At 39.8% G+C, this 140,761-nt stretch overlaps 13 protein-coding genes across 16 annotated transcripts in view; 7 read left to right on the top strand and 6 right to left on the bottom strand.

The window, feature by feature from the left end:
* Positions 1–12,223: 12,223 nt before the first annotated feature.
* On the bottom strand, positions 12,224–14,080 carry helt (helt bHLH transcription factor). Its single transcript, XM_084373697.1, has 4 exons — positions 13,994–14,080; positions 13,307–13,411; positions 13,043–13,139; positions 12,224–12,777 (listed from the first exon to the last, which is right to left on the bottom strand). The coding sequence occupies exons 1-4, from the start codon at positions 14,018–14,020 to the stop codon at positions 12,302–12,304; spliced, it is 705 nt and encodes a 234-aa protein (XP_084229823.1). The 5' UTR covers positions 14,021–14,080; the 3' UTR covers positions 12,224–12,301.
* Positions 14,081–21,444: 7,364 nt separating this feature from the next.
* On the top strand, positions 21,445–44,708 carry acsl1a (acyl-CoA synthetase long chain family member 1a). 3 transcript variants are annotated; one of them, XM_084345263.1, is made up of 21 exons: positions 21,445–21,541; positions 32,390–32,602; positions 34,435–34,549; positions 34,654–34,718; positions 34,796–34,897; positions 35,961–36,060; positions 36,179–36,354; positions 36,657–36,689; positions 36,918–36,969; positions 37,060–37,133; positions 38,893–38,970; positions 39,849–39,983; positions 40,152–40,286; positions 40,698–40,793; positions 40,885–40,957; positions 41,085–41,173; positions 42,103–42,219; positions 42,336–42,479; positions 42,585–42,686; positions 42,768–42,839; positions 43,458–44,708. In XM_084345263.1, the coding sequence occupies exons 2-21, from the start codon at positions 32,408–32,410 to the stop codon at positions 43,596–43,598; spliced, it is 2,094 nt and encodes a 697-aa protein (XP_084201389.1). In that variant the 5' UTR covers positions 21,445–21,541; positions 32,390–32,407; the 3' UTR covers positions 43,599–44,708. The 3 variants fall into 3 exon arrangements, with proteins under 3 accessions (XP_084201389.1, XP_084201391.1, XP_084201390.1); XM_084345265.1 differs by lacking the exon at positions 38,893–38,970 and adding an exon at positions 38,747–38,824; XM_084345264.1 differs by lacking the exon at positions 21,445–21,541 and adding an exon at positions 29,606–29,727.
* A 194-nt stretch (positions 44,709–44,902) lies between these two features.
* primpol (primase and polymerase (DNA-directed)) lies at positions 44,903–51,244 on the bottom strand. The gene is made up of 14 exons (XM_084345291.1): positions 51,071–51,244; positions 49,722–49,970; positions 49,537–49,631; positions 49,074–49,212; positions 48,177–48,324; positions 47,990–48,092; positions 47,753–47,904; positions 47,396–47,558; positions 47,205–47,302; positions 46,979–47,065; positions 45,723–45,831; positions 45,567–45,643; positions 45,429–45,475; positions 44,903–45,289 (listed from the first exon to the last, which is right to left on the bottom strand). Exons 2-14 carry the CDS (start codon positions 49,893–49,895, stop codon positions 45,047–45,049), a joined length of 1,635 nt encoding a protein of 544 aa, XP_084201417.1. The 5' UTR covers positions 49,896–49,970; positions 51,071–51,244; the 3' UTR covers positions 44,903–45,046.
* Positions 51,245–53,952: 2,708 nt separating this feature from the next.
* Positions 53,953–56,843, top strand: LOC311267446 (T-cell ecto-ADP-ribosyltransferase 1-like). 2 transcript variants are annotated; one of them, XM_084370524.1, is made up of 4 exons: positions 53,953–54,057; positions 54,289–54,387; positions 54,494–55,200; positions 55,754–56,843. In XM_084370524.1, exons 2-4 carry the CDS (start codon positions 54,328–54,330, stop codon positions 55,827–55,829), a joined length of 843 nt encoding a protein of 280 aa, XP_084226650.1. In that variant the 5' UTR covers positions 53,953–54,057; positions 54,289–54,327; the 3' UTR covers positions 55,830–56,843. The 2 variants fall into 2 exon arrangements, with proteins under 2 accessions (XP_084226650.1, XP_084226651.1); XM_084370525.1 differs by having other exon boundaries at positions 53,971–54,057; positions 54,293–54,387.
* A 1,597-nt stretch (positions 56,844–58,440) lies between these two features.
* On the top strand, positions 58,441–60,849 carry LOC311267136 (T-cell ecto-ADP-ribosyltransferase 2-like). Its single transcript, XM_084370004.1, has 4 exons — positions 58,441–58,522; positions 58,754–58,852; positions 58,958–59,673; positions 60,302–60,849. The coding sequence occupies exons 2-4, from the start codon at positions 58,793–58,795 to the stop codon at positions 60,375–60,377; spliced, it is 852 nt and encodes a 283-aa protein (XP_084226130.1). The 5' UTR covers positions 58,441–58,522; positions 58,754–58,792; the 3' UTR covers positions 60,378–60,849.
* Positions 60,850–61,399: 550 nt separating this feature from the next.
* On the bottom strand, positions 61,400–69,432 carry LOC311251019 (neuromedin-K receptor-like; the record flags this gene model as incomplete). Its single annotated transcript, XM_084343276.1, has 5 exons — positions 61,400–62,824; positions 62,914–63,110; positions 65,702–65,852; positions 66,050–66,238; positions 69,065–69,432. 5 exons carry the CDS (start codon positions 69,430–69,432, stop codon positions 62,602–62,604), a joined length of 1,128 nt encoding a protein of 375 aa, XP_084199402.1. The 3' UTR covers positions 61,400–62,601.
* Positions 69,433–77,034: 7,602 nt separating this feature from the next.
* On the top strand, positions 77,035–83,414 carry acy3.2 (aspartoacylase (aminocyclase) 3, tandem duplicate 2). The gene is made up of 7 exons (XM_084379599.1): positions 77,035–77,219; positions 80,472–80,698; positions 80,804–80,996; positions 81,530–81,614; positions 81,708–81,815; positions 82,293–82,405; positions 82,853–83,414. Exons 2-7 carry the CDS (start codon positions 80,472–80,474, stop codon positions 83,045–83,047), a joined length of 921 nt encoding a protein of 306 aa, XP_084235725.1. The 5' UTR covers positions 77,035–77,219; the 3' UTR covers positions 83,048–83,414.
* A 535-nt stretch (positions 83,415–83,949) lies between these two features.
* Positions 83,950–88,110, bottom strand: LOC311251925 (claudin domain-containing protein 1-like). The gene is made up of 5 exons (XM_084344599.1): positions 87,990–88,110; positions 87,071–87,634; positions 86,540–86,647; positions 85,975–86,112; positions 83,950–85,513 (listed from the first exon to the last, which is right to left on the bottom strand). Exons 2-5 carry the CDS (start codon positions 87,360–87,362, stop codon positions 85,305–85,307), a joined length of 747 nt encoding a protein of 248 aa, XP_084200725.1. The 5' UTR covers positions 87,363–87,634; positions 87,990–88,110; the 3' UTR covers positions 83,950–85,304.
* A 1,779-nt stretch (positions 88,111–89,889) lies between these two features.
* LOC311251853 (beta-galactosidase-like) lies at positions 89,890–96,431 on the bottom strand. The gene is made up of 16 exons (XM_084344498.1): positions 96,353–96,431; positions 95,652–95,821; positions 95,203–95,353; positions 94,917–94,977; positions 94,731–94,825; positions 94,458–94,638; positions 94,204–94,262; positions 93,986–94,107; positions 93,559–93,599; positions 92,457–92,569; positions 92,069–92,143; positions 91,831–91,920; positions 91,625–91,738; positions 91,213–91,344; positions 90,744–90,977; positions 89,890–90,261 (listed from the first exon to the last, which is right to left on the bottom strand). Exons 1-16 carry the CDS (start codon positions 96,398–96,400, stop codon positions 90,007–90,009), a joined length of 1,941 nt encoding a protein of 646 aa, XP_084200624.1. The 5' UTR covers positions 96,401–96,431; the 3' UTR covers positions 89,890–90,006.
* A 960-nt stretch (positions 96,432–97,391) lies between these two features.
* Positions 97,392–105,388, bottom strand: LOC311251842 (beta-galactosidase-like). Its single transcript, XM_084344487.1, has 16 exons — positions 105,151–105,388; positions 104,235–104,404; positions 102,940–103,090; positions 102,714–102,774; positions 101,905–101,999; positions 101,614–101,794; positions 101,441–101,499; positions 101,233–101,354; positions 100,767–100,807; positions 100,117–100,229; positions 99,760–99,834; positions 99,522–99,611; positions 99,317–99,430; positions 98,826–98,957; positions 98,383–98,616; positions 97,392–98,155 (listed from the first exon to the last, which is right to left on the bottom strand). The coding sequence occupies exons 1-16, from the start codon at positions 105,196–105,198 to the stop codon at positions 97,901–97,903; spliced, it is 1,941 nt and encodes a 646-aa protein (XP_084200613.1). The 5' UTR covers positions 105,199–105,388; the 3' UTR covers positions 97,392–97,900.
* A 1,685-nt stretch (positions 105,389–107,073) lies between these two features.
* Positions 107,074–115,762, top strand: LOC311273811 (arachidonate 12-lipoxygenase, 12R-type-like; the record flags this gene model as incomplete). Its single annotated transcript, XM_084381055.1, has 14 exons — positions 107,074–107,226; positions 107,521–107,725; positions 107,906–107,987; positions 108,117–108,239; positions 108,349–108,449; positions 108,780–108,946; positions 109,104–109,247; positions 109,719–109,922; positions 110,070–110,156; positions 112,754–112,923; positions 113,610–113,731; positions 113,865–113,965; positions 114,703–114,873; positions 115,026–115,762. 14 exons carry the CDS (start codon positions 107,074–107,076, stop codon positions 115,203–115,205), a joined length of 2,010 nt encoding a protein of 669 aa, XP_084237181.1. The 3' UTR covers positions 115,206–115,762.
* Positions 115,763–130,211: 14,449 nt separating this feature from the next.
* Positions 130,212–137,538, top strand: LOC311273804 (polyunsaturated fatty acid lipoxygenase ALOX15B-like; the record flags this gene model as incomplete). Its single annotated transcript, XM_084381035.1, has 14 exons — positions 130,212–130,355; positions 131,386–131,584; positions 131,757–131,832; positions 131,967–132,089; positions 132,202–132,302; positions 132,695–132,861; positions 133,025–133,168; positions 133,406–133,609; positions 133,736–133,822; positions 133,925–134,094; positions 135,905–136,026; positions 136,163–136,263; positions 136,976–137,146; positions 137,359–137,538. 14 exons carry the CDS (start codon positions 130,212–130,214, stop codon positions 137,536–137,538), a joined length of 1,989 nt encoding a protein of 662 aa, XP_084237161.1.
* A 2,699-nt stretch (positions 137,539–140,237) lies between these two features.
* LOC311273798 (arachidonate 12-lipoxygenase, 12R-type-like) overlaps positions 140,238–140,761 on the top strand; it is a gene marked incomplete at both ends in the record, with an annotated part of 6,280 nt that continues 5,756 nt past the window's right edge. Inside the window, 2 exons of the mRNA XM_084381021.1 lie at positions 140,238–140,390; positions 140,666–140,761. The exon at positions 140,666–140,761 is cut by the window's right edge and continues 109 nt beyond it. Of these exons, the coding sequence (XP_084237147.1) occupies positions 140,238–140,390; positions 140,666–140,761 (249 nt within the window). The remainder of the gene's footprint in view (positions 140,391–140,665) is intronic.

Here is a 140,761-nt window from a genome sequence, read left to right as displayed (position 1 = left end):
AGGCATAATATCTGCATGATTAATCTGAGTGGGCGGCGCTCACATGTTGCGGCGGTGGCGGAGGGGTGGTTCTGATAAAAAGACGCTATTGCTTACATTTTGGAAAACGCATGCTTTTCTTTACATGTGGATTCAAAAGTCCTCATGTGGAACGAAGCTGACTTCTGAAAGGTTTCATGACTTAAAAATCATGTTTATAAATAATGCTAATGAAATGATAAAAAGTCAGGACTTATAGAGCTAAGTATGTTTTTTGGGGGGTTTAGTTAAAGAGGGCTCAGGGTCTCCGGGAGTACGAGAGGCTACAAACACTCTAATCTGTTGGTTTTACACAAAAATGCATGTTATTGGTTCAGTTACCCAGCACATCATTTCTTTAAACTTCTAAGTGCATCATACATACTTTATGCGTAAACAACATTATGCACAGTTGTTACACTCAAGCTCCCCTGAGTGTGTTCACCTCAGTAACATCAGAGTGGATTAGTGGCTGCGCTGAACAGAGAAATTGGTTAATTGTATTTAAAAGAGGCAAGTTTTTAGGGTTAAACACCCCTGCTGTGACCCAGCCTGTCCAACGGAGAACATTTACCCAGGCAAACAGTGGCCTCTCCCCCACCCCCACCTCCACCTCCACCTCCACCCTCCACCCCAGCACACACCCACTACGCTGCCTTGTCGCACCCCAGGAATGAAAAGAGGAGCACTGACTCAACTCTCATCCTCTCCACCACCGTCCCAGATTAAATCATGAAATCATTCAGTTGTTGTGTGGTCTTCCCCAGCTATGAGGAGAAAGGATGGGACCGGGGATAGAGACAGAGAGGAGAGGAGGGATCCAGCTCGAGTCAGTGTGTGGGAACCACATAGGGAGAAATCCCCGGCTGATCCCGGCCAAGACACTTTGTTTTTCTCCCCTCCGCTCCCACCCTTTCCCTCCCTCTCTTTCTCTACATCCATTTTTGGGTTTTCATTTTTATTCATAGGGTGATCGGGGTGGAGGGAAGGGTGTCAAGAAAGCAGGGGGCAGTTTGTGTGTGTGTGTGTGTAGGAGGAAGGGATTGTTCGTCGACTGATGCCAGTGGATGTAGGTGCAGGCCTCAGACCAGGCCTGCCAACAATAGCCACAGTGTTGTTTGGGTAGTTGCGTCCAGGACTCTTGGACATTCTTCCCATGTCAGTATAATCACTACTGGGAGGTAGCTCCATTACGGATTACCATATCATTAATAGTATCCATGACTTTTGTTCAAAGGCTACTTGTGTAATGTTGCCTTGTGGATGACGGCTAATCCGCTGAGCTGCAGCTGTAGGAAAGAAGAGGGGTAGATCCCACCATCACTCTCTCTCTCTCTCTCTCTCTCTCTCCCTCTCTCTCTACCTCACACACACACACACACACATATAGACACACTCACTCCTCCACAAACACATATAGAGGCATCTCTCTGTCCAGGCCCACGGGGATCAGGCCCCTGAAAGACAGATACAAACAACAGTCAAATACAAAGTTCCCCCCATAGAGAAAAAGAAACATCCATTCTACACTTCCCAACTGATCCCCTCCTTAAAGCCAAAGACCAACCCTCCCCCCCCCCGCCTCCCCCTCTTTCTCTCCCCTGTCCCCTGAGTTGGCTCTCGTCCTCCCATTAAAGCCCCCCGCTCTTTAGCGCAGCCCTCCTCTCAGATGGTGGGCCAGATTAGGAGGGGAACAATAACAGTTTTCAATGTAAAATGTGCATCTTGTTAGTCCTTTTTCTCTCCTCTCCCATCTCATGATGGGGAGAGAAAAGGAGAAGCGTAAGCGGCCATTCAGAAAGTTATCTGCGGGTGTCTTCTCCCCACAAACGATGTGCTGTTTTTAATCCTCCTATATTCGCAGTCGACCGCTGGATTTTAGCAGAGAATACACAACCGATTCCTATAGACCGGGCATTTTAGCTCAGCGTTCGGGTGACAGAAAGTTTTAAATGGTTTTATCTTTATGCTTTTCCTTTCCTTTTTGAATTTGTTCTTACAACCCCAAAAAAGTTGTGAAACTTTTAAGCCTCATTCCCACCTCGTCAAATACTGACACTTTCAGATGGTGGCCGACCCGACCTGCTGGGAATGAGACTCATATTCAATTAAAAACACTACAAAGACAAAATATTTCATTTTTAAACTCTAAACTTTAATGATTTTTGAAAATATACTCTCATAAATCTGATGCCCGCAACATGCGAAAAGGTTAAAGGGTTATTAATTTGTCATTTTACAACACCGGGGTTACAAAACGAAACTGAGTACAAGTCCCTTTATGCTAGAGAACCAAAGCATCCCAACTTTCTTGCAGCCATGGATTTATTTTAAGGTTATTTCAGAGCAAAGATTCCTTTCAAATGTACAAAAATGTTGTAAATGTGTCTGGTAATTCCTCTATTTATATACTCATAACTTTGCTGTGTTGTCTTTATTAAACAAATGCACATAAACATGTACTGACTCAACAATATGTAGTGACACTAAAGTCTTTAAAGGCTTCGTCTAAATTAAAGTCTGTGGATCTGAGCAGCAGTTTGTTTAATCGTTGTCTGAATGGAGCCCAGCTCCGCCTCGGGAAGCCCTGAGAGTCACCCCCGATGTTGGCACGTTGGCAGGGAGCGCTGCCAACTCTGGGTGCAGCAGATACCTCTGAATGATGCACTCTCAAGCCCCTGTTTGTTTTCCTAATGGGAATTAATGTTGGTATAAAACAACACTCCTTTGTGTGTGTGTTGGCTCCGTGCTGACGGTGGGAGTGGAACACATTTTCTACAGTAAACGTGTTTGAACTAGAGCTTTCAGCTGCGTCTCACCGTTTAAAATGAAATTATTTCATTGAGATTATTTTGAATTCCTGAATTAACTTTCCACCCTAATATGACATTAGTTTAAAAAAAACATACATGTATCTGAAATATTAGGAACAATACGCATAAACAACACAATCACTGTTTGTAAAAACAACAGTCAATATAAATGTGCAACTGAAACTTAATGTCGAATCACTGCTATGCAACTTTTGTCATGGTTATAGGATGTTTAGATGTTACAAGGTTAAGATGTTTTTGTCTGTGCACAGTAAAATTAAAACTACTGTTTCTACATACATGTAGATAAACAGCACAAACAATACAAATACATATAAAAAACTCACAAAAAACTTGAATAAATAATGTTATTTTTATTATTATCAAAATTGCGGATCATGAGTGCTCCCTGGTGGCCTAGAGGTTTGAGATCTATCTTATCAGCAAGTTGGAGTCCATTTGTTTCATATCTACCTTTTTCTGACCATTCCCCGTTATCTCTCTACTGCTGTCTGCAAAATAAACTGAACACATACTTAAAAAAAAACAATTCAGACTGAAATGGCACCCCCTAGAGCGCATACCTCCACCAAGGTCCAACAGTCCCCTAAGCCTAATCCAATATCCTATTTGTTACCATATGTAACTGCTTAAAAAGAAACTACCCTCAATGAAAACCAGTTTATATCTGCCAGATCCAGATTTTTATTAGGATCTGCATCAAATTGTGCCGACTCAAAGATACCAGTGACCTTAACAAGCCCTACACCTGATTTTTATCATCAAGATCCAGGCGATGTTCCCAGAGAAATTAACCAAAATAAAGAGAAAAGGCCAACATTAAAGAAAGTGAGAAAACATTTCTGTATCCGTCCGTTTATCCAGATCCACCCTAAAAGTTAAAAGGGTCTATTCTGGGCCAAGAACCATTGTCCACCCAAGTTACGTGTAAATCCTTTCAGGAGTTTTTGTCTAATCTTGTTGACAAACCAACAAACAGACAAACAGACATGGCTGAAAACATAACCTCCTTGGTGTAGGTAATTTTGGAGAATTGAGCACACTTGAAGTCTCACAGGCAGATATTGCTGTTGGTTTGTCTGATTACTGCGTGCATACGCCATAAAACACTCACACTTATGAGGATTTACTAAAATATACATATACATACAATATATCTATATATTCAAAATGTTCACTGATTGATCAGAAGCCATGGAGGTTATATAAATATAAAGGTTGTTTTGTGGCTGTCAGTCTCATTAGACAAATGACTCGTGTTGTTTCAAACTGATTTACTGCCTCATGTGGTTGTTGTTCCTCACTCTGCGTTGTGCTGCATCGTGTTCTCGGTGTCGGACATGGGTGCCCTGCTGTGAAGGTCACGCTGAGGTCAGTGAGGGTATGACCACCACGATGACCACTGCCAAATACGACCAGTCGGACTGTTAAACACTTTAAAACCAAAGGAAAGTCTTCAAATGTATGATACTTTTTCTTGTTTTGTCATTAGCTACCATTCTCTCTGAGTTTCTCTGCTCTCGTCTTTGAATGAAGTCTTTCATTGGTTCTTCTTTATCTCCATTTATCCTAAAGCTGCTCCCCCCTCCAACAAAACACAGCTCTTTCAGTTAAATTAAAAGCGCTCAGTCACACTATCGACATTCACACGACAAAATATATTTGCAGGATCTCATTCAGTTTGACCACATGCAGTCACTTGAGGTGAAGTCTTCGACCCTCGCTGGCTGCCAATCTTTATTTCTGCTTTATTTCTTTCTCTGGATTGGTTACTCAGATCGTGACCTCAGAGGGTGACCTGTCGAGCCCCGGGGTCCCCCCTCGCTGGCCCTACGCTGGCCCCGGACGCAGCTCAACACAGAGGAGCGGCCGTCATCTACCCGGACAAAAGGGCGACCATGGCATGCTCGCCCCTCATGAGTCCAGCCAAGCGCACAGGGAGCACATTAGGACCTCTGGGTTTTATTTACCCTTTCTTTTTTGGCCCCCGCAAAGAGTCGACTGGGGCGTCAAGTTTGTCAGGTGCCTCAGCTGTGACCGTCTGACCACATCACACACACACACAGCCTTTCACATTCCCAAAGAGCTTCATGTTGCATTCTCCCGATTCACGTTGTCGGTTTTCATATTCTCCTTGCGCCACTGAAGCGTTATGTTCGAGAACGATATCTGGCAGGAATAAACCGGCCTCAGTACAACCTAAAGGCTTTCTCAAAGAAACCTTCACACGTGAATGCAGCTTCAGAAGCACGAGAGTGATTGAAGCTGAAAGGACGGCTCTCCTCATTGAATCCTAAGATGGGAATTCCAGTGCTGCTGGAGATCTTGAGCTCCTCGTGCAGGAAAGAGGAGAAAGAGGCGAGTTAAGTGTGCGTGATGCCGGGAAATAAAAAGTGAAGTGACGACAGAAACGAGAGCAGTTTACAGGATAATTGAATTATTTCCAGCTCAGATTCTAGTCAAGGCCTGCAGAATTTCACTCAAATTTTGTTTGACCAGGAACACAGAAAATGTTTGTTGTATAATCTAAAGGGTTAGTTCTGCAGAGTGGACTGTAGCGTTTGTGAAGTAAATCAAATTGAAGTGTTTAGAAATATGTCATTATTGTGTCAAGAGCTCTGTCTCCCTCTAAAGGCCTGGGAAAAAAGTTGCATAGTGCACCTTTAAAGTACTGTAGGGCAAATGTATGAACTTACTTTCAAGCATTTTGTATTTCAGGTTCTGTCCTGATACAATAAATACATCCAATAAAATAATAAACTTATTTGGTAGAAAGGAGTTGTAATTAAAATGTCAAAGTTGCTCTTCAAGATGGAGACGTCTAGTTCTCAAAGAGCAGCAACATTTTGAAAACAACAGGAAATGTGTTGGCAGGTTTGTTTCTAATGATAATTCATAAACATTAAGAAAAAGAAAAAGAATAAAGAATTTACTGCTTTGTAGTGAAAAATGTCAATTCAATGTTTTACCCATTGATGGGTAAACATATTTAATGTTTTTTAAATTCATACTATATTTGTGATAATTATTGCGTCCACCAGGAGTAAATGTTGTATTTCGGTTATTGCCTCCAACAAGGAGGTTATGTTTTCATCACCTGTGTCCGTTTGTTTGTTTGTGTATTTGTTGGTTTGTCAGCAGGATTACACAAAAACCACTGAACAGATTTCCATGAAACTTAGGTGGAGGATGGGTCTCAGCCCAGAATAGACCCCATTAAATTTTGGTGCTGATCTGGACAAAAGGACGCATCCAGGAATTTTTTCTGACTCTCTTTAAAATTGTGAGATAGGGTGTTTTATGACTTTTTAGTTAATTTCTCAGGGAACAATGCATGGATTTTGATGAAAAGAATCAGGCATATTTAGGTGGTGAGTGAGTACAAAATGGGACTGTTGGGCCTTGGCGGAGGTATACGCTCTACTGAGTGCCATTATAGTCTCATTTCTGTTTGTTTTTCATATCAGGTTGCTGCTCTGACAACTGCACCAAAACAAATTCTTGTTAATTAAAAAGGTGCTCGATGAAAAATGTCTGAGTCTGACTTTTTTTTTTTATTTCTGTGGTGATTTATATGTCACATGACTGATATGAGAAAACCAGAGACTATGTCAGAGCTCGCCCTGATGAGAGCCTGTAACGGCTGCTGAGAGAAACATGGTGTTGTAAAGAAAAGTTGTGTGATTAAAGCGTCAGAACAAAATCAAAATGTTGCACAAAAAATGTAAAAACATTGGATTTCTGCTGACAATTTTTCCAAACAGAGTAAACGAGTGCAAAATATCTTTATAAAGGGTTCTGTAATTTAACATATTCTTCCAAATCTGAATAATTTATTGATGTTGTCAAACTTAATGCCATTAGCCTCGAACAAAAAGGCCTAAAATCATAAATTATGCCACTCTATTGGAGACGTCTTGTGAAATTACTCACACAGTGTTATTATTTGCCTCCTTTTAACAAATACCCCCTTTACAAACACACACAGGAATGTATGGCGCTCTTTGTCTAACTACCATGCAAAATCACCTGATTTATCTTGAGCACTTTCCGATGTCACACTGTCTGTGCTCGTGACAAAAGTGCCCCTTGTTGTGGCACGCCAGATAACCAAACCCACCCTCGTGAAAACTCGCAGCGCCGATCTGAAACACGCTCTCCCAACCTTTTGTCCCCCCAAAAACAAAGAGGTGCACTTTCTCTTGGCAAATGATGCCTTAATTGTGCAAGTTAACAAGCTTGCTCTTTTTTTCCCATGAATAACAAAGAGTTTGGTCCCAGTTTGTTTCTTTTTGTTTGTTGTTTTTCTTTTTCTTTTTTTTTTTGTTTCTTTAACTCTTTTAGCTCTTTTCTTTAGTGTGTTGTTGCACGCTTATTGGACTGTTCCCATGCTGCCTCCATATTTCTCCAATTGTCACGATAAAAAACTTAACAAAACAACAGAAGAGAAGACAATTAGCAAGAAAGGCGAGGGTGTGACTGAAACGATGGTCCACAGTGGGACGCTCTGTACAGTATTCATTATGTTTCCATTTATATCGGAGATGTCTTTGACCCCTCGCTGCTCTGGCTCCTCTAAAACACTGCCTCTTTTATCGCTCTATTCATTTTTTGGCTCAAATATCTCAGTTTCTAAATGGAGGTGGTGCTGAATGGGACATCTCCATGGATTTGCATAATCTGATGGCATTGCTGGTGAGCACATAGAGGGTTGTGCCAAGTGCAGAAAGGTGAAGCCCTCATCCCTTGGCAGGGGGCAGAGGGGACTATTCAAAAATCCTCGTAACAGCAACTCTCATAGATGATATCCTTGAGGAAAAAAAGAAAGTTATGAAAGAAAATTATGATTGTTTTCTGCTTATCTCCAAAAATCTGATCAGATACTGCCACTTCACACTCTGCTCAGTGATGTGCTCTCACCAGACAACCAAAAGGCATTGATATGTGCTGTTTTTTCTGCTCCTAACAGACTCCATTCATGTCTGCTCTCTCCTTACAGTGCCCGTCATTCTTCAGACATCGTTGGTGCCAAGGCAGTAGGATGGCTGCCTCTCTCTGATGGGAAACTGTTGCTCATGTGCTGCTGGGTTGGCTGCCAAGTTTTGGCATTATTGGTAAGAGGAAGGAGGGGGGAGAAGGAGAGGGAGGGGGAGGGGAGGGGAGAAGGAGGAGGAGATGGTGGGGGTGAGGGCTGTACAGAAAGGGGGCCCTTTCAACCCTGTGAGATAGTGGTATCTGTTGTGGGAATGATCTTCATCCCTCTTTTCCCCCCTTTTCTTAACACTCCCTCCATCTCTCAGTGTTTCTCTCCCTCTCTTCTTCTCCCCCCTCCCTCCCTCCCTCCCTCCCTCCCTCCCTCGCTCTCTCTGTCTCTGTCTTTTCATGCTGGAGATCAGACGACCCATCCTGAGGTGAGCCGGCGGAGATCCGATGCCACTGGAGGACTTTGATTACCAACCAGCGCTGCTGACTGTTGGATTTCTCACAGCTTGTGGACTTTCTTTGGCTTCGCTCCCAAAGCTCGACTGTACCCCTCCTTCACACACACACACACACACACACACACACACACGCTCACATGCCCACACACATACACACACACACACACACACACACACACTCACTCACACACACACACACACAGGCAACACAAACACACTACACCATGGTGTAAAGGAGATTTGCTGTTGTCCTCTCAGAAGCTTAGCTAACCGTCTAAGCCTGACTTCGATGCTCGTATGGGTACAAAGATCAAAACAGGAGCCTACAGACACTTATGGGACCCTCTGGGTGACAGCAGAGTATCCCATATTCAGGAACAGTTCAACATCTTGGGAAACAGACTAGAAGAAGAATTACTTTCTTGCTGAGATGCAGATGAGAGGATTGATGCCAGTCTTGTGTCTTTAGTCAGCAGGTGGTCAGCTTAGCTTAGCATAAAGACTGGAAATGGGGAAAAACAGCTAGTTGGGTTGTTTCCAAAGGTTTCAGGAGCCACCAATTAACATCTTTAATGTGTAAAAAATATGTTATAATTTTTTATGTATTTAATCCAAATAAATGTTGTAAAGATGATTGTATGACTTATTTACAGGGGATTTGTCTCTAACTGTAGGGACTCCAGTTACAGGCAGAAATGACTCAGTAAGAAGTAGATTTTTTTAGTGATCTTATGACCCCTTAGATTAATTTTTGGGCCTGACTCGTAAATTGAGAACCACTCGGCTACAGTGTACGTATATATTCACACGTGTGCTGCAGTATGTGCCCATGTACGTGCTGTGTTCACACAACAACAGTGAGAGAAAGTTAAAAATACAAAAATATTATCAGCAAAATCAACTTCAGTATCAAAACATTCCACCTCTGTTCCTTGTTACCTCTGACACTTCATAAGCAAATTCAGTCCTGAAAAATGAACCCAGAACATTTTTCTACACAAAATAACAAAATGTTTGCTCAAAAAGCTTGAAAGCAAGATTTTATGGAAGCTAAACTAATTTTTCATTAAATGTTATTTAATTTCTTCTCCTCTTCTTAAAAAGCACCTTAAAAAAAACATCTACTAATATAAATTGAATAAACGATACTCAATACTCAATACACCAACATAAATAATAGCTATAAAGCGTATTGAGGCAAAGGTATTCACAAGAAGAGGATAATAAGAGGTTCAGAAGTTGCTGTTAAGAATAAAATACAACGTTTCTATTGAGGGAACAAAGTTAGCCGCCTGGTGTGAAGTATTTAGTGAGTGCAGATAACTGCAGAGTAAAATACAGATATTTGACATAATGCAGGACAATATTGTAAAAATCATATCACAGTAAATCAACACAGAACTTTTTACTGTTTGTTGTAAGAAATAACAAACACAAAAGTAGATTGTTTTAGAAATTGATGCACAAGACTTCTCAAAATAGTGCAACTTATTCAACAAAGATGTGTTTTGTTTTTGGTTTATTGACTAAATTCCCGCCGCTGCTCCTCTTTCCACAGTGTGACAAATCTTCCCTCATGAACTGGCCCGACTTCATGCTCATCAGAGTATAAATTCGGAGTGTGAGTTCTCCTTTGACGCTCCGGTGATGAATAATATTTCTAAAGAGCCGATTGTTGATGTTCAGCGTGTGATATTAATGTGAAAGACAAACATTCTCAAACCGAAGCTGCGGCTCAGTTTACATGACAATCCTTTTTTTTTTTGTCCGTGCTCAATTTATTATTATTCATGTGAGGTGCTGCGGCTAAATCTTTCTCATCTGGCTGAACATGAGTCTTTTTCTTTCCTGGCTGGAGTCAGGATTTAAACCAATATTGGATCCAAGTATTCCTTCAAAAGCCCGCTCTCTTTTATCGTATTGTCACTTTCTTCCATCTGCGTGGACACTGTCTTTCATTTCTTTCATTTGCTCTCTTGTTGCTTGTCTTTTTTGGTGAGGGGCTGGTTAATGTGGGTTTATCCAACCATCCAGGCGGTTAATGTGGACTTATCCATGCATCTGTCATCTACCCATCCACCCAGAAACCATTCTTCCACCCGTCATATCTGTCGACACACCTACAACTCACCTTTCTTGTTGTCTTGTAGCAGCACGTCCAGGTGTATTCACTAACACGACACAAGAGTAGAGATATTTGCAATGATTTTAACTTTGATTCTTAAAGAAACTGGGAGGGGAAAAAAACTGTTTTCTTGAACTCCCCTTAGAGAGAAACTTTGATTTCATGGTGTTGATTATTTTTCTTCGCAATCACTCAAGGAGAAAGCACAAGGACGCAGAGATTGTTCCCCATTCAGATGCACCACAATGGGGCTGCTTAGTTAAGAAAACAACAAGGAGTTTCCCCCCTCCCTGCTCTCTTTTTTAACTTCTCTCTTTTATACAACTTACTTAGAGAAACACAGAAACTAGGAGCCTGGAAGCAGTTTAATGCATTTATTGAGACTGTGCGGTTCACGTATAGCTGGACACAAGCTTGGCAGAAACAATTCTCTTTTTGATCCTTGTTCTGTGGGAGGTAAAAGGCCCTTTCCATCAGTAACTATGCCCAATATGGCTTCCTTAAGAAGTTTAAAAGGCTTAAGAGCTCACAGATCTGACAGATTTAACGTAACACTGCTCTGAAAGACGAAGTTTTACATGTAAATAAGCACCAACTTTTACTTCTCTGTCCGTCTCTCCTCCTGGTTAATAGTCAAACTAATTCCCTAAACATGTGGAAATAGAATAACTTGGCCAAAGTTCAGAAGCAGAACAACTTTTATCCTATTTTCTGTAGAAAATGCAACTTTTCACACACAAGAAATGAATGTTTACTAAAACTAAAATCTTGTTTTCCCTCATTACATCCAAAAATGGTTTTGTATTGAGTGACAGATTTGAATTTTAAGGAAGGGGGAGTACTGACAGTGTCAATGGATTTGTTAACTGCAGGTTTGTTTAAGTCAGGAGCGGGTGGCCCAGTGGGAATCAGGCTCATGTCTGCCCCCTGGAACCCACTGAGACGCCCCTTAAACCCACAGATCAGCCCGTAAACAGCCCCTGAGGATGAAACTGAAGAAAAGTAGTGAAAAACAGTGAAGCTTTTGCAGCTTTTGATCAAGTTCGGGCCCCAAACAGTCATAATTTACTGCTTTTATATCATCAATATATGTTATCTTTTAGTTTAGCTGTTCGTTTTCTCTATTTCTAGTCAGAAATATTTAACATTAGACCCACAGATCAGCTCATAAACGGGCCTGTGGACGAGACTGAAGAAACATAGTGGTAAACACCACGAACAATGAGCCCAGTCTGACTTGTTCACTTTACTCCAAACAGTCAATTTACTACTTTTGTTTCATTTATGCTATAAAACTCTATGTAAGCTCTTGTTTGGCTGCGCGTTTTCTCCATTTCTATTCATAAATATTGGACATTAGACCCACAGACCAGCTCATAAACAGGCCTGTGGATGAGATGGAAGAAAAAGTAGTGTGAACACCACAAATAGAGAAGCTTTTGAGTCTGACTTGTGCACATTATTCCAAACAGTCATAATTTTCTGGGCTACTTTTGGTCCATTTTATGTCATAAAAATAAAAAAATATATATTGACTTTACTTGTTTGGATGTTGGTTCATTTTCAGTAATTCTACTCAGTAAAATGATTAGTAATTTCCTAAAGATTTTAAATTTTGAAACGTCTTCTCACAAAGTTGCACTTGGAGATGTTTTTCTAAGCACTGTTCTCCTCACAGGAGGGTAACATGGCTGTAACTGCTCCTTATCTGTGGATTTACGCACTTAAAGCGTCACCTAACCATCTAAAAATGAGCGTAAACGATGACAGAACAAGCTGAATTTTAGTCAGAAATATTTATTTACACCATGTACAGGATCTATTTTCCATCATTCACAAATATATAAATAAAAACAACAATAACAACAACACAGCAGAAGTATTCACATGGCGTGCTGCGCACTGTGCAAACTAAACGTGTTTGCGTGCGTGTGACCGATGAAGTTGAAGTAGTGGTGATCGAGTCCCTGCACCGGTGACAAGTATCCACCGTGCTGCTGCGTGTGCGCGGACAGAGGCACCGCCGGGTACGAGATGCCCGGGCTGCGCGCCGAGCTGTGCCAGGAGAAGTGTCCCGGAGGACTCTGCTGGTACACGGAGTCAGACGGGCTGTGGCTTTGGTGCTCCGGGGAGGAGTGCAGCTGGCTGAGGTAGTCGGACGGTTCCGGCATCGAGCCGATGGAGCCGAACACGGGCTCTGTGACCACACGGGACTTGGACTGTAAGAAGGCGAGGATCCGTGCGTACTTGATGTCTTTGGTTTCAGCCCTGTCCTCTGTGGTTAGGTAGTGCACCAGGTTCTTCATGCACTCGTGGTAGCCGTAGTGGAAGTAGTTTGCGAACTCAGCCAGCAATTCACCTGGAAGGAGTCACAGAGAGCAGCGGTTAAAACCCCGAAGAGATGAGACGATAAATGAGTCTGGCGCAGCGTGTTGCGGTCTGATTTCGCTGCGTAAAGATGGACTCGTACACATATAAGTGAGGTCAAACTATAAATTACATAAATACACGAATAATTCATATTTATATCTAATCAGCGTTGTGGAAATGTTCACAAAATGTATTAACAGAAATGTGCCGTCGGGATGCGTAAAGTTTCGCAGCTCGGTGAAAAGTTGACTCACCCTTTTCTCTCCCGCGGGGGAAATCCGCTGAGTGGAGCGCTCTCAAGTACTGAACTGTCATCTCCAAGATTTCAGCCTTCTCCAGTTTTCCAGAGTTCTGCCAAAATATCAAGAAAGCCAACATTAAAAACTGTTTGGCTGCGGATACATCACCGTGTTCTTTGATGAAGTTTGGTTCAGGGACATTTTGTTTCTATATTTTCAATACTGTATAATAAGTGAGATATCTGTAACACAAAATATACACTTTCATTTTTACAATACCTGTTTTGCGAGTGCCATCGGAACTGTTTTTCCTAATTCGTTAAGGCAGCGGTTAATACGGTCCCGTCTTCGTTTCTCAATGACTTTGTGAGAGATGGGAGTTCTCTGTGGAAACAAGAAAAGAGAAAACATGAGCACACAATAATATTTACACCTCTTTTAAAGCTAATTATCAGACATACTAAAATACAAAACAGTCAGGCAGGTTTGAATGAGAAGAAATAAAATGTTTGCCGCCTTTAACTGGATGATTTATAATCTCGGAGAGTTTTGCGCGCCGCGCGCTGAGCAGCTCCAGAGCGCGCGGCGGGCATCTGCGCTCCGGCCAGTTTTCATAACTCTGAAGCCTGATTGGAAATGTTGTATAACTCTTAAAGTAAATTTAGTAAATTTTAAGTGTTTTTAGCCAAATTTATCACATTATAGTTCACAAATATCCCGTAAGTGTCAGACAGGCTACTTTTAAATCAGTGCGCGCCGAAGTGATCCTGAAACGCGCGCCACAGAGGCAGTAGACAATAAATCTCCCCTCCTCTAGCATGAGAATTACTCCAAGTTGTAGTTAAACAATATTCGATGTAAATACTGAAATACAAAAGTCCATAAAGTGACTCAAAAGTGTTAAAAGTGCCGCGTTGCCAGAACAGTTCAGTCCTCATAAAGTCAGAGCGCACAAGGAGCGCGTACCTTCCTGTCTTTCATCTTAGATGCCATCGACGAATTTCTGTCAATCTTGTTAAAAAATCAATTCAGCTGGAGGTTGCAGAGATGTGTTGCTCGAGCAGGAGATGAAGCAGACTGAGGTTCGAGTGGAAAACGGGTCCTTATAAAGGGATCATCCAAGGGACTCCGGCATTCACGGTGTAAATTATTCCATGGGATTAGAGCCATGCATTGGGTAAATGTGTGCATTTAGGATCAGTTAAAGAAATAGTAAAAATCTAAAGCCATGGGCTGGCAGGGGGGCAAACCTGCTTTGTTAATCCACGTGGCTGTTCAAAAGACACGTGATTACTTTCGGAATATTATTTGCATAGTAACAACCCAGGCGGGAAATAAGAAGTGAGCGTTGGGATCGCCTGATCCGGCGGGGCGCACTGTGCGCACTGAAAACAAAGCCGGCGAAAAAAGAAACCCTCTTTCTTCCAACTCGCGTTTCTCACACGATCGCCTGTTTACAAATCCCAGCAAGCGATCTTAACTCTCATCCAAGCCCGGTCCGAGTTTTAAGGCCTGTCCAGTGTCATTAGAGTAATTAAGTAAGCCTTTAATAGGCTGTTCCGCCAAGTTCAGGGGAGATCTTTTGGAGACGGAGTCCCCCCGTTTGTTCTCGGCGTTTCTCACACGACTTGGTGACACGTCCATCTTTTATGAGAGATGGCAAGCTTTTTGTTTACATTCTTTATTTTGTTGGACTCCTCGGCAGGTGTGTGATTAGCCCTGGCACACGAGCGTCGTCTGCGTCAAGGCCAGCGTCTCCAGCAGCCTCTGGCACACGAGGGTTACCCACCACTGGAGACTCTTTGGAGAGGCTCAATTTGTATCCTATTATCCTATAAGAAAATGTCTATTCAGTCGAATGAATAGTTTCATTGGCCTAAATTTTAATAATGCTGTGAAAGAAAGGGAGAAATAAAGAAGAATGCAGCTGGTGTGAACGCGCATTATTCCCCGTCACCTGCAAGATGGGTAGCCTGGAGACCCCTATTCATTTGCCTAATTTCGGTCAACTTAACAAACTTTGGGAGAAATTATACTGCCATTGTTATGAAGGGTGAAGCTTTCTGATCGAATTAACAGCATGTTTTGATCCGGTAAATGTCATTAGAAAGAAAGAAACAATCGCGTTTAAAGGGGCCTGGGTAATGCGCCAAGTGGAGACGCCAAAGCGCAAACTGCACAAAGGGTGCTAGTAAATGCCACAGGGGACTTTTGTACCCTCACATTGCTCAAGTTTTTCCCCCCAAACAAAGGGCATTATTTTATACTTGAATACATTTCATACAACAATTGGCTGTTTTCTTCAAACATATTTTCACAGCAAGGTTAACAACAGGTTTATTGTGTGCGCTCCACACAGACTCACACTGCTCTCATGCGCCAAAACAGTTTGCTCCGATTCTTTTCTCTCTTTTTTTTCCCACTGAGAACGTTTTAATCTCGATACTTTCTCCGTGCTTGGATATATTTGATCCTGCGAGCAATGTCGAAGAATAAAAAGCAGCGGAGATCGAGAAATAAAAGGCTCACAAGACATCTGAAGCGTTTGGAGAGTTTTTTAGAGCACCATGGAGAGAAAAGCGCGAGCGAGACGGGACGGGGGCATAAAATCCAATTACTTGACTGTGCAGTTTTAACACTTTTTATGTGTTTGTCCTTTGAAATATTGAGGGACTTGTGTGCTGTGGCTTCTTTTTAAAAACTGAATTAAACACTGGAAGTTTTTGCTGACAGACTTTGTAACGTCAAGTGCGCCAGTGAGGCCAGATGATGCGTCAGGATTTATTGTACAGCTGTGATGTGAAAACTGTATTAACGTGTTAAAATATTTAGTTAAATGATCTGACAAGTATCTGATTTTACAGATTAATACATAAATTAATCTCAAAAGGCTCCTTTCAGTACAAATTTTGTCCAGCCACAACATTTACACATTTATATGTATATATTTTTGGCTACCTGCTATAAAATGATGTCGTTATTGCTGCATTTAAAAACTGCTTATTGTTTTGAATAGTTGTTTTGCAGCAGCACCTTTCCAAATATTTACACATGAAAAAATATATTTATTATGTTGCTCGAATCTGCTGGAGTTATTCGGAATGGCTGCAATCTTTGCGCATGTGTAGATGAGACAATGGTCGCATCTTTTATCGATATTAATGTATGTTTAAAGCACTAATGCACAGTGTGGTACAGTAGAATATATAATATTATAATGAGTCACCGCTGTATACTCAACCTGCTGATAAATGGATGTTAATGGAAATAAGTAAAGTCATTTTAAAGTTCTAAAAGGATAAAAAAATATTCAAAGTATAACCACAAAAAAATCACTTTTATTAACATATTAACAGGAAAAAACCGTTTCAACGTTTCTTCTTCCACTGATATGAGACCATGTAAAAATAATGAGGGTATAAATGTTATTGTTTTCCTTTCTGGTGTACTTGGAGAGAAATCTGCTCCCTTTGAATTTCACATTTTGGCATTTTTGACCTGTTTTCTTTCTACTACACTCTAAATTTTAAAAGCTGACTTCACTTTTAAAATCAAGGAAACTGAGAGTTAAGCAGAATATTACATTTAATTTGTAGGAGCTGAAAAGTTTTAACAACTTAAAATTAAAAGTCTACTTTACTTGATGTCACATGAGGTCTTGAAGATATCTTGTATGTAAGCCGACACACAGCAGCCAGTTCAGTGTGAGAAGTTAGATATTGCTTAAACAAAGCACGAAGAAGAAATAAAGAAATGTTCACATTAAAATGTGTTAAAAGTACAAATACATTGAGATCAATCTGAAACTGATCTGCATAAACATGGAAATACTACAGCTGTACACCATCAGATCATTCTTTATTGAGGGATAATTCCCAAATACTTGCAGTCGGCTACTGATAGATTATACTGTAAATCACAATATTAGAATAAATTAATATATTGCACATCTTTATATTGCTAACGTTTACTGTTGGAGCCAACTCATGTGCTGTTGGTACAGAAAAGTTTGGTTCGGCATGAAAAAAACAAACAAACAAAACGTTTTTATTAGCTTATTGCAAGCTCCTCCACACATGCATACATCCCTGAAGACAAACAACTCACTGGAACATGACTAAAGACTTCTCTTTCCCTGTGGTGTCACTTTATCGTCTGTACACCGGCCCGTTACAGGAGAACATAAACAGGCCTCCAGCCGAGCCTAATTTGTGACAGCAGCCTGTGTGGACTCTGTGTGTGTGTTGTCAGGCGCTGCGCTCTGACCCGTGGTGACCTTTGAGGGTCCCGGACACAATCCTTTGGCTTGGTGCGCCCCCCTCAGCCTGAACTGCAGCAGTTCACACGGTCCCCATTATTGAGCCGGAGGAGCTCAGTTCAGACTGCATGCTTCAGCAGCTACAGGCGCCTCTGAAAAACAAACACAGCAGCAATACAGACTGAAGTTTTACTTGTTAGAGCTTGTTAACAGGATGTTTCATTTATCTCATGAAATCTGATCACACCATCATCATCCAGAAGGTAAAACTAGTAAAAATCACTGTAAACTCCTTATGTACTTACCAGAATACCACAGTGATTTTGTGTCTTGCCAGAAAAATAACTCACCTTTTATTTCTCAGACATGGAATAATGATTTACAATATGAAACGATACATCTTAGATTCACTATTTTATCACACTGTGTAATAAACCCACGTTTAGCGGAGGTATTTACAAAATTAAAAGTTGTCTGAGAGGATTTAATTCTTTAAAAGTTGTCTTTATTAAAGGTGTACTATGTAGTTTTGTGAAAGAGAATATGATGTTTGTTTTCATCACTGAATAAACTGAATAAACAAACCCTTAAAGGACAACAAAGTTTCATACTGTTTTACTTTGTTTATATTTGGCGGACCCTGCCACCTTTCTGGCTTCAAACAGTGTTCTGGGGACCTTTTCCTCTGAGAACAGCTTGTTTATTCAGTTATGGAACAGACAAATATCTATGAGTTTGTATTATTACTTCATTAATATTGTGAATATTAAAATTCTGAGTTTGAATTTCTTCTCCAAAACTACATACTGGCCCTTTAAGGACCTATGCAGCAGTATAAAGTGAAAAACTGCTCCCTCCAGTGGTACATTCAGGGAACTTCAGTGTCTCTCTGGAAGATATTGTAGAGATAAGGCGCTACAGTAAGACTTGTTACAGTTTTATATACTTAGGATAATAGCAAATATATTATTAATGTCAACATGGCATATCAAAGCAGAAATGTGAGGTGACAGAGAACCAAAACTATTTCATATCAGAGAAAATCCAGTCGGTACAATCACAACATAGAAAAGACGGATCATATGGACACTAGAAACTGAGAATCAGGAGTTTTATTGATATTATCATCATAATATACAAGAGAATAAAAACATTAAATGATATTGGTACTATTTTGTATCAATGACACACATTATAGGGAATATATCATAGGAAAACTTGATTTGGGTTATAGTTTGTTCTTCTAATATGTATAAATTCACAGGGAACAATGCCTCTGAAGCTACATGAGATATGAAAGAAGAAAAAACAAAGTTCTGCTACATTTGTGTTCATGTTTCTGACTTTAATCTTTCCTTTTTGTGAAATACTGAATAATTTTATATCTTTGGGACTTTAATAGTTGATAAACGACACCATGTGAGGAGTTGGTGAAACTGCTAACAACTGATAGCCTGACAAGAGTTCAGCAGATAAGAAGTATTCAGATCCTTTCACCTATAGGATTCAGCAGGTAAAACTAATGATACATCAATGTAAAAATATGCTTATACAAGTGCCTCTAAAATGCAGTGGGGTAGATGAATAAAGGCACATAAAATGGAAATACTCAAATATTATACATGTCCCCTCAAATTCTACTTTAGGAAAGCACTTGAGTAAATATACTTAGTTACTTTCTAACACTGAACAAGAAGCAGCTTTCAGGATGGCTGCTCATTACTTTTTCCAACATGCGCCACATATCATACACTTATTGAGAGTAGAATATGTACATCCATAAATGTACAACATAACAAATTCAAGGTACTTGTACTTAACTTCAGTTTCTACTTTACTACATTTGTCTGACAGCTCTAGTTAATTTTTTTTAAACCTTTCTTATCCAGTGAAACCCTTATATCTCCAAATTTGGTGCTTTGGAATTTTTCTGACAAACTGAAGCATTAAAGGAGGAGTTCACCCAAAAATGAAAATTCAGTCATTGTCTACTCACCCTCATGCTGTTTCATAGTTTCAGAGACCACAAGACATTTCTGGAGCGTCACAGTAAAACAGCACTGCAGCGTTCTCCTGAACAACTGAAGTAGATGGGGACTTGTTTTAAAACGTAAATAAACAACTGAAAAAAAAAGTGAGATGGCTCCATACAGCTCGTCCCACGTGATCCAAGTCTCTGGAAGCTCCCAGATCCCAAACTGGTTTGAAAAGATGTTATTTACATCCTCAACGCACGGTTGAGCTTGTGCACCCACTTCAGAGGTGCTAATGCTTTTACCTTAGCAGCTACAGTGAAGATTTGGGTTTGAAAAAGAGAGTAGGCCTTTTTTAAATCAATTTGGGACCATGGGCCTTCTGGAAACTTGGAGTACGCCGAATGAGCTGTATTGAGTCCCCATCTACTTCAGTTGTTAGGAGAACGCTGCAACGCTGTTTCAATGTGAAGCTCCAGAAATGTTTTGTGGACTGCAAAACTTCACCTGACTTTCCATGAGCATGAGGGTGAGAGGATAATGACTGAATCTTTGGGTGCATTTATCTCATAAATCTCCCTGTAGGAGTTGAGAAAATTATCCTACTTCATCAGCTAAATAAACTAATAAGACATTCTTGCATTAGCTGGAAAATGCAATGTCACAAAGCTGAAAACAGAGTGTTTTTCTAAGCCTGTGAAAAGTTTATGTTTTGCAGACACTTAGCTCTCACAGGACAGCGATGCTACAAATATTTGATGATCTTACAGAATTTGATGCATTGCTTTAGATTAAACTCCCCAACAGTGAATAAAATAGTTAAATTGAGAGAAACAGAAGCAATATTAAGCCATGACATCATATTTAGCAGGTCTTATCTTATCTTATTTAATAGTAAAACTTGCATGTTTTTACTTTTGATACTTTAAGAAGATTTTGCTGATATTACTAATGTTTACTTATGTAAGGTTTATATTGTTCTTACTGCTTTTTTTTACCTACATATGTTTTATATCTTCTACTTATTTGTTATTACTGTTTTAATTGATGCTCTCTATTTTTGCTATCCCCCTTGCTGCTGTAGTAATGCTTATCTTATCTTATCTCATCTCATCTCATCTTATCTTGTCTTGTCTTATCATATTTAATAGTAAAACTCGCATGATTTTTGATCCTTTAAGTAAATGTTGCTGATATTACTAACATACTTTTACTTAGGTAAGGTTTTGAATGCATGACTTTTACTTGTTGTCAAGTATTTTTACAGTGTTGTATGAGTCATAAACAGTATTGTAAAAAGTACCCAAAAGTCATACTTCAGTAAAACTAAAGATATCCTGTTAAAATATTATTTGAGTAAAGGTAGCCCACATGAATAGTACTTGAGTAAAAACAGTATCTGATAGGCAATTTCAGCATCCAAATGAGCAGTGGTGTAAATATTTTTGGAGTTTTTGTTTCCTATTTATAACGTTTATATTGTTCTTACTGCTTTTTATTACTTATATATTTTTTTGCTACCTCTTTGCTGCTGTTATAATGCTATTCACCATTGAAGAACTAATAAAAGATTATCTTATCTTATCTTACCTCATTTAATAGTAAAACGTGCATGTTTTTATTTTTGCTACTTTAAGTAAACCTTGCTGATATTACTAACATACTTTTACTTGCTCAAACTACTTCAGTAAAACAAAAGATATTGTGTTAAAAGTAACCCATATGAATAGTAGCCTGCTTGAGCAAAAGTATCTGACATTAAATGTACTGAAGAATAAAAGTAAAAGTGAAATTATATATTTAAGTACATGTATGTACAGTATATACTGTATACTATGGTTCAATCGATTATTTCAGCATTTTTGTGTTTATAAAAATGGCTGATAAATAATAAAATAATATATCAATGTGCTACTTTGGCTCTGACGCAGCATGTCATCTGCAGAGTAACTAGTTAGTACAAGTATAAAGTAGCAGAAAATGGAAATACTCAAGTAAAGTACAACAACCTCAAATCTGTACTTCAGCACAGTACTTGAGTAAATGTAAGTGTACTTAGTTACATTGCATTATTGGTAGTACTAATCTGAACGCTTCTTCCACGTCAGCATACCGACCAATGAGAGCGCACCTCTCAAACTTTAGGTGAAGCAACACGTGTGCTCGCTCCTGATTGGCTGAGATCAGCGCCAGCTGAACAAAATGTAGACCGCTCTGCTGCTGCTGTTGTCTGTTCAAGAATCAGGTTCAAGTCTCCGGATCTGCTGCTGCTGCTGCTCACAGGTTAGTGGAGACAAACATGCTCAACATACAGCCTTCACGCGCTCACCTGAACACCAGCGTCGACTGTTTTCTGTGTTATCTGCAGAGGTTTGTTGAAAACGTGACGCATTAACGAGCCCTCAGAAAAAAAAGCTGCTCTTCGCTTATTGTTGTCTTAAAATAGACCAGAGTCGAGCCACGTTTTATGTCTCCTCCTCCTCCTCATTATATCTCTATTTCTCTTTATCTAATAATGGACGGTGTGTTCAGTCATGTGTTGTAATCAGAGTACAGTGTGCTCATCTCTTGTATCACAGAGGAAAGCCGCGCATGTATGAAGCCGCTCCTCTCAAATGTAATCAGATATATGGACACGTAGCATCATGGCTGATTAGACACCGTGTGAGTGAATCAACACTTTGTTTTTAAACTTTTTCCTGTCTAATCTGCGTTTAACCTACTCTGTGACTGCGCAGCACGCTGGTTGTGTGTTATTTAAATAATAAGATAAGAAGAGGAACAATGCGACCATTTATCCCGAGCGCAAGTCTTGGCATCCACCCGCCATAACAGTTTGTTTCAGCATGCGTCTGACCTGGTAACCTCAAACCAGTCCGCCTCAGCACACATGAAATGAGGAAGTCAGGTCTGAACTGCACCCTGAAGAGGGCATGGTTGTTTTTTCCACTCCATGCATCCACTGCGTTTCCTTTACATTCACCATGAAACTATACCAGCAAACTATTAAAACTTATATGTAAAAGCCATCAGCAGTGAACATGAGGTTTCTTTTAGGCACAGTGTCATTACATGATTGTCTATGGTAGTCTAGACTGTTCACATTAATCTGTATTGTGTCCTTAATCAGTTTATACGTGGACACCACAAGGAGATTTCATTGTTTGTTGATTCTGGTCGTCTCTCTGGACGAAAGAAGACAAACAAAACAATCATTATCTGATTTATGGAGTTATTGGATTATTCAGATTAGAGGTCATGTAAACAGCGTAGTGTGATATGTGTTATCATATAAAAAACGTTAATCCGGTTCCTTTAGTTCTTTTACGTCTGCGCATGTCCAAAAACAAACAAAAAACCCCTGGATGTTGTGCAGATGTGATCATCCTATACTCTCCGCAGCTACCGAGCTTGTAGCTGAACAATTAATCGCAAAATCATCGAAATCGCAAGAACTGCAATTATTTTACAAAGGTAAAATGTGTTACAAAACAGTCTTAATGAAATGTTGTAGTGCTGCAGAGATGCTCTGGCCTTCTCCAGATGTAATAACACGTTTGTTTGGCAAAGACCGTGAGAAATGCCACATCATGTAATCATGAATTATGTCGCAATATCTGTCAAAATAATCTCTTTTTCACTGTATCGTGCAGCCTTAACTGCTACTCGCATTTTTAGAGGTATAGCGTCACACACCGTCATCTCGTCGGAGGGCCGGGCTCATGACATCCTTCATCAGGTCACACAGTTCGACAGACATTATGAAATTCTCTCTCCATACAGTACGTGATCTGAGCTTTTCCTTGAGCACCACTCTCTCCCACCAGTCCCTGCATCTAACGCGGATCCAGCAAGTGAGAATACACAGTTTTACGTCATGTACTTGGAAGGAAATCCAACTGATTGACTGAATCATGTAAACCCTTTTTTTCCCCCCCATCATCCAAGCTGGATAAGTCAGAATGTGGCCCGGTGAGAGGAAAATCATAGTAAAACACCTGGTTTCATAACTGATGTAATAGGAAGCCTGCCGGTGGTAAGGAACAGACTTTGACACAACACCGGCGCACTCCATTGACTTAATGTCCGTCCGTTCACTCTGTTGTTTTTTCTTTTACAATGTAAAAAGCTTCTACCCCACTGTTAGTGGCACATGTAACAGGATTTTTATGTACTCAAGCTGGTCTGCTTCTACTTTTTAATGAAGAATCGTATACTTTGGAATGGAGTTTCCTAAACGTTTATACTAATGATTTAAACGGCGAGTTTCATGTCCAGCCAAGCACTGGAGGCGCTCCAACTGTGAGTCGAGTAACAATGTTTATGGGAAAAATTGATGTGACTTTCACTTCTTTAGCCGTGATGGCCGTCTGAAATGGTTCCTCCCACTTGGCAGCGCTGTAGAGAGCCAAAGTCATGACGTCACGTCCGTGCACACCTCTGTTCCACTAGCTTCTGTAACTCACTCAGCGTTTATTTTTTCAGCCTCTCTGGAGAAAAATCAAAAAGTGTGTTCCTGGAAGAGAAATCGGCGGCCGCTGCAACATGTGCTGTTAGATATGGAAACCTTGGATGAGGCCAAGCTGTTTGCCCCCGTTTGTAGTCTTTACGCCAAGCTACGCTAACCTTCTTCTTAGCTTCATATTTGGCGTACAGAAATAACTGATGTTATTATAACTCTTGGCAAGAAAGCAAATAAGTAATAGCTGAAATATGGAACTATTCCTTGAAATAATAAACGTGTCAGTACTCGCAGATGGACAAACTATTAGAGAGGGAATATGTAATATGCATTTAACATTGGTATTCAAGCTTAACTGCGCACATTAGACAGCCTTTTATCCAAATCAAAGGTTGGACAGTTTTCTGCTGTTTCCTCTTGTAGCAGAGTCAGACAACAGACGTGGAAGTGACAGTCAGGTGGTTATTTGGAGCCCCAACCTGCTCTAAAATAAAGGACATTGAATCAGCGCATAACACTGAACACCTGATTCCTTGTTGGTGTCAGGGTCCATGACTCGGCTGACAGAGGTGTGTGTTTTGCTGAATAACAATACACTCTTTTAGGGGAGGGGGGTGCAGATCAGGGGTGTTCCTGGTACTGATGTCTGCGTGTTACGGCAAACTTCCTCCAGCAGGAATCTGTGGAATGTAGCTCCAGTCGGTGTTTGTCCTTTTCCTCCCTGTTTAAGATCATTTTTAAAAGACTAGGTAATGCCCTGGTGTGCAGTCACATGAGCAGTTACATTACAGACACGGGGAGGATCGTAAAGCCACCGTGGACACTCAATCATGTGTTTTTGCCCTTGAGTACAGGAGCAGCTTTCATTAGAGCAGACAGAGCCATTCTGTGGTTTTGAGATTCGTTCAGTCACTCTGCTGTGGTTATTTGAGAGCACCAGCATCAGCCTGTCTGACTGTTTTGGGGCTGATAGCGTGTTTACGCCGGAGCCAGCCGACGTTTACACAACAATCACGGGCGGTTCTGACGTGAGGCCTTTACAGCAGGAATTTTACCTCCGGGCAAAGTCACCCCACCAACTTTTTCCTCACGTCACTAACTGACCAAATTGAATTTAAGAGAATCATGTGAAAGAAACAAATTCACCATCTGCTCCATAAACTGAATGACTGTGGATGACGTCTTTCCCAGATGATTTTTCCAGTGGAATTTCTTCAGATATTTAAAAGAAATCATCCCATTCTGGGAAAATAATAGGAAGTTAAAAAACTCACCCCAGAGTGTGATGATGGAAAAGTCACTTCAAGTCTCGACCCATTTTGCGTATTTAATCTCACCCAGTCATCAATGTAGTCCTGCTTCATGCTGCTCATATTGAGCGTAATGTCAGTTCAGATGCTGTCTGAGTCATTGTTTTGGTAATTGATTAATGAGGATAACAGAAAAAATAATACTTGTCTGTGTATCAACTACTTAAAATGACCATCTTTGGATGAAAAATATATTTCACATTTACTTTGATGTCTTAGTTTGGCCCGTCCCCTCCTCTAACGTAGAGGAAACAGTGTATATGAACTATACTGCAGCCTGTCCTCAGAGGGAGATCATCATGATTTGGCTTCACTTCTGGGGAGCTGTCGTGTCGTCCATCTTTATATACAGTCATTAGTCCATGCACACAAGGACGTGATCCATATTCCTGCTGATGGTCTCACATTTAGCTGACTGGCAGCTGGTGGTGGCGTGAGGTCGTGTAGCAATTCAACCACAAATGGACCATTTTAGAAAAATCGACTTTGCAAATGTCTCATGAGGAAGGAAATGGATTTGACACAGTTTTGAGATTTTTAAGGTGCTTAACATTTGTTCCACTTCCCCCAGTGTGTTTTTGTGACAGTGATTCTGAAAGAAATCCAAAAGGACACCTTTAACCTTGAACATTAGGTTCAAAATGACAGTATATTTCCTTTGACCTGCAGTGGAGAGGTCATGTGTCCTGACGCCTGATTGGTAGCTGTTGACGGGTGCGTGACCTTTGTTCCACTTCACAAACCCCATCCTCCACCCTCCCTACCTCGTATATATCTCCTCTGTGTGACCATGTGACGGGGAGTGTGCGATTTCAACAGAGAGGTCGGGACCTGCGGTCTTGAGCGTGGCTGTCTGTGCAAGGTCAGCCTTTGTGTCCTAAAACCAGGGTTAAATGTGACCGGAGGAGGATGGACACGAGTCAGGCCAGAGCAGATGAAAGACGTCACACTGAAGCCACATGTGCTCCAGCAGCCATCCAGCAGCCGTGCAGTCACAGTCGTCACCATATTTCTCTGTGACTTGTTTCTGTGTGGCAGTTGGCTCGCCACATTCAGCACATATGTACTGAGAGGGTTTAGGTTGTCCTGTTCCTCTTCCTGTTCCTGCTTTTACAGCTTGTCTTTCGTGTTTGTCAGTTGCCTCGGGGCATCCTCATTCTATATCTGTGTAAACCTATACGCAACTGCTTTTACCCAAGAATATATTGACTCATCCCATTTAGATTACTGCCCTCAGGGCGTGCTCTACTATTTGTAAAACTGTTGAATTATCAATGAGGTCTCGGCAGCTCGAATGAAGCAGATCCAACAACAAGATCCACTCAGTCAATAACGTGAATTTCAGATGTCAACATTTTACATTTTTAGAACAGAATCGATAGTTAACCACCGTGTGCTGCTTCTTTGTTGTATAAAAGTTTGCAGAATTGGAAAGGTTAGACCGCGGCAGCTCGTCATACTGGGATGTGTCTGTTTCCAGGGTCAGGAGTCGTTGTCCTTCCTTTTTAGCGATCCATAATCTGTATATTTTAATGCTGTTGCTTTCACGTTATAACTAGATACTTCTACATTATTATCACATTGTCATGTTACTACTACTACTACTACTACAATCCAAACTTGAATGGCAACAGTTCCCTTTAAGTCATTCAAGCCTGATCCAATATAAATAAAACATTTAAATCTTCTAGATCCAAATTTTTGTTTACATCAGCATCAAATTGTACCCACTCAAAGGTACCAGCTACCTAAATGTACCTGTTTTTTTAATAAGATTCATGCTTCATTCTCTGAGAAATAAACGAAACTGTTGAAAAACGCAACGTTTAAGAAAGTGAGAAATAATAACCGGATCCGTCCTTTCATTTGGATCTGCGCCAGACGTTAATGGGGTCTATTCTGGCCTGAGACCCATCCTCCATCCAAGTTTGTTGGAAATCCATTCAGTAGTTTTTGTGTAATCATGCTGACAAACCAACAAACAAGCATGCGTGTATGTGGGTAACAAAATAAGTCCAGCAGTGAGAGCAGCCTCTCTGCTGCGCTGTTGGCTCTGCCGGCTCCATCGTTGTACAAGTCGCTGAGCAGACGCAGGGACTTCGAGGTAAAACAAAATAAAACAGTTGTTTTCTTCACCAGAGTTTAACGTGTTGTGTGAATGTGAGTGTGAGTGTGTGTTTGTTTGCTTGTTAGAAACTTCAAGATAACTCTCTAGCGAATGCTACACTACCCTGAGTTGTCAGGGTAGTCCTTCAATGTTAAGCATCTTTCTTACTACAGTAATATATATCAAATAATCCACAAGTATTTCAGCTGTGCATGACGTATACCAGTTTACATTCATGTAGCAGCCGAGAGAAAGCTGGTTATCAGATTTGGAGGCCACCATCTTGTCATGATGTGATTAAGTCAAGTTTGTTTAAAGGCTCCATGTGTTAATCCTCCAGTGTTAAGGTTGTTATAATGAGCTTAAATCGTTTGACTTTAACTCTCAACACCCAAGCTGACTAGCTAATCGGGGTCACACTGCTTTTGCTTTCAGACATCTCCGCGAAGAGGAAATCAAGTGTGACTGACCAACCGTAGTTTTTTCTTTTTTTTTCCTGTTGCTTCCTGGCTGCTGTTTGGTTGTTCAAACCTACAGCTGTGGTCTGATCGCAGGCTGCAGGCTTGATGTTCTGTTATGTGTCAAGTGAACCAGCTGCCCTGAGTCCCCCTCTCCGCCTCTTTCTCCAATGTCTTGCGTGTGCCTGGGTGTGGGGTGACTGGCGAGCTGGCTCTGCCATTGGCTTGTCATCTTCCTAAGGCCAAGTATGGAGAGTAGAGGTGGTGGTGGTGGTGGGGGGGGGGGACAGTTGGATTACCTTTTGCCTTCAACCGCTCTGAGCCAAGCAGTGACAGTATGACATTTGCTTGCTGTGTGTATTTGACAGGACGACTCGGTGAAGAGTAAAGCTGCTACTGAACCATACTTTCATTATTGCTTAATCTATTGATTGTGGGTTAATGGGAGTAAATGTTTTCAAATTGTATTCACGTTTCGTTGAGTCACCTCTGCTGACGTCCTTCTCTCTGACATATTATCTGGTGTTGTGACACATCGTTACGTGGGGTGAAGTGTCAACACCGATCCCCTTTCTACCAATAAAAACAAGAGAACATTGCACATTGTTAGATCTGCACACGTGTCCATTTCTTGCATACGCTTCTTTAACGCAGAAATATCTGTGGGTGTATTTGGTCAAATCAGTGAGCAGGACTGCTGTATTGTAAAAGTGGATTTTTGCATCAGTGCGATTGATTAATTAGTGGTCACTTTCTGATTACTGTATCATTTAAAATCCAGATAATATCCACAAAAGTCTATTTCGCTAGATATGTATGGATATTATTACAGAAAATCACATGTACAATCATAGGATTTTATCCATAATACCCACCATTATGTTTAAGCGCTGTAGTACATGTTCCTGTCACACTCCACAAAGAGCCATGTGCGTTTCTTTTGCTACAGTCACAGCTGATTACACGGACTTTTTACTCTGTAGCAAACATGAGCAGGACATCCATTTACAAAATGTGCAACATTATTTTAGACCCAGTTTTTTCCCTTTATCTCAGTTGCAAATATAAAAAAATAAGGTCTGTATATCATTTGTGCTTTAATTAACTGGAAAATAAACTTATTATCCACCCTAGACTCTAAGGAATCTGCAGATATGGACACATTTGTTTAGTTAGTGTTGGTGCTCGCATACCCCAGATTGTCTGTGATTTGTCAACATATCTATTATGTGGAGTACAAAGACCTTCTTGTAATTGGTGTGTAATTCCTCCTTGGACTAGTTTCACCAGTTCGGATGCTCGGCAACAGAAGAATTGCGTGTACTGAGTCCAGATAACGTATGATATGACAATGGTCATTCAGTCTTGGGGTAAACATCACTGAAACATGCTTAAATCGCTCAGATCGGTCTGATTGAGCGTGCGGCTTCCGTGTATTTTAAACTAGTCTTACACGCAGACGTTTCCACTAGTGTAAAACATGTCATAATATTGATTACATATTGATTCTGAATTTTAAAGCCTTGTTTTTTAATCTAAAATTTATGCTCTTAATTTCCCTGCGTGGTGTTGAAAATGGTGTTGAATATACATTTTTTTCAAGGTATTGAAGATAAGTTAGAAATTCCAGTAGCGTGACAACACTAGAGTAAACCCATAACCTCAAGAAGACCAATTAAAGTAAACTAATAATTTTAGGTTGTTACAATTTAAATGTAATAGTCTACTTTACTTGGTAATTTTGAGGAAATCGGTTTACTCAATTTTTTTAAAGATCACCATGCCAGATTTTACAGTGTATATTTAAATATTTACAGGTTGTTGTGTATTTGTATATTTATACACGAACCCACAACAACCAAAAATCAGGTTGATTTTCAGACACATCTACTGTACTGTTACTTGTATTGCCCTCCAGTGAGTGGCCAGCCGTGCCTCACGCGTCTGTGTTTCTGTTTGAAAGGGGCGTGTTTCTGCTATTCATAGTTGTGAGAACCTCAGAGGTCTATTAGAGGTCAGTGTGAGTCCTTCTAATAGCTGCAGCAGCACAGGGCCCTCCAAATAACTACAACTCTCCCCGTCTCTGGACACAGTACAGTCTCTACCTTTCTTCATACACAAACTGTGGGACTGTGAGTATAGAGATTCATTGTTGTGCCTTGATTTGTCAGTCAGTGCTGAATTTCTTTTCGCTGTGTTTAAGTGTGTCCGGTTGCTGACATACAAGTGGTGTGATGATTGCTTGTGTTTAATAGTTGTGGCTGATAGTAACACGTGTAAGACTTAGTGGAGCATTTGTGAAGATTAATGTTCAGTATTTCATTATTTTTATTCATTTTTCATGGATGGCAGATGCAATTTAACAGCTTAAATGAATCTTTTGGAGTCTTTGTTTTGATATTGGACTATAAAAATGAATACTATCATGAATCTAAGTTGATCTTTCTGCACATTTAACAATTTACTTAAGTTGCCATTAAGTGCCAATTAAAGAATATTGGCTTGTTTGGAAGCTTTCCAGTACTTTTGTCCCAGTTGGCACAGGTGCCGAGTCATGGGCTCGGTGTTAATAATAGATGTAGGTGAGAAGTCAATTGTTACCTCCATGGCGGTTGTTCACTTGTTCGTTTACGCACAGGGCTGCTACCACCTGATCTAGAGGTCAAATAAGTTGAACATGACGCACATAAAGCCGCCAAGTCTGATAACGAATGTGAATTGTTAAAAGAGAGTTATTAATGAATATGTTTCTATATTTGGATGTAATGATTAAAGGATAATTCCTGGTTAGATGTGTCAGCTGCTGAGTTTAAATCGCTCTTTCTCACCACAGGCTCATCTAATTTGCATTTTACATGAACAGTGAATGTTATATTAAAATTTTAGTGGATCCAGCGTATATCCAGGACTTTGAAGGTTTCCTCCCAATGAGGTCATTTCTAAATCATCCGGACCAGAAAGCCTCACTTTCCTTCAGAGACGAGGCGTGTAGCGCTCTGTGCAGTCAGTGTGTAGTGTCTGTGTCCTCATATCTCCACGGAGGCTTGTGATCTGAATATGTGTGTGGAGTCATGTTTCCTTCCTGTGTCTTTGTTTCCAAGCGCACAGCTGTTGAGTAGGAGAGCACATCTTCCTTGTGTATACAACAACACTTGTCGTTCAGCAGCGTATTTCTCAACCGTATGAGTTTATGTTAGAGGTTGGTCTTTGTAAACAGATCACGTCTTTTAGTTTTATGGATTTTAAACATAAAGAGAGCTCGAAGGAAGTGTCTTAAAGATCTTGTTGGACGGAGGACACGTTGAATGAAAGGCTGTTTTCTCTTGAACAAACGTTCTTGTTCTTTCAAACAACGCATTACTGCCAGTATTTCAATTTGTGCTCTAAGCGATCGACGATAATGATAATCTTTATATATACGTCAGTCATCTAATGGCCTAGAGTTTATTGACTACTTCTAAAGGAAAGCATAAAACAAGACAAGCTGAACACACAAAAGATGGACAACGAAAAGATAAAAATATTTTAAGAGGTGATTTATGACCTATTTATATTCAAGGACATGTTGATGCGATCTTTTAAACTTAGGATAGGAGGGCCTAATGACATTATGTAAGATTTGTTTCTATTATGTAAAAAGACTTGAGACTTCTCTGAAGTAGCTCTGAAGTGATGGATCATGACTGAATCACAGGGCTGAACACTGCGTGATTCACTGTGGATCTTTCCTTCAAGCTTTATTTTGGTTTTATACGGTGTGTTTCTCTGATATTACATCCGTGTGCCGGAAGTAAGTACACACCAGTGCTGTATTAGGGTAAAAAACTGCTGTATGTCAATAGCTTGGCAGTGACCAGAAGAAATGAAAGTCTCAGATACAGTGTGACTTTTGATCAGACTTTGGCACGTGGCCCTAACTGAGGACATCTTTTGACATTTGTCACATAAGTGAACTTTAAACAAGAGAATGTTTTGATTTGCTACCTAATATGATAATGGTAAACAATAAATCAATTTACTTTTCTAAACTCAACTAACTAAAATCATTTTTAAAAATAGTAAGGCTGCAGCTAACAAGTCTTTGTCAATTAATCTGTCGATTATTTTCCCAATTAATCATTTCATTGTTGGGTCTATAACATGTTGAAAACTCTCAGTGAGTTTCCTAAAGCCCAAGATGACGTCCTCAAATGTCTTGTTTTGTTCACAACCCAAAGATATTCAGTTAGCTGTCACAGAGGAGTAAAGAAACCAGAAAATATTCACATTTAAGAAGCTGAAATCAGAGAATTTTGACTTCTTCCTTAGGAAGATACTCAAACTGATTGATTATCAAAATAGTTAGTGATGAATTTAATATTTGACAGCTACTCGACTATTCCGTCGTAGCAGCTCTAAAGATTAGTTCACAATGAGTTAATGTAAAAAGAAAAAGAGTTAACAGAGTTTTGCATAGTATATTCAGGACTGCATGTATTTGTGAACATGTTGACACAGACAAACAGAATTTGCCTGTCAGTCTGAATGGGACTACTGTTCTTACTCTTCCGTTTAAGGGGGGCTGTCATGTTGCTGTGTAATGGTCTGAAACAAGAGACCCATTCATAAAAGATAGAATATCACATCCTGCTGTATCACCCCACTCTGTAGGAACAGCATTATGGACAGTTTCCTTTTGATTGTCAAGGGCAGTTTACTAATTATTAATGATTACAGAAGAAGAAGAAAAGAAGTGCAGAATAAAGAGGAGTAGTTTCCAAATGTAATAATGTTTCCGTCTGTGTTTCTCTGCAGGCTCAGTGCAGAACAGTCATGCAGGCTCAGGAAGTCCTGAGACAGCTGCGGATTCCCGAGCTGGATGATCTTCGGCAGTACGTTCGCGGCCTGCCCACCAACGCGCTCATGGGCATGGGCGCCTTCGCAGCGCTCACCACCTACTGGTTCGCCTCCCGGCCGAAAGCCCTCAAGGCACCCTGTGACCTCGGCCTGCAGTCAGTGGAAATACCAGTATGTGATATCTTTCTTTTTCTCAACCATGGTAATATGAAATGTTTAAAATTCATTCATGAAATGGGGAAGAAACGACTACATATCGGTCTTGGAACTGAAGCAGTTTGTTGGAGGAATAACTGAAGCATGATGCAACTGCTGGAGTGCAAAACGAAAGCTGGACAGCAGACCTCATTCAGCAGGAATGTTAATGGGATGCTCTCCAGGAAGTTCGGAAACATCTCAGTCTTTGTCATATTAAAAGTGCTAAAAGTTCATCTCAGTCGGGTTAAAGTTGGCTGGGCTGGTGAAGTAATCAGTTTAATCATTTCCGTACCCTTTATATGGGTTTATTAGTTGTCATTGATTATTTTATTTATGGTTAATGAGTTGAATTAATGAAGACTGAATGAATTATTAACCAAAGCTAGGTTTTAAGACATTAATAAGAATTGTTTGTGAAAAATCCCAAAAAGCAAAAAGCATTCATAAATACTGTCTTAACAATTGGTTGCATCTCAATAACTTCTCATAAAGAGTGCCGTTCTAAAAAGAGGAACCTTATTCCCAACATATTGTTTCTATGAAATATTTTTAGACACTCATGAAGAACCCAGTGGACAGTCTGACTCAGTGACTGTGTTAAGCAACAATCTAAGGTCCAGCAGAGGTGTGTTAGTCATGATGTATGAAGGTAAACTGTGTATGTGACCCAAAGATGCAAATATCTCTCATCATGATAACATCAGTACACATGAAACTTCAGTGTGAACTCTGCAAAGGCAGATACTTAACAATTATTTTTTTTAAAACAAAGAGAAGCAAATGAAGAGCCCCAATGTAATTCTGAATGTTATTTTATCGACATACTATTGATCGCTTCATGTAAATCACCTTAAACCCAACTTAAACACACACACCGACACACCCAGGAGAAGGGATACAAGTAACTAAGAGACCCCATGTGGTTGTTAAGTGCAAACCATCAAGAAATGTGGTAAGAAAACGGGGAAAGAAAAAAACTGAAGCAATATATATACAAATGCGGTCTAATTGTGCCCAGTTTTCGTAAACGGGACCCCAAAAATCTTCCTATTTATGCTGACATTATAAATGATTAAAACATCAGAGTGTGTGTCCTCCAGTCTTTCATGAAATCTTTTTTTTTGCTCGTACCATGTGCTTCAGTACAGCTGTTTGAATGTGTGGGGGCAGAAAGAAAAGAGTCCTCTGAGCATCCAGACGGAGCCAAGTGTCTGTCAGGAGGGGAGAGTCCAAAAAAAATCTTGACCAGAATGGATAAATTAGTGGACAGTTCCAGAATAAACGCCTGAATGCACCATCATTTGATTTACATTTATCACAGAGGGATAAAACCTTTGTAACATGACCTGAGAGTAATGAAAACGTTGAACCTGTCTGCTTTTTATCGATCAACTGTGAATACAGGAAAGTACAGCCCTCCATATTTTATCAGGAAACATGATTTAGATACAGAATCCACAGAGAAGTAATTCACAAATTTGGTGATGAAGTTCTTACTCTCCCACAAGAAAGGGGGATGTTTTTGCCAACAATATGCCAAAGTTGCATGTTACATAATATAAATCACAAGAAAGCCTTGATTTAAAGTTATCTGCTGTAACATTTTCAGTGTCATGAGACACATTTCAGCTGAAACTACAAATGCTGCTTTGTGCGATACAAGATCCATGTGTGTATCAAAATATCACGGGGGGAACGCTTTTATCATGAGTAACATGCCACAAAGTACATCTGTGTTCTCCATCCTCTCACAGGATCTGACCGTACTACTCATAACTCCTTCATTTTATTTTTTTCCCTGCTAGGGTGGAGAACGTGCGAGGAGGTCAGCGCTGAACGACGGCAACGAGCCACTCACACACTACTACAACGATGCGCGCACAATGTATGAGGTGTTCCAACGAGGGCTCCGAGTATCGAGTGAGTGTTTGTTCTTGTGTCAGATAATCAAACACTCCCTGAAGATTTAACATGACAATCCTTCAAGTGAATGTAATAAAAGTGAGCTTTGTTTTTCGTCGCAGGTGATGGACCTTGTCTCGGATCGAGGAAACCAAACCAGCCCTACGAGTGGCAGTCTTATAAAGAGGTGAGACCGCGGACATGGAAATCTACATGTCCACATCACACAGCTACAAAACTTAATTTACATTTTTTTTCCCACAGGTGTTGGACAGAGCGGAGCACATCGGTTCTGCTCTCCTTCACAAAGGACACTCTCATACAGGACACAAGTTCATCGGCATTTTTTCCCAGAACAGACCAGAGGTACAGCAAATGTCTTATGTTGCACAATTTTGTTAAGCAAAGATGGTCAGGAATCATTCACTCTTCACTAAGTACATTTTAAAGATAGGAAAAAAGTACATTTAGACGATGATTTAGTGTAGGCCTGTGATCTAGATGATTTAGATGACTGCTGGATGAGAGAAATGATCTGAGTAGTGTCCAAGTTTGGATGCAGCTTGATGCACTACACAAGCCTGGTTCTGCACCGCTGGATCACCGCCCAAATTTCAGTGAGCCCAAACAGATAATCAAATGAATTCGGTGTGATAATCAGGTGCCACTCTACTATAAAGCTCTCAATACAGAAGTCCTGATAAGTGAAGCAGAGAAATATCATTTCAGAAACAGCCACTGTCTCTCATCCTTCTCTTCCTGCTTTCTCTGTAGATTAAAACGGCTAACTTAAACTATTATTTGTAAAAAGTTCCAATAAATCCACCGATAAACAGTTTACGTAACTTACGAAGCAGTTGTGATATTGTGAAAACATTTTGTACGACAAATAAATAGTAGCGATTGTGAAACAGAAAAAGATGAAGAGTAAGGCCGAAGATATTGTAAACACCAATTAGTAGAGTTGAAAGAAAGCTGGAATCAAAAAAGGATAGACTACAGCTGTATCTTAACTCACTACCTTGTCCACTCATTCACTACTCCCTACTCACTAGGTTTAGTTATGTGACGGTCTTTGCCCGAGGTCGCTCCCATAATTTGTGCAAAGCATTATGGGGGCAAGGAATAAGGTGGACAGATAAAGATTATTGTTGTTTACTGTACTTGAAGGTATCTTTAAAAGTTTATTAGTAAGTGGACCTTGTCAGAGTATAATAGAGGTATTCTTAGCACTTTGCAAAAAATTTGTCATTGTATATACATGTTTGTCGCACTAGAGCGATATTGTTAGCATTTCTATCGGAGGTAAAATGATAAAACAATAATCAGTTGTACAGTTAAAAGGCCTGACTTGGCCTTGGCAGTTGTGGTAAGTCATTGACCTCAAATACATTTTTCCTGAGTGATGATGGTCTGTTTTCTCTCTCAGTGGACCATATCAGAGCTGGCCTGTTACACATACTCCATGGTGGCGGTTCCTTTGTACGACACACTCGGCACAGAGGCCATCGGCTACATCATCGACAAAGGTACACGAAAGGGCACCGCACACCCACCTGCAGGGCTGTCGCAACACTCCAGATCAAGGACACTGATACTGATACAAACGTAAGCGGTTAATCAATTTGGTGCCGTTTGTTTTTCCAGCTGCCATCTCGACTGTGATCTGCGACGTCCCCGAAAAGGCCCGGATGATTCTGGACTGTGCGAGCGGAAAAGGGCGAACGATAAAGACGATTTTGCTCATGGAGGCGTTTGACACCGACCTGGTGACCCGAGGACAGGAGTGTGGCATTGACATTTTGAGTTTGAAGGAGTTTGAGGTGAGAATAACTCCCACATCTTCTGATCTCTTGTTAATGTCAGGTGGTCCAAATGTTTTTTTTTTCTCATTTCTACCACATTTTAATCTTTTTAAATGTATCCGCTGAGCACATTTTCAGCCATCAGCAGATGTTGATGAAAATTAGCTGAGCCTCCTGCTGCTGTTCCAGTCACACTGAATTTCAGTCGTACAACTAAATGGAAATTGGGCCCAGAGGGGCTGTGTGTTTTAAAGCATGATTATTATCAGCACTTCCTGCAGACACACTTTATCTCACCGCACGTTTTGTGTCTCTTTCAGGCCCTGGGGAAAGCCAACTACCAGAAACCAGTGGTGAGTAGGAACAGAACGGGAACACTTGACCTCTTGACTATGTGAGAAAAAGCTTTCAATTCTTACCAACAAGGAGAATCATCTTTTCTTCTACGATAACTCATATGTCATCAACAGGAGGAAAATTAGGTTTTGCGCTGTAGTTAAACAAAACATGTTGCACATTTCTAATGCAACGGCAATTCAGGCTTCTTGTGCATTAGTGTTAGATCTGTGATCTGATTACAGCCTCCTAAACCAGAGGACCTCGCCATTATCTGCTTCACATCTGGAACCACAGGTAATCACACAACTCGTTAAAGTTGTCTCAACGTTTTGAACATTTTTTTTTTTACTTCATGTATACTAATGATCATCTTTTTGCTTTCAGGAAACCCGAAAGGTGCAATTCTCACTCACGGAAATGTAATCTCCAACACTGCAGCTTTCATCAGAATGACGGAGGTAAACAAACACACCAGCTACAACTGGAAGATGTAAAACTGAAGCATTGAATCTTGAGATAATTGACATTGTTTTATAATGTATGTTTGATTCTGGTCCCCTTGTTTTTAAGGCGGCTTCTTCTTTGATTTATTCACTAATTTCTCTCTAAACTGAGTCCTCTGACTGTCCTGCTGCTGAAATACACAGGAGGGATGATAAAAAAGGTTGATTTTTGTCACCTGATTCATCTTTATTACCGTGCACTCACAGCAATAAGCCTTTCAACCATCAGATAATAGTCTGACTTATAAACAGCCTGTCATTGGGCGCCTATCTGTGTGTGCACTGTTATCATTCTCCCCATCGTAACATGAAACAAAAACAACCTCCTCCAAGCTAGCAAACTACACACTAAAAATAGCAAGTTATTCCAACACCTGTTCGCAAACGGTACAAACAATAACAAGCTAGCAGCTTTTACCTGTTTCTTTTGCAGGGATTCAGACATTTTAATGCCAGGGCTCACCTCTCCATGCACAAAGACATTTTCCCCTATTACACTATTTTGCATGGGCACCGTCGCTGCATCCTGGGTTAAGCAACACCCAAGATGATTGTGATTGTGATTTAAAGACATGCAAAAAAAAAAAAGACATTTCCCCTCTATCTCCAGCGCTGAAACAGTGCTTTGGTTGAAGTGTTGATTATCAGAAAGTGAGTCTCAGACTTTTTCCCCTGTGCGCTGCCTCTCAGGCAACATATAAACTCCCCTGTCTTGTTGGTGGAGGCTTTTGGTACCGTGTAAGAAGACTACAGACGCCAAACAAGCACTCCCATCTGCATATTTTTTTTCCTGTATAAAAATGTAATTTAATCTGCATTATTTTACAGTTAATCTCTTCTGAAAAAGACACTAGAACTGAAGATCAAAGATGAGGAAGGCAGTAGAGGACAGTACTCTGTAGTAAAGAAGCAAATGCAATGTTTTCTGGTATTATCTGTCAGGTCAAATTTAATTGTACAGCACATTTCATACAATGCTCATTTGTCTTGTGTGTGAAACATTGATTTATAACAAAGTAAAACAGAACAAGAGTACACAGAAAGGAAAAGTTCCATACAAATTATTCATCCCCTGCCCAACCACCAACATGAACATACCCACCCACACATCCCCAGAGACTGACAGATAGACAAAGAGATGAAGGCACTAGCGAGCCGTGATCTTGAAAGAACAGGTAGGTCTTGAGCTTGCTTTTAAAAGATAGCACACTTGTGTTATACCTTCTATCATCAGGCAGTTTGTTCAGAGAGTGGGCCCATAATAACTGAACGCACCGTCACCTGATTTACTTCTGATGATGGGTACAGTTAGGAGACCAGTGTCTGGTGTCCCAAGTCTTCATCAGTTAAACTAAAATGATTTTTGGATTAAATAGGCAAAAATTTAGATTTTTTTGTTTTGTTGTACTTATTTTTTTTCACCTTTTATTGACACCTTTGAAAAATCTGAATCCCTGTCTGACTCAGGTCGATCCTCTTTATATTTTCCTCTCCGTCTTGTTCTGTTACTCCCATCTTCATTCCACCTTCCTCCTCCTCCTCCCACCCTTGTGTATATTATCGTCCAGGGCGTACTGAAACCCACCAGTACAGATGTGCTCATCTCCTTCCTCCCTTTGGCCCACATGTTTGAGAGGGTGGTGGAGGTACAGTACGTGAATGCTTGACCTGCATTCGTGCATGTGTTTTGTTTTTTTGTGTGTGTCCCCTGCAGGTACACTGCATGCTGGGCCTCCATGACATTCATGTATCCTATCTCCCCCTAGCTCACATGTTTGAGAGGGTTGTGCAGGTATGTGTTGGACTTGTTTACTATCAGGAGTAATGCATAATAATAATTGAGTGAAGTCTTATTGATTTATTTAAATTGTAGTTTTGAGTCTTAGGTTCTTATTTAAGCAACACAGCAACTGTCTTATAAGAAGTAACTTTATAAATGGAAGTATTAAGAAAAATCGTGTGAGAGGTTTTGGACTATTGATGGCACCTGTGCTCTGTTAGGCTTAGTGGCATGTTTTCGTGATTTTCTTTTAACTTTAGCTTCTTCAGCTGTTGGGCTGTGTGTCAAATACTTTTTCTGATTACCAACCGAAATGTATCCGTAGAATCGAGTATCTAAAACTCTACTAAAAGTTTGTTTTTGGCCAGATTCATAGTAATGTTCACTTTGTCTTTCAAGGATATATTTTTATTTTATGTCTCAACTCTATTTTATATTTGCAATGCTTGTACAGCTGCTTTTTGTTAAGACAAAATACTGGTACCTTTTGAGAAGTTTGGTTTAAATTAAGTTAAAGAAGTTTTTTATACTCAAAGTAGGGCATACAAATGTAGTAATGTTACAGTATTGATGCTAAAATGTGAATCAAATGATATCCAGCCCTCTGCAGCTTTAAAGAGTATAAGAAACTGTGTGGTGATATGAAGTGATGCCAGAAATGCTGTGCATGTGTTGGTGCTTCTCAGCTGTTTTGATGAATTTAAATTCATAAATGTCCGAGTAACCTTTGACTTTTAAGTAGCACGACCTGTAACAGCTTCTGAACTTGACAAAATACTACAATGGGCTTGAGTGAAAAAACATTGGATGTGTGGATATGTAGTGAAATCTTCAGAAGTAACACTGCCCTCTGGTGAACACAATGTCGCACTGATTTATCTTTCCATCAGGGTGTCGTCCTCATCCATGGGGCTCGAATCGGCTATTTTCAAGGGGACATTCGACTTTTGATGGACGATTTGAAAGCGCTGCAGCCGACAGTCTTCCCTGTGGTCCCACGCCTCCTCAACCGCATGTTTGATAAGGTCAGACAAAGTATTTATGTAGTTTTCTTGTTACATGATTTGTTCTTTTTACTCCGTTCAAGTTCCATTTCCCTGGTCTGCTGCCTCGTTTATTATAAAATGTGGTGATTCTCTGCAGCAGACTAGAGCAAGAGGCTCTTAAAATGAGCTTGTTTAAATTCTCCACAGGTGTTTAGTCAAGCCAACACGCCGCTGAAGAGATGGCTGCTCGATTTTGCATTCAGGAGGAAGGAGGCGGAGCTTAAAAGTGGCGTTGTCAGAAAAGACAGCATGTGGGACAAACTCATCTTCAAGAAAGTACAGGTAAACACGACGTGCTCTGGAAAGGCATCGTGTTTCTGATCAACTCTACGACTTGAACGCACTTTTTCCTCTTGCTTAATATTTATGTCCTGAAGGAACATTTGCTGTAGTGTATTTTCTCTTTATTGACCTACATAGGATACCATGTTGACTGTCTTCTGTCGAATGCCCAAGACAGATTTCTCCTAAGGCAGACAGTAAAGGCTGATCTAATATAAACATACGCAGAATGATAAGGCACAGTGTTGATGTTTAAGGCACAGTACTTTTCCTGTTATAATAGGTCAGATAAACACCAATCACAGGTTCCTGACAGTAATTTTAATAATTATGATTAGCGTTTTATTATGTATAAGAAACAATGTTTCAGTTTGACATCGTGTGTCTTCCTGTTTGTTTCACACTCTGCAGGCGAGTCTGGGCGGTCGTGTCCGACTCATGATTACAGGAGCAGCCCCGGTGTCTCCAACCATCCTGACGTTCCTACGAGCTGCACTGGGCTGTCAGGTGAGCCACATCCACACTTTAATCTAACTTATCAATGACTGGGATTGTTTAAATTTCGTGACCGTCACTGAAAAAATATGCTCTGCTCCAGTTTTATGAAGGCTATGGTCAGACTGAATGTACAGCTGGATGCACCATGTCAATGCCCGGGGACTGGTCAGCAGGTAAAAGCTACATACATCCACTAACTGTTGCCCTTGATCATTCTGATGTACTACCTCTGTGTTTAAAAATGTTCTTGATTATTTCTTGAAATCATGAGACTGAGCTTTGACTATTTTGTGTCTCCAGGTCACGTCGGGCCTCCTCTGCCCTGCAATGTTGTCAAACTGGTGGATGTGGCAGAAATGAACTACCTGGCTGCCAATGGAGAGGGAGAGGTGAGGAGATGCTTCAGTAACAATCAGACACATACAGTGGATGGGAAAATGTATTTATTTGTGTTTTCAGAAACGGGAGGTTTAAGCACATAAATTTAATTTACTATTAATATTATTATAAACAAAAACATTACTGAAGACCCTAAAACAACTGTGACTTGATCCTACTTACAAGAATAGTCTGTACAGCCAAAGCCTGATAAATCACATGCCTCAACACAATACCAAGAACTAGTAAAACACAAAAAGAGCAACACTGTTGTATTCAGGCTGACGTACCGTACGGTATTCCTTCATTACAATGAACACAGCCGGAGTATCTTTTCTAAACCGGCTCCATGTCAACAATTAATCAATAAGAAAAAAAATGTCTGATTCCAGCTTCTTTAATGTGAATATTTTCTGGTTTCTTTACTCCTATTACAGTAAACAACATTTCTTTGGGTTGTTGATAAAACAAAGACATTTGAGGACAAAACACTAATCGACATTTTTCACCATTTTCTTACAATTTATGGAATCAAGAAATCCTGATGTTACCGACAGTATCAAAACGTTGTTGTGGACAGTGTGCGAGTCTTTTTCTTGATTTTGTTGGCCTTCGGTCTTCTCCTACGCACCTGTCGATCTTAAGGTGTGCAAAAGCTACACTCTTACAATTTATGGACAAATTAATATTTGATTTATCATGAAAAAAATACAGATTAATCAATAATGAAAATAATTTGTAGTTGCAGCCCTAAATTTTACCATGTTCAATTGTTAGTTTTGAGAATATTTCCCAGCTGTTTGAGCGGGTGGGTATTAGAGGAAAGCTCGGGTAATAACCAAACAGATGTCTGAATTTCAAAGAAATCCAAATAGTAGATTGAGATAATTCAGTCTGTTTTTAAACATTTTTTTTAATCTCTTATCATCTCTCCTTCTAGGTGTGTGTGAAAGGACCAAATGTTTTCCAGGGATACCTGAAAGATCCTGAGAAAACAGCAGAAGCAATCGACCAGGATGGATGGCTGCACACAGGAGACGTTGGAAAATGGCTCCCTGTAAGCAGAACAGGCTGAGGCCACTATTGATCTTTAATTGACATTGTGGGTAAATCTATCTTGTGGAATAGAATCGATTCTTAATTTCAAGGTGTTTCTCTCCTGGTTTGTTGCAGAACGGCACCCTGAAGATCACTGACAGAAAAAAGCACATTTTCAAGCTGGCACAAGGAGAATACATCGCCCCCGAGAAAATAGAAAATATCTATAATCTCAGTGATCCAGTGGCCCAGATATTTGTTCACGGTGACAGCTTACAGGTGAGTAATTAATGAGACTGCTATAGCAACAATGCTGTTTCGAGTTTGAATTGTGAATTGTTATGTGGCACTGATCTTTCCTGGTATCTATGTTGTATTTTTCAGGCATGCCTGGTGGGGATTGTGGTACCTGATCCAGACTTTTTACCTATTTGGATCAAGAAAAAAGGGATTGAGGGATCGTACTCTGAACTGTGCAAAAACAAGGTGAGATTTTTTTTCCTATCAGCAGCCCAAACACGCAGCCTCACATGCCATGCATGCTAACATTCTTCTGACTGTTTTTAGGATGTGAAGACTGCCATCCTGGAGGACATCCTGAGGCTTGGCAAGGAAGCAGGACTCAAGTCTTTTGAGCAGGTGATTGTTGCCATGTTCGATCTGCTTTTCTCATGTTGCTGGATTTGATCCGGCAACATAAACCTCTTTAAATACAACATATTTGATTCAGGAGCAACTATTTACTTCTCATCAAATTAGAGCTGAAATGATTGGTCGCTTCAACTATTTCAAGAATCGATTTAGTTTTTTTTAAAGGCATTTTTCATGCCACATCTTATGAATAGTAAGAATGTCTTGCTTTTTTTTTTTTTTTGAGGCTGCAACTGACAATTATTTTCACGATTAATCATTGAGTCTATAAAATGTCCAAAGATTAAAAAAAAATGCTCATCATAATTTTCTGGACCCCAAAGTGACTTCTTCAAATTGTTTCCTTTGTCCAACCAACAGAACAAAACCCAAAGACTCATTTGCAACTAATTTTCTTTCGAACAAATAATTAAATTCAATCATTGCTGCTTTACTTTTCTATTGTTTGGACTAGACATAATTCCAGTTTGAAGACATCACCTTGGGCTTTGCAATTTTCACTATTTTTGGATTCTTTATCATCCAAATAATAGGTAGTTGCAGCCAGACTCAAACATTTATTTTCACTATTTGTCACTCATTCATCTTTTGCTTTTCTCTCTGCAGGTGAGAGATATCACTTTACATCCTGAGATGTTTTCTGTCCAGAATGGCCTGCTGACACCCACCCTGAAGGCCAAGAGGACCGAGCTTCGGAACCGCTTCAGAGATCAAATTGATGAACTCTATGCCAAAATTAAGGTCTAAACTGGGATCGAGATGGACTGTAGGGAAAGTGACAATCATGTAGAGTACACAGCCAGAACCAAATAGTTTATTGAGGATGAATTCCCTCCATTTTTCTATACCAGTGATGATCTTCACTATCCTGTGGGGATTGCTGTCTCAGTTTTAAGTGTGTATTGTCTTTGCTTCATCTAGAAACTGTACAACTAAATTTTCCCAGCTATCATCGGCTAATCAGTTCAGAATATCGCAGAAAACTTCATTGTGTTACTGAGGAGAAATGTCACTTGCCTATGCCTTAACTGCCTTCAAGCCTGATTACTTCATGGTCAGAAAGGTCCAGCTTCTGAAAATATTTCTGTTAGTTTTTTATTGTTGGGAGCTGCAGGAAAAATCCTAATCATGCTTTTACAATTGTGACAGATATTGAGTATTTATATACCAGACTATTTAATGTTTGGGCTATCTATTTAAGTTGATATTTAATGTAATCATTGAAGCTGTAAATAGTGTATCTGCTGAAAAGTCTATTTGTATGCAGAGTATCGTGTCTGATACTTTGTAGTGCATTCCCATGTTTCTCAATTCAGTAGGCTAAAGGACGGATAAAGCGGTTTTAGTGCACAATTTGGTTGATAGCCTATCGGGAATCTTGTTGCTTGACAGACTTTGTGCCTTTTTGTTTTTGTTTCTGTTTCTTTAACACTGCATGGATGTTAGTGAATTTTATTATACTGTACATTAGATTTTCAAATTTTAGTGCCACAGGTTGTTGGATAAAGCTGCACCAGGTAATGGTTTATTTTTGTTTTGTTTTTTTAAGTCAATTCCACGCCATGTCCACATTTCACTTTAACTTTTCACTGATGGTCCACGAAACCACCGGAGCAGCATTTCAGATGTTCGACACAAAGTTGGGCGTGAATTCACATGTTTTGATTGAATTATAATCTTTAAACACATCTAATCATGTCGAGGCCTCCTTGACTGTTCAAGCCATATTCTTTTTCTTTCATGTTTTTAAAGACTTCTATGGTATGAGAAGGACAAAGGTGCAGTTTTGTGCTGGAGTTATATGTACAGTATCTTATTTGTCAACTGTACCAAATAAAGAATTTTCTTCAAAACTTTTGGGATTTAGTTTTTGTCTTTTATAACTTGAAACATATTTTAATGGATCCCTAGAAGGGCATCCATGAATACCAAATGTTTTGGTGGCTAGAAACTTATTTTTGCGCAACTATGTTGCACTTTAATTTATCATTTATATGCACTATTTTAACACAGTATATCATAGTTATAAGCAGCTGCAAGGACATTTGAAGTGTTAGTAAATATATCATTTAATTTAATCATTTATTACACATTATATGCTGCTCATAAATGCTAAATTGGAGCCTTTAAGTAAAGTGATACAAGTGTATTTTATGCCTGTACAGTCAGTGCAAAAATAAGATGAACCTCACCGTCTACTGGGAGTCAAAGTCTGCCATACATTTGAGCAGAAGCTCATCAGAGATATCTCCGCTGTTTTGTTCAAAGTCCTCCAGGCTCTCTAAATAGTCCTGGTCGTCCTGGCTGTCTCCCCACACATCAGCAGACCCCTGTGGACACACACTACTCTGCCGGGCCTGGTTTGGTGCCTGGCTTGGTGCCTGGCTGGGTTCAATGTTGCCAGCATCGTCCATTAAGTAGGCCTGGTCTTCATCATCCTGTCGGTGAACAGAAGGCATTATCAAACACTGCTGCACGATGCAAAGAACAACAGGACTTTGAGCTTTAAAAGAAGACAAACAGGATTTTCTGGCAAATTATTTAGAAAGGATGCTTGTTAAAGTCAAGCTAACAAACCAGTGTCATGATGTAGCTGACACAGATCTCTTGAGGCAGCGGGTAACCTGGAAACATGTGAAATGATTATCTCAGACAGATCAGTTGTCCTACAGTTGTAAGTATATAAGGAAATCAGTTCTAAAGGTCATAACATACTTGAGGACCTGAAGTTCTTGCATTCGGGGTCGTGACACTTCTGGTACCACACTTCCTCTTTGAGATCCACAACAATCCTGCAGAGGAGGACGAGATCAAATCAGAAGAGTGTACAGACAAAGTCAAGACTGTCAACAAAACACCAAACATACGTACATGATGTTGTTGCTTTTATGAAACCTTCCCACGTTTTCACACCAGCGATATTTTACGATGTCGTACACAAGCAGTTGTTCAGCAGCAAAGTAGTTCCATCGTCTGATGCCTGTTGGATTAAACAGAATCAGTCTTTGCATACTACAGTATACTATACTATACTATACTATACTATACTATACTATACGTGTTTTTGACATACATTCAGTTCCCCGTTTATTAGATACAGATGGGTTAAACTAATGCAGTTTAACTCAACAGTCCTGCAATGACTCCTACATTCATGAAAACCTCCATTAATGTTGGAATTATTGCAGGACTGCTCTTAGACAACTGAGTCGATCACATGCTGATTTGCATATATAAAGAATTAGAAGCAATTCACTAACGTGTGCAGGATTATCAAACTAATTCAAATATGACTGACATTTCTGTTATTTAACTTTACAGCAGCTTTTAAAACTAAGAAAACACAAGTTCAAGCTATATCATGATGGTGACTAGATATTCGATAGCAACAATCTGACAGGATATCTAGTGCCACAGCAGTATATCTGCATTGTATTTACCAGCTCTACAAACATAGTATACAGTATTTCTAGCACTTGTATGTTGCTACAAAGAAGCAGAAATGTGTGTTGTTTAGGGCTGAAACTCGAATTATTGGTAATGTAAGTTATTTTGTCCACTAAAAAAAAACAAGGTATTTCTGCTGTCGTTATCATGAACTGAATATCTTTGGGCTTTTAACTGTAGGTCAAACGATGTACAAGATCTCTGAAGCTATGACCTCGAACTTTAAGAAATTGGCATTTTTGACCGTTTTCTGACATTTAATAAACCAAATGGTTTTCAACATATTAGTGATGAAAATTAGTACTTGGGCCCTGCGTCCCAACCTAGACACGACGTGTTTTGAAAGTAGGGCTGCAAATAATGATCATTCCTATTATTGATAAATCTTCAGATTATTTTCAAGATTAATCGTTCGATCTATAAAAAGTGACGTCTTCAAATTGCTTCTTTCGTCCAACCAACACACTAGACTCTACTAGACTTTACTATTATAAATGATGAATAAAAGTAGAAAATCCTCACATTTAAGAAGCTGGAATCAGGAAATGACTGAAATCGATTATCAACATAGCTGACGATTAGTTTTCTTTCAATTGACTAATCAATTAATCATTGCAGATCTATTTGAAAGTGTCAAATCTTTTTGCAAAAGCATATCCTGTATCAGCCCCAACACTCACCTCCATGTATTCCATCCTTTTTAACCACAGTTAATACAAAGTTGTCCACTTCGAGATGAGGGGACGACTGGCAGCCAGAGAGCAAGTCTGAGATGGAAAAAAGTTACAAAAATTAAAACTTTTTATGCTGGAAAAGTTGTTGATAAATTAACTGATTATTTAATGCACTATATGTGTGCGTATATCCACAATATAACAAGAAGTCTCAGTGTCGGTTCAGTGTTACCTGGATCTTTGGCTGATTCCTGCTCACAATGAGGCCTCAAGGTTTTGTCTTCCTTTGCTCCTGGGACGTCCCACGTTAGAATCTTCTGACCTGTGAAACTAATAATACACATAAATAAACTCTAATGCTGTGGTTTGATGAAGGGCACAATTTCAGCACACGGAAAAGTGAAATAAAGCTGCTCAATGTACCTCAGATTACAGATCAAGGAAGCCAAGAAAACACTTTCCTCCGGAGATATTCCCTTCTCATGTTTGGTAATAAACTTGTTGTCGTCTGCCACCGTGAATGCAGCATTCTTTCCAGCTTTTGATGACTTGTAAAGGCGGAAATTTCTGTTCTTGGTGTAAACACCTGTTTTTTGGAAATTATTACAACAATAACATATCCATAGGTACATACCAGCAAGGTCACTCTGGACTCCAGGAAATGTGATGAGCATTTTTCACAATTGTTTGACATTTTATTGACTTAATTGATTAATCGTAAAAATAATTAGCAGCTCTGGATATAAGGGTAAAATATGACAAACTTGTGGTTTCTCTTACCAAGATCAACAAAAAGGCAGTCCTGGCCATCCTTGTTTTTCACCTGGAGGAACCTGAGGTCTCTCTCTCCCTGCTTGCGTCTCTTGGCCTGTGGACTCTCAGTCGTCTCACCTGCCTTTGATGGCTTCTCCCCAGAATCAGCATGTGTTCTGCTGTCAACACATCATTGAGAAAATGTATACAAAGTGATGATAACAGAGATACAAAACATTTTTTTCAAAGGTCTGAAAAACAAACCGTGTTTCTCTGTTTTCTGCCACCAAATTCATCTTATCATTCAGGCAACTTCCACTTTTGGGTGTGCTCAGGACTGGTTGAAGGATTGCATGGATAAACCTGCCTAAATCAAAAAAGGAGAGTATATGAACTGAAGGTATGTATGGAAAAAACAGGTTTTGTTGCCTTTACACAACATGGAACATACCCACATGTATGTTGTCTTTGAAAGCTGCATTCTGGAGATTGAAGATGAGATGTCGACTGAATTTCTCTTCTGTGCTGGAGTCAAGGTTGAGGATGTTGTTTGAGGAGCATTTAATCCCATAAACTTCCATCAGCTTTTCACAAACATACTGTCAACACACAAAACACAGACAGGTAAGGATAATACATCTACGTTCAAAGAAAGTAACAAGATAAAATACGCAATGTATCCAGATGTTCCTCCTATATATGAATAATTACAGTCAGCAAAAGCATTTTAAGCCATAAGTTTTTCATATTTTAGCATTTTTGACCCAACCATTAAAATGTGGCAAAGGATTTAATTAATAACCTACATTCATAGAAGATTCAATATGGCTAAAAGAAAGAGCTCCCTCAATTGACAAAATCTGGCAACCCTGAAGTAAAGCAGTGCCGTACAGCTTGAAATGAAAAGAGTGATAGATGAAGATAAAAAGGAAATGGAAGGATTTATTTTTTCATTGACTGACATTTGAGCTATTATTATTGTAAACGTTTGAATCACATCTTGACATAATTTGCGCTGAAATGTCATGTCAAATGTTGTGTTTTTAAAAATCGACTACTAATGTTAACATCTCCTTTTAATTGTTGCATCTAAGATGTTTTGAAGACAATGTTTAACGCTTTAGATTGCATTGTGCTCAATTCTGACTGTTTTCTGAGTTTCAATTTAAAGTTGTTAGGGACATCCCTAATGTCACGTAGATACTTTTATAACACATTCTTTGGCTTTGTAATTGTTAAACTGAACAATCTCTGAAGCATTATCTATATGTGAAGCGAGCCGCTCCATAAAAATAGGTTTTTACAGAATGTAGGAAGATTCACTATGCAGATACAAGAACTGCCCTACCTGGATAAGTGAAGACACCATAGCTTTCCCATCAGCATCTTTGTTTGAGGGCTTGTGAAACTCCAAATCAAAGTAGAGCTTGCAAACAGTGCCCTCTGGTATCACCTCATAGCAGTGCATCAACGACTGTGGGTAAGTCCTGGAAAAACATCAAGAGACAAATCACAATCAGTGTATATCATTGCATTTTTTCCAAACACACAATACAAGATGCTCCTTATTTTGTTTAATATAGCAGCTGTTCATTTCAACGCCAGGTGATAACTAATGCATATAATGACGCAATAGTTCAATTCATCAAAATACTAAAAGATTTTTGGTTTATGTCAGTGATTATGTTAAAAATCAAGCATTTTTCAAGGAGTATATTCAAATTCAAATATATTTCCAACATTTACTGTTAAGATTTAGCATTTTTCCAAACTTTCAATACTTTGTATGAACCCTGTGAACTGATATTTACTTGTAGTAATGCCACAGCTCACTGTAACTGGTAACCAGGTAGATCCTTTGACCCAGGGGTGTGTTTTCTTTTTCAAGTGCAAAAATATGGACAGTCTAGGAAATGAAGGCACAAATGTCAGCAATCTCCCTTCACACACAGGATGGAAATTGAGATAGTCCTGTATCAGCAAATTTTCATGTTACCTCTTTGCAGCTCTGAGCGAAGCTGATCGCCATACTTTGACGAGGGAAGAGCTTCCACACGGAGGACGGCTGGCATGGCCACAGTCGAGGTTTGTAGCGTGATGCCAGAGGATTCAGCTGGAAGGACTGAGCGAGCTGCTCAACCTTCTTCAGTCGGTCTCCCCACTTCCTCATCCTCAAGTGCTTATTAATCACTAATATGTGACTCTTTATTGCACCCACGGGGCTGCTGGTTCATCATTTATCCACCTGCAGAGTGAGGTCAAAGGTCAGCTACAGTGCAGCATCCTGGAGATGGTACAAATTTAGTGACTTGCTAAATGCGGATTATACATGGAGGTGTTTGTGCTATTAAGCCTACCTTTAATGGTATGAATAGGGCAGACAAAATAATAGAAACATTTCCCAGTTTAACACATTATAGTTCAACAGCACCACAAACTGCATCCTCTATAATGATCATACAGTTGAGTCAAACTGAGCGTTATAACCTCCATGACTGCAAAATTTATTGCAGGACTGTTGTGCATTAGTTTAAACTTGGTGTACCTTAAAAACTGGCGACTGAATGTATATCAAAAACACAGTATATAAATGTAAACAGAGTATATGTTCATTATACAGAACATGATGTAAAATGATTATTAAACATAATAGATTCTTATAGATATATACTTAATATAGAATACATCAGCTCCAAGATCAAAGTGTTGTTTACATCACGAATAATAATACAAACAAAAGACTCTGAAAGGAGCCAAACTCACAAATTAATACTTTTACTTTGATATTTCAGTACATTTCGCTGCTAATACTTTGTAACATTTACCTTAAAAGTAAATGCAGCAGTAACGTAAGTAAGTGCTGGAAGAAGTATTCAGAAGTATAAAGTATAAATGCACAATTACAAAAAAAGGACTAATTACAAGTAAAAGTCCTGTGAGAAGAATTACATTGGTATTGAAATTAAAATCAAAAGCACCCATTAGAAAGGCCCATGTCAGAGTTATAATATTACATATTATGAAACAACCTGATGCATTATATATTGTACATTTTCAAGTACAGACGTAACGTTTAAGTACAGTAAAACCATTATATAATCCTCTGAAATGTAACACAAGCAGCTAGACAGAAGCATTACATCAACTGAATACAATGACTTGAATACTTCTTCCACCACTACAGACTGTAGAGTAGCTTATCGTTAAGCAGGTAACGTTACATCCTGATTAACCACGTTAATTCACTCGAGCTAATTCAGACCGTAGCAGTAAGGTTGACTTAGCTAACTAGCATAACATTGACCTCAGCTGCCGCAGTGTTTTTAAAAGTTGAAAATGACTCACCATTAGCTGCGGTTCATAACTCAAACAGTCCAGTCGTTTACGTTGCTGTTGTGCTAATGTCTGTAGTTTATTCAGTTATTTCTCTCTCGGTGAAAACTTGACACGAAAGTGTCAAAACAAACTCCGTCTTATTTTGTATTTTGGCGCGCCTGGAACCGGAAACACATCTGTTTCCGGTATCAGACTGCAGCTTTTTACGGTCACAAAACGGAGTCGAACTGTCGCAAACACACAACAATTACTGTTTTTGATGATCCCAGCTTGGCTTTCAGTCTGTACTGTTTATCAGATGTCACAAACTGTAGTCTAATGATAAAAGTGTAGGCGTATTGTTAGTATCAAAGTACAAGATAAAGACTTCCGGCTATGTTTTTCAAAAATAAAAGCTTTTCAGTGCCTATAGGCTTCTGTATGTCATATCTATGGAAACTAGTAAAGTAAAACAATGATGACAAACTCCCCTTTGATAAAAATAAATAAATAAACATTCCCATTGTAGGTCATAATTATGAGTTAAAAAGTTTACATTCTGTGAAATAAAAGTAATAATTACGAGATAAAAAGTCACAGGATACATTTTGACTTTTCATCTCATAATTTTTTACTTCTTATCTCATAATTATTTTGTTAATTTGTGAGTTCAGAATCAAGCTTAGTTTGCATCTTATTCCTTTTTCTTTAATTGACAATGAGGTAATATAATAATATAATATAATCTTAAAATGTCCTGACATGAGTGAGTGATTTTGAGAGAACTGTTTTCTTTGGCACTGGCTGTATGTTATTATTGCTGCAAATGTTGCTGCTGATAAATGAAGTGGTGAATAAAACATGATAAAGTGCCCTCTGCAGTGACCCAATGTGCAAAAGAACATGATGAAGTGGGGTGGGATGCCTTTCCAGTGGAGAAAAAATGATAAAGTGCCCCTTTTTCTCCCCTGCCCCTCAAACAACCTGATTCCACCACTGGTGCATAATTCTGTTTAAAAGGTTTGCATATAATTTGCAGGTTGAATGGAGTAAACTTACAATTGTTTTTTGCATTTAGCAGACGCTTTTGTCCAAAGCGAACATAGATTATCCTCTTTAATCTGACCCATTCCTCATTAGAAGAATCCAACAAAGATCTGTATAATTATTCCAGTCCACTGACCCTCCACTACAGCCTGGTACCGCCTGGATCTGGAGAGGATGGGGTGTTGTCAATCTGACACTACTCCTCCTGCTCCTCCCACTAAAACTGAACACTTATGGAAGTGAGCTTCAGCAGGCTCATACGCTGCCAACAAGGAAGGAAGGAAGTGAGAGGAGGTCAAGAGGTGGAACATAACTTTGCTTGCTGAATAGGAATTTTCCACCCCATCTCCAGGGAACACCCAAGACAACAACACCATATACAGCACATGGTCATCAAATAAATATTTAGTCCAGTGAGATGTTTCCATAACTAGACACAATTTTAATTTAATTCTTAGATTTGATTAAAAGATTTTGCACTACTTTTATATCAAGCAAAGTATTTGCACAGACTTTCATACAATTTAAATATATTTAATATGTATAATATAAAATGAATATGACCTTGACAAGGACACTAGTGTCTGGTCTAGCTATTTAGCTGGACAAAAAGACAGTTTTTATATGAATGGATTAACATTTTTCTAACAATCGAAGAAAACTATTCAGTAAGCTCAATGCAGTGGCGGACTCAGTCTGTTTCAGGGGCAGGGGCAAACAAATAAAAAGGGCACCAGCTGTATGCTGTGGTGGACCAGCACACAGAAAGTTGTGATGAATGTATGGCATACCTGCCAAGGCTGCTAGAAAGAGGGAGTTTTTCTGGGTTATTGGCAAATGGCCTTCCCTCCACACCCCTGCCCGCGTATAAGCTAAACACTGACCAGCCACCAGGCTACTTGTGGAGGGGGATATCCAGCCTCTCTGTTTTCTCCAGCCCAGAGAGAGTCCGGCAGCAAAAAGTGGCTCCAGAAGAGAAGTATAACCAAAGAAGGGCAGGAGCCAGCCGGTCAGGAGGGGCTGCAGCAGCCGAAGAGGGTTGTGTGTTTACTGGGTAAACTACAGGTTACGATCCCCTGTATTACCACCGCCATGAAGTTACAGAGGAGAAGCCGGAAAATGTGATGAAACCAAGCGGAATAGCACTTAAATTTCTGGGGAGGTGCATGTCGATGTAGGGCATCCATCTATGGAGATTCATTGCAGGGGCATTAATTATGCTTAGCTCTGCACCAAAGATTTATAGAATAAATACAAGGATATCAAGGTAAAACAACTTTAAACTAGCCCTAAATTCATATCTCACTGTAAAATGAATTTAAAAAATGCAAAAAAAAAGTGACCACAAGTCGACATCATTGACAGGAAGATCATTAACAAACAGGGAGGAAAAGAGGAGGAGGAGGGAATGGTGGAAGAAGTCGAGTGGATTGGAGGGCTTGAACGAGCACAGGGCTGAGCGAGGGGTCCAATATTGTGTTACAGTTTGACCTATGTCTAAATGATTTTTATTCTTTTTTATTATTATTATCATTTATCTTTATCTTTTAAATGAGCCAGTGTGAACAACCATTCCCTCACATTGGAGGAAGCACAATAAAGCTGGCTAAGTTGAACTTCATGAGTCAGCATTCAAACTAATAAAGAGAAAAATAGAAAAACAACAGTTGTATTGCTGAGCTGGGCCATTTAGATTTCTGTGGTTTGTATAACCATGTCCAACAAATCAGTAAGAGCCTCCTACAGTAACTCAGTAGCCCTATCAGGAGAAATTACTCGGCACCAGGGCTCCCAGTGGCATGTTACTTCCTTTCACAGGAAACAGAAGGAGTTGCTCAGTGAGATAATGTTTTTCCTCTTCCCAACTACTTCATGCTAATCCGCACAGAATGATCACATCCCTGCAGTTTGATGTACATCGACTTGATTCTGAGATAGGTGCTCCCAGAAATTAATTTTCTTTTCTTAAGGTATGTTCCTTTAAATGATTTTAACATTTCAGCATTCATTTAAGTGTACGATCATTTATGTTTGTCTTTGCTGTATCCCAGGGAAAGATAACTGGTAATAACTAGAGGGCTTGTCTAAACAAAGTATTTGAGCAACAAACCAGATCATCTCATTTCTGAACTGTGTATGGCGTCATGAAATTTCTTATTCAAGTTTGGTCCTGCAGTGCTTTTCTTTGATTTCTTTTTCAGCCAGTTTGTGCCAGTAGAAGACAGGAAGAACCCTTCACAATGTGGGACAGAAGAAAGCTGGTTCTTGCTGCAATCCTTTTCATAACTCTCTCCTACAAAGTAAGTATTATTTCTGAAACAAATACCCATTCAATCTTGTTTGTTTTGTTAGGAAAAAAACTCTTGTCCCTTGAAAGTATATTTTTAATTCTCCACTCAATTAAAGGGGACGGCAGTGGAAGCAAAACTACTGGACATGGCCCCAAATGCTGTGGATGTCATATACACCGGATGCCGTGAGCAAGCCATGGAGAAGTTTATTCATTCAGGCCTGTTAGGACGAGAGCTAAACCGCACTGAGGAGTTCCAGAAAGCATGGAGCGCAAATACCAACTGTGATGAGCTGATCCCTGGTGGAGTAAAGGAACATACGACTGCACTTCGTGCATTTGTTGATGACAGGAATTTTAAAGGGATCCTTAATGATGCCGTAGCGACAACAGGTGCAAACATCAGCACCTACACAGACGACTTCGACTTCAAGTCTCTTTACTTCCTGCTCATGGATGCAATTACACTGCTGAATCCGAAGACGTGCAAGACTCTGTATTATCTACCAGAAGAAAATTACGCAGCTACAAAGGGCTCAGAGGTGAGATTTGGAAAGTTCATCATCGTTAATCCAAACTATAGTGAAACTCTTAAGGATTATGATATGGATGGGTTGGTCCTTTTCTATATCACATCCTGCTTCCATGCCAACCTGGGAGTCAACATTTGCCATAAGGGCGATTCAGCACTCTTATCCCCAACTGAGGTGTTCACTGTGGACGAAGTGACAACAATCACTGACGACAATGATGCTACATACATCAAGATTTTTTTGAATCACTCACGACTGGACAGCATGAATGACTGTAACAGTTTTTCAAGGTAAGACTCACATCCTCTTGATAAAAATGAAATATTTTGCTCAATCAAGTGAACGTAACAGAATTATGAGTAATTAATGCGTTTACTATTTGAAACCAAGACCTCATAGTTTTACCTGGCTGTAATTATAGTAAACTTGAACTGCACCACACCCAAAATAGTGTTACGCTTGACCAACAGAGTCAACAACCACGCCAACACTTTCAGGATACACCTGATTTGATGAATGCCACTTGTAGGCTGTCTGTCCCCAGATTACAAACCAGACCAACACCAGCAGGTCAATTGGAAACATTATAAAAATAATTCCCCAAAATGTGTTTGTGAAAACATTTTTAGGCCTGAAATAAGTCATTCAGTTGCTGAATCTGTGTTTATTTTAGTTTACTGGGTGTTTCCAAAGGCAAGTAGCCACATTGGGTGGACTTTATTTGCATTAAGTAGCCTACACCTCAACTTTATGCAAATAGGGAGATCTTGAGAAACTACTTGTTTTTGGGCCCTTAAGATGTACTGATGATAATGATCTGTCTCTTTGTTTCCATCTCTTTAGGTCCCCGGCTGATGTCTCCTCCCAGTGGCTTGTGTCGGTGCTCGTGGCTTTATCTCTTTTTTTCTTTAGCTGTTGAGCAAAAACAACGAGCATCTCAGAATGCTCTGAGAGTTAAGAGAGTGAAGAAGTTGCATTGTTTGTACAGTTTGTTTTCTTTTACAAAATATAAACCTGTTTTGCTCTGATGTCTGCCAGTCAAAGTGCTGCAAGCTTTTGTAGTCAGCTGCATAAATATCACTTTTTTATAACGTGGACTGAAATCTTTTCTTTATGCACATCAACAAAAATGTACATTAGCCTAATATGAATATATCTGAGATAAGGCTAATCTTTTATTTTTTTTAAAATGTGGGTGGGGGAGGGGCATTGTATGCTTTTATTAGAGAGTGTACAGCAAGAATGTGATAGGAAATAAATGGAGAGAGAGAGAGAAAGAGGGGAAAGGACGTGCAACTGAGGTCCCCGGCCGGACGAGAACTGAGTATGTGACTTAGATAAAAAGTCACAGGATAAGTGTTGACTTTTCATCTCTTTTTTACTTCTTATCTCATAATTATTTAGTTAATTTGTAAGTTCAGAATCAAACTTAGTTTGCATCTTATTCATTTTTCTTTAACTGATGGAAATGGGCTTCCATATATATCTCTCTCAATGAGGTAATCTTAAAATGTCCTGACATGACTGTGATTTTGAGAAAACAGTTTTTATTTTCTTTGGCACTGGTTGTATGTTATTATTGCTGCAAATGTTGCTGTTGATAAATAAAGTGTTGAATAAAACATGATAAAGTGCCCTCTGCAGTGATCCAATGTGCAAAAGAACATGATAAAGTGGGGTGGGATGCCTTTCCAGGTGAGAAAAAATATTAAGTGCCCCTTTTTCTCCCCTGCCCCTCAAACAACCTGATTCCACCACTGGTGCATAATTCTGTTTAAAAGTTCTGCATATAATTTGCAGGCTGAATGGAGTAAACTTACAATTGTAAATGATACTGTTGGATGTTCATCTGTATGTCTGTTTTGCTTTGTGCATATGACTGTCAGTGAACAGGGAATCGCATGGCAAATCAAATAAAATCGTACATAGATTATCCTCTTTAATCTGAATCATTCCTCATTACAAGTAATCAACAAAGATCTGTATAATTATTCCAGTCCACTGACCCTCCACTACAGCCTGGTACTGCCTGGATCTGGAGAGGATGGGGTGTTGTCAATCTGACACTACTCCTCCTGCTCCTCCCACCAAACACTTATGGAAGTGAGCTTCAGCAGGCTCATACTCTGCCAACAAGGAAGGAAGCAGTCATCAAGTAAGTATTTTGTCCAGTCAGACATGTCTCCATACTTAGACACAATTTTCATTTAATAATTTAATTTTTTGATTTTATTAAAAGATTTTGCTCTACTTTTATATCAAGCGAAGCATTTGTACAGACTTTCATACAATTTAAATATATTTAATATGTATAACATAAAATGAATATGACTTTGACAAGGACACTAGTGTCTGGTCTAGCTATTTAGCTGGACTAAAAGACAGTTTTTATATGAAAGGATTAACATTTTTTCTAACAATCGATGAAAAATATTCAGTAAGCTCAATGCAGTGGCAGACTCAGTCTGTTTCAGGGGCAGGGGAAAAAACATAAAAAGGGCACCAGCTGTATGCTGTGGTGGACCAGCACACAGAAAGCTGTGATGAATGTATGAAGGGCAGAAGCCAGCCGGTCAGGAGGGGCTGCAGAAGCCGAAGAGGGTTGTGTGTTTACTGGGTAAACTACAGGTTAGGATCCCCTGTATTACCACCGCCACGATTAACAGAGGAGAAGTCGGAAAATGTGATGAAAACCAAGTGGACTAGCACTTACATTTCTGGGGAGGTGCATCTATGCAGATTCATTGCAGAGGCATTAATTATATACAAGGATATCAAGGTAAAACAACGTTAAACTAGTCCTAAATTCATATCTCACGTTAAAATGAATTTAAAAAATGCATAAAAACCACCTGCCCCTTTTGTTTCCACCCGGACCTCTCCTGCCTTCCCCAGCCTGGACTTCACTCCCTTCCATTCTCCTCACCATCTGAAACAGTTTTTGGACAACAAACTCTTTCAATCCACCCCTGAGTCTGCGGCTGCTTTTGAGTCCCCTGTTTGAAATTGTAACAGAGGAGGAGGAGGGAATGGTGGAAGAAGTGGAGTGGATTGGGGAGCTTGAACGAGCGCAGGGCTGAGCGAGGGGGGGGCAATTTTGTGTCATAAATGTTTCTTCACATTTTGACCTATGTCAAACTGATTTTTAATCTTTTTTTAAATTTTTTTTTAAAAATATTTATCTTAATCTTTTAAATGAGCCAGTGTGAACAACCACTCCCTCACATTTGAGGAAGCACCATAAAGCTGGCTAAGTTGAAAGTTGAACTTCATGAGTCAGCATTCAAACTAATAAAGAGAAAAATACAAAAACAACAGTTGTATTGCTGAGCTGGGCCATTTAGTTTTCTGTGGTTTGTATAAACATGTCCAACAAATCAGTAAGAGCCTCCTACAGTAACTCAGTAGCCCTATCAGAAGAAATTACCTGCCACCAGGGCTCCCAGTGGCATGTTACTTCCTTTCACAGGAAACAAAGGGAGTTGCTCAGTGAGATAATTTTATTTATTCTCTTCCCACCTACTTCTTCTTTTTTTTGCACATGATCAAATCCCTGCAGTTCGACTTGATTCTGAGATAGGTGCTCCCAGAAATTAATTTTCTTTTCTTAAGGTATGTTCCTTTAAATGATTTTAACATTTCAGCATTCATTTAAGTGTACGATCATTTATGTTTGTCTTTGCTGTATCCCAGGGAAAGATAACTGGTAATAACTAGAGGGCTTGTCTAAACAAAGTATTTGAGCAACAAACCAGATCATCTCATTTCCGAACTATGTATGGCGTCATGAAATTTCTTATTCAAGTTTGGTCCTGCAGTGCTTTTCTTTGATTTCTTTTTCAGCCAGTTTGTGCCAGTAGAAGACAGGAAGAACCCTTCACAATGTGGGACAGAAGAAAGCTGCTTCTTGCTGCAATCCTTGTCATAACTCTCTCCTACAAAGTAAGTATTATTTCTAAAACAAATACCCATTCAATCTTGTTTGTTTTGTTAGGAAAAAACTCTTGTCCCTTGAAAGTATATTTTAAATTCTCCACTCAATTAAAGGGGATGGCAGCGGAAGAAAAACTACTGGACATGGCCCCAAATGCTGTGGATGTCATATACACCGGATGCCGTGAGCAAGCCATGGAGAAGTTTATTCATTCAGGCCTGTTAGGACGAGAGCTAAACCGCACTGAGGAGTTCCAGAAAGCATGGAGCGCAAATACCAACTGTGACGAGCTGATCCCTGGTGGAGTAAAGGAACATACGACTGCACTTCGCGTATTTGTGAATGAACCAAGTGAATCTGATTTTAAAAGGATCCTTAATGATGCCGCAGCGACAACAGGTGCAAACATCAGCACCTACACAGACGACTTCCACTTCAAGTCTCTTCACTTCCTGCTCATGGATGCAATTACACTGCTGAATCCGAAGACGTGCAAGACTCTGTATTATCTAGCAGGAGAAAATGACAACGCTACAAAGGGCTCAGAGGTGAGATTTGGAAAGTTCATCATCGTTGATCCAAGCTATAGTGAAATTCTTAAGTACAATGATATGCATGGGTTGGTCCTTTTCAATATCACGTCCTGCTTCTATGCCAACCTGGGAGTCAACATTTGCCTTGAGGAGGATTTAGCACTCTTATCCCCAACTGAGGTGTTCACTGTGGAGGAAGTGACAACAATCACTGACAAGAATGATGCTACATACACTAAGATTTTTTTGAATCACTCACGACTGGACAGCATGAATGACTGTAACAGTTTTTCAAGGTAAGACTCACACCCTCTTGATAAAAATGAAATATTTTGCTCAATCAAGTGGTTGCTCACAAATGCTGAACCTGTAATTATGAGGTTAAATCTGAATCTTGATCAAAACTGTGTGTGAACTTTGAGCGTAACAGAATTATGAGTAATTAAATAGAAGCGTTTACTATTTGAAACCAAGACCTCATAGTTTTACCTGGCTGTAATTATAGTAAACTTGAACTGCACCACACCCAAAATAGTGTTACGCTTGACCAACAGAGAAAACACCCTTCAACAACCACGCCAACACCTGATTTGATGAATGCCACTTGTAGGCTGTCTGTCCCCAGATTACAAACCAGACCAACACCAGCAGGTCAATTGGAAACATTATAAAAATAATTCCCCAAAATGTGTTTGTGAAAACATTTTTAGGCCTGAAATAAGCCATTCAGTTGCTGAATCTGTGTTTATTTTAGTTTACTGGGTGTTTCCAAAGGCAAGTAGCCACATTGGGTGGACTTTATTTGCATTAAGTAGCCTACACCTCAACTTTATGCAAATAGGGAGATCTTGAGAAACTACTTGTTTTTGGGCCCTTAAGATGTACTGATGATAATGATCTGTCTCTTTGTTTCCATCTCTTTAGGTCTCCGGCTGATGTCTCCTCCCAGTGGCTTGTGTCGGTGCTCGTGGCTTTATCTCTTTTTTTCTTTAGCTGTTGAGCAAAAACAACGAGCATCTCAGAATGCTCTGAGAGTTAAGAGAGTGAAGAAGTTGCATTGTTTGTACAGTTTGTTTTCCTTTACAAAATATAAACCTGTTTTGCTCTGATGTCTGCCAGTCAAAGTGCTGCAAGCTTTTGTAGTCAGCTGCAAAAATGTCACTTTTTTTATAACATGGACTGAAATCTTTTCTTTTTGCATATCAACAAAAATGTGCATTAATATGAATATATCTGAGATAAAGCAAATCTTTTTGTTTTTTTTAAATATTGGTAGGGAAGGGCGTTGTATGTTTTTATTAGAGTGTACAGTGAGGATGTGACAGGAAATAAGTGGAGAGAGAGAGAGAAAGAGGGGAAAGGACGTGCAACAAAGGTCCCCGCCCGGACAGGAACTGAGTACGTGACTTACATGCATTATGTTCATGATTAACTCCTCAGCCAACGACAGATAATACGCCAAAATAAGGCAATTTCAGGTGATAATAAATAAACTGGTTGAACTGTCTTTGTCTTGCATTATACTTTTTACTGACATTCGAGTACCTTTTACTACAATATCAGCCGCTTACAAACAGGGAAGTTACTAAAACGCATGCTTACTCCCACCTTATTTTGAACCAATTATTCAGGTTTAGTTCACATTGTTTCAGTAGCAAATGTACATTTGTCTGATGGACCAGTTTACAGTGATTTACAGTATAGTCACCTGGCGATTGTTTGCGTCCAGTATTTTTAGTAAGATATTTCTTTAAGTGTTTAACTCCTTCTAAAAACCACAATACCTTTATTTAATCTTTATGCTTCAATCAAAGTTACATAAACAACATGCAAAATGTAAACATCTTTGACGGCTTTAATCCAACATGAAATGGATTTAATCTCATCAGCCTCTGAGTGAGTTGGCAAACAGTGTGTCAGTGTACTATTGTGTACTGTCATTGGTCCGCGCTCGGCACATGTGTCAAGTCAAGTCAAGTTAAAGTTTATTATAGCCCAATATCACAAAACATGCCTCAAAGGGCTGCACATATAATACAAATGGCAAATCAGCAACAGTTAGCAAAACACACACACAAGTATGTAAAAAGCATTAATAACAGAATATTTGTTGTAAGGTGTTTTCGGATGCAACACCACTGTCATTACAAATAATTCAAATAAAATAGTTGATCACATGCAGACACAATGTGAGCTTTTATTGTATTTTTGTATCAGTATACAACAAAACACAAATTCGCCATAAAGGCTATGAATGATTGTGTCTGTGTGTTTGCAACAACATATCAAAATATTAAAACACACTGTACGTTCACTTACAATGTACAAGAAAAAAATCATACTTACAGTAAATACAATCTCTTACAGTCCCAAAAAGTCTTACAATTTTAATTAATATCAAATAATTAATTACTTTTAAAATGGCACATGCTTTCTCCAACTAAACAATCACAGCAGCAAGCACTTGTGAATTTACATTCTGTCACGACATGCATGAAAAATCCAACCAGGATTGTTTAATATCAGCTTCACTACAGCAGACTTAAGGGTATTATCTCTGCTAGAGCAGCAGTTATACTGTTCCTGCAGTTATTGTTGATGAAATCCACTGAGTAATGGTCTGATGGCATAAAAATATATGTCTACAGAGTACAGTATTTACTCTAATGCATATACTACTATATTATATAATATCATACTGAGTGTAACATGAAACAAATGTCAGAAGCAGCTTGAAGTACTTAGTTCATGATTCTCACGAAGTATCTTAGTTTCTTCCATATGACCAGATGAATGAATGAATGAATGAATAAATAAATAAATATTGAGTTCAGTGGGATATTATACAAACAGAAAGAAATTATTAATTTTGGACCTTTGCCTTCTGACACACAATGTGTATATATATATATCCCTCCATGAGCTGTGTGTCATACCCTGCAGCTGTTGGTAAACTGACCATAGCACCAGGTCACGCTACAATAACTAACTTCCTGTTAGAACATCAACATCCATTCTTCTCTTTAAGTGTCTTTGCCTCATGTCTCTTCTTCTTTAACTCTCCTGCCCCCTCCTCACATTATAAAACCTCTGGTGTCAGGTACAAATCAACAACATGCCCATCAATATTAAATAATATTCATTAGCTCATGTGAACAAAAAACTGTCAAATCAACATTTGTCAGCTCAAAGTAATGTGTCTTTAGCTGGAGTGTGTCCCTGAACTAATTGTCTTTATTATTGAGCTCAGAACTGAGTCTTGACCTGTTTCCACGGGAACACACGCTCTTGTCTTTGCTGAGGATGCTGGTGTCCACCCGAGACAGGGTGCACATGCTGCTCTGGCGACCCGGTCGAAGTCTCGTGTTTCGGAGCTCCAGCTCATCGTAGCTTGAGATCCGGACAAATGGACACCAGCGGAAAACCCGCTTGAAGCCGGCCCGGAACCTGCACCCACATCAAATCAAGTTGTACATGTAAAGTAGGCCTACCTACACGTGTGTTTTGTTGTTAGTGGGGAGATTTATTCTACTCACCTGCTGTTGAGGCAGCAGTAGATGATGGGGTTGTACATGGTGGAGCTCATTGCCAGCCACAGCACTGACAGGTAAACCTGCTGGATGTACTTCCACTTGCTCAGAGGCTTGTTAAGACCCGTCACAATGAAGTAGACATGATAGGGGAGCCAGCAGAGGGCAAAGGTCACCACCACGATAATCATCATCTTCACTACCTGTAAGAAAAACTAAAATTATCAGCTGCTTTTGGGTTTGTTTTGTTTTTTTGTCTGATTTCTGTTTTTTGTCACTTTTATGCCACATAACATCTGATTCATCTTCTTATGTATATTTAATGATACCTTTCAGAGTAGATATGGTCATTTATACACCATGTCTGTCCTCTCCAACTGGAGAAACATCAGACTTAAGAAGCAAAACATACTCTTGCTCACATGCCACTTCACTGTGATATTGAATGTTTATAGCCATGACAGCTCTTTATATATTTTTTGTCTTTGAAGTTGCAAGTATGTTGTCTGTTTTCCTTCATTACGACCATATTGGCTTTTCCTTTTAATGAGTTCAAAGTGGCTGCCGTATGAAGAAAGGGAAAGGTCAGTGATGACGCACCACACACAGCAGGTTCCACTTTGGACGGAGGAGAGAGCGACGCAGACATCATCAGTGCGTCGCAGTACAATACAGAGCTGTGGGGGGGTTGAAAGGAGCGGGCAGTTATTGTAGCATCATCAGAAGCTCATCTGCTAGACGCTGATGAGAGCGACTTCCTCTTATCTCCAGCCCAGATGGCATCTTGTCAGCATAGGCCTTTGAATCAGGCCACACATTGTCTTGTAGCTTTGTTTCCTGACATTTATAAATCCCTTTCATCTTTCATGGCTCAATTTTGCCAGCAATCTCAGCCGGTGATGATCTTTTTTCTATAAAGCCCTCGAAAAAAGATTATAAATGGCAAACCTACACCTGCCTCCGTCTCTATTTCTGTACACTGAATGTGTTGTGGTATCAAAGCAACATCCCTAATGTCAATCTCTATTTTGTAGTTCACATTGTTGCTTTCTACACTCATTCTACAGATAACTATGAGTTTAACTAAGATGAAATGTTGTTATTTGATCGCTGATACACAGTTTAGGAAATGATTTGCGTCATTTATTTGATAAAATTTCACCCAAAACATCCTTTTATAACTGAATACTCCCACAGCCTCCTTACACTTTCTCTTTGATTAACCTGCAGTTTTTATGACGTCTAACAATAGTCATTATTCGCAGGGCTATCATGATAGATGCTCGTCGTGACAGCTGTGATGACCCTAATCCCTGTTTAACCCGACCCTCACAGTAGCTGCTGCAAAGCACACTGTGTAGTCTGACTGATGACGTCTAACTGCTGTGGAACAAGTGCCTCCGGATGCTTTTCTCTTCTCCTGGGCTACAGCTAAAATTGAAAAGTTATGTTTGAGTCTCTAGCAATACATGACAACTCAAAGTGTACTAACTAACGTCTGTTTTTATCTGTTTAGAAAGTAAAATGAATTCCCTTTACAGCACTGAACCAATAAGCTTTGCAGCTCGGCAGGACACATTTTACTGATCAGAGCTGTAAGTGGTCCACAGTGTTTTCACACAGCAGAGGCCTGATTTCATTTGTTTTAGTTGTTTGTGTAATGTGTTCTGCTTTCTCCCAAATCAGCAGTGGTCCTTCTATACATGTGAATCATTATTGCTTTGGTGGAATGATGTCCCTGCTTGAAGTTTTTCTTTGTTTGTTTGTTTTTTTTGATTCAGGTAGTTCAGTGCAGCTCCTTTAAATTTCACTACATTTTTGATTATTTAATTGTTATTCTTTCTGCTTTGTTGCTTAAACACTTATTGCAAATGGCAGATAGAAAATCATCAGCATTGAAAGAAAAAGTGTGAGTTTTTTGATTATGCATAGCGAACTTTGAGATGATCACTGCCCACGGCATCTTTCAACCATCCAACACCACCCCAGGGAGGAAAGGAAGAAAGTCAGGATAGGAGACGTGTCCTCACTCCTCCTCAATCCAGTGGAGGACTTCAGCGGGACGAGGAGAGGTTGACTCTGTGTTTATATCATTGATGTTAGGTGCACAAACACAGACAAAGTTGATGGACAGTTTTCACCTGATGTTGATTTTTTTTTATTTTAAGGTGGCGACCATATTATCATCACCATCTTGGCTGCTGTTTATATTCACCCCAACGCAATTTTAAAACATTTACTACAGAATTACTTCCTGGGTGTTTTGTCTACATATATATATATATAAATAACTGTATATATGTTTTATGTTTTTGTAGCATGAAGGATTTTACAAACTGTCATTTTTTTTATGCAACCCTGTTGTATAATGACGAATAAATCACCTGAACCTTGAAACTAGACCCTTATTTTTTGCAGAAAAGGAACCAGCTTCAAAACGTTTTTCTTTGTAAGTCTTTGTAACATTTCGCCAACTTGTCATTTCTGTAAAATGTTTGTTAAAAAAATGTACGCACATAAAATAGGGTATTTTTTCCTTTCAATTACCAAACTGCACACAGTGGTTTGACAACCGTAGTGTATTCTTTATTCTTTTTTTGGACCCTCGTTAGCATCCAGTGTTCACTATCTTCCATGTTCTTGATTTCATTTATAAAAAGGCAAAAGCTTATTTACATGTGTACATCATCTGGTAAGAAATGCCCCTGTATGTCTCTCCTCAACTCACACTGACTAAATTAATAGAAGGAAGTTTAACTTTGGTGTAAGTGCATTCAATAAATGAGGTGTTTACCTTTCGTTTGGCCCTGAGCTGTCCATGGTAGTTATCAGATGAGTCTCCTGGGATCTCCCCTCCCCACAGAGTCACCCCCACAATGGTGTAAGTGATGCCCATCACCACTAAGGGCAGCACGTAGACCAGAACTGTCACTATGATATGATACCTGCACGAGTGGAGAGACACGAGTATTTTAATTGACGAGTAACAAGCAGGATGAAGAGAAGGTGAACCATGACATATATATCTGGGGTTGATGATGGACACAACCAGATCACGCACAGAGAATTTTACAGACAAGAAACAACATTACAGCTCAGATTTGTAAAGAGAATGATGATAAAGGTTCGTCAGAGTTCTCACATGAAGGAGTCGTCGGCCATGCGGGGCCAGGCCACGTAGCAGAGGGTCCTGCGGGGCAGAGTTCGGGTGGTGGAGAAGTAGCAGAGAGGGAAGGCCAGAACCACGGCCAGACTCCAGATTAAGACGATGACTCCTGTGGTGGCCTTGGCCGACAGACGAGGCTTCAGGGGATGGATGATGGCCATGTACCTGCAGGTCAGAGGTCACGTCATAGCTCTCAAATGAGCTCCATGAAAGAATGAGGTCATAAGAGTGAGCACATAGTGTATTCTGCTGAATTTAAAGGTGCACTTTGTAGTTTTAGAAAGAAGTTTTAAACAGTAGAGTCAGACCTTCATTGGCCAATTTTTAATGCTTAAACAAACTAAATTACCAAACTCTCTTCATTTTCATGACTGAATAAACAAAACAAACAAACAAAAATGAACTTGACTGAATTTAAGAAGACAAGCTGACGTACTTCTGTGATTCAGAGTTCTAGTCATAAAAAAAGTGGCATCACAATCTTTTCATTGTGCTGTTGGAGCCTGTTTGTTCCTGCTTTGGTACTAAAATGTAACAACTCAAAGTTATTTATTTAAAATATAATAATATAATAATAATATAATAATATAATATAACATTTTGAGGGTATAAAGACTAAATTTAATAACCTATTTCATGGTTAGCAATGTTTTCTTTATTGTAAAAACAAACAATCATGACTTATCAAAAAGTGTATTAAAGACAGGTAGTTTCTATGATATGTTTCCTTAAAAAAGGGGTTTCTGGAGAGTTTTAACTCATCATTAGCATCATTAGCAATTCCTTTGGGGTCGTGCTTGTATCCATCTGAAGAATCTTCAATATTCAATCAACTTTTTAACGCCACGTGTTGCGAGCTAATTGCTGACTTTATGTGCAATTTGGTGCTGAGCGGGGACTGAACAGCGTCTTTTTAGAGCTCTTTTGCTGAAAACAGCCCGCTGATGCTATGAGAGTACGTAAGTTACTTTATTTATACAGCACCTTTTGTGAGCAGAGACATCACAAAGTGCTTCACAGAGGCAATATTTGGGTCCTGAGCTGTTTTTTGACAGCATACACCTCATAAACACTGTCTCCTTTAGTATTAGGCTTAGATCGAGGTACCTTAAAGACATGCTGGTGACATAGGACCCATCTCTTAGAGGCAGGTTACAGAGATCTATAAATGAGGCAAGAACTGAACTGGATTCTGTATTTGATGGGGAGCCAGTGGAGAGCAATCAAAATGCAGCATTTTGGACCATTTGCAATTCCTGAGGCAGTTAAAAAGGACGTCTGGGCTCCTCCTTCATACTTGAAGGCTCATAATTGGCGTTTCTCTCATAACATGCACACACACACACACACACACACACACACACACACACACACACACACACAAGAACGCATACATGCAGCCAGGGAGAGAGGCACAAGCATAGATGTTATAATCGACCCTATCACCAATGCAAATGTTGTTAAAGTATCTTTCTTCAAAACTACAGATAAGTTAAAACTTTAAGTTTGTTTTGGTTCGATTTTCACATTTTTCTCCTGTCACAGTGCTGCGCTCACACTCCGGTTAGGTTTAGGCACAAAATCCACTTGGTTAGGGTGAGGAAAACATTATGTTTTCACATTATTTTGGTCACAAGTCTTCCTCTCTTTTTTTCATCGATCAGTTGTTTGGTCTATAAAATGTCAAGAAATCCCGCTAGAAACCCAAGATGACATGTCTTGTTTCATCCACAACTCAAAGACACTCAGTTCGCTGTCATAAAGGAGTTTAAAAAACCCCAGAAAATATTAACATTTAAGAGGCTGGAATCAGTGAATTTTGATTAAAAAAAAATACTGAAACTGATTAATTGATTATTAAAATAGATGGCGATTAATTTCATATTTGACGGCTAATCGATTAAGGACTGCACCTCTACTCTGAAGTACTCTTGATGTCGATGAATTGTCATTATTAATGTTTAATCACTGAGTGCTCTGTAAAAGAACGCCTTTATTAGAGCAGATTCAAAGTAAAAACACAGAAAACTACAAAAAAATAACATTTCATTTACCCTAATTGGCTATTCTTAAACAGTCAATGTATTCTTTAAAAGTCAAAGTAAACTGACCCAAATTTCTGACTTCGGTAATCAAAGCACAAACTCCCACACACTCCTCTTCACTTGCAATCAGGGAAATTTATCATCAACATTTAGTACACAGACCTTCATCAGGTTGCCTGATTGCGAGTGAAGAGTGTGTGAGAGTTTTGGTTGTATCGACCCTTGGTCTTCTATGCACCTGTCAACCCACATGTGTGCAAAACTTGAGAGTTGTCCGTTCATTAATTAAGAATATTGCAAAATGTAAACTGCAAAACATTGTGTAAATTGTAAAAAAAAATAATGTGTATTCATGCAGACACCTCTGTGCAACAGAATGATTAATATACACTCTTAAAATTAGTTAGGGATATTGGGATATGGGTGTGTTAGGGATGCACAAATTACATCGTTGTTGGCTTAACAAGTGCAGCATCTACACACAGTAGGTGGTGGTTTGCAACCTCTGCAGTTGTTTTGTGACTAAAAACAGAGAAGAAGCCACACATGTCGGCACTGCTGTGGACTTTTTCTTTAACGAGAACAACACAACATGAGGGAAAAAGTCTCAAGTTGAATCGTAAAATCTTATCACAGCAGTGGAATATCAATAAAAATCGGTTTCTCCTCTCTACATCTTAGCCCCTCTTGCACTCAGGTGTGCATGAGAAAGCATAAAAATGCTGGTTTGTATTGTCGATTATTTTATCGGTATCGGCCATGAGAGTCAGGTAATTATCGATTATCGTATCGTATCCATATCGTGCATCACTAGGGTGAATAAAAGTCAGATGAAATGTGTGGATTGATGTTTGGGGACCAAAAATATTCCCAAAATAAAAACTCAGATTTGTCACAGACTAACTAAGTTTGAGCCTCTGTCTGATATCATACAGCCAGTCCCCACCTGTCGATGGCTATAGCCGTCATGGAGTAGATGCTGGCGAACACCGCAGTGACCGGGAAGAAGTTGTGAAACCTGCAGTACACCTCTCCAAAGTACCACTCTCCGTGAGCCGCGTAGATGAAGTTGATGAGCGTGTTGAAAGCGGCCATGGACACATCGGAGAAAGCCAAGTTCAGCAGGAAATAGTTGGTGACGGTTCTCATCCGCTTGTGCGCCAGAATAATCCAGATCACGATCAGGTTCCCGAACACCGCCACAGCCAGCACGGTGCTGTACGCCACCGACCACAGCGCGATGCGCCACGCCGGCTGCACGAACTGGTTGGTCAGATTTCTGGTTGAGTTGGACTCATGGCGTTCAGAGGCCATTCCTCAAGTGTCCTCAGTCCGGATCTGACTCTGTCCGCTGCTGGCAGGCGACAGGCATCACTTTGGCACATCTGATGCGCAACATACGCGCCAGATGTGTTAACATGTGACCAAAGAGACACAGAGATGAGAGAGAGACTGAGAGACACACTCAGAGAGAGGATAAGAGAGAGAGAGGGAGAGAGAGAGAGAGAGAGAGAGAGAGAGAGAGAGAGAGCTACAGAGAGCATCAAGCAGATGCATGTCTGGCACAGTCTTAGATCAGATACATCTGTCAAAGGCTGTCACACTGATATGGACACCACATGTCTGTTATTATAGCATAAGGAGCAAATGTATAAGTTTTGTCTGAGCAGCAGTTTTTTGCAGTAGAGGAGTAAGTATTCAGATCCTTGACTTAAAAGTACTAAAAGCACACTGTAAAAAAACCCAAAACAAATCTGACAAGTTTAAACTTTCTGACCTGCACTGGAAAAAGTAGCTTTAGTAAAAGTATGAATGTATGAATGATCAACAGGTGTGTACTCTGGTCCGGCCAGTAAGACTATTAGCTCATCAAATAGTGACTTTTACTTCTAAACTCTGGTAAATGTCCAAACTGTGTCACTCTGAATGGAGGAAACTGTCTTGTATTAAAGCTGCAGTGTGAAGCTTTGAATAAGTGTGATGCAGTTAATCCTTAGTGCCATCAGCATAAAGCTGGTAGCTTCAGGGTTTTATGTAGGTTGCACTGCATTATATAACCAATAAGCTCAAAACAGATGTAAGTGTAAAGGCCATTAAGTGTTTTAAAGGTGAGACTCTCTCTGAATGTAACATTTAAGAATACTTAAAGGTGCAGTCTGTAGTTTTGGGGAAGAAATTTTAATCTGAAGAGAAAGATCTTCCTTGACTATTTTTTATGCCTAAACAAACTAAATAAACAAACTCTTCGTTTCCATGTCTGAATAAACTGAATAGACAAACTGACTTTAAAAGACAACACAATTTCATACTGTCTTACTTTGTTTATATGTGGCGGACCCTGCCACCTTTTTTAAGCTTCAAACAATGTTCTGGGGACACTGATAACAGCTTGTTTATTCACGTAAGGAAAAAATTAAAATATATTCTGATGATCTACGGATTTCTACTGAATATAATAATTTTAGAGATTTCTTTTTGTTATTTTACAGATTTTCCCTGTATTTTTGAAATACACAGAATATCCATAACATGACAAAAATGGACTTATGTAAAATAACATGACAAATCTCGAATTGTCTAACATAACTATCATGTGGTTACATATTTTATAATAATTTTAGAAGTGATCCAACATGTTTACTCTGCTTTGTGCTCAGAGACATTGCTGAACACAATGTAGGCTTCATTTGACTGACTGCTGTTAAAATGCTTTTGTCTCTGAACATCCAACCACACCACAGAGATCCCAAATCAGACTTCAAACTGCCTCACCGAGAAAATACAGTTGGTTTATTGGTTTTGTTCTCCTGCTGAGTAATTACTGCCAATTAGCTTCAAGTGTACCTGCTGAGCTTGTTTTTATGAGCTGCATGTGTGTTGTTTTACATCCATATTGTCATATCTGGTGTTTATAGTTTCACATCCCCTATAAAAACCATTTTCTGAACACATGCAGGTATTTTTGAGTGTATGGATCAGTCTTTTTCGAGAACACGAACACATGCAAGCTGTCGGAAACGACCACAAGAAGGTCAAAAAGTCTGCTTCCTCTCAGTAAGACCTCATTACCCAGAGGCCACCTCTTTTGGGCCACTCCCTGTCTCAAATGTCAGCATTCAAACCTGTTCTCAACAGGCCCCATCCCCTCATACTAAAAAGGTCACAAACAGCTTATAATATCATCAGCTGCATTAAAAATTATACCTCCTCTATTTCATATGAATAATTCAGGCTTCATTTAATCACAAGTGGGGGAACAGCAGGAGAGATGAGTGTGTCTCTGTCTGCTGTCTGATCTGTGAGCGATAGGGTGACGTTTGATCTGAGTGGAGCAAATTACAGTGACTGAAAAGTGGAGTGTAGTCCAGTCAATACAACCCTGTGGAGAAAAGTAAACTCGTAAAGATGTTCTACATCACTTTGCGTCCTTAACATCAGCAATTGGATAAAAATGTGAATGACATTCGTTTGAAACTGGATGGCTCCACCTCCTCCACCAGGCTGTTGCTGCGGTCTGCCTCCTACATGCAGAAAGATTAAACTTATCAGAGTCACCTACACTTGACACCGAGGTGAGAGGACTTTTAATGTCATAATGTAAATATCCAGCTCTTCTGTGTTTCTCTTCTAGGCTTTCATACAATGGGTTTGAAATAAAACAATTTATTACCGTTAAAAAGTATGAAGGAAGAGCTGTACTTCAGATGATTCTACAACCCAGACAGTAGAGTTTGACTACCAACCCCACAATAGGGATGTTCACAAGATGTTTGACAGTCGCCGCTGAGCGAAAACATATCCGTCAATTCAGCGTCTTTGCTGAAGTTGAAAACACTTCCACTGGAGAGACAGAAAGAACGTCCTTTAAATGTTCACTAGTGACGTCCTTACAGGGTTCAAAATCAAAGTTTTTACAATGTAATTTTAGACTCTTTTTAACTTTTGTTACAGACGTCTAAAGAACTTTTTATCCATGCAGCAAAAGTTACAGGGCAGACTCAAACCCTGGACCCTAACCAAGCCGGCCTGCACGAGGCATGCACTTTACCAGGTGAGCTTTTCATCTAGTATACTAAATGCCATGTTTTGGTCATCCAACCTAGGAAAATTAGCTGACTTGATGAAGGTTGGATGGAAGATGTTTTAAATTACATTGTCAAAACTTTAATCTTGAACCTTGTAAGGAAGGATGTCACTTGGACATCATGAGTGACCGTTGAAAAGACTTTAATTCTGGCTCTCCAGTGGAAGCCTTTTCAGCGTCGTCAAAGGCATTGAATTGACAGCTTTTGGATATGTTTTTGCTCAGTGGGTCCAAGAAGAAGAGTAAGGTCACTCCACTCTTACCTGACAAATTAAACTTTCATTTCACATCTAAAGGGAATCTGTTAAGAGACTGTTTATTGGGGAATTCAAATGAAAGTTAAAAGTGTGACAAGCAAACCTGTTCTCCCCTGCGTCAAGAGTATTTCCATTTTATGCTATTTCATATTGTCACTTAACGACATCTCAAAGGAAAATATTGTACTTATACTTCACTACATTTGTCAGACAGCTTTAGTTACTATTCACATTGCAGAGTAAGTTTTTAACATCATGTTTTTTAAGTTCATCATATGTTTAGCACGTCAAATATAATAAACCAAACAGTAAATAAAATTGTTCAAATCCATCTTGACCAACTACAATAGTAAAAATACATAAATACATTAGGAATAATAGTACAATATTAGAGTGAATAATAATAATGAACACTCACAGGGTCATTTTTCAGCAACATGAGTACTGTTACTGATACATTAAGTACATTTTGCATTGGTATTGCTACTTTCACGTATGAAAAGGAACTGAATACTTGTTGACATCGGAGGAGAAGCGAAATTCTCAAGACTGTTCCTACTACACCACACCAGGTATGTTTTTCTCTGTTTGTGTACTTTGTGTCCTGTTGTGAATCTATATTACATTTGTCAGTGGAAAGGTAGTTGTGTCTAAACCAGAAGAAAAGCTCTCCAGGGCTCCAGTCCTATATAATTGAATGGTTTGTCTCTTCCTCTGTCGGCTCATCAGAAGCAGTCAGGCAGTTTTATTGTTAAAACTTTTCTTTTTCACAGTGAGACACAAACTGGCATGAAACCAGTTATGGCCTGCCGCTAAAGTTGATGGTGAATCCCTCCGTGGAACAACACATATATTTCTGAAACATGACAATTCAACCGGCCTTGATGGGGGTTGCTAGCGCTAGGTGAGCCCAGGTGTGAATGGTTGTTAAGCTGTCTGGGGGAGGGAACCCTGTACTGCAATGTAGGTGGGTGATAAGTCATGTCTACGACACTATCACCCACCTACAATAACGCCTCTGAAACTCAGAGCTCACACGCGCATGTAGAGCGCATACCTCCTCTCAGGCCCAAGAGTAACCTTTAGTATTCACTCATACAGCCACCTAAATACACTTCATGATTTTCACCCATATCCTTTTTTCTCTGAGAAATTAACAAAAATGTTTTTTAAAATGGCCTATCTCACTATGCCAAAGAAAGGGAGAAAATAATACCTGTTGATGGGGTCTATTCTGGGCCGAGACCCATCCTCTAATCCCAGTTTTGTGGAAATATGTTCTGTAGTTTTTGTGTAATCCTGCTGACAAACCAACCAACAAATGCACACAGGTGAAAACATAACCTCATGGAGGAGGTAATGGAGGATATTTTGAGATAAACAAAACAAGCAACAAAACCTACCAGTCCTTACGCCACAACATTAACATCCACAGCTACAAACTGCAACACATACTGCACAGGAACCCATATTAAGTGGTACTAATAGTTTTGCTCAGTTACAATAATGAAAATGTTTATAGCACTCAGTGGTAGCATGGATCCAATCTGGGCACACAGAGAATTAATTCTTACATTTGCTATGATATCCACTGAGACGTCGACACACTGTTATCTGTCAGTGCTCAGTCTATTAACCTGATCCTCGAGTTCATGTTGACTACATTTTTTAGCATCTAAGCTAAATACATTATATAATACATCCAGGACATTATACAGTCAGTCAGAACACCAGGAGCTCAGCTAAAATATCAAAACACATGATCGTCCAGTAAGAGGCAAAAGGAACATGATGCACAAAATAATAATGAAGTCAGTTTAGCCCACAAAATGAAATCTGGTCATAAAGAATAACTGACTTTGCAGTTTGTATAGGTTGAGTCCTATATGTGGTTAAAAATGTGTCCACCAGTTTACATCTCCCTTCTTCAGAGGGAGTCTCAGGTAAATTATCGAGCGAGGCGTTAGGACACAGTTATATACAAAGGAAGTGTCGTGCTACACTTCAAACAAAATGCCGAGCCCATTAGTTACTCTTCTATAAATCCTCCACTGGGATGAATTATGCATTTGTTGATGGGCTTGAGAGCTTTTCCGCCATCTTCTGGCAGCAAACACGAGAGCAAAATGTGTGTGTGCACTTGTGTGAGTTCAAAGGGAATTAATGAATGGCCCTCCAAAATAAAACAATGACAAAATGTGACCTCTGTTTTGCATTAAAGTGTCATTGTAACTGTCAGGCTTTGTAATATTAATATATTTAACATGCAGAGCAATCTAAAGTTCGCCACATTTTTATTTCATCTTATCTCACGTCCAGGAGTTTTTGTTTTATCTTTTATTTATATTTATTTATCTACTTTAAATTGTAACTCCTTTATTTACTCCTGTGGTTGAATTATTTTACTAATTCGTCTTTTTATTGAGTTTACACTGTACACTGTAGAAAAGGCTCAGTGTACAGTGTACACCTCAGTGTATTCTCCAGTTAAAATAAAGGTTGAAAAAAATGAAATAAAATAAAGGTCCGATGTCAACAGGTTAGAGAGCAGAACAAAAACAGAAGTCTCCTCGCAGCAGCACTCTGGCAGTAAAGTTTTAATGATTTTCAGGCAGTCAAAGCTCGTTTGGGTTTATCTGAACTGAAATGAATCGGAGTGAAATGAAATCCACCAGATTTAATTGAACTGGCAGACAGAACGAGAGAGACAGAGTGAACGAGTGAGAGGAAGCAGCTTATGATCAAGTGACTGATCCGACAGGATTACATGTCTAAATGGAGCTCAGTACTTCACTTGAGAGATGTAGAGTGAGAGAGATGGAAGAGGCCGGCAGGGTTATTTGGAGGGGAAAGATACAAAGGTTGTGAGGTAATAAACATTTTAACATTTACTAGATGTTGGTGATTCCCAAACTAGGGTTCGGTCACAAGGTGTACAAGGAGAGGTCGCAGGATGGTTAATGGGACAGTACGTTCCTGTGTACAAATTTGATCTTTAAACTTAACTTGAATGTGAGAAGTAAACCTTTAAGTCTTGGACATTTATTCAAATGACATGAAATGTTTAGAGGTGAGAATTTGTGGATCATAAACTCATGACACCTGTGACAAGAGGTCACACGTAGACACGGCTTTATTTTAAAGGGTCACGAGCGAAAAATGGCAATGAGAACCACAGAACTGGATCATGAAAGACAAGTCAGGCTGCATTGTAATGTAATGAGATGAGCTGAAAAGTTGTTGTATATAAGTTATGTTGTGAGAGTAACTAAAGTTAAGCACCAAGAAAGAAAGTACAATATAACGGTTATATTGTTTTGTGTGTCTCCTTTTAAAGGCTACTTTGGCCAACTTCAACTGGACATATATAGTCTATAAAATATATAAGTATATAAATGTACAGTATACAACATGTTTGAATCTGATATGATTTGAATTCAATAATAGACAAGCAGAAAATCAGTTACTTATACATACATCTACTCATGTCTTATAAAAGAGGAATAAAAACTGTTTTAATGACCACCACCAAAACATTCCAGCCAATCCTACCACGTACCTCCCACAATGAATAAAACAATAATCATTAATGTTAATTATTCTATGATAAATCTGCCATTTCTACTTTATTGAAGTAGTTGGGAATTGTTTTAGTATTCCAGTTCAGAGGAGTGTTTAATGAAGCGAGATTACCAGTTAAACTCAGTGTATCATAGTAAATCAGGCTCATTATCAAAAACTTTTGTTTCAATAAGAAGATTTAAGTGAGAATGACCTGAGTTACCATGGAAACTGATCCCTCCAGACTACAGCCCGGTCTTGATAAGGTTAGCTTTCAGGATTAACTGCACAGTTTCACAGTCAGCATGTGTGCTTTTGAACGTTATTAAATGAAGGTAACAAACAACTTTGATTCATGGCTGTAGCCTTGTGGTAAGAAACATTTTCACCATTTCTTGTCTTTTTAAATGTCCCAAAAATAAAATTAAAGGTGCAGTATGTAGTTTTGGGGAAGATTTTTTTTTTTTTGTCAGAAGAGGTAAATCTTTTTTTTATGCCTTAACAAACATGTTTTCATGACAGAAAAACTGAATAAACAAACTGCTGTTCAGTGTTCTGGGGTCCTTGTTTTCCTCTGAGAACAGCTTATTCAGTTATGGAAAAAAAAATATGTCTGAGTTTGTATTATTACCTCATTTATACTGTAAATATAAAAATTCTGAGTTTGAATTTCTTCTATAAAACAACATCATGCCCCTTTACAGGACCACTACAAATTATTCCACGCATCAAAAATGCAAAGTGGAAAACATCTCTATCAGTAGATGCATTTACAACCCTTGTTGTTGTCTTGTGGTTCCTCTAAGTTGCCTCCCAGCCCACAGAGCACTCAGGGCGGCTCCTGCTGGTAGAAAACAACACGGAGCAAGTTCCTGATTCATCACCACACGTTTAAGTGCTTGAAATTTGAGCTGAAGAACATAGAGAGGAGGGCCGCCTGAAGGAGAAATAAACACAAGGAAGTAGGAGGGCCGGCTGTAACTGAAACAGTCTGGACCTATTGGTGGACGCGTTTGTGCTCGACTTGTCTGCACGTGTGTACAGTTAAAGGCTCGGACTGTGGAAGTAGCTTGTGCCTGTTATTGCTTTGCTTGCAGGGTTTGAAATAAAGCAGTGCTGTCCTGGTACAACTTCACTCTAAGTTCGAAGGTTGCTGAAGTTCAGTGAGCGTGGAGCAGGACTGAACTGTGGACAGAAAGGTAAGAAGACATGCAGCTGTGAACATTGTGTCTGGCATATGTGTTCATGCATTTTGTTAGTTGAAGTTGATTTAGATGTTTTGACATGTTTTTCTCTCTGAGCTGATCCTGTAAGTTGAGCAGTGCAGACTCGGACTTTGCTCCTCTGCAAGACATGAACAAATAGAGTAGTCAGCTGGTTGTAAAACTCTATCAAGGCAGCCTGCTGTAACTGAGACTGTCTCACAAACTTCTAAAAAAAATAATAATATGTCTCCTCTCTCCAAATTGACGTTTTGATGAGGACACACTGTGAGGTTTGGTCTGTTTTACTGTTGATATTGTATTGATATGTTGTTTGTGCAACAGAAAGACATTCCTACACATTGTCAGCGCTACGTTTATCAGAAATGAGATGTTTTCAGTAAACTTACTGCACACTGCCCATTTGATAAAGAGTTTATAACACAGTATTATGTAGTTGTAAGCAGATATGAGGATTTTTTAAGTGTGTATTAATGTGTTTAATAATACACAGTCCAACTACCTTCATTGAGCATCTCTGAGTATCTGGATAAGAGTTACACAAGCTTAATGTGTTTTTATTATTATCACTGCATGGCGTGTTACATATAGGCTATAGTAACAGAAACACATTAGTGCCAAGTCTGCCATAAAGCCAAAAAACAGAGCATAAAATTATACACTTCGTATGAGGCACACTGTTAAAGCGCACTCGCAACCATAAAGCAAAAAAAGGGTTGTTAAAAGTGAAATATCAATTTGTTCAGGCCTATATTACACTGTTAGGCTTTTAAACCATTTAGTCGTCATACACATGAAACTGAAAACTGAAATATGCATCCTCACTCACAGATCACTGCTCTTTCTAACAGAAAGATGGCGAGCCGACTCACTGACTGTAAAAGAGAACTTGCCACTAAAGTTGCACGTCACAACAAGTCATGTCCCGTGACGGCACAAAAATGAATTTATTACAAAAACAAACATATTAGAACATATTTTATTGGATCACTTGCAATATTTTTATATCTACAAGAAATATTTTTGCTATCAGACACGACAAGTGCCCCTACAGTGTGAGCCATTAAAGGTCAGATGTCAATATTTTCCAACTAATATAATGATTGAAAGGCGGTTTGGCTGTGTTTGACATGCTTAATAGTGTCACTATCACATTTCACGTAAAACAGGTCTCATAATGAGAGTAGCGTGTGCTCTGTGCCACTGGCTACACGCCTCTCCAGGATCACATGAGCGCTTGACTGTTCTGCTCCTTGCTTCACACAGACACCAATATTACTGCACTTTTACTTTATTCAACATTTACTCTACTACTTTTCATTATTATTATTATCATCATATACAATATAATGTTTACTACCATGTGTATTATTGTGTTGATTATCAGATGTATTACTCTTTTTCTTCTTTTTCTTCTTTTTTTTGGGGAGCAATCTCTGGCACAACAATTTCCTTCTTCCTTTCCTAACTCAGTTTTTCCCATTGCATATCAGAGTATGACAGGGACAAAACAACTGGAGTGTATCAGCACTGAAGCTTTCTGTAACTGAGAAGTAGGCTGAAGTGTCTTGAAGGCATTTGTTAGTCATTCACACAACATCCCCGTATACTGTTGGAGCAACAATTTACTTGCTACATGTTGACTAATCACGTTTATTATTTATTGTCAGAGAGGATATACATGTGCAGGGTACAAGCTATGTGTCAAATCCTTTTTTGTAGGTGTATAAATGGCTTTTAAGGTTTTTATTAGGTTAGTTAGGACAGTGACTGAGTTTCCTGCATAAGTCGGGGCCTCCATCAACAGATGTGTGATCCCCTGAGGTTTTTAGTGTTGACCTTGGGGGGTGAACAGCGTCAAGAGAGGATCAAAGAAGCCCTCTCAACAGTATGTTGACTAAAACTATGAAAATAGGCCATTTAATTCTGGTCTCTCTTCACTGGCTTCCCATTAAATAAGACCCTAACCTGCTATAGTTTTTTAGGGAGAGGAGAAACTCTTTCTCACCCTCAAATATTCAAACGTTTACCCTTTTTTCAAACAATATTTTTGGATGTCGATGTTAGAGTTGGGTGGTCTTCTGCTTTGACGCTGCGGTGTACAAGCATAAACCAGTTTAAATCTAAATATAATATTAATTGACTGAACCTTTGAGCATTTCCCATTTTTAAAAGTTCTGGCTAATTAAGAAGAGACAAGAAGAAGCTCTCAGCGATAGTAGCCCTTCAACATTAAATGTAGGGGACAAGAACTTGAAAACACCAGACCGAGATTCAGCTTCTTTTTGGTCTCACTCACACATGTTCCCTCACAAATTAGGCTGTGGCCAGAAATTAAAGACCTTCATCCCTGTCAGCGATTATTATGTGAATAATGCAACCATAAGAAGCACTTCAGGTTTATGACTTCCACTGGCAAACAGAGAAACAAAGCTCAGGATAGTTTCTATCTGTGTCTCTCCTTGAGTTGCAACACCTATAGTTAAACATCTTTACAGCCTGTGACTCATTTAGTGAACCGTCCTTTCTATTAACAATAGTAAGGACAGCTCAGTAAATGGGCAACAACAGTTTGTTTTGCTCAGGAGGTTGTCTGTGCAATGATTCACAGAAAAGCATGCCTAAAGTCTAATGCTGTTTTTACATCTACATACAATATTTATATAGGGGTTAACCTATCCACTGGGATCTCCCTTAAAGTCTGGGTCAGTGACTTATTAAAATAAATGACTCACTGACTGTCACCCTGCAACACTTTCGCCCATTTCACCCCAGTTTCTGACCAGAGACTCAACCTGTAGTCACAGGTTAAACGTGTTTTTGCAGACTTCATGAATATCTCCCTTAACCTGCTGAGAGGTCAGACAGAGGAAAAACTTCTGTAAGGGAAATTCTCCTTGTTGAAGTTTTCGAGTTTCTAATTCTCTGAAGAATTACAAACTCTGTGTGATGAATTAGATCTCTTTAAAACGTGCAGCATGGAGAGAAGACCCAAGCAGACTGTTCTCTGGAGATTTCCAGATTGTCTTCGATTATATACTGTCAGGTAGCAACAGGACATCAGATGCAGACCTCATGACATCGTTTATCATGCCTTCTTAACCCTAACTCCCCACACCTCAGACGAAGAGAATCGCCCCTCGTTTGAATTCCTGACATGCTCTAATCCATACATTGATTGTTGAATCTAAAAAATGTTTAATTCCCACATTTCTTACCTAACGACAGATGGAACGCGTCTCTTTCCCGCCGCTGTCCCGTGTTGCCATTTGCGGCGGCACCCACGGAAATGAGATGTCAGGGGTGTACATGGTGAGAGAAATGCAGAAACAGAAGGTAGATCGGGCCGGATCTGTTTCTATAACCACCGTCCTATCGAACCCACGCGCTGTGGATGTTTGCAGAAGATACATAGACCAAGATCTCAATCGCTGTTTCACAGATGCCTTGTTGAGGTAGGTTGAAAAGAGGAAAGTTGCACCAAAATACTCCTTATTGTAAACACGAAATACAACTGAAAACAGTTATTAGAAAACTCTATTACTTCTCCTGGCTTCCAGTGCCCCCGTGACAGAGTCTACATCCTATGAGCTGAGGCGAGCGCGAGAGCTGAATGCTCAGCTGGGGCCCAAAGGAAGCCAAGAGGCCGTGGATCTACTCTGTGATATCCACAACACCACTGCCAACATGGGCCTGTGCCTCATGTTATACTCTGTAGACTACATCACCCTGCACATTTACAAATACATACAGGTAAGAGCTCAGTCATCAGACAAATACCTTTGGGGTTTGACTTCATTGATTTTGACTGATGCCATAGATCTCATCTTCAACTCAAAGTAAGTTTAACAAACAATATCTTAGATTTTTTTAAAGAATTGTAACCAAGATATGTTTCCCAGCAGTCCACAACCATGCTAACAGCTGTATGAGGCTGCACGGTGTTTTGACACTAAATGCTAACATGCTGATGTTAAGCAGGTAAAAGGTGAACTATGCTCAGGGGCAGTGGGTGAAGTAGGCTTGAGAAGTCCCAGCCTTTCCTAAATGTACTGTTTTAATCACATACAGTAACATGCAGGTCGCAGTTATATCCTAGAGATGATCCACAGATCCGATGGCTCGTGGCCCCTGTGCGCACAAGGCACAGCAGCCTAACTTCATTGATTATTCAAGTCTCTCGACAGATTCATACAGTGACATTGTTTAAATAAAGAGGCTGCATTAAAGAAAATACTCTGAGCACCAGGATAAATCTTTGTTGTCCAACCTTTGTTGGTTTTCAGAGCAAGATGCCTGTGAGAGCAATCCAGCTAGATATACCCCTTTCTGATGCTTTTTCCTTTGAGTCAGTGGGCAAACATGGCTTTGGTAAGTGTGTGAATCTTTCTGTCTACATCTGTAGAAAAGTATCTTTTTCTAAGTTGATGCGGATGTTTCACCTGTTCCTCTTGTTCTCTGCAGCGATAGAGGTCGGCCCTCAACCCAACGGTGTGGTCAGAGCTGATATCTTTAACATAGTGAAGGAGGCAGTGGATCTCACAATAGAGTGGCTTCAGGCATTCAATTCTGGTAAAAAAACAACTACTGTACCGTATCTAAAGGGACAGATGCCCCTGTCCTGTCAATTAAAGTCCAAGAATCAAGCTTTTGCTAATCTGGGTCCTAGACTATGGAACAGTCTCCCTCTTTGTGTAAATTCAGCAAACTCTGTTGAGTGTTTTAAATCTCATCTCGTAATTTTGCTTCCTAATGCTTTTTATTGTTTAATTCGCCCTGGTTTTAAAAAGTTTTACATATATACAGTTTTATTTAATTGCTGATTTTTAGTAGTATGTAGCCGTGAAGATGGTTTTGGCTTTGCAATGCCTGCCTCTGAGATTTCTGTCCCCACCAAAGTAAAATGGAGGCAGCACAATTCTGGGAAGCTGGTGTCTCAAAACGATACGTGATTAAATATATTTATAATTTGGTTGAACTTAAATGACCCTCATAACGTGGCCTTCCTTGACTACAGCATTAATTCCTCACACTGTCCTTTGCTTACAGGAAGTACTTTTGAGGGAGGTGAAGTGGAAGCATACACTTTGGAGAAGAGTGTAGACTACCCAAGGGATCCTACAACCAATGAGATTACTGCTGCCATACACCCCCAGCTGCAGGTATGCTAGGAAGAACAATTGCCAGAAACATATTTAAGTGTACAGTGAGCTATAAAACGAGAAAGTTTGTCGCCAGGCGGAGTTGTGGTGTGTTCTTACCAGGCTGGCATGTTGAAAAAGCATGGACAAGGATGCTACAACAACCCGGCAGCAGCTGGCAAAAGAACAGAGAAACTCAGATTACAACACACAAAGATGGAGAGCGTTGTCACTCTCTGTTCAGGACGCCATTACTTCACTATTTCATTACATGGCAAATAGTTGCTTGCTGCTATATTAATGTTAAAAATATATACTTAACCTTTAAACAACATTTTCACATTCAAATTTACATGCAGGAATCCATAAAGAAAGAAACCTGATTTAGAAATTTAAACTCCACATTTCATTCAAAAGCTGCCCTGGTGCTTCATAACTCACCTGTTGTTGTTCTCTGTCGTCCTCCAGGATAACGACTTCAAGCTTCTCCGACCAGGCGACCCCATGTTCCTGACATTTTCTGGAGAGACGGTGAAGCACGAAGGAGAAGAAATGTACCCGTTCTTTATAAATGAATGTGCCTACTACGAGAAGAAGATTGCTTTCCATTTAGCCAAGAAGACCACTCTGACCTTTCCGTCCGTAAGTGTGAAAAAGGACTGAGAGAGGAGACAGAGTGAGCCCAATATATCTGATGTAGAGATTTTGAATTATGACGCACACTTCTTGTAAAATCATGTTTTAATCATTTCAAATGAGGAAATGAGACTTATGCAATGAATCAACACTATGATCAGCTCATTATACTGTATGGAATTCAAATACAGCAGTTGTGCAACAGTACTTCCTCTGTGAGGCTTTAACAGAGGCTCGGGTTTCATAGAAGAGTTGATTTTGTACTTGAATGAATGGTATTGCACAGGTGTACAACCGTATATGAACTAGACCTTGATTTTTTCTTTCTTTTTTTGCACTGTGGCAATGATGCAAAACACCATGTTTGAATAAATGGAAAGGTGGATAACATGAAGTATTAGATGGTGTGTTTTGATTTGATCTCTAGGAGAGTTTACAAAAACTGAACAAGTGTTCACTCGCTAAAAAGAAAGAAATGTTCCTAAAACCATTTGATTAGGGAAAGAGAGGCTTATGGTTAAAGCTATTTATTTTGAAAGTAATGCAGTTACAATTTCAAGCAGTTTTCAAGCACTTTATCCAAAGTCCAAGCACTTTTCGGTCCTTGACCGTTTTTACATCTACAACACCACACTAGCACTTTCAAGGATTTCAAGCAGCCATACGTACCTGCTTGGTACGTGCGGCAGATTCTACTGATAGAGATATTATCGTTATCATGAATTATTTTGGCCACGATAATCTTGCAGTGAAAATTATGATACTGTGAGAGCCCTAAACACAATGTGGGATAACGTCATCAATTTTGCAGCAATTTTGTCATGGACCAAAGTAACGTTTTGCTTTCCCAGAGCCACATCGCTAATGTGGCTAAAAATATCAATAGCAAAGCAGAGGATCAAACAAATACACAAAGCCAACAACAGAAGTAGGCAAATGTCAAATTTATTAATACAGAAACGAGTACAGTGTGCTTCAGAAAACATAAAAACATTTACAAAAGCTGGAGTGTGTACACATCAGACGTGTAACAAAACATTGTGACACAAAAACATCACAACTCGTATTCTGGTGCCAAGACATGAGTCATTTTGGAATTTGACACGAAAAATGATTTCATTTTCTACACAAATGTGTAAAGACGTAGATTCATGAGCACATACAAATTAAGTTTTTGTAAAGTCAATTGCTATTCAAAATAGTCTGACTGTGGAGTATCACCAACAAACATTTACAAGACTTTAAATGGTGCAAAAACCTGTATTTGGCTGTCAAACCAGTCAGTGAACCGACTGACAAATCTCTAAAGGAACAGAGAACTGTAACCAGGATTAGAAAAACCTTTTAAATATCTTAAAGCAGTGAAACTTCACTGTAACAAGTGTAAAATGACAGTAGTATATTTCAGGAGTGAAACATTTGAATTTAAATGTTAGGAAGAAGTCACAGGTTTAGAGTGACATCAAATCGATTCAGTTTTTAAACAAACTGCATTAATAAATATTAAATCTATATGTGACGGGTGACAATGGGAGATGAGTGGTTACATATTTAGTGAGTGACATTTACTGACATTTAGTCAACACATACCACAGAAAGAAATCAACAATTACCACAGATTATAGGAATGTCAGCAAAAAAGGCATGCACAGCAAAGGCTCGATATTTAAGATTACACAAAAATAGAGTCAAACCGAAAACATCAAAATCAAACAAATCAAAAATAGGCTTGTGTGACATTTTTCATGCACTAACAAAGAAAGCTACCCAGGCTTAAATAACTGCAGGTCGGAAATTTGTGTCAGTGCAAGTTTATAATCTATAACTGATTTGAAGGCAATGTGGTGAGCAGCTTCAGAAGCAATGGCAACAAAAAAGAAGGCAATAAAGTAATGCACACCAACAAAGTAAACACCAGAAATTACAAATCATCCATAAGATCAGGGTGTTAACAACATTTAAGATCATGCTTTGGGTAAAATACAGATAAAATATTCTAAAACCAAAAAAAAGGCAAAATAAGACAACTCAAAAATATTAAAACCTCTATTTATGAGCACTTATGATGATAGCTGCAAACTGGTTTAGTTTATTCCTGCCTTTCAGTTTGTGATATCTTGTTTTGTGTATTGTTATCTAAAAATGTTACAGAGGAAGTGAGTTACAACCAGTACAGTCACTTCAATTTACATCCTGTCTTAACCATGTTTTTTTTATTTTTTTTTTAAGACAGTCCTCTGACCAGTTGGCTGTTTTAGGGTAAATTGTTGTAGTAGTCTCTCTTTTAGGCTACTCTGTAAGCGGTCACACGGGTGTAGTTTTTGCTGTGACTCCGAGCCGCCCACAGGAACAAAGCAGCTGCCATCATCTGCAGAGGGACGGAGATGAGTGCGAGGTAGAGGGACCACCCCAGCGAGCCCTCCACCCCTTTTTGTTTTGGGAGCAAGTCCACTCCGGCCAGGAAACAGCAGACGGTACCAAGAGAGCACAGACCTGATGAGGAGAGGAGAGGAGAGGCATAAAACATGAAAACACACATAAACACAAATGTGTTGTGTCCAAGAAACAAAATTATTTCCAATGTAAGCTCATACAACAGCGAGTCAGTCAGTCAGGATACTCCAATGCCATATTTTTAAGCATCAACGCAGATCATCGCCACCAGGAAACCAAAAGATTTTACATAATGGCTCCCCTGATCGGCACATCCCAGGACGTTAATGGTGTCAACTGACACAGGTAAATTAGGCAGCACCAGCCAGACATGTATTTTAATGTCAGCCGTTATTTCTTGATGCAAAGCAGAACTTCTGCCTTTGCCTGCCCCTCGAAAGTGATTTAAGTTTTCATGTTGACATAATTGAGCACTAAATCCAAATGTTCCTTAAAGAAACCTATAGGTAACATAACAGACGACATACTAATTTTACTGTGTGTATGTATTTTTCTCTCACCTGTGAGTACATGGAGCACTCCCACACCCAAGGTGGGGGTGAAGCTGCGGCACAGGCAGGCGCAGACCCCAACAAGGCCGCTGAGGAACACCAAAGCCAGAGACACCAAGGGCAGGAGAAACTGACTCCTCCACAAGTCTGAAAAAAAAGAGAAAATTTACTAAAGAAAACTCTTTAAATCTGTGTACAAAAACATAACCTGATGTTCAAGATGGTAGACGCATGCTGAGATGGTGAAGGGAGCAAGATGGTCACACAAACCTTTCAGGCATTTTGACTGGAGACTAACCTACAACTCAGTCCAGCTAAACATCACTTCACAATAGTTTGTACTGTCTGAATCGGATATGTTAACACCATCTATTATTGCTACCAATAATTCAAGATTTTAAATTTTAAATATCCCATACCTAAAATGGTCTATTGAGCATTAGTAACCATTAACAGATGACAGATAAATGACACTGTGACATTAAGTTCACAACCTGTGGTAGTGGTTTAAAATTGAACTTAAACACATCCTCATGTAATCTACAGACACACAGGGGGAAAAGGGTAGACTCACATGTTCTCAGCAGGTCTTCTTCTTCACTGTTGGGGGTTGAGTTTTTGTACTTTGGCCTAAACTGCTGAGGAAGCGTGAAGCTCACACACCGTGTCTCCATTTTCGGATCTAAAGTCAGAAACAGAGAGCACAAAGTCAATCGAGATGTCATCATTCATCAGCATCATCAGTCCCAAGATGTGATGCAAGGTTATATATGATGCTCTGAAAATAACATTGACATTCATACTGTTTTGCATCATTGTTTTAAATCGTTATATTCTGTTTGACATCTGCTGTATATCAGTGAAGTTAAAGAAACTTGTCTTTATTGCTTCCACATTTTAACAAATGCAAAATGCAGTCACTTCAATCGCATTTTCCTGTAATGTAGTCAGGCGTGTCTGTTTTAAAGTTTGTGATCTTAACTCAAATGTAAAAAAACAGCCAGCATAAGTTGTCTTCATAACATGAGCTTATGAGATGTGAAATGAAATAAAGACACATTTGTGAAAGCTGCTCAGATGTAATATTATTAACAGGAAGTCATACCTGGCTCTTTGAACCAGTGTGACTGGCTGGGCTGTGGCACCTGGATGCACCGCCACCACAGTCCCAGGGTGCCGTTCAGGCGGAACATGGTGTCACTGTAAGTCTTCTCATCAAACTCTCCATCGATGAATTCATCGATGAGCTTTGAGACATTGATCGCCTCACGTTTAAGGGCTGGACTGCTGTACTGGTACCAGTGCTGGGTTCCCACAGCCACAGAGAGGTAGACTGTGGCCAGCAGGCTCAGCACCGAGCCGATGACCAGAGCTGTGGCATAGCGGTTGTCTACCATGGTCTATATATTGAGGCAGCTCGTTTTACAGGTGTTTACAAAGAGAAGCTGCTCTGCATACAAAAAATAAATGCAAATGCAGTTTGGCTTTCACAGTGTGATGAAGCCTGAGATGTATGGTTAAAAATTATATTTCCGCTTAGTGTTCAGGCACCACGGCATGTCTGTTAACTCTTGTCAGGTGTCAGAGTACCATAACATTGTACTCTATTCAGTCTTATGGCCACTGTGCTGCATACTGCGCAATGTCCCAAACACAGAGGTGTCACAACCTGCCGAGGGAGCAAAGAAACACACAGGTTACTGTTCAGCTAATTTGAAGTGCTAAGTGCTTTGTTACATCTTGTTTACCTGCTTCTTTTAACTTTACACAAAACAACACTAAGATGACAACACGTGTTAGCGAGTGAGGATCGTTACAGCTAACAGTTTCACATAGCTAATAATAATAATAATAATAATAATAATAATAATAACAACAACAACAAAGCCAGCTTCTTCAAATGTGCAACATCCTACTAGCTAGCTAATGCTAATCATAGCTAGCTACACCTGCTAACCGGATAACTATCGAGACATTTAACTGACGACTAAAAGTTAAATATTTGGTTCAGTGTTTTTCTTTACCTCATCGTGGGGAGAAAAAAAACGTCCTGTTATTGGCGTTATTTCGTCGGTTCGTTACATTTTTAGCAGGCCTCCGCCCTCTTCTTCTATGCTACGTTAAGTTTTCTTCTTCGTTGTAATATTTAACGGCAGCTGGCAACCAGTGCGATAAGTGCACTACCGCCATCTGGTGCTTCGGAGTGCGGACGAAATACCAAACTGTACCTGTTTGTGTAATAAAAGTCAAAGATTTTTCTTTTTTAAATGACATACATAGTAACGATAATTTATTAATTTTATTTAGGCTAATTAATTATTAATTTATATTATACTAAATTCCAGAATAATCTAATATAGACCTGTACAGTATAAACAGGGCAGATTAAATCGTCCGAAGCACATGTGAGCAGATGTCAGATATATCACACATATTTCAGTATCAGCTGATAATGTACAGCCCTCTTGACTTCCCCCTGACTGCTGCTCCTCTACTGCATCAACTGGTAGATCCAGTTTCTCTCTCTCTCTGCCTGGGTATATCTATGGCTCGTTGTTTGGATTAGGTCTTTATTTTCTTTGTTCAACACACTTCACTGTACACTCATACTGATGTTGCACATTTACATACTTTATATTGTTATTGGTTCACTTATACTTTCGTAAAAATGCATCTTTAGTTAAAAGTCATATGTTGTCCAGTGTCTTTAGATAGTTTGCCATTCAGAGAGCACAGACAAGTGTACTACCTCGGCCAAGGAGGTAATGTTTCAAACGTGCCTGAGTTGTTTGTTTGGTTGGTTTGTGATCAGGATTACACAAAAACTCCTGAACAGATTTCCACAAAACTTGAATGGAGGATGGGTCTCAGCTCAGAATAGACCCCATTAACTTTTGAACTCTTCAGGAATTATTTCTCACTTTCTTCAGTATTGCAAGACAGGGTAATTTTGTTTACATTTTCGTTAATTTGTCAGGGAATAATGCAGGAATCTTGATGGAAAAAAACAGGCGTATTTAAGTGGCTGGTTTCTATGACTGAATACAAAAGGGGGCTGTTGCGCGTTTGCTTTTTCTTGGTTACAGTTGGTCACTAGAAAACATTGAAAAGTGGTCCTTAAAAACATTTTTTTCTCATACCAAACAGTATATTTTTATGTAGGATATTTATATGAATATCAGTTTTAAAAATCAATTATCGGTGGGTTATTTCTTACTATCTAAAGTGAGCTGTTTAATTAAGAACATCCAAGTCTTATTCTGTTGAAGGTAACATCCTTATTCTGACCAATCTGTTTTTGTTGTTTAAGTTATTTATAACCCTCCTCTTTCTCAGTGGTCCACTGTTCTTTTAGTTGCCACAATTCCCAATGATTGCCATTCAGGGTGAAAGGTTAAATATGTATTGCTGCCATCTTCTGTCAACAAAAAACACTTGCCATGAACAGACATTATAGGCAGAGATTAACACTTTTTCTATATTCTCCATATTAACGACAACAAATACAATGAAAAAAAAAGTTTTTTAAGGTGATACACATGTAAATCTGACAAGGATCCTGTCACAACAATGTTGTTTTTGTTTTAAAAGGCTTTTTCTTTATAAGCATTAAATCAGACAGCTTCAGGGTGTACGCAAAATATTTTCAAATCAATGAAAACTACATATCAGCAGCCCCACAATACACCGGAAACTGTATAATAACAAGCTACAGTAAATATAAAATTTCCCTGATGTGTTTTTCACATAAAAAATAAAAATAGGCAGCTGTGATGTTTTGGCAGCGCTTCGATTGGCAATAATCCCTTTGTGACATAAACAAAAGGCTTTGGAGGAAAATGTCACAGAATCGGTGAGGTAGAGACGTCGACATGTCGAAGGTTAAACACAGCATTTGGCTAAAAAAAAACATTTCCACACTTTTAAAGACACATTCAATCACTGATGTCACGTCAAACAAAAACTCAACATGCTCTCAACAGGTGCTGATTTGAGAAGCACATCAGCGAGTAGTGCAAATTGATTTTGTGCAGCTTATTATCACAACAAATCATCTCTAACGAAGAGTCTCCTGTGCTGTTTGTGGTCAGACTGGACTGTTGCATTCAGGATCGGGGTGGCAGTAAACACCACACTGCACGGCCCGGAGCTGCAGGGAGCCTCCTCCAGCTCCAGGACTGTCACGTTGTTGGGTGCAGCTGTGCTGAGGATGTTGGCAGGGACAAAAAGTGTCACCTGAGGGCCTCGACTCGGCCAGTAACGTCCCACGTTGAAGCCATTAATCCAAATTTGACCCTGAAAAAAAAAAAAAAAAAAAAGAAATACAAAAAAAGGACTGATAATCATTTCAGGGACACATTATATTATTTTATGAAATAACAAAACCTGACCAACGCTTGTCTCTTAGTTTTAAACCTTCACTGCTGACAGAATATCAGACAACATGTGTTTTCTTTTTCCACATTTAGAGTGCTGATTACTTAGCAAATCTTTCAAATCTTTCATATTTAAGATGTTACCCGTATCTTTGATATTTTTGTTTGATTTGAGTGCACGTGACCCGGAGGTACGGAAGCCCTGGGAGGTAAAAAAAATTAAAAAAAAACTTTTTCTAAGTGAATGAAAAAAATGAATGATCCGTGCAAATGTGCTTCTTGCAGCTTCCATATGGAGGTCATAAAAATCAACCCCTTACATCAGTAATAAATGTAACCATGTTCCTATGCATATTCACATCATGCTGACATTTAACTGAATGTCCTGAATGTGTCGCATGCCTTCCTCCACTTGGGCAGTTGGATGTAGGTGTCCTGGGGGAGGTCTGGGATGCCGTCAGATATAATGAAGCTTCCTTTGTAGAAGGTTGGAGGGGAGAGAGCGGCAGGCTGAGGTGGAACTGTTAGTTTCGTTTCACTCAGAAGGCCCCGACGGACCGCTTCATCGATACTCAGACTGTACATGGTCCAGCCTTGAAGCGTGTCGTTCCCCAGAGTCATGTTGGTCACCAGGCCCTGGTGGACAGGAAGAGCAGAGGGGGAGCTCGTATTAGTAAGCAGCATGTTAAGGAAGGCAACCAATCATTTCACGCAAGCTGAAATTCACTTGACATGTAAAATGTAAATGTAAATACAATATGTTTGCGGTTAAATCTAATATTTGAGGCTTGTATAACCTGTTTCTGAAATCCAGTAAAGCTTGTAATAGTTCAGCAGACACAGTAACTTTAAAATGTGGCTGGAAAAAAACCTTGAAGTCGTTGATGTCATGTCCGTAGTTGATGCGACCCATGTTCTCCACCAGTATGTCCACCTGACTGCCAGCTTTCCCCGTCACATTGACAGTTATGACCTTGTTTCTCTCAAGAATGCCCACAGCCACCTTGAGAAGAAAATCAGCACTGTTATGTTGGCAACAATACTGGACATACAAACAGAATACAGTAGAAACATTTTCTAATTTTCTAAACTAGTGTGGATATAACACCAGAGTGCCAGTACTGGTAAAAACCTTCTATAGCTTACTATGTTCTCGCATGTATAATATTGTCTAAACACTAAGGCTAATCTAAAACTGAAAATGATGATGGTGTGTCAAATAGTACCAGTTAAGTAGTGAGGCTTGATGGCCAGCTAAATGTCTAAGAAACATTGAGACTCACCCCGTTAACTGACACATACGCTCTGTCATGGACGCCGTTCAGTGGAGATGACAGTGGCGTAGGTGTGCTGCAGTCAACAGGCAGAGCAGTTCTGTACAGCACAAAACCAAAGGCCTACAAACAGGACAGGGATACACTTTAAAACAAATCAACAATAAAAAAAATGTGTTTTTACTACAGAAAAACAGAAAAACATTAGAGGATACCTGGTTCAGTTCAATGAAGGTCTGAGGATACGTGCTTTTCACGGGGCCGGAGAAGGACAGTTTCTCTAAGGCATCTGATATCGTCTGGAGCTGGTGAAAGAGGGCTGCGTTCAGTATTTATTCTTCATGTTTTAAATCAGACAAAAACAACAAAAAGTCTTTTAAATGTTGAGTTTGAAGTAAGCATTAGCTGAAAATACAGATATGAGTTCACAGAAGTTAACAACAGAGGATCCACCTTTGTCATCACAACAGTCCCATATGCATACTTTGGAGTTGTTGGTGGAACTGGTCCCTCTGGTATCTTACGGTACTGTAGTGAAAAGATACATATGACGTTAACAATGTTTTCCTGATGACTGATATTGTCTTCGCTATGCGATTATGTGATTATGTTGTAGATTTTTTGTTACATTGAATATTGTCTTCAATAGATGTTATTTGTTCACTCTTATTTGTGAGTTGTTGTCATGTTTTGTTGGATACAATGTTCATAATGCACAAGTGCCACATATTTTAAATTTAAAAAACACTTTGGTTATTGAATTACTAGGTATAGGTAGGACATGGTTTTCATTTGGTGACAGTCAAAAGAAAAGCTAGAGGCCTGCACTCGTGTTTCTTACCATTCTGATCACCTCTCGAATAGCAAAGTACTTCTCTGTGAGGTCTCCTGCTTCAGTGAGCGGGGCGTTGAAGTCGTAGCTCGTGGGCTGCGGGCTGAATGGTTCATTAGCACCTGAGGTATCAAGAAAAACAGAGGGTGAGGTTTTTATGTTTCTTACGTTGCCCCCCATCTCCTCCTGCTGTGGTACCAGAGTATCATCCAGCCCATCCTACTGTACTGTTCCACCTGCTTCTTCAACATGGTATCTGTTAAAAACTGGTTCAAACTCACACACATAACCATCACAGCTGCCAGGATAATTGGTCTCCCCACAGCCAACCTTACAGAGCTGAACAATACCGCCATTACGCACACTGGAACTTCAACAGAACAGGACTTCACACATCCACTCAACACCCACTTTACCCTGCTGCCTTCAGAGTGGAGGTACAGAGCGCTGAGGTGCAGAAGGGCTCGCTTTGGGAAGAGACTGATCCCCTCAGCTATAACTGCCCTAAATAACAAGCCTCTTTGAACTGACACGGGTGTTTCTGCTTTACATCAGTAATCTACATGCTTACACGCCCTGGTGCACAAGCATGTGTAGGACATACAATGAGGGCAGTTTCAAAATATGCAAAGCTATGTCACAGAACCTGTTACTTCAGCTAGAACTGTTAAATTGTATGGGATTTAGCTTTTCATCTGTTGTGAGTTATTGTCATACACTGTCATATGTATTTTCAAGTGAAGTAGCATGTCACCCTTTAAACCAATCACCTGCCATCTCCTGTTTATGATGAAGTGACTTCTGTTTTCTTCCATGCTCTGATGAAGGCTGAAACATCAGCATGTTTGTTGACATGACCAGAATAAATGAATGAAATTGAATAAATGAAATTGACTGTGTTTAAAATTTTGTGTGTGCTACCTTTCTACCTTTGGGAATTCATATAATAATTCATATAATTCTATATGAATTTGGTTTAGCAGAGCAAACAAAACATTGGGCAGGTGTATCTTTTCATAGATCTAGCTACTAACGGCCCAAGCGTCTTTGCTGTGAGTCACTTGAAGTGATGAAATCATTTCATCAAACCAGTCTGTCTAAGTGTACTCACCATTCCAGTATCCAAAGGTAGTTCCTCCTATGAACATGTACCTGTGAGGAGAGACATTACAGTGAAATAAAGCACAAATACATTCTAATACATTTAAAATATGAGGTTTTTCTCTCTTCAAGAAAATGTATTTTGTTGACAGGAGAGTCAGACATCTTAACAACCTGAATTTTTGACACTAGCTGATGAGCTTCCAGTGAATGCACGTGTGGATATTCATTTATATATATATATATATATATAGATAGATATGTATATGCATATATATATATATATATATATATATATATATGTGTGTGTGTGTGTGTGTGTGTGTATATATATATACACACACACACACACACACATATATATATATATATATATATATATACACATATATGTATATGTATATATATATACATGTCACAGACATTTGTACACTCACATGTTGACGTTTGCTCCCGTGGCCAGCACGTTGTTGAGGGACTTGGCCACTATGGTAGACGACACGACGGAGTGAGGTGACCCCCAGTGGTCCAGCCAGCCGGTGTAAAGTTCAGAGTTCACCTGGTAACACAGGAGGAAACTCTGTGAGCAGCTGAGAGACAATGTAGGGTAGTTTTAAAATCACACAGTGTAATTCATATCGAGGGAAATACTTGCCAAAGGTCCGTGAGGTTCAGCGTGTCTCTGTGCCTCAAAGGCAGCGGTTACATTCCCACCTGACAGAATCAAAACAATGAGTCACGTGTATTTTTGAGACTTTCTCGTGACTTCTGACTGATCAAAAACACACCATTAAGTCAACAAACAGAAAAACAAAATGATGCAGAAATCGTGTACCTCATTAACCTTAACTTAAGATATCAACACAAAACTGAACCTTGCAGAGCACAGATGGGACACCTGACACCTACCAGGCCCAAAGTCAACAGTGGCGTAGACTTCTTGTATCGTGCCACACTTAAGGTAGCCGATCCCGGGTCCATCTGTGGTGAAGAGCACCACGTCGTTGCCCAGGTGAGACCGGAACAGCTTGTAAAGGTGACGCAAGTAGTTGAGGTCACAAGCGAAGTAACTGCCATATTCATTCTCCACCTGACAAACACAGGAATAGCAATCGGGGGATGTTATTTACGAGTTAAGTGCAGAACAAACCTGCAGGAATCGGAGCAGAACTCAACACTCGCCTGTACAGTGATGATAGGACCACCATTCTGGTAGAGATAAGGCTTCATCATCGGAAGTAACTTCCCCATCCACTTGTCGACTGCTGCTAGGTAATCTGAAATACACAAATACACACATTATAGTGAGAGGTGTACTGCAACTGTGACTTTATGTCATCATTCACCCTGTTTGTCTCTGATTCTCACCTGGATCAGATGTCCGCAGCACAATGTCTTTCTTGTTGAGAAGCCAGGCAGGCAGCCCACCCTGGTCAACAGAACAAACATGCAGAGGGGTCCACATTGTAAATCACTAATATTGTATGAAAATATGTTTGAAAGTTCAGAAAGTAAATTAAAACATCATTAGTTAAATTGTTATTCTGAAAAAAAGACCCATCCTTTCTAGACTCTAGACTTCCAAGATAGCGGTGCATCGAACTCTAAAACACTTTTCAGGAACTGGATCGGCTGTATCCAAAGACCCACTCACCATGTCCCACTCTGCACATATGTAGGGTCCAGGACGAAGGATGACCAGTAAACCGACGTCTTGGGCCACCTGAAGGAAATACTCCAAATCCCTGTCTCCACTGAAACTGTAGAGACATGGAGACTCCTCGTGGTAGCTCCAGGGGATGTACCTTCAACGTGCATAGAGTCTCAGCATTATCAAAACACACATTCAGGTTATTACTATTATTAGGTACTAAAAGATCTGACTCTCCTGTGTTTATCTTGTTTTATCCTACCCTATTCTAGCAGTCAGCATCAAGTGTCAAACATCATTTGATTCAGGAGAACCTTCATTTTCAGTCTGGTTCATTGATCAATGTTTTTATTGATGCCAGCTGAAAGATGATACAGTCCCAGCAACAGCCTGTGAAAACAATACAAAGTCAGATTAAAGCATACAGAGAGCGAGACATGAGGTAAACCTACGTCTGGATGGCGTTCAGTCCTGCCATATACATCTTAAGCAGTCGATCCTTCCAGTAGACTCTCGGGATCCTGCTGTAATGGATGCTTCCTGATATGTAACGAAACTCCTCCCCATCTTTCTGAAAGCAGTCGTTCTTGTAATCCACGCTGAACGATGGAGGTGCCCCGAGCTGCAGGTCAACACATCATAACTTGATTTTCATATTTAAGAAGCTGAATCAGAGAATTTTGACTGTTTTTTCTTCAAAAAAAGTCTCAAACTGACTCAAACCGATTAGCAAAATATTTGGCGATTAATTTAAGAGTTTACAACTACTCGATTAAACGATAAATCGTTGCAGCTCTACAACATGTTTTTAACCTCTTCAACTAATTTTCATTCATTTTGCATACCTGAATGGAAAATATCACAACTGGAGAATAGTAAGGCCTAATTGCATGTATGAGGCTCCATTTGAAATGTAGATTTTTCTAGTTTTTTAAAATGTGCTTGTTGGCATGTCGCTAAAACAAAACGTTTAATAACATCAGTTTAAACATGGCTCAAAAACTTTTTTTTCTGCATGTCTAAAATAAGTCATATTTGAACAACAAGAAATAGGACATGATTTATGTCAGAGCTAAGCAAATCACATTTAGTTAGTAGTTCCTTATATATAATGAAAATAGTATAACATGTTTACAAACTCAGAGATACTCACTGAACATCCAAACAGCAGCAACACGCTTCCAAATCTGAGCAGAGACATGATGAGTGCCAGTTACTTGATGTACCTTCTCATGCAGTGTTTACCTGAGCAATGACACATCTATTACCTGAGTACACCGTGATGTTTTGAATGAGATTTGCGGAAGTAAAATCATGTGATGCTGTCTTGTTGCGTTGTAATGGAGACTTTCCGTCGGCAGGTGGCAGTATTTCACCTGTTTTATTCATGGGGCTTGTCAGGGCTTTTTGGTGGAGCAGGATTTGTAATGAAGGTGAAAACAGATGAACATGCAAAACAAATTTGCTAAAAAATAATAATACAATAAACAGAAGTGGGAGGAAATTGATCAGAGAGAGAAATGGTTTTACATTTCCAAGACAGAAATAGAAAATGTTATGATAAGATAATTAGATTTGGATGCAGATATGGATTTTTTTTCAGCTGATACCAATGGCCGATAATTACCTACCTCTCATGGCCGATACTGATAAGATAACCTCCCTGACCTGTACTTCATGCAGTGAGCAAAGATGGCTGATTTAATATTCCACAGCTGTGATAAGATTGATTATGTTAAGATGAAGATCGTGAAGATTTTTCCCTCCTCTCTGAAATATAGATTGCAAGCTATAATCATGTTGTCTTCTCACACCAGCAACAATGTGCACGGCTCTACACAGGTGCAGCACTTCGACGTCATGAGCGCGACAACAGACAACAGACGGCTATCAAAAGCACCTAATTGAGGTGAAAATGGCCAAGGGGCATTCAACCAAATATTAGAATTACTGTATGTATATTTATCTGTATTATTTTTTTATTTTTAGAAGAACGATAATAAATCCATTATTGAACCAAACTTCATGCATGTTTTGTTGTGACAAAGTAGTTTAAAATTCACTCATTCCAACACAGAAAAATGAGAGTTGTATAAATCACTGGAACTCAAGACTGCCATGATAAACGTACGTGTTCTTTATAAGTTCATGTAAAAGCATCCCATCACAGTAAGAGGATCATTGAAGTAATATCAAATCAAAGTTTTTATTTTTTGTTTTTAATTTCTTTACAGGCATTAAATCAGACAGGTTCGGAGTGTACGCAAAATATTTTCAAAGCAATAAAGACTACATATCAGCAGCCCCACCATACATCTGAAGCTGTATGATAATAGGCAATACAATATTTCCCTGATGTGTTTTTCACATAAAAATAAAAACAGGCTGCTGTGATGTTTTGGCGGCGCTTCGATTGGCAATAATCCCTTTGTGACGTAAACAAAAGGCTTAGGATGAAAATGTCACAGAATCAGTGAGGTAGAGACGTCCACATGTCGAAGGTTAAACACAGCATTTGGCCAAAAACCCATTTCATCACTTTTCAATCACTGATGTCACGTCCCAGATTAACCCTCCTTCACATATTACAGCTTTTTAAAAATCAAACAAACACTCAACAAGCTCTCAACAGGTGCTGATTTGAGAAGCACATCAGCGAATAGTGCAAATTGATTTTGTGCAGCAGTGAGTTTCCTTATTATCACAACAAATCGTCTCTAACGAAGAGTCTCCTGTGCTGTTTGTGGTCAGACTGGACTGTTGCGTTCAAGATCGGGGTTGCAGTAAACACCACACTGCACGGCCCGGAGCTGCAGGGAGCCTCCTCCAGCTCCATGACTGTCACATTGTTGGGTGCAGCCGTGCTGAGGATGTTGGCAGGGACGAAAAGTGTCACCTGAGGGCCTCGACTCGGCCAGTAACGTCCCGCGTTGAAGCCGTTAATCCAAACTTGACCCTGAAAACAAAAATCAAAAGGACTGATAATTAGTCTACTACTGGATTCACTTTTGGGACACATTATTTGCACATTATTATTTATCTGCTGAGGGAATATCTTAACAGGATACACTCAAACAGCATGTGAGAGTGCTGATTACTTAGGTATTATAACTTCTAACCATGTTCCTATGCATATTCACATCATGCTGACATTTAACTGAATGTCCTGAATGTGTCACATGCCTTCCTCCATTTGGGCAGTTGGATGTAGGTGTCCTGGGGGAGGTCTGGGATGCCGTCAGGAATAATGAAGCTTCCTCTGTAGAAGGTTGGAGGGGAGAGAGCAGCAGGCTGAGGTGAAGCTGTTGGTTTTGTTTCACTCAGAACGCCCTGACGGACCGCTTCATCGATACTCAGACTGTACATGGTCCAGCCTTGAAGCGTGTCTTTCCCGAGAGTCATGTTTGACACCAGGCCCTGTGCAGCAAAGAAACCAGTCATTTCACGCAAGTCGAAATTCAACCATGAAGTGTTTCTCACTTGACATGTAACATTTAAATATAAAATACAATTTGTTTGCAGTTAAATCCAATATTTGAGGCTTGTATAACCTGCTTCTCAAATCCAGTAAAGCTTTGTAATAGTTCAGCAGACACAGTAACTTTAAAATGTGGCTGGAAAAAAACCTTGAAGTCATTGATGTCTTTTCCGTAGTTGATGCGACCCATGTTCTCCACCAGTATGTCCACCTGACTGCCAGCTTTCCCCGTCACATTGACAGTTATGGCGTTGTTCCTTTCAAGAATCCCCACAGCCACCTTCACAAGAAAATCAGCACCGTTATGTTGGCAACAATACTGGACATACAAAACAGAATACAGTAGAAACATTTTCTAATTTTTCTATACTAGTGTGGAGTCAACACCAGAGTGCCAGTACTGATAAAAAACTTCTATAGCTTACTATGTTCTCACATGTATAATATTGTCTAAACATAGGAACTAAGGCTAGAATCTAAAACTGAAAATAATGATGGTGTGTCAAATAGTACCAGTTAAGTAGTGAGGCTTGATGGCCAGCTAAATGTCTGCCTGTTCAATATAACATAATCTGAGATCAACGAGGCATATGGTGGACCTGTGTGTACTAACACCCACTAAGAAACATTGAGACTCACCCCGTTAACTGACACATACGCTCTGTCATGGACGCCGTTCAGTGGAGATGACAGTGGCGTAGGTGTGCTGCAGTCAACAGGCAGAGCAGTCCTGTACAGCACAAAACCAAAGGCCTACAAACAGGACAGGGATACACTTTAAAACAAATCAACAATAAAAAAATTTGTTTTTACGACAGAAAAACAGAAAAACATTAGAGGATACCTGGTTCAGTTCAATGAAGGTCTGAGGATACGTGCTTTTCACAGGGCCGGAGAAGGACAGTTTCTCTAAGGCATCTGATATCGTCTGGAGCTGGTGAAAGAGGGCTGCGTTCAGTATTTATTCTTCATGTTTTAAATCAGACAAAAACAACAAAAAGTCTTTCAAATGTTGAGTTTGAAGTAAGCATTAGCTGAAAATACAGATATGAGTTCACAGAAGTTAACAACAGAGGATCCACCTTTGTCATCACAACAGTCCCATATGCATACTTTGGAGTTGTTGGTGGAACTGGTCCCTCTGGTATCTTACGGTACTGTAGTGAAAAGATACATATGACGTTAACAATGTTTTCCTGATGGCTGATATTGTCTTCGCTATGCCATTATGTGATTATGTTGTAATAATCAGGCACTTAAAAGATTATTTGTTATATTGAATATTGTTTTCAATAGATGTTTTTTGTTCACTTTTATTTGTGAGTTGTCTGTTTTAATTGATAATTCGCAATGTTCATAATGTACGGCGTAGAGTGCCACATATTTTACAAAAATATATATATAAAAACGAACTAGAGGCCTACACTCGTGTTTCTTACCATTCTGATCACCTCTCGAATAGCAAAGTACTTTTCTGTGAGGTCTCCTGCTTCATTGAGTGGGGCGTCATAGTCGTAGCTTGTGGGCTGTGCACTGTATGGCGTATTGGCACCTGAGGTATCAAGAGGAAAACAGAAGGTGAGATTTTTTTGTTTCCTATCAAACAATTCATGAATTGCTTTACGACATCAGTAATCTACATGCTTACATGCCCTGGTGGACAAGCATGTGTCGGACAAACATTGAGAGCAGCAGAATATGGAAAGCTATATCGTAGAACCTGTAACCTCAGCTAAAACTGTTAAATTGTATGGGATTTAGCATTTCATCTGTTTTGAGTCATTGTCATACACTGTCATATATATCGTCAAGTTAATTACCATATCACCCTTTAAGCCAATCACCTGCCATCTCCTGTATATGAATAAAGTGACTTCCATTTACTTCCATGCTCTGATAAAGGCTGAAATGTCAAAATGTTTGTTGACATGGCCAGAATAAATTAATGACACTGAGATCAGTCAAATGTGTGTGAGTTGTGAGATTTGTGTGTGTGCTACCTTTTTACTTTTGAAAATTCAACTTTTGCTGTGAGTCACTTGAAGTGATGAAATCATCTCATCAAACCAGTCTGTCTAAGTGTACTCACCATTCCAGTATCCAAAGTTGGTTCCTCCTATGAACATGTACCTGTGAGGAGAGACATTACACTGAAATAAAGACAGAAATAAAGCACAAATACATTCTAATACATTTCAAATGCAAAGTTATTTTCTTCGATAAAATATATTTTGTTGACAGGAGAGTCAGCCATCTTAACAACCTGAATACATTTCTGATGAGCAACAAGAAGCATAAGAATGGGGAAATTCTCAAATTTCAAAAACTTGAAAACATTACCTTATGTCTACGACTAGCACAAGTGTTCTCAATGCCTATTATTATATTATTTCAAATTATAGGTTTACAATGATATAGTATATTGAGGGAGACAACTCTCTGTTTTTCCTAGAAAGGGGACATCCCCCTTCATAAACTTTTATATGTTTGCATCAGTTATTTTAAATTTTTGTTCTTTTTTTTTTTTTACATGTCTTAGAAATAAGTACACTCACATGTTGACGTTTGCTCCCATGGCTAGCATCTCGTTGAGGGACTTGGCCACTATAGCAGATGACACGACGGAGTGACGTGACCCCCAGTGGTCCAGCCAGCCGGTGTAAAATTCAGAGTTCACCTGTATTTACAGGAGGAAACTTTAGGTGCAGCTGAGAGAAAATGTAGGGTAGTTTTATCCATATCCATATCGAGTAAAATACTTGCCAATGGTCCGTGAGGTTCAGCGTGTCTTTGTGCTTCAAAGGCAGCGGTTACATTCCCACCTGCCAGAATCAAAACAAGGGGGAAATTTGTGTGTATGTTTGAGACCTGCTCGTGACTTCTGACTCATCTAAAACATGACATTAAGTAGAGAAAACCCAAACGCTGACACCTACCAGGCCCAAAGTCAACAGTGGCGTAAACATCCTGTATTGAGCCACACTTGAGGTAGCCGATACCAGCTCCATCTGTGGTGAAGAGCACCACATCGTCTCCCAGGTGAGACCGGAGCAGCTTGGAAAGGTGACGCAAGTAGTTGAAGTCGCAAGCGAAATAACTGCCATATTCATTCTCCACCTGACAAACATAGGAACAGATATTGGGGGATGTTATTCATGAGTTAAGTGCTGTAATGATACGTAATGCACAACAAACCTGCAGGAATCAGAGCAGAACTCAACACTCACCTGTACAGTGATGATAGGACCACCATTCTGGTAGAGATAAGGCTTCATCATCGGAAGTAACTTCCCCATCCACTTGTCGACTGCTGCAATGTAATCTGAAATACACAAACACACACATGATAATGCAATTGTGAATCTGTTTTGACTTCACTCTGACCATCACTACGGTCCTAATAGAACGATAGCGTTCATTCCGTCTACTCTCGAGACCATATGTCAATAAAGTCATGCCCATGACCCCCGGAGGCAGGACTTCCCGCACTATAAAAGCGGGGGATTACTTCTGGCTCATCTGCTTTGCCTTTCTCTCCTCAGAGACCAGAGGTGATTAAACCAGTACCACGATCGTCAAGGACCCACTACTAGAGCCCATATTGGAGGAGGAAGTAGAGACTCTCTTGCAAAAATGAGCCATTTTGTAGGTGCCTCCCAGCACACAGCAGACTGGATTTTACTCCACCTACTTCATAGTTCTAGTTCTTGATCTCAGACATCTCAACCAAGATCTGAAGGTACTTCCATTCAAAACAGTAATGCAGACAAACACTTGGTGAGTTAAAGCTTTTTGTATTTTTTTCTTCATATAAGTTGCCAAAGACACTACCAGTTACTACGTTACTGTTGCTTGGTCATGTAACATTGCTTTGTGGGACATTTCTCTGCCTGCCACTGGGTCAGCATCCTTTAGTGTATCAGTTTTTGAAAGGTGATGGGTCAGTTGGGTCAATCCTTCAGTCTCACAGATCCATAGTTACATTCAAAACTAATGCCATATGTCATCATTCACCCTGTTTGTCTCTGATTCTCACCTGGATCAGAAGACCGCAGCACAATGTCTTTCTTGTTGAGAAGCCAGGCAGGCAGCCCACCCTGGTCAACAGAACAAACACACACACACACACACACTCAGAAGTTAAATTGTTATTCTGAGCAAAGACCCATCCTTTCTAGACTCTAGACTTCTAAGATGGCGGTGCATCGAACTCTAAATCACTTTTCAGGAACTGGATCGGCTGTATCCAAAGCCACACTCACCATGTCCCACTCTGCACATATGTAGGGTCCAGGACGAAGGATGACCAGTAAACCGACGTCTTGGGCCACCTGAAGGAAATACTCCAAATCCCTGTCTCCACTGAAACTGTAGCGGCCTGGAGACTCCTCGTGGTAGTTCCAGGGGATGTACCTTCAACGTGCATAGAGTCTCAGCATTATCAAAACACACATTGACATCAGTGTTTCCTGGACTGATCATGATGTTGTAATCACGTTCACTGCGGAGCTCCTGAGTGCCCAAACAAGACATGTCCGATACCACTGAAAAGCAGAGTTTCTCAGTACTGTAACTATATTTAGCTGCCGGCTAGGTCTTTTAGACAACATCAAACGTATCAAACGGTAGCATTTGGTACAGCTGTGTCAATCAGGTGTCCAGATCTCAGTTACTTTAATTCAAATCAACCAAAATTTTTAAACGGAAACTAATAACCTATCCATTCAGTCTGGCCTCTATGTATTGTCTTATTATTTTAATGTATTTGTTTTTATCATAAACCTTTATTCTCTTTCATCTATATTTCATATAGATTTGTATCTATAATTTACTATTATTATTATTATCATCATTATTATTATATTTCATTTTGTTAAAAAAATCTACTTTTGCAACATTTTATTGCGTCTTTATTGTTATTTTATTGGTTGTTTTTATCTTTTACTCTTTAGCTTTTCATTTTAATGCAATTGGTGTGTGAAATCTCTAAATCCATTTTTTTTTTTTTCAATATCCCATGCTTTGTCAATCACTTGTAAAAGCACTTTAAATTGGATTGTGATTTGTTTGAAAGGTGCAAGAAAGTTTGATTGATTGATTGATTAGACTTGCAGCTCTGTTGATCACTTGTAGAATGCCAATCAACTTAAACTAACAAATATCTTTAAAAACTCAAAATTCTGCTTTCTCCAAACACCATCTGGGATTACAGAGTCAATTCACCCACGCGGGTTGATTTTTCTCCAGCAGGAGGATGCATATGGTGTCTTTGCTGTATCAGTTTTACAGCTGCAGCAAACAACTATTTTTTGGAGATGCATGATTAATATCGGCTCGACGTTGGGAAATCTATATTATCGGTTACAAATGAGTATCAGTTAAAATTACTGTTGATAAAACTCCTCAAAATATAAGGCCAAGTTGCTTTCAATAACTTAATAAGCACAGTGTCTACATCTTCTGATACAGTATGTGGCAGTATGCTTCTCTGTTATTAGTTTGCATTTTGTAAGTTAAGACAGAGAAGAAGAACAGCGATGATGTGATGTAAACCTACGTCTGGATGGTGTTCAGTCCTGCCATGTACATCTTAAGCAGTCGATCCTTCCAGTAGACTCTCGGGATCCTGCTGTAATGGATGCTTCCCGATATGTAACGAAACTCTTCCCCATCTTTCCGAAAGCAGTCGTTCTTGTAATCCACGCTGAATGATCGAGGTGCCCTGAGCTGCAGGTCAACACATCATAACATGATTCACAGTTGAATTTTACAAACATTGCACTTTCCATCACATATTAACAGTTAAGACGGTCTATATTGTGGTCCACTGTGTTGTTAAGTTTCATGTTTTTATGGCGCAGGCCTGACATCTCAGCTGACTTTAGGATGTGTCATTCAGACATGATAAAGCTTGTGACTAATGCTTCAATGTGAGACGGTGAACCAACCAACATGTTAGAGCTGCAACTAACAATTATTTTCTTTGTCGATTAATCTTTTGAATCATTTCTTGATAAATCAATTCGATCTTTGTCCATTAGTGTTTCCCATTTAGTGCTTCATTTGAAATGTAAATTCTTCTAGTTTCATAAAATGTGCACACACACACACACACACAGTGAAGAGTTGGATTTCTAGACCAAAAACAATTTGTGATTTACCTCATTTATTTTAAATCTGCACATCTGCCTATTTTACAAACATTGCTGATGTTATAGCATCTTTAGCTCTATCAGAAAAAGTGTTCACATCAAGTTAAATGTAGTGTTGTTTACAGATGTGTGTATTTAAAGACCTGTCGATCGACCTCGCGGGAAGTTCCTGTTCTGTGTTTTGACTTTCGGTGGCACTGCTTTATAAAACCAGACCTATCATCTGTTTCTAACGTTACTGACCTGAGGCTGGTGTAGTAGCTGGTGCAGGTTTGTGTCGACAACAGAGTATAAAATGTTTACAAACTCAGAGGTACTCACTGAACATCCGAACAGCAGCAACACACTTCCAAATCTGAGCAGAGACATGATGAGTCCCGTCGCGAGGCTTAATTACTGTACCTTCTCGTGCAGCGTTTACTTGAGCACGGACACATTTGGTACCCACTTCACTCAGTGCACCCTGACATTTTGAATGGGTGGCGTCATGTGTTGCGGAAGTAAAATCATATATCATGTGATGCTGTAACGTGGTGTTGTAATGACGCTTTTGAGTCGGTAGGTGGCACTGTCGCACCGTGTATTCATGGGGCTTGAAGTAAAATAATGAATAATGAATGGTAGTGAGTAGTAAAGAAACAGATGAACAGCAAAACCAACTTAAAAACACACAACGTTATCTGGTCTAAAATACAATGAACAGAAGTGGGAGGAAAGATGGATCAGAGGGAGACAGTTTTTACATGTCAAAGACAGAAAGAGGAAATGTTCTGATAAGATTATAAGAGCTCATTGGCTGCTTAATAACATGTTTGTAAGGGTCACCCTCGGGTACTCCCTTGGGTAGCACTCGGGCTGCTCTGCCTTGACAGATAGCTTTTCTTGTTGCTTAATTAAGTGCTTACGAACATATTGAAACCAGCAGGTTCTTAATTACCAGCTGCCGACCGGAGCAGTACCCAGCCTAGATTTGTCTAGTTCCCTGGCTAATTGTGTATTTTAATGGGCAAATACATCGCCGAAATTTGATCAGGAAATGGTCCACACAGACCATGGTTTGTTTGAACAACCCTGGATTTTGTCCAATAAAGTGATGAAAAAAAAAAAAAGTTGTTCGTGCTCATGTAACTCAGATATGCAGTATGGCCAGCTAGGGTTCAATTTTCTTTAAGAAGAATTTACTTCCTCAACCTGCTCCAGCTTGCAGTTTTATGTTACATCAACAAAACAAGAAATGGATATGTCAAAGATAAGAAGTTTATTTCCAGTTGTTTCCTCGAAGAGAATCAACTTCAGGAGGGCTTTTAATCTTTATTGTCTTTTCTCGCAGCTATAAGTAAACTCTGAGTTGTTTTTTATAGTGATGATGACTTCCAATTCCTCCGCTAAAAGGGCCAAGTAATAAAACAAAATAAGGACTTTCTACAATGTGCTGCGCATGATGAGACATCTCTCTGATGAGCGTCTCTGTTCAGTCTCACAGGTGAACTGAAGATGGTCCAAGCGTGGGCCAATGTATGCCAGGTCTCAAAATATGTTAATCGTGTGTCTCCAAATTTATGGAGGTTTCTTTTGGATTATGTCCGTCTGACAAAATGTACTGGTAGGTGGGACAGGAAACAGTGTGGGTAGGGTTTGAGGCACAAACTGTGGGAGCTAGCAGAAGTATTCTTGGACTGCAGTATATAGCCTACCTGTACTTCTTTACAAATACCTTTAAAAGGTGACCATGAAGTCTTCCTTGTTTGACAATAGGGGGTTTTCCCCTGTCAGCTAGAAGACACAATTTTAGATGATATATCCAGATGACTGGCATCACCTTCCTGTGGTTTTGCAAAAGCAGTAGAGTATTTCCTCATAGATTGTCCAACATTCCTTCACCAGAGTTGAGTTACTTGTATGACTGAACACAGTCATAACCCTGCCTTCAATAAAGACTGTCCGTGAGTTGTGTTTGGGTTTACTCCTAGTGTGTCAGAAACCTTGTCATTAGGTATCAGTGGGGATTTGTTCACTCAGAAGAACCATTCATCAAAGGAACCCATCAACAGGTAAGAGACATGCTTTATGAAATAATTTCACTTCGTAACGACTTAGATAAATGGAAAACAACCAATTTCATATTAGTTGTTATGACATCAGTAAGTTTTTTTGGACTCATCTAGTGACAGGTTACCTAATCGTTGCTGGAAACGGTTGTTATTGTCTCTCTCCACCAGGATTCTTCTGCTTTCCAGAGTAAAAATGGTGGATTATAAAGTGACCGTTTTCACTGGCAATCTCGACCATGCCACTACTTATAGCGATGTCTACATTAAGCTGGTGGGCACAGATGGGGAGAGCGACCGCACCCGGCTCAGAGACTACAAAGGGCCTTTAGCCTTCATCGAAGGAGCGGTAAGTCTGAAATATCCTTCTCTAAATGTACAGCAAGCTTCTTCAACCATCTCAGACTCGTATGTGCAGCACCAAGATGTGTTGCAACGCAACTCTTCAACCTATGGCCACAAATGACAAAGAAAAAATCCCCATAATGTGCTCCATAAGATGGTATTTTATGCAAAGGTTTATTTTGTTCACCATTCTACATTCAGTAACTGTATGTCATTTATTGTTGATGTTACAGCTCCGTTCTTAGTTATCAAATATCTACACCTTGATGTTTTCAAACAATTTCTGTCTTTATTCCAGGTGTCTAGTTTTACAGTGTCCTGCCCTGAATCCATTGGAAAGCTGGTTCTAATAGAGCTAGACAAACAGCGTTTCTCATTGTTCCCAGAAGAAGACTGGTTCCCTGCCAAGGTGGAAGTAAAATCCCCAGAGGGAGACGCCTACATGGTCCCAATCAACCGCTGGATCACTGACAACGAGGTGCACAGCTTCAGAGAGGCAACAGGTTTGAGGAATTTGCTGTCTGACATCCTGTAATCCTGTATGCTGTTTACTGAGAGAAGATCTAAAAGGAAAACAAGTTCTGAAAGCAACATTTTTAAGAAGGGTTATAAAGGAGTAAGTTAATGACTACATACTGTTTATATCAACAAGTTTAAACCTTCTTGTGTTTTTTTTCTTTAAGCTCTGAGAGTCTTTGAAGACAACAATCCTCTTGGCAGGAAGAGTCGTGATCAGGAGCTGAAGCAGCGAAAGGAAGAGTATCGGTAAGAGTTCAAAAAATACGTACATTTCAGCTTCATGCACCCCAAAACTAACATGCATCCAAACCATATTATGCTCTAAATTAAGACTGTAGATATATTGGTATCACTGCTCTGCTCTATTTTTCCCAGCTGGGCTGTGTATAAAGAGGGAATACCACAATGCATAAAGGCAAAAGACCCTTGTTCTCTGCCTCCTGAGGTCCGCTTCTCCTTCACCAAGACTGTACAGTTTGCCTTCACTGCAATCACAGGGTGAATTCCTCAAATTCTGTCAGATATTTCAACTTTCAGCTCTCTAGACCTGTTTATAAAAACTATTAAATATACAACAATTAGGTCTATATTTGTTTTTATTTTCCAGGATGATTGAGCTGAGCCTGGAGGGGCTGGCTAACTGTAAGAAGAAGTGGAAGGATATGTATCATCTCAGTCATGTGTTCTGGCATAAAACTCCCATGGCAGGTACTCTACTGTCATCGCAGTTTAATGGAATACTTGATACTGTATGCATAGTAGTATACATTCAAAAGAAATGTTTACTAATGTTTCTACAAAAGAAATTGAGTGTGTATCTTGGTCTTATCTGTTGGTAACAGTACTTAATTGCATATAATCAAACTCTGATTGACAAATGACTGCAACAACTAGAAACAGTGTCACATCATGTCTGTCACTCTGATTTATGTGAAACAAATTGTTTTCCCATTTTGGTTTCACATGTAGTGGACACTTAGACTAATAACAGTGTTAAAACAAGTTTGTAACTCAGTGAAGTTAATCTCTTTTTCCCAGACTATGTTCAGAAACATTGGGAGGAGGATGTGTTTTTCGGCTACCAGTACCTAAACGGCATCAACCCCATGTTGATCAGACGCTGTACGGCCCTGCCCAGTAACTTTCCTGTCACTGATGGCATGGTCTTCCCCCATGGTCAGTCTAGTTTGGAAGAAGAAATGGAGGTGATTGTCTTGACCTTGATTGATCTTCGTATTAGAGTCATGTTTATGCAATTTGGCATTGCATGTTGAATTTACACGTTCACTTAAGTGTTTGTAATATTCACACTGAATGCATGTAAGTCAAGTCATTTCTCATCCTCACTAATATTTCCAACAGAAAGGCAACATATTCCTGGCTGACTACAAACTTTTGGATGGAGTGAAAACAAACACCATCAATGGGAAGAAGCAGTACTTGATGGCTCCCCTGGTCCTCTTGCACAAAACACCTCAAGATCACCTGATGCCAGTTGCTATTCAGGTGAGGTTAGCAGTCAAATATAGCCAATAATAAAGCTGTAAGATAGAGTATTGATATGTAGGTTACCCTGCAACAAGAAGCATCCATCTTGCTGGAAGTGTTTTTGAAGCAAGACTTAGTGGCATCTATGCATTGTTAATGCTGGGAAAGGAAGTTCTCCTCTTCCAATGTCAGTCCAGGACATGTAAAAAGGTTTCTCCCATAGTTATATTCAAGTTTGACAGGGTGACACAAACACAAGTCAAGTAAAGTCAAGTAAATTATTGTTACATGGCATACAAACATTGAATGAATAAGAAATTTCCCCTTAAGGGATTAACAGAATATCCAACTGAAAATACAAACCTGCCAAGCATAACAAATCTGTCGTAAATAGTCAAACATACAAGAAAAATCTAAAACATTATTAACCAGTCCTGGTGATGGATCAAACAGACTGAATGAACCACATCCTCCTTCCTTCTCCTGCAGCTGAAGCAGACTCCAGCAGACGACAATCCCATCTTCTTTCCTACTGATTCTGAGTACGACTGGTTGATTGCCAAGATCTTTGTGAGAAGTGCAGATTTCAACTTGCATGAACTCAATGTTCACCTGCTGCGCACTCACCTGCTGGCTGAAGTGTTCACAGTGTCACTGCTGCGCAACGTGCCCATGGTGCATCCTCTGTACAAGGTAACTGCGAGGGAGAATACTGAACCTACTGTAGTTTTAGTCTATTTAACCTGCTGTTTTTTGTATTTTGCAAAGTTGTTGAACCAAAAAGATTTCCACTTTGTCGAGAAATACCAGTGTGACTAAAAAGTTTCTCCTCTCCATCAGCTCCTCATACCTCACACTCGCTACACTCTGCAGATCAACATCATGGCTCGACAATTTCTGATATCTGAGACTGGAGTTTTCACAAAGGTATGAAAAGACCAACATGGCCAGTAGAGCAATATCATGTTGTAGGGAAACATGCCTAACGCTCTCATGTGGACCTTTGACCTGCTGAGGCCCTGTTTTATTTTTCATTATTAACACTTTCCATCTGTGTGAGGACGTTATCAGGATGGAGACGCCGGGATGTCTCCCCGTGTTATCTCTTAGGAGGGAGAACAACACTCTCTCGTCATAAAACCACCAGAGGGAATCAGTTTGAATTAATTTACGATGGTAAACCCCTGTACGAACTGTTTTTGACCTAACAAACAGGAACATTCCTTTCACACAGGTCAAACGAAGGAAACATATGAAGCTACTTCTCCTTTAAAACCTCAACCAAAGGAACCGGGATTGTTTGTGATATAATGTCTTTATAATTGTAATTAAGTAACACGTCTGATGGACCGATCTTGCTATCTGTCCCTCAAACTCACCCATCTTCTCCCTACTTTCCAATACACACACTAGAGAAAAGGACGGTGGAAAACCCCCCCTTTCTCTACCTCCTCTCTTTGAAGAGATTAACGACACATCTGTTTCAGTGTTATCTTTGGTACATTCCAAACAAATGGTCAGAGTTTCCTCTAGACTTCAGAAGCATTTCTAATTAACAATTAAATCAGAGTCTCACCTGTTTAATTCTTACAATTTGAAATCCAGTAAAATAAGCTCATCAAACTGAACCAATTCCTAAGTTTCTGTGATGAACATGGACTGAGATCCCGCTTAATGCTCACTGGTGTCTGGTGTTTGGTGGAGTCACAGTGCCATCTAGTGGTAAGTTATGGTTAACTGGATTAGACTGTCGGAGATCCTTTTTTTTAACGTGTTTATAAACTACAATTTAAAAGTCTGTAAAATGTTTTTCTTCACAAGCCTTAAGGTAACACTAGAAGGAACATGTATAAGTGACCAGTTTCATCAGTCCTACGTTGTCTTCAAGTGTATTCTTATGTTCTGATCCAGTGTTGATTTCATTTAAGTGTTCAATGATTTTAATCAGATCATACTGTCTTATTGTTTCACAAAAGTCCATCTACTTTTGCCATGGTAAAGTTCTGAGAAAGGCTAAGCGCGATTTCGAAGCGTTAACTTGATAGTTGGAATTAAGTTTAAGTTTAAAGGTGTGGAATTAAAACATCCACACTGGGAGTGTGGTCAGTACGCCCCCTTTGCTCCGCCTGTTGTCGGAACTATTAAAACCAAGGGACAGAGCTCCCTCGCTATCTTCTTTGCTTAATTTTTCAACACTTTACTTTGCTTCTTTTTGTAACAAGCTCCTAGGTATAAAAATCTCCGTACAATCGACCACGTGCAATAATCTTTAAGAGCTTTTATTTTTGTTAGATGTTAATAGAAGTAAGTTCCGTCCTTACTATTTTTGTTAAGTATCACTATTTTATTCAGTGGAACAGAATTCAGTTTAATTATTCTTGTACTGAGAAACAACTGAGGAAGCGCCAGGCCAGCGTTATCCTTTCGTTATCCTCGTCAGGAAAGTTAAATATCAGTTGAATTAGAGTTAAAGGTCACGACTCAGAGTGTGAAGATAAACAACAGTCTTTTTTAAGACTGAAAACGCCAAGCAAAACGCGCAGTGTCACTGCCTGTTTCCACAAACCTAGGACCACGGTTTGCAACGACTTTGTGCCAAGCTGAAGTTACGCTGCCCTCTACGCTCACGAGCGGTACCATCCCGCTGGGCAGCGAACCGGACCATCCTCTGCTGAGCGCTGGACCAGCTGATCTCTCTCCGACACCTGGACGAGAGAGAGCCGCCTGCTGTGAGGTCGAACCGGACCATCCTCTGCTGAGCGCTGGATCAGCTGATCTCTCTCCGACACCTGGAAGAGAGAGAGCCGCCTGCTGTGAAGTCGGATCGACCGCATCTTTTTCTTCGGGACCCGCAGCTACCGCGAGCCAGCAATCCCTCAGACGAAATCCGGCAGAAAGATCGAAGCGAAAGGCTTCTCCACTCTTCAGACGAAGTAGGCTAAGCATCTTGCACACGTTTCACTAAACGTTCATGAGTTGGTGTTCTTTTAATTCCTAATTCATAATAATCTTTTCACAAGACAAGTCCGGTTAGGGTCTCGTTAGTATCAAAATTACTCTCGTAACATTTGAATGCTGCCCAGACTCACGACTTTACCATCGCTCACATCCACCTTAAATAATCCTGTCACTTTAACCATATAGTCTTCACATTTCTGTTTGTTTTATTGTTGTCTGAATCATCATTTCATTTATTCACCTTGATTTATTTAGTAAATAAACATATTTAACCGTACGTCGTTGTCTGTGCTTACTTGCTTTGATGTGGAGAACCGAGGAAACTGTATAAAGAAGTCACTAATTCAGCTATGAGACTAACTAAATTGATTTAAATTGATACAAGTTAACCTTGTTTAGTCGGATTTGATTAATTACCTCCGGATTATTCAAATAGACAAAACATCGGAGGTGGTGCCCCATTAACGAGTGTTTTATTAATCTTCAGTGATTAATACCTTGCCTTTAATACAGTGTATCTCCTACAATGTGCAGTATTTGACACTAACTATATTCCTGTTTTCTAGTTTGCAGCATCTGGTGGAGAGGGTATGGTCACAATCATGAGAAGATCCATGTCCTCGATGACCTACAGCTCCCTCTGTATACCAGATGACATTGCTGAGCGTGGACTGGAGGATGTGCCGAACTTCTACTACAGGGATGATGGACTCCAGCTTTGGGATATCACCCACAGGTACTGTATGCAGTTTTCATCATGCATTATGATTTTAAATTATATTGGTGCAAAATCTTGGATGTTTTAGTGACATTGTAGTATTATTGCAATAGTACCATAAAGTGTTTATTCCATTTAGTTCACCTGGGAGTTGTGCTCCATGCTCTGTTCTTATTCCTGGAAATGTATGTAAAATTATCCTAAAACGACTTTCCCAGTCTTGCCCGAAGTAAAATCAAAGCTGTTGTTGAACCATTTGGGCAACAGGCATGGCTTTGGGCTCTTTTTTTTAGTTAGTCTTAAATAATCAAATTAGATGACAATAACCAAAAACAGCCTATTCAAAGACCAATATGCATAAAACTACATAAGCTTGCATAATTTCCAAGTTTAGAGTTTTAACAACTGATATAAACTTTATATTACTGTATTTGAAATGTCATTGGCTACATGCATCAATCATCCCCAATCAAGTTAGTAGAGAGCTAAAAAAGAAGTTTGAAGAGTCCCTACACGCTCTATCCACAATGCGGAAATTATTTGCAAGGTCGGGTTAAATTTATATCCTGAAAATAGCTATTGCGAGCTCAGAGAGATGTCCATTAAATTGTCTGACAAAACACTGTGTTTCTACTCCAGGATGTATAAAAACATGTAAGTCAACTAGGAATGTGTCTTACTGAATTCATCCACATTTCTCAAAGGTTTGTGCAGGGAGTGCTCGGCTACTACTACAAGAATGATGCTGAGGTCGAGAAAGACTCCGAACTGCAGAAGTGGATTTCAGACATTTTTGTCCATGGATTCCTCTCCAAGGAAAGCACAGGTGGGCTTTACAGAAAAACTCAACCCGAATGATGATAAATGTGCACATTAATGTACCATTTTATTATCAAAATGCAAATATAAATCAAATTTTAATGTAGTTATCTAATCACAATTTTCTGTCTAATTCTCAGGAATTCCTCAGAGCTTCACCTCTGTGGCTGAGGTGGTCAAGTTTGTCACCATGGTGATCTTCACCTGCTCAGCACAGCATGCGGCTGTCAACTCTGGACAGGTGAATCTTTTTAATCTGAGTCTACAGCCATGCTTAATGAGGCTGTGCTTTGACACAGTCGTGCTTTGAGCTAAATGCAACAAATGCTAATATACTCAGGTATGATGTTTACTAAGGTCACTATCTTAGTTTACATTTGTATAAAAGCATAGCGCCTTGTTTCTACATATGTATGTGTATGGAGGCGAGTCAACTGGAAGTCCATTCATTCCTAAAGGAATCTATGTGATATCTGATATGCTGCGAAACTCCTCAACTCCATGATATTTTGGACCAGAATTTGCCCAAATACTTTCAAAAAGTTAAACTTTTGCTGTAGATTTCGGAGAGACTGTATGACAATGTGCTAGCCTAGCAAACAGGCTGCTAACTAGCTAACATTATTGGTCCTATTCTTGTCCCTGTCGTGCTCTAACCTCACCTGGCGTAAAACAGACAGAATTAGCATTTCACATATGGCTAAACAGGTAGTTTCTATCCATCCGTAAAGAAATGCATTTCCTTGCGTTTGACACTAGGGGCAATATCTGTATATTTACAGATCTACGGACACCAGTCACACACATTTGTGGAAACTAGGTATGTTGTATGTTGTCTCAGATTTTGAGACTTTGCAGATGTTTTACAAACACAAAAAAGCTAATATTATATGATATAACACACGACAGGAGAGGTAAAAAAAACATAAAGCCTAATATGGCCTCTTTAATCAGTCATCTGTCCATAATTCATTGCAGTATGACTTTGATGGGTGGATGCCCAACGCCCCCACCTCTCTGCAACGTCCTCCACCAACCAAAAAGCAGACAACTAACGAGGCCACGATGATGGACACATTCCCTGATGTCAACACAACAGTTCATGGAATGGCCGTCGTGTGGCTACTCAGCAAGCAGTCCACTGACTTTGTAAGTACCAAGACTTCATTAAAAATGACATAAATAATATTTATATTTAAGTAGCGTAAAGTCTTTATATAGGTCTATATATCATCACAGAAAAAATACTCACTTTCAATAACTGTACATTATAATACTTAATAAATGTATGATCTCATCAGGTGCCTCTTGGCCATTACCCGAAGCACCATTTCACTGAGGAGACTCCCTGCAAGCTGATAAAGGAATTTCAAGGAAGACTTGAAGAGTTTGAAGCGCGCACCAAAGCCAGAAATGGAAGTCTGGGAGTCCCATACACATACTTGAATCCAACAGAGGTAGAAAATAGTGTGGCCCTTTGAGTATCAGGTGGTGTGAGCTCCTCAGCGGTGGGCAACAGTCAGGTTCACATTAACAAAAGTGTGAAAGGATGTGCATGTTCTGTTTTTCAACTGATAACTGTACATCTATGTGATGCTTTTTATACAGCTGACTTGATTTAACTGTTGTGAAAATGTGCTCTTTAAATCCTAAATCCACAGTAAAAAACTTATGTTGTTTATGAACATACAGGGCATCTAATCAAACTAAATTACTGGGGGTAAGATATTATTTTGCATTAAAGGACGTAAATTCACTTTATGTTATGTAACTGACTATATAACTGTAGTGAAAGATGTACTTTTGAAGTAAACTGTGCCTCATGACTTATTGTCACGATGAAGTTAAAATAATTGTGCTTTGCTAAATTTACTATTTGTTGTTATATGTACAGTATCTAAACACCTTTAATAAAGTGACAATGCTAAGAGTTCTGCAGAAAAATACTGTTATTTTACAGATTTTTCCTAAATTATTACAATCAAATACCTTTAATAAAGTGACAATGCTAAGAGTTCTGCAGAAATATACCGTTATTTTATAGATTTTTCCTAAATTATTACGATCAAGCACTTTTAATAAAGTGACAATGCGTGATTTATAATTAAGAATTTCGTGGTAAATGTCTGGAGATAACATGGAGTTAATTGAGAATTTGTAAACTTAATGTAGGTTAGTAGTTTCATTATTTTTTTAAGTCCACAGCACCATTTACATACCTTTTTTATAGCTTTCCCAAAGTTTTTCAACTCGAGCGATGTCTCATTCGGGGGTCTCCTGTGCAAATAGGCTACTGAAATTGAGCTTTAATTGGGATGTTCTGTTTATCCATCATCCTCATTTACATTTTCTTCAATGGCTTTCTTCAATATTCATATTTATCATTTAAAATTATTTTGATGTTTTTGTTGATGTGTGAAATATTGCACATTTTACCATTTAATTTTGTATTTTTATTGAATTTGAATAATAATTGTATGTTTTAAAAAGTAAGTGTACACTATTCATTTTTTGTTATTAAAGTCTTTAATGCTTGTCTGAGCCTCCTTTCCTATGTAACAGAGGGGGAACAGTATCTGACAGCAATACTCCAAGCTGTCAGGATGCGTTCCCCGTGTTGTAAATGGTCAAATTTAATGATATCAGCCTGAAAATCACAGGACTTGTCTGTTGTGGGGAAAGAAGTCAGCAGTATGAATATGAACGATGTGTGAGCCTCCTTTCATATTGAACAGAGGGGATCAGAGGGGGAACAGTATCTGACAGCAATACTCCAAGCTGTCAGGATGCGTTCCCCCTGTTGTAAATGGTCAAATTTGAAGATATCAGCCTGAAAATCACAGGACTTGTCTGTTGTGGGGATAGAAGTCAGCAGTATTAATTTGAAAGATGTGTGAGCCTCCTTTCATGTTGAATAGAGGGGGAACAGTATCTGACAGCAATACTCCAAGCTGTCAGGATGCGTTCCCCCTGTTGGAAATGGTCAAATTTAATGATATCAGCCTGAAAATCACAGGACTTGTCTGTTGTGGGGAAAGAAGTCAGCAGTATGAATTTGAAAGATGTGTGAGCCTCCTTTCATGTTGAACAGAGGAGGAACAGTATCTGACAGCAATACTCCAAGCTGTCAGGATGCGTTCCCCCTGTTGTAAATGGTCAAATTTAATGATATCAGCCTGAAAATCACAGGACTTGTCTGTTGTGGGGAAAGAAGTCAGCAGTGTAAATTTGAAAGATGTGTGAGCCTCCTTTCCTATGGAACAGAGGGGATCAGAGGGGGAACAGTATCTGACAGCAATACTCCAAGCTGTCAGGATGCGTTCCCCCTGTTGTAAATGGTCAAATTTAATGATATCAGCCTGAAAATCACAGGACTTGTCTGTTGTGGGGAAAGAAGTCAGCAGTGTAAATTTGAAAGATGTCTGCGCCTCCTTTCATTTTGAACAGAGGGGATCAGAGGAGGAACAGTATCTGACAGCAATACTCCAAGCTGTCAGGATGCGTTCCCCCTGTTGTAAATGGTCAAATTTAATGATATCAGCCTGAAAATCACAGGACTTGTCTGTTGTGGGGATAGAAGTCAGCAGTATGAATTTGAAAGATGTGTGAGCCTCCTTTCATATTGAACAGAGGGGGAACAGTATCTGACAGCAATACTCCAAGCTGTCAGGATGCGTTCCCCCTGTTGTAAATGGTCAAATTTGAAGATATCAGCCTGAAAATCACAGGACTTGTCTGTTGTGGGGATAGAAGTCAGCAGTATGAATTTGAAAGATGTGTGAGCCTCCTTTCATATTGAACAGAGGGGGAACAGTATCTGACAGCAATACTCCAAGCTGTCAGGATGCGTTCCCCCTGTTGGAAATGGTCAAATTTAATGATATCAGCCTGAAAATCACAGGACTTGTCTGTTGTGGGGAAAGAAGTCAGCAGTATGAATTTGAAAGATGTGTGAGCCTCCTTTCATGTTGAACAGAGGAGGAACAGTATCTGACAGCAATACTCCAAGCTGTCAGGATGCGTTCCCCCTGTTGTAAATGGTCAAATTTAATGATATCAGCCTGAAAATCACAGGACTTGTCTGTTGTGGGGAAAGAAGTCAGCAGTGTAAATTTGAAAGATGTGTGAGCCTCCTTTCCTATGGAACAGAGGGGATCAGAGGGGGAACAGTATCTGACAGCAATACTCCAAGCTGTCAGGATGCGTTCCCCCTGTTGTAAATGGTCAAATTTAATGATATCAGCCTGAAAATCACAGGACTTGTCTGTTGTGGGGAAAGAAGTCAGCAGTGTAAATTTGAAAGATGTCTGCGCCTCCTTTCATTTTGAACAGAGGGGATCAGAGGAGGAACAGTATCTGACAGCAATACTCCAAGCTGTCAGGATGCGTTCCCCCTGTTGTAAATGGTCAAATTTAATGATATCAGCCTGAAAATCACAGGACTTGTCTGTTGTGGGGATAGAAGTCAGCAGTATGAATTTGAAAGATGTGTGAGCCTCCTTTCATATTGAACAGAGGGGGAACAGTATCTGACAGCAATACTCCAAGCTGTCAGGATGCGTTCCCCCTGTTGTAAATGGTCAAATTTGAAGATATCAGCCTGAAAATCACAGGACTTGTCTGTTGTGGGGATAGAAGTCAGCAGTATGAATTTGAAAGATGTGTGAGCCTCCTTTCATATTGAACAGAGGGGGAACAGTATCTGACAGCAATACTCCAAGCTGTCAGGATGCGTTCCCCCTGTTGGAAATGGTCAAATTTAATGATATCAGCCTGAAAATCACAGGACTTATCTGTTGTTGGGACAGAAGTCAGCAGTATGAATTTGAAAGATGTGTGAGCCTCCTTTCATATTGAACAGAGGGGATCAGAGGGGGAACAGTATCTGACAGCAATACTCCAAGCTGTCAGGATGCGTTCCCCCTGTTGTAAATGGTCAAATTTCAAGATATCAGCCTGAAAATCACAGGACTTGTCTGTTGTGGGAAAAGAAGTCAGCAGTATGAATTTGAAAGATGTGTGAGCCTCCTTTCATATTGAACAGAGGGGATCAGAGGGGGAACAGTATCTGACAGCAATACTCCAAGCTGTCAGGATGTGTTCCCCCTGTTGTAAATGGTCAAATTTCAAGATATCAGCCTGAAAATCACAGGACTTATCTGTTGTTGGGAAAGAAGTCAGCAGTATGAATTTGAAAGATGTGTGAGCCTCCTTTCATATTGAACAGAGGGGGAACAGTATCTGACAGCAATACTCCAAGCTGTCAGGATGCGTTCCCCCTGTTGTAAATGGTCAAATTTCAAGATATCAGCCTGAAAATCACAGCACTTGTCTGTTGTGGGGAAATAAGTCAGCAGTATGAATATGAAAGATGTGTGAGCCTCCTTTCCTATTGAACAGAGGAGGAACAGTATCTGACAGCAATACTCCAAGCTGTCAGGATGCGTTCCCCCTGTTGTAAATGGTCAATTTTAATGATATCAGCCTGAAAATCACAGGACTTATCTGTTGTTGGGAAATAAGTCAGCAGTATGAATATGAAAGATGTCTGCGCCTCCTTTCATATTGAACAGAGGGGATCAGAGGGGGAACAGTATCTGACAGCAATACTCCAAGCTGTCAGGATGTGTTCCCCCTGTTGTAAATGGTGAAATTTCAAGATATCAGTCTGAAAATCACAGCACTTGTCTGTTGTGGGGAAATAAGTCAGCAGTATGAATTTGAAAGATGTGTGAGCCTCCTTTCCTATTGAACAGAGGAGGAACAGTATCTGACAGCAATACTGCAAGCTGTCAGGATGCGTTCCCCCTGTTGTAAATGGTCAAATTTAATTATATCAGCCTGAAAATCACAGGACTTGTCTGTTGTGGGGAAAGAAGTCAGCAGTATGAATTTGAAAGATGTGTGAGCCTCCTTTCATATTGAACAGAGGGGATCAGAGGGGGAACAGTATCTGACAGCAATACTCCAAGCTGTCAGGATGCGTTCCCTCTCTTGTAAATGGTCAAATTTAAAGATATCAGCCTGAAAATCACAGGACTTGTCTGTTGTGGGGAAAGAAGTCAGCAGTATGAATTTGAAAGATGTGTGAGCCTCCTTTCATGTTGAACAGAGGGGGAACAGTATCTGACAGCAATACTCCAAGCTGTCAGGATGCGTTCCCCCTGTTGTAAATGGTCAAATTTAATGATATCAGCCTGAAAATCACAGGACTTGTCTGTTGTGGGGAAAGAAGTCAGCAGTGTAAATTTGAAAGATGTGTGAGCCTCCTTTCCTATGGAACAGAGGGGATCAGAGGGGGAACAGTATCTGACAGCAATACTCCAAGCTGTCAGGATGCGTTCCCCCTGTTGTAAATGGTCAAATTTAATGATATCAGCCTGAAAATCACAGGACTTGTCTGTTGTGGGGAAAGAAGTCAGCAGTGTAAATTTGAAAGATGTGTGAGCCTCCTTTCCTATGGAACAGAGGGGATCAGAGGGGGAACAGTATCTGACAGCAATACTCCAAGCTGTCAGGATGCGTTCCCCCTGTTGTAAATGGTCAAATTTAATGATATCAGCCTGAAAATCACAGGACTTGTCTGTTGTGGGGATAGAAGTCAGCAGTATGAATTTGAAAGATGTGTGAGCCTCCTTTCATATTGAACAGAGGGGGAACAGTATCTGACAGCAATACTCCAAGCTGTCAGGATGCGTTCCCCCTGTTGTAAATGGTCAAATTTGAAGATATCAGCCTGAAAATCACAGGACTTGTCTGTTGTGGGGATAGAAGTCAGCAGTATGAATTTGAAAGATGTGTGAGCCTCCTTTCATATTGAACAGAGGGGGAACAGTATCTGACAGCAATACTCCAAGCTGTCAGGATGCGTTCCCCCTGTTGGAAATGGTCAAATTTAATGATATCAGCCTGAAAATCACAGGACTTATCTGTTGTTGGGACAGAAGTCAGCAGTATGAATTTGAAAGATGTGTGAGCCTCCTTTCATATTGAACAGAGGGGATCAGAGGGGGAACAGTATCTGACAGCAATACTCCAAGCTGTCAGGATGCGTTCCCCCTGTTGTAAATGGTCAAATTTCAAGATATCAGCCTGAAAATCACAGGACTTGTCTGTTGTGGGAAAAGAAGTCAGCAGTATGAATTTGAAAGATGTGTGAGCCTCCTTTCATATTGAACAGAGGGGATCAGAGGGGGAACAGTATCTGACAGCAATACTCCAAGCTGTCAGGATGTGTTCCCCCTGTTGTAAATGGTCAAATTTCAAGATATCAGCCTGAAAATCACAGGACTTATCTGTTGTTGGGAAAGAAGTCAGCAGTATGAATTTGAAAGATGTGTGAGCCTCCTTTCATATTGAACAGAGGGGGAACAGTATCTGACAGCAATACTCCAAGCTGTCAGGATGCGTTCCCCCTGTTGTAAATGGTCAAATTTCAAGATATCAGCCTGAAAATCACAGCACTTGTCTGTTGTGGGGAAATAAGTCAGCAGTATGAATATGAAAGATGTGTGAGCCTCCTTTCCTATTGAACAGAGGAGGAACAGTATCTGACAGCAATACTCCAAGCTGTCAGGATGCGTTCCCCCTGTTGTAAATGGTCAATTTTAATGATATCAGCCTGAAAATCACAGGACTTATCTGTTGTTGGGAAATAAGTCAGCAGTATGAATATGAAAGATGTCTGCGCCTCCTTTCATATTGAACAGAGGGGATCAGAGGGGGAACAGTATCTGACAGCAATACTCCAAGCTGTCAGGATGTGTTCCCCCTGTTGTAAATGGTGAAATTTCAAGATATCAGTCTGAAAATCACAGCACTTGTCTGTTGTGGGGAAATAAGTCAGCAGTATGAATTTGAAAGATGTGTGAGCCTCCTTTCCTATTGAACAGAGGAGGAACAGTATCTGACAGCAATACTGCAAGCTGTCAGGATGCGTTCCCCCTGTTGTAAATGGTCAAATTTAATTATATCAGCCTGAAAATCACAGGACTTGTCTGTTGTGGGGAAAGAAGTCAGCAGTATGAATTTGAAAGATGTGTGAGCCTCCTTTCATATTGAACAGAGGGGATCAGAGGGGGAACAGTATCTGACAGCAATACTCCAAGCTGTCAGGATGCGTTCCCTCTCTTGTAAATGGTCAAATTTAAAGATATCAGCCTGAAAATCACAGGACTTGTCTGTTGTGGGGAAAGAAGTCAGCAGTATGAATTTGAAAGATGTGTGAGCCTCCTTTCCTATGGAACAGAGGGGGAACATTATCTGACAGCAATACTCCAAGCTGTCAGGATGCGTTCCCCCTGTTGTAAATGGTCAAATTTCAAGATATCAGCCTGAAAATCACAGCACTTGTCTGTTGTGGGGAAAGAAGTCAGCAGTATGAATTTGAAAGATGTGTGAGCCTCCTTTCATATTGAACAGAGGGGATCAGAGGGGGAACAGTATCTGACAGCAATACTCCAAGCTGTCAGGATGCGTTCCCCCTGTTGTAAATGGTCAAATTTCAAGATATCAGCCTGAAAATCACAGGACTTGTCTGTTGTGGGAAAAGAAGTCAGCAGTATGAATTTGAAAGATGTGTGAGCCTCCTTTCATATTGAACAGAGGGGATCAGAGGGGGAACAGTATCTGACAGCAATACTCCAAGCTGTCAGGATGTGTTCCCCCTGTTGTAAATGGTCAAATTTCAAGATATCAGCCTGAAAATCACAGGACTTATCTGTTGTTGGGAAAGAAGTCAGCAGTATGAATTTGAAAGATGTGTGAGCCTCCTTTCATATTGAACAGAGGGGGAACAGTATCTGACAGCAATACTCCAAGCTGTCAGGATGCGTTCCCCCTGTTGTAAATGGTCAAATTTCAAGATATCAGCCTGAAAATCACAGCACTTGTCTGTTGTGGGGAAATAAGTCAGCAGTATGAATATGAAAGATGTGTGAGCCTCCTTTCCTATTGAACAGAGGAGGAACAGTATCTGACAGCAATACTCCAAGCTGTCAGGATGCGTTCCCCCTGTTGTAAATGGTCAATTTTAATGATATCAGCCTGAAAATCACAGGACTTATCTGTTGTTGGGAAATAAGTCAGCAGTATGAATATGAAAGATGTCTGCGCCTCCTTTCATATTGAACAGAGGGGATCAGAGGGGGAACAGTATCTGACAGCAATACTCCAAGCTGTCAGGATGTGTTCCCCCTGTTGTAAATGGTGAAATTTCAAGATATCAGCCTGAAAATCACAGCACTTGTCTGTTGTGGGGAAATAAGTCAGCAGTATGAATTTGAAAGATGTGTGAGCCTCCTTTCCTATTGAACAGAGGAGGAACAGTATCTGACAGCAATACTGCAAGCTGTCAGGATGCGTTCCCCCTGTTGTAAATGGTCAAATTTAATTATATCAGCCTGAAAATCACAGGACTTGTCTGTTGTGGGGAAAGAAGTCAGCAGTATGAATTTGAAAGATGTGTGAGCCTCCTTTCATATTGAACAGAGGGGATCAGAGGGGGAACAGTATCTGACAGCAATACTCCAAGCTGTCAGGATGCGTTCCCTCTCTTGTAAATGGTCAAATTTAAAGATATCAGCCTGAAAATCACAGGACTTGTCTGTTGTGGGGAAAGAAGTCAGCAGTATGAATTTGAAAGATGTGTGAGCCTCCTTTCCTATGGAACAGAGGGGGAACATTATCTGACAGCAATACTCCAAGCTGTCAGGATGCGTTCCCCCTGTTGTAAATGGTCAAATTTCAAGATATCAGCCTGAAAATCACAGCACTTGTCTGTTGTGGGGAAAGAAGTCAGCAGTATGAATTTGAAAGATGTGTGAGCCTCCTTTCATATTGAACAGAGGGGATCAGAGGGGGAACAGTATCTGACAGCAATACTCCAAGCTGTCAGGATGCGTTCCCCCTGTTGTAAATGGTCAAATTTCAAGATATCAGCCTGAAAATCACAGGACTTGTCTGTTGTGGGAAAAGAAGTCAGCAGTATGAATTTGAAAGATGTGTGAGCCTCCTTTCATATTGAACAGAGGGGATCAGAGGGGGAACAGTATCTGACAGCAATACTCCAAGCTGTCAGGATGTGTTCCCCCTGTTGTAAATGGTCAAATTTCAAGATATCAGCCTGAAAATCACAGGACTTATCTGTTGTTGGGAAAGAAGTCAGCAGTATGAATTTGAAAGATGTGTGAGCCTCCTTTCATATTGAACAGAGGGGGAACAGTATCTGACAGCAATACTCCAAGCTGTCAGGATGCGTTCCCCCTGTTGTAAATGGTCAAATTTCAAGATATCAGCCTGAAAATCACAGCACTTGTCTGTTGTGGGGAAATAAGTCAGCAGTATGAATATGAAAGATGTGTGAGCCTCCTTTCCTATTGAACAGAGGAGGAACAGTATCTGACAGCAATACTCCAAGCTGTCAGGATGCGTTCCCCCTGTTGTAAATGGTCAATTTTAATGATATCAGCCTGAAAATCACAGGACTTATCTGTTGTTGGGAAATAAGTCAGCAGTATGAATATGAAAGATGTCTGCGCCTCCTTTCATATTGAACAGAGGGGATCAGAGGGGGAACAGTATCTGACAGCAATACTCCAAGCTGTCAGGATGTGTTCCCCCTGTTGTAAATGGTGAAATTTCAAGATATCAGCCTGAAAATCACAGCACTTGTCTGTTGTGGGGAAATAAGTCAGCAGTATGAATTTGAAAGATGTGTGAGCCTCCTTTCCTATTGAACAGAGGAGGAACAGTATCTGACAGCAATACTGCAAGCTGTCAGGATGCGTTCCCCCTGTTGTAAATGGTCAAATTTAATTATATCAGCCTGAAAATCACAGGACTTGTCTGTTGTGGGGAAAGAAGTCAGCAGTATGAATTTGAAAGATGTGTGAGCCTCCTTTCATATTGAACAGAGGGGATCAGAGGGGGAACAGTATCTGACAGCAATACTCCAAGCTGTCAGGATGCGTTCCCTCTCTTGTAAATGGTCAAATTTAAAGATATCAGCCTGAAAATCACAGGACTTGTCTGTTGTGGGGAAAGAAGTCAGCAGTATGAATTTGAAAGATGTGTGAGCCTCCTTTCCTATGGAACAGAGGGGGAACATTATCTGACAGCAATACTCCAAGCTGTCAGGATGCGTTCCCCCTGTTGTAAATGGTCAAATTTCAAGATATCAGCCTGAAAATCACAGCACTTGTCTGTTGTGGGGAAATAAGTCAGCAGTATGAATATGAAAGATGTGTGAGCCTCCTTTCATATTGAACAGAGGGGATCAGAGGGGGAACAGTATCTGACAGCAATACTCCAAGCTGTCAGGATGCGTTCCCCCTGTTGTAAATGGTCAATTTTAATGATATCAGCCTGAAAATCACAGGACTTATCTGTTGTTGGGAAATAAGTCAGCAGTATGAATATGAAAGATGTCTGCGCCTCCTTTCATATTGAACAGAGGGGATCAGAGGGGGAACAGTATCTGACAGCAATACTCCAAGCTGTCAGGATGTGTTCCCCCTGTTGTAAATGGTGAAATTTCAAGATATCAGCCTGAAAATCACAGCACTTGTCTGTTGTGGGGAAATAAGTCAGCAGTATGAATTTGAAAGATGTGTGAGCCTCCTTTCCTATTGAACAGAGGAGGAACAGTATCTGACAGCAATACTGCAAGCTGTCAGGATGCGTTCCCCCTGTTGTAAATGGTCAAATTTAATTATATCAGCCTGAAAATCACAGGACTTGTCTGTTGTGGGGAAAGAAGTCAGCAGTATGAATTTGAAAGATGTGTGAGCCTCCTTTCATATTGAACAGAGGGGATCAGAGGGGGAACAGTATCTGACAGCAATACTCCAAGCTGTCAGGATGCGTTCCCTCTCTTGTAAATGGTCAAATTTAAAGATATCAGCCTGAAAATCACAGGACTTGTCTGTTGTGGGGAAAGAAGTCAGCAGTATGAATTTGAAAGATGTGTGAGCCTCCTTTCCTATGGAACAGAGGGGGAACATTATCTGACAGCAATACTCCAAGCTGTCAGGATGCGTTCCCCCTGTTGTAAATGGTCAAATTTCAAGATATCAGCCTGAAAATCACAGCACTTGTCTGTTGTGGGGAAAGAAGTCAGCAGTATGAATTTGAAAGATGTGTGAGCCTCCTTTCATATTGAACAGAGGGGATCAGAGGGGGAACAGTATCTGACAGCAATACTCCAAGCTGTCAGGATGCGTTCCCCCTGTTGTAAATGGTCAAATTTCAAGATATCAGCCTGAAAATCACAGGACTTGTCTGTTGTGGGAAAAGAAGTCAGCAGTATGAATTTGAAAGATGTGTGAGCCTCCTTTCATATTGAACAGAGGGGATCAGAGGGGGAACAGTATCTGACAGCAATACTCCAAGCTGTCAGGATGTGTTCCCCCTGTTGTAAATGGTCAAATTTCAAGATATCAGCCTGAAAATCACAGGACTTATCTGTTGTTGGGAAAGAAGTCAGCAGTATGAATTTGAAAGATGTGTGAGCCTCCTTTCATATTGAACAGAGGGGGAACAGTATCTGACAGCAATACTCCAAGCTGTCAGGATGCGTTCCCCCTGTTGTAAATGGTCAAATTTCAAGATATCAGCCTGAAAATCACAGCACTTGTCTGTTGTGGGGAAATAAGTCAGCAGTATGAATATGAAAGATGTGTGAGCCTCCTTTCCTATTGAACAGAGGAGGAACAGTATCTGACAGCAATACTCCAAGCTGTCAGGATGCGTTCCCCCTGTTGTAAATGGTCAATTTTAATGATATCAGCCTGAAAATCACAGGACTTATCTGTTGTTGGGAAATAAGTCAGCAGTATGAATATGAAAGATGTCTGCGCCTCCTTTCATATTGAACAGAGGGGATCAGAGGGGGAACAGTATCTGACAGCAATACTCCAAGCTGTCAGGATGTGTTCCCCCTGTTGTAAATGGTGAAATTTCAAGATATCAGCCTGAAAATCACAGCACTTGTCTGTTGTGGGGAAATAAGTCAGCAGTATGAATTTGAAAGATGTGTGAGCCTCCTTTCCTATTGAACAGAGGAGGAACAGTATCTGACAGCAATACTGCAAGCTGTCAGGATGCGTTCCCCCTGTTGTAAATGGTCAAATTTAATTATATCAGCCTGAAAATCACAGGACTTGTCTGTTGTGGGGAAAGAAGTCAGCAGTATGAATTTGAAAGATGTGTGAGCCTCCTTTCATATTGAACAGAGGGGATCAGAGGGGGAACAGTATCTGACAGCAATACTCCAAGCTGTCAGGATGCGTTCCCTCTCTTGTAAATGGTCAAATTTAAAGATATCAGCCTGAAAATCACAGGACTTGTCTGTTGTGGGGAAAGAAGTCAGCAGTATGAATTTGAAAGATGTGTGAGCCTCCTTTCCTATGGAACAGAGGGGGAACATTATCTGACAGCAATACTCCAAGCTGTCAGGATGCGTTCCCCCTGTTGTAAATGGTCAAATTTCAAGATATCAGCCTGAAAATCACAGGACTTGTCTGTTGTGGGGAAAGAAGTCAGCAGTATGAATTTGAAAGATGTGTGAGCCTCCTTTCATATTGAACAGAGGGGATCAGAGGGGGAACAGTATCTGACAGCAATACTCCAAGCTGTCAGGATGCGTTCCCTCTCTTGTAAATGGTCAAATTTAAAGATATCAGCCTGAAAATCACAGGACTTGTCTGTTGTGGGGAAAGAAGTCAGCAGTATGAATTTGAAAGATGTGTGAGCCTCCTTTCCTATGGAACAGAGGGGGAACATTATCTGACAGCAATACTCCAAGCTGTCAGGATGCGTTCCCCCTGTTGTAAATGGTCAAATTTCAAGATATCAGCCTGAAAATCACAGCACTTGTCTGTTGTGGGGAAATAAGTCAGCAGTATGAATATGAAAGATGTGTGAGCCTCCTTTCATATTGAACAGAGGGGATCAGAGGGGGAACAGTATCTGACAGCAATACTCCAAGCTGTCAGGATGCGTTCCCCCTGTTGGATATGGTCAAATATCAAGATATCAGCCTGAAAATCACAGGACTTGTCTGTTGTGGGGAAAGAAGTCAGCAGTATGAATTTGAAAGATGTGTGAGCCTCCTTTCATATTGAACAGAGGGGGAACAGTATCTGACAGCAATACTCCAAGCTGTCAGGATGCGTTCCCCCTGTTGTATATTGTCAAATTTAATGATATCAGCCTGAAAATAACAGCATTTGTTTGTTGTGGGGAAATAAGTCAGCAGGATGAATTTGAAAGATGTGTGAGCCTCCTTTCATATTGAACAGAGGGGATCAGAGGGGGAACAGTATCTGACAGCAATACTTCAAGCTGTCAGGATGCGTTCCCCCTGTTGTAAATGGTCAAATTTAATTATATCAGCCTGAAAATCACAGGACTTGTCTGTTGTGGGGAAAGAAGTCAGTAGTATGAATTTGAAAGATGTGTGAGCCTCCTTTCATATTGAACAGAGGGGATCTGAGGGGGAACAGTATCTGACAGCAATTATCCAAGCTGTCAGGATGCGTTCCCCCTGTTGTAAATGGTGTTGAACCTCCTTTCTGTAATACCCCCCTGATCCTCAAAGCTCGGGCCTGGATAACATCCAATTCTGGCAGTATAGTCTTGGCTGCAGATCCATATATACTACCATAGTCTAGTCTTGACCTGATCAATGCTACATACCTACTTCACTGAGTGCACTGGGATATTTTGAATGAGTGTAGCATCATGTGTTGCAGGAATAAAATAATGTGATGCTGTAATGTTGTGTTGTAAATGATGCTTTTTAATCAGTAGGTGGCATTGTTGCATCTTTTATTCATGGGGCTTGAAGTAAAATAATGAATAATGAATGGTAGTGAAAAGTAAAGACACAGATGAACATGCAAATTTAACTTAAAAACACACAAAGTTATCTGGTCTAAAATACAATGAACAGAAGTGGGAGCAAAGATGGATCAGAGGGAGACAGTTTTACTGTATACGGAACATTTTACTGCATAAAGAGTACTTCTACTTTTGATACTTTTATAAAGGTGTAGCCTGGCATCACCAGAGTAACTCGCAAACGCTGATTTGTTTTTCAACCTCTCAGTTGTTTATCACTGGCTGCAGACCCTAGTTAAAGTTCCCTTGAAGTCCAAAAATGCTGTTCATGTGTAAGCACACGTCTTGCTCTATGTCTCACCTATATGCCAGTATCAGGCCTAACAATTGCAAAAAAGTCATTTTGTAGGTATTTTAGAGTTTGGAACTTCCTGGAATACAATAAAAAATGTTGAAGACTCATCCTGCACACTGGGGTGTATATCAATATTAGTATATTTTCATTTTCATTTTTTTTTAAATGAGGCTGCCATGGATGTATAAAAAGAGGAATTTCATCTTTATTGTCTTTTCTCTCAGTTATGAGTAAACTCAGAGTGTTGATGACTTCTGATGCCTCCGCTCAAAGGGCCAAATAATAAAACAAAATAAGGACTTTCTACAATGTGCTGCGTATGATGGGACATCTCTCTGATGAGCGTCTCTGTTCAGTCTCACAGGTGAACTGAAGATGGTCTAAGCATGGGCCAATGTATGCCAGGTCTCAAAATATGTTACTCGTGTGTCTCCAAATTTATGGAGGTTGCTTTTGGATTATGTCTGTTTGTGACAACATGTACTGGTAGGTGGGACAGGAAACACTGGGGTAGGGTTTTAGGCACAAACTGTGGGAGCTAGTAGAAGCACACATCCGTGTGTATTATTATCATGGTAAAGACACTCTTTGTAGCAGGAACTAATGTGGAAGCAGTTCTGAGTACTTTGCCAACGTTTATACATCTGTGTTTGTCTGTCAGACAGTCTTACTTTATTAGACAGTCTTTTTTAATTGTGAGAAACATACTGTACAAACCATGGCCTTAAAAAAGAAACTCTACAGTGTGCTGTGGGCCTGTCACACACTGGGTTACTGTGTGAATTTATGAAGGAAGTATAGTCAAATTAAGGAGTAGAGCTTAAATGCATAGTTTGAATGTATGAAGTCTTCCTTGTTAGTCGATAGGGGGGTTTCCCCTGTTTGGTAGATGACACAATTTTAGATGATATATCCGGATGACTGGCATCACCTTCCTGTAAACCAAAGTAAAAGCAGTAGAGTATTTCCTCATAGATGTCCAACATTCCTTAACCAGAGTTCCTGGTATGACTTGACACTCACACAAAACATTGCCTATAAAAACTTGTGTCAGTGGTGAATCATTTACTCAAAAGAGCTGTTCATCAAAGGAATAGGTAAGTCTGAAATGATTTCAGTTATTAACGATTGATCCCAGATAAATGGGGACAAAAACAATTTAACATGAGTTGTGATGATATCAATATTTTATTTATTTTTTTTGCATCTAGAGACAGTTAACCTAATCGGTGCTGAGAATGGTTGTTATTATTCTCTCCCAACCAGGATTCTTCTGCTTTCCAGAGTGAAAATGGTGGATTATGAAGTGACCATACACACTGGAAATCGCGCTTGTGCCAGCACAATAAACAGTACCTACATAAAGCTGGTGGGCAAAGATGGGGAGAGCGACCGCACGCAGGCTGAAGGGCCTTTATCCTTTGTCACAGGACCAGTAAGTCTGAAACATCCTTTTCTAAATGTAAAACACACCTCCTCAACTCTACCTTCATTATTACCAGGTGGCACTTTTTCAAATGATTAGTTTCGTCCCCCCTACTTTTACCATGTTCAAACCAATCAATTCCACTTAAATATTAAGAGAATGCCCAATTTAATTCATTAAAGTTTCAACTCCATGCAACATTTTCACTGCTACCTTACACCGGGACAGACTGACACAGAGCACACACACAGACACAACTAGTCACTGAAGTATCAATGCCAGGCAGCTTAGTGAAGGTGGGTCAGACGTGGTGTCTGACCCACCACAAAAAGCCTTGAACAAAGAGAGTAAACTTGACAGTAAGAAGGGAATCATGACAGGAAAGAGGAAAGGAAGATGGCAAATGAGACTAAAACAGAGGGAGAAAAAGAAAGGGATGAAATGAAGTGGTAAAGAAAGAACAAGTGAACTAAACCAAACGAGATGAAAGGTATGAAGGCAGGGAGGAGTGCAACTGTTACATTAGATGAAACAACTGGGTTTGTTATAATAGTGTGAGGTTATGATTTTTATGAAATAGAAAAAGCAAAAGACATTGTTCCACATTAATTTAGATATTTCATTCAATTTATTTTTGATGCTATTTGTTGAGTTTTAAGTTGTTTTTCTATTTGAGATGGTAACAAATTTGTATCTTTAGCTAAAAAAGGTCAGTAGCCTATATCATGAGCCTGAGCCATTATAAATGGGCCGTCCAGTAATGGGTTCAATGCTCCGGTTCCCCCGGCTACATGACGTATCCTTGAGCAAGATAATGAACTCCAGATTGCTCCTGATGAGCAAGTTGGCAAGTCGTACTCTGTCATCAGTGTATGAATAGGTGAATGTAACAAGTACTGTCAAGTGCTTTAAGCAGTCAATAGGGTGTGACTGGAAGAGAGTCAACCAAAGGGCAAATATCGTGATTCTTTTTATAGACAAAAGTGGTCAAAAGTGAACTACACAAGCAAATCACATCAAACCATTTCTGTCTTTACAGGCGTCTTGTTTAACCGTGTCCTGCCCTGAATCCATTGGAAAGCTGGTTCTGATAGAGATAGACAAACAGGGTCTTCAAGTGTTCTCTGACTGGTTCCTTGCCAAGGTGGAAGTAAAATCCCCTGAGGGAGACACCTACACCTTTCCCATCTACCGCTGGATCACTGGCAGCAAGGTGCACTTCTTCCCAGAGGGAACAGGTTTGTGGTGATTTGCTCGTCTGTCCTGTATGCTGATAACTGTAAGAAGTCAAAAAAGGAAAACAAGTTTTGAAAGCTAGATTATAAGGCGGTTTACAAGGAGTAAATTCATGCATTATACAGTACTGTATATATCAACAAGTTTAAACCTTGTTGTGGGTGTTTGTTGAAGCTCGGAGAGTCTTTGAAGGCGAGAATCATGTTGACAGGAGTCTGGAGGAGCTGAAGCAACGAAATAAGGACTATAGGTGAGATCTCAGAGCATACAGTTGAGCTCGTACCCCAAAACTAACATAAAATTCTTCCAAACTTGCTCCACCTTTGGCTGATGCATTCATGACATATGATGATAAACTAAAATCATACAACATTGTTTTCCCAGCTGGAAAGTGTATCAAAATGGGATACCCCACTGCATAGAGGCTGAAAACCCTGATTCTTTGCCTCCTGAAGTCCGCTTCTCATTCACCAAGTCTACACAGTTTATATTCACTGCAAAGACAGGGTAAAGTCCCCATGTTCTGTCAGATATCTATCTATATATCTATGTACAAGTCCCTCTGCATGTTTATAAAAACGATTTAATGTATCAATGTCTATTTGCTTTAATTTTCCAGGGTGATTGTGCTGAAATTGAAAGGGCTGGCTGATTGCAAGGAGAAGTGGAAGGATTTTGATGGTATCAATCAGTCGTTCTGGTACAAAAATCCAGTATCAGGTACTGTACTTTGACAGCAGATTATTGGAATGCTTGATACTGTATTCATAATAGTAAACAGTCAACTGTATTCATTCATATATTATGAATGCATGAAAAAGCACTTGTACTGTACTGTTATGATGCAAATGGTATTATAAGGAAACCATGAGAGGCAAGTGAGAAGAAAAAACAAGTCTGATGATCTACTTGATCTACTCTGATCCAAATTGTTTTCTCTCCCGTGTTTAAGACAGGGGGGTTAAGAACAGTGCTCAATCATGTCTGTGAATCTAATTTTTGAGTAAGAAATTGTTTTCCCATTTTTGTTTCACATGCAGCGCACACCTAATCTAATAAAAGTGTTAAAACAAGGTTGAAACTCATTGACATTATTCTCCTTCATTTGCCAGAGTACGTCCAGAAACATTGGAAGGAGGATGCTTTTTTCGGCTACCAGTTTCTGAATGGCGTCAACCCCATGTTGATCAGACGTTGTACTAACCTGCCCAGTAACTTTCCTGTCCCTGATGACATGGTCTTACCCCGTGGAGAGTGTAGCTTGAAAGCTGAAATGAAGGTGATTGTCTTGACCTTGGTGGCCTTAGTATTAGAGTCATGTTGTGACCCATGACGATTAAATTTGGCATTGCATGTTTAATTTACATGTTTGATATATGTAATAGCAACACTGAATGCATGTGAGTCAAATCATTTTTCATCCTCTCTAATATTTCCAACAGAATAGCAACATATTCCTGGTTGACTACAAACTTTTGGATGGAGTGGAAACAAACACCATCAACGGGAAGAAGCAGTTATTGACGGCTCCCCTCGTGTTGCTCCACAAAACCCCTGATGATCAGCTGATGCCAATCGCTATTCAGGTGAGATTAGCAGTCAAATATAGCCAATAATAAAGCAAGTCATGTATATTTACATGGCATACAAGCACTGATGAAATTCTGAATCTCCACTTCAATAGTATTTCAAACTGAAAAGACAAACATGCCAAGCACAACAGATATGTCGCAAATATTCTAACAAACAAAAGAAACCTTTATTAATACTAGTAATGTATTGAATTGACTGAATGAACCTCATCCTCCTTCCTTCTCCTGCAGCTGAAGCAGACTCCAGCAGACGACAACCCCATCTTCTTTCCTACTGATTCTGAGCACGACTGGTTGATTGCCAAGATCTTTGTGAGAAGTGCAGATTTCAACTTGCATCAACTCAACGTTCACCTGCTGCGCACTCACCTGCTGGCTGAAGTGTTCGCAGTGTCACTGCTGCGCAACGTGCCCATGGTGCATCCTCTGTACAAGGTAACTGCAAGGGAGAATACTGAACTTAATGTAGTTGTACTCGTTTCACCTATAGACTTCCACACTGAGGCATCAAGATTTCTGACTTTGTTAACAAGTGATGACCAAGTTCCTTCTCTCCTTCAGCTCCTCAACCCTCACACTCGCTACACTCTGCAGATGAACATCATGGCTCGACTTGCTCTGATATCAGAGACTGGAGTTTTCACACAGGTATGAAACGACCAACACATGCAGTAGAACATTACATAAACAACGTTTCTTTATTTTCAATATCATGTGCAGTATTTTCCTCACATATTTGACGTTCTGTAGTATGCAGCATCTGGTGGAGAGGGTATGTTCACAATCCTGAAGAGATCACTGTCCTCGATGACCTACAGCTCCCTCTGTATACCAGATGACATCGCTGAGCGTGGACTGGAGGCTGTGCCGAACTTCTACTACAGGGATGATGGACTCAGGCTTTGGGATATCATCCACAGGTACTGTAGGCAGTTTTCATTACGGTGCCAACCTGTTCACCACAGCAATTTTGGGTTCAGCATCTTGCTCAAGGATACTTCGACATGCAGCCGCCCTCAAAGTGTCCTTAATATTTACAATTTAAAATCTGGACCACAACAGCCAATGAGAGCGGCAGAGCCAGTACACACTGCTGCAACTCTGCCCTACAACGTTCGTTTGTTTTGTCCAGCATCTTTGGTCTTAACTGGGCTTAACACAACAGACTGGCAAAGCTCAGGGAACCATGAGACTCTAGGAAGTCACTGGGCATCGCTGATGTTCACCAAGAAATAGTTGCAACATGTAACATTCTGCTCACATGTCAATTGCAGAGCATTACAGAATGACTCCTTCTGTTTTTACCTTTCACAGTGCAGTGGTTAATTTATTTTCCTATATTATAATCGTTTTAATTACAGGTCACATTATGTTACATGTATATCCGTATTATATTGGTTGCACATAAAACTGCACACAGTCACATTCTTATTACATATCCTAAAATGGCCTTGGGTATTGAGCATGGCCTGGCGGCAGCAAGTCTACTTTCGCCTAACGGTTCAGAGTGACCTAAGCTGATGTCGGGTCACCCAAGATTTCATAAGACAGAAAACTAAAAAGGCAGAAAACAATACAAATACTAAAAATATAAGAATAAGTTAACTAATATTATAAGGATATGTAGGAAGGACTACTACAGTTAAATAATAGATGATAATGAAAATAATGTTAAAGGAATATGGAATATATTAAATAGTATTATTAAAAATTATATCAATTCTTGGTGTAAAACTAGGGAACAGATTGAATGTGAAGTTGAAGCAATGTCCAAACAAAAACCGGTAAAATTTCTTTATAATAACATGATTTCCACAAGGTACAGGGATGCAGACGGGCTTTAAAATTAACTCTGGGATTTGGATGGTTTTTGCCAAGTTGAGGCTAAGTCAGCAGTAAAAAAGAAGGAAGTATGTTGTTTCAGCGTTACACAAGAGAAACTCATGATATTGCCCTTGAGGAACTTAACATCTCCCAGTTCTCGCTGATGAATAGAAAACCCTGTGTTGGCTGCATCTTCCCATTCATCCAGACTAATTTAACCTTCTGCCCCCCCACTGCGATGCATTACTTCCCTTAAAACTACCACTTTCGTTATTACATTTCTGCTTAGTGTGTCTTTATCTAAAGAGATACAATGAGTTAACTGTAAAATTGCATTTTTGCTGGAAGGCATATAGGATGATTTTGAAGCAAGCCAGGCTAGCTGTTTCCTCCTGCGGCCAGTCTTTATGCTAAACTAATTGCCACCCAGCTTATATTCCATCACGTACTTTATGTTCCCTTAATGCCGGTTACTGAACTATTCTCTGATTTAATAGAAACTCTTGTGGTGGTTGAGCCATGCTGTAGTCAAGCTCCGTTGACATTTTCAAATTCACACAATAAAACACATTTATTTTCTCTTCATTATGATCTCTTCTGATTCCACTGCCTGGGAACCCAAATCATTGATCCTTGTTTTAAATTACTCACCTCAACCATGTAGTCTTTTAAACACCATTGTGTATTTGTGTGCTTGAGTGTGTGTGAATGTGTGTGTATTTTCTGATGTATATTGGGTATTTTCTTTTATATTGTGTTTAGCTGTTTTTGCTGACTTGTGAAGTGTACAGAGACTCTAGGTGATGTACACTTTATATAAACTGAAGTTACCCCAGTGTGTATTAAAAATTCTACGAATAATAAAACTAGAAATATGTTTCAAATAACTTTTTACCACATTTCAAGGTTTGTGCAGCAAGTGCTCGGACACTACTACAATAATGATGCCGAGGTCAAGCAAGACTCCAAACTGCAGAAGTGGATTTCGGACATTTTTGAACATGGATTCCTGTCTCAATTATGCACAGGTGGGCTTAGCTCAACCCTAATGATGATAAATGTGCACGTTTATGTATCATTTTATTATCAAAATGTGAGCACATTACAACTTTAATCTAGTCATCTAGATGTCTCAGTAATAGATTTTATTCGTTTAATTCTCAGGAATACCTCAGAGCTTCACCTCTGTGGCTGAGTTGGTCAAGTTCGTCACCATGGTGATCTTCACCGGCTCAGCTCAACACGCGGCTGTCAACTCTGGACAGGTGAATCTTTTTAATGTTGTTTTCATGCTATTTTTGTGAAGTGGGTTGATGAGCTACAGTATAGCAGATTTCTCGAAACTGGAAAGAGTGGCCAAATATGCTTTAGGGTTGAAAAGTTATTCTACGAGCATTTTTGTAGAAAATCTTTGAACATCTTGGCAGCAAACAGTTAATCAAATGCTCTGAAAAATAAAGTAAAAAGTCCAGTAATGGTGGCTGTTGCAGGCCTCCAATAAGCTATATGGACGGACAAACTGTCTGTTGACCTATGTACTGTACTTACCCGCCTGTGCCCACTATACTGTTTGCAGTCAGCACTCATTGCGTGTGACTGGTGTCTATGGATGTATTGCCAAAGCGATTAGCAAGCTAGTGGCACAAGAATGGCAGAGAAAGTGCAGCCAAAGTTTTCCCATACTAACATACTAGCTTGACTGCAGTGAGAAGAGTGGCTCTGGAGGGAGGCCTGAAGGGAGAGGTAGTATTTTTTCGGTTGCCTTCAGAGTAAAATAGATTATTACATTAAACAGGGGTTTTTTTTAGAGCAAAGCTACCCTGGTCATATCCTCCATCTGTAGGAGAGAATTACACCCTTTGGCATGGACATTGAGCTTTGTGACTGTACAAAAAAGCTGCACACTAAAGGAAAGGGGAAATCTTGAAAGCCTAATATGACCTCTTTAGTTAATCGTTTGTTAATCATTCATTGCAGTATGACTATGGTGGCTGGATGCCCAACGCCCCCACCTCCCTGCAACGTCCTCCACCAACCAAAAAGGGGACAGCAAACGAGGCCACGATGCTGGAGACGTTCCCTGATGTCAACACAACAGTTCATGGAATGGCCACCGTGTGGATACTCAGCCAGCAGTCCTCTGACTTTGTAAGTGACAAAACTTCATAAAAAATTACATACACAATATACATTTTTAAGTTGTGTAAAGTACTGTCGGTCAACATTTCATCACAGCCAAAATAACATCCTGCTCACTTCCTACAACTGTACTTTATGTTGCCAATAGTCAATGTTTGATAAACATTTAAATATTTGCCGAAATGTTTGGGTTTTTTTAAATGTATGATGGATCTCATCAGGTCCCTCTTGGCAACTATCCAGAGGAGCGTTTCACTGAGAAGATTCCCCGCAAGCTGATAAAGGAATTTCAAGGAGAGCTTGAAGAGTTAAGTGTGGCCATTAAAGTCAGAAACAAGAGTCTGAAGGTGCCATACACGTACTTGGATCCAACAGAGGTAGAAAATAGTGTGGCCCTCTGAGTATCAGATGGTGTGAGCTCCTCAGCGCCGGGTCAAAATCAGGTTCATGTTGACAAAGTGGGAAACCAAATCTCTTTTTTACAGCCTACTTAATTTAATTGTGGTAAAAATATGCTGTTTTAAATACTAATCCACATCATAAATCATATTTTGTCAATGAATATGAGGGCATTTAATCAAAATAAATTACTAGAGGAAAGATAATCTTTTGCATTATGATTGTAACACATTTGAACTGTGCCTTCTGGCTCTTTGTCACGTCACTAAATTACTATGTGTTGTTAAATGTGGTGTTAGCAATGCACCAATTTCACTTTCAGGTCAGTGTGAGAGTCTTTACTGTGTTTTGCTGTCACTTACAGTCTTTCATGCTTTCTAACACCTTTCTGTGTGTTTCACTGTTGGAGCAGTGTCCAGTCAGAAAGCGCGAGCCGAGTTGAAAACTTGTTACTTGAGTTGACGACAGGATGTGTTGTAATCTGTTGCACCTGTTTCTTTTGGGTTTTTCTTAGGAAAGTAATACCCAAAGCAGTCATTCCTTTAATCAGAGAAAATATTCACATTTTAGAAGCTGTAATCAGAGAATTTTGACTTTTTTTCCACTTAAAAATTGCTCGAATTAATCGATTAGCAAAACAGTTGGCGATTAATGTCTTACCTAATTAACTTGTCGCTTGATTGATGCAACTTTATTTATTTATTTATTTATTTATTTATTTCGGCATGTTATTAGACAGTCATCATCACACATCATCTTAGTTAAAATCAGGTAGTACACATGGCCGAAAGGGAAAGCGGGAGAAGCAGATGCTTATCTAGTCCCGCCCCCGTTACCCACAGAATACATTATTTCCACAAATTATATTTCTTTTGTATTTTGACATACATGTTACAGCAGCATGCAGTGAACAGAGCTGCAGTCCAGCTCTAGACAGTCAACAGACTACGTGTGTGTCTGCACAGTGTCTATATTGGTCCATCATGAGTGAAGGACAGTCTCTACTTGTTGCCTGGAGTATAACACGGTCATAAAGTGGTCCAATCGATATAGGTTAGTTAGTTTACAACATATGTTTATGTTCTTAAAAGGCCAGACAGGGATATAGATCATATAGATTACAGGTACACACACACACACAGCATACATTGAAGAGTATTTTTTTTAAACTGCACATCTGCCCATTTTAATGCCCAGTTATATTATCTTTAATTTAGCACAAAGTATTCACATAATTATTTATATAGTGTCAATCTGTGTATTTTAAGACCTGGCAATCAATCTGACTGTCCTGTCCTGTTCTGTGTTTTGACTTTTGGTGGCACTGCTTTAATAAAACCAGATATATCATCTGTTGTTGTTGTTGTTGTTGTTGTTGTTGTTGTTGTTGTTATTTCAGTTTTTATTGTCATTGATTTTAGGCTGCAGAGCTGCAGGTACAGCTCTTTCAATGTTGAGAACAGACTATGAAAACTTTTACAAACTCAGAGGTATTTACTAAATAGTTCCAGTTCCAAATCTGAGCAGAGACATAGATAGTGTTTGAAGTGCAATTATGACACTGTATATCCACATTACACAAAGTCTAAGAGACTGCACTCTTTGTGTCCGTGGGGCATGCCAAATGCAGGGCATCAGTCTGTGTAGTTGATTCAACAGCCCAGATCCCTGAAAAAACGTGGGTGGCTCAGGCAAAATGGAGAGTTTGACAAAGTTTTACTTTACATGCACCATTTTACTGCATCATAAGTACTTTTACTTCTGATACTTTGTAGCCTGGCATCACCAGACAAATTCTCAAATGCAAATTAGTTTTTTAACCTCTCAGTTTTTCAATTTTCAGACCAGTATGCCTCTGTACGTAATTGGATAGATCTGAGCAACATATACTGGCAGCAGAACATGCACAGCTAAAAGCATAGATGAAATGTAAGCTTGTCAGCTCCTGCTGAGGAGCATAGGGAAGCTAGCTAGGTAATATAAATGTTGAAGGGGCTCAGTGAAACTTGTGTGTTGTGCTAGAACTTACATGAAGTCACATCCCTTTAAGCCCCTTAAATACAAACTTGCAGCCTGCTGCTGCTGTTTTTGTATTAGCGTTGTTATAATGTTCAGGTACTGGATGCACGTGCCAAAGCAAATGAAGCATGAGTTTGCTGATTCGTCTATTCCACCAGCCAAAGGTGTCCTTTTAATAAGTAACTCAACTCTCATCAGGAAATGGCACACGGTTAAGATGGTCAATCATTAAACTGAAACAGTGAGATATAAAGTTGCTTTAAAGTTGTAGAAGTTACCTCAGGAAACCTGCTTCAACTTGAAGCATTACAATTCTTCATCCAAACACGTAGTTAATATGTAAATGATCTTTACTTATTTCCTCGAAAGGAGAATAAACTTGGGCAGCTGATTCTCAGCACAGTTGACTTATTTGTACTGACTGAACACTCCAGATTGTTTAATCGAAAGAGCCGTTCATCAAATGAACTCGTGAACAGGTAAGAGAGATGCTTCATGAAATAATTTCACTTCGTAATGATTGGGCTAGATTTAGATAAATGGAAAAAGATCAATTATACATGAGTTGCTATGATATTATTTTGCGATCTTGTTCAAGTATAATGAAAGTTAACTTATTTGGTGGTGAGGTTGTTTTTTATTATTCTCTCCCCATCAGGATTCTTCTGCTTCCAGAGTGAAAATGGTGGATTATGAAGTGACTGTATTCACAGGCAGTCTTGACCATGCCAATAGTTATAGCGATGTCTACATTAAGCTGGTGGGCACAGATGGGGCGAGCCATCGCACCCAGCTCAGAGACTACAAAGGGCCATTAGCCTTCATCAAAGGAGCAGTAAGTCTGAAATATCCTTCTCTAAATGTACAATAACCATCTCAGACTCATATGTACATCACCAAGATATGTGCTGCAAAGCAACTTTTCAACCTATGGCCCCAAATGATACAGAAAAATCTCCATAATGAGCTCCATAAGATGGTATTTTTGCTCAACCTTCTACCTTCAGTAATTGTATGTCAATTATTGTGATGTTACAGCTCTGTTTTTGGTTATTAAATAAACTTTATCTACATCTTGATGTTTTCAAACAATTTCTGTCTTTATTCCAGGTGTCTAGTTTTACCGTGTCCTGCCCTGAATCCATTGGAAAGCTGGTTCTAATAGAGCTAGACAAACAGCGTTTCTCATTGTTCCCTGAAGAAGAC

The sequence above is a fragment of the Pagrus pagrus genome (genome assembly GCF_965226575.1).
Source record: "Pagrus pagrus genome assembly, chromosome: 2".
Taxonomy (NCBI): domain Eukaryota; kingdom Metazoa; phylum Chordata; class Actinopteri; order Spariformes; family Sparidae; genus Pagrus; species Pagrus pagrus.
This window is presented reverse-complemented; position numbering and strand designations above follow the sequence as displayed.

What these genes read in the sequence shown, in the direction of transcription:
- helt (XM_084373697.1), bottom strand. Translation starts at nt 14,020, where the DNA reads ATGGCATCTAAGATGAAAGACAGGAAG. An exon ending in CGATGGCACTCGCAAAACAG is followed by an intron (nt 13,140 to 13,306) that starts GTATTGTAAAAA and finishes ATATTTTGGCAG; the next exon opens with AACTCTGGAAAACTGGAGAA. An exon ending in CCCCCGCGGGAGAGAAAAGG is followed by an intron (nt 12,778 to 13,042) that starts GTGAGTCAACTT and finishes GACTCCTTCCAG; the next exon opens with GTGAATTGCTGGCTGAGTTC.
- acsl1a (XM_084345263.1), top strand. Translation starts at nt 32,408, where the DNA reads ATGCAGGCTCAGGAAGTCCTGAGACAGCTGCGGATTCCCGAGCTGGAT. An exon ending in TGAGTTTGAAGGAGTTTGAG is followed by an intron (nt 36,355 to 36,656) that starts GTGAGAATAACT and finishes TGTCTCTTTCAG; the next exon opens with GCCCTGGGGAAAGCCAACTA. An exon ending in GACTCAAGTCTTTTGAGCAG is followed by an intron (nt 42,840 to 43,457) that starts GTGATTGTTGCC and finishes TTCTCTCTGCAG; the next exon opens with GTGAGAGATATCACTTTACA.
- primpol (XM_084345291.1), bottom strand. Translation starts at nt 49,895, where the DNA reads ATGAGGAAGTGGGGAGACCGACTGAAGAAGGTTGAGCAGCTCGCTCAG. An exon ending in GAGCTGTGGCATTACTACAA is followed by an intron (nt 49,213 to 49,536) that starts GTAAATATCAGT and finishes ATGTTTTTCCAG; the next exon opens with GACTTACCCACAGTCGTTGA. An exon ending in CAAAGACAACATACATGTGG is followed by an intron (nt 48,093 to 48,176) that starts GTATGTTCCATG and finishes TTTTTGATTTAG; the next exon opens with GCAGGTTTATCCATGCAATC.
- LOC311267446 (XM_084370524.1), top strand. Translation starts at nt 54,328, where the DNA reads ATGTGGGACAGAAGAAAGCTGGTTCTTGCTGCAATCCTTTTCATAACT. An exon ending in TCATAACTCTCTCCTACAAA is followed by an intron (nt 54,388 to 54,493) that starts GTAAGTATTATT and finishes ACTCAATTAAAG; the next exon opens with GGGACGGCAGTGGAAGCAAA. An exon ending in GACTGTAACAGTTTTTCAAG is followed by an intron (nt 55,201 to 55,753) that starts GTAAGACTCACA and finishes CCATCTCTTTAG; the next exon opens with GTCCCCGGCTGATGTCTCCT.
- LOC311267136 (XM_084370004.1), top strand. Translation starts at nt 58,793, where the DNA reads ATGTGGGACAGAAGAAAGCTGCTTCTTGCTGCAATCCTTGTCATAACT. An exon ending in TCATAACTCTCTCCTACAAA is followed by an intron (nt 58,853 to 58,957) that starts GTAAGTATTATT and finishes ACTCAATTAAAG; the next exon opens with GGGATGGCAGCGGAAGAAAA. An exon ending in GACTGTAACAGTTTTTCAAG is followed by an intron (nt 59,674 to 60,301) that starts GTAAGACTCACA and finishes CCATCTCTTTAG; the next exon opens with GTCTCCGGCTGATGTCTCCT.
- acy3.2 (XM_084379599.1), top strand. Translation starts at nt 80,472, where the DNA reads ATGGAACGCGTCTCTTTCCCGCCGCTGTCCCGTGTTGCCATTTGCGGC. An exon ending in ACATTTACAAATACATACAG is followed by an intron (nt 80,997 to 81,529) that starts GTAAGAGCTCAG and finishes GTTGGTTTTCAG; the next exon opens with AGCAAGATGCCTGTGAGAGC. An exon ending in AGTGGGCAAACATGGCTTTG is followed by an intron (nt 81,615 to 81,707) that starts GTAAGTGTGTGA and finishes TGTTCTCTGCAG; the next exon opens with CGATAGAGGTCGGCCCTCAA.
- LOC311251925 (XM_084344599.1), bottom strand. Translation starts at nt 87,362, where the DNA reads ATGGTAGACAACCGCTATGCCACAGCTCTGGTCATCGGCTCGGTGCTG. An exon ending in AGAAGACCTGCTGAGAACAT is followed by an intron (nt 86,113 to 86,539) that starts GTGAGTCTACCC and finishes CTTTTTTTTCAG; the next exon opens with ACTTGTGGAGGAGTCAGTTT. An exon ending in AGTGCTCCATGTACTCACAG is followed by an intron (nt 85,514 to 85,974) that starts GTGAGAGAAAAA and finishes TCTCCTCATCAG; the next exon opens with GTCTGTGCTCTCTTGGTACC.
- LOC311251853 (XM_084344498.1), bottom strand. Translation starts at nt 96,400, where the DNA reads ATGTCTCTGCTCAGATTTGGAAGCGTGTTGCTGCTGTTTGGATGTTCA. An exon ending in GTCCTATCATCACTGTACAG is followed by an intron (nt 94,639 to 94,730) that starts GCGAGTGTTGAG and finishes TGTGTTTGTCAG; the next exon opens with GTGGAGAATGAATATGGCAG. An exon ending in GGACTGTTGTGATGACAAAG is followed by an intron (nt 91,921 to 92,068) that starts GTGGATCCTCTG and finishes CTCTTTCACCAG; the next exon opens with CTCCAGACGATATCAGATGC.
- LOC311251842 (XM_084344487.1), bottom strand. Translation starts at nt 105,198, where the DNA reads ATGTCTCTGCTCAGATTTGGAAGTGTGTTGCTGCTGTTCGGATGTTCA. An exon ending in GCTGCGGTCTTCTGATCCAG is followed by an intron (nt 102,000 to 102,713) that starts GTGAGAATCAGA and finishes TGTGTATTTCAG; the next exon opens with ATTACATTGCAGCAGTCGAC. An exon ending in CAACTTTGGATACTGGAATG is followed by an intron (nt 100,230 to 100,766) that starts GTGAGTACACTT and finishes TTGATACCTCAG; the next exon opens with GTGCCAATACGCCATACAGT.